Raw genomic sequence first — 144179 nt, 5'->3', positions numbered from 1 at the left:
ACCTCAAAAACATGCCCAGTGAAAAAAGCCAGACATAAGAGACCACATATTATGTGATTCTATTTATATAAAATATCCAGAAAAAGCAAAGCTATAAAGACAAAAAGTAGATTTGTGGTTGCTAGGGGTGGGAGGGCAATGGAGATTAGCGGTAAATGTGCACATTGGAGTGATGAAAATGTTCTAAATGTTCTAGAGGAGATTTATGGTGATGGCTGCACAATTTGGTAAATTTACTAAAAAAACCACTCGAAGGGGGTGAATTACATGATATGCAAAATATACCTTGATAATGTATTTTAAGTTAATTTAGGTCTCTGGAAGTTTTTCAACATTCTTAAGGAGAAGCAGCATCCGTCTGCATGAAATTCCAAGCAGACGTGAGCATCTCAGAGGCAGGGCGGTTTTGCGTGCAGAGAGCACAGATGCATTTGAGGAGCACGTTACCCCACTAATAAATCATTAATGGACCTTCCATTATACCTAGATTGAAATTTCCAACACCAGCATCCTTTTTTAAACCTCTGTCAATCTGATGGGCAGAAAACTGTATCATTGTTTAAATTTACAATTCTTCGAGTACTCATGGGGCTGGAAAATTTTTCTGCGTTTATTAGCCGTGTGTGTTGTTACGTTGTTCTGCCCTCTTTCCGTCTTGGTTTTTGAATTCATGATTCAGTTACATTCTGTGGGAAGGAAGCTGTCGCTCCTCTTTGGCTTCCCTGGAGCTCAGACTCCAAGTCAAGTTTGGAAGCCAAGTGCCAGCAGCAAAACAGACATCAGGGTCGAATTTCAGGTCAGAACCAGGCGGCCCTGGATCACCCTCCACCACGTTCAAGCGCTTGACCAGCCCTTGAAGCACAGCCACACTTCTTGGATACAGATAGCCCTCAGACACTTCATTTAATTGAAACACTTCCGAGTTCTCTGTGCCGTCTCTGAGAGAAAGACAAGCCAGAGGTCTTGGAGGCGGTAATCAGTAAGCACCTGCCTGTTGAACTGAGAATCAGGCCTGCCCGAGAATCTTTGCGGGATTAATTTAAATAACAAGGACTCTTGTGTAAGGGTCAAGAGGAGTCTTGAGCATGGACAGCCCAGCTCACGTGTGCACAGGCCTCAGGTTCCACTGTCATCCAGCAGTCAAGTCCCTTCTTTCCTTCCTTCCCTCCCTCCCTCCCTTCCTTTCTTGCACCTCCTATTTGGGAAAACCTGTACAAGTTATTATGGGATTTCTAAAAAAGAAAGATAATAGGCTCTGTCCCAAAGGTGTGCATAGGACATGCATTCGGAAAATAATTAAAAATTAGCCCTTTCCTATCGAGAGAAAAATCTTTCAATGTTTTGATATCTTTGCTTTCTACAACCTAGTAAAAGGGAGATTTCCAAAGGTGAATTACTAATGTTTAATTTTTTGTATATACAAAAGTAGCAAACATTGTTTAAAAAATTTAAGCAATACAACACTGTCTAAAGCAAAGAGTAAAAGTGGCCCTATTCATGCACAATAACGTGGAGAAGAAGTCACAGACGCTCCGTGCCCCAGAGTAAGAGCGTGTGTGCTGTTGCAGACATTTTTTCCACCTACAAACACGTTTGTAACATGTACGTAGCAAAACGCTGCGAGTCTTCTCCTTTAGTCTTGAAGTCTTGGCTAAAGCTCCAAAGCTGAGGCCAAGAACCTCAACAAAGCCCCATGTGGTACATACAGTGCCAGGGAGCTGCCCCAACTCCCTTCAGCCTTATGAAGAGTAGGTCCAACTGGCCCTTCTGCCCTCACCCCACCACCCCATCCATCCTCCAGGAGCAGAAGATCAAGCTTACAGTAGGAGAAAGGGAGTCATCCAGTGGTGGATAAGGTCGTACTCAATTAGGGTGGGTCATAAATCCAACATGACTAGCGTCCCCATGAGAAGAGGAGAAGAGACACAGAATGCCACATGGTAACAGAGGCAGAGACTGAAGCGATGTGTCTACAAGCCAGGAAACCCCAAGATTCCCAGAAGCTAAGAGAAAGGCATGGAACGAGTTCTCCCCTAGAGCCTTCAGAGAAAGAGGTCCCTGCTGACACCTGGATTTTGGACTTCTAGCCTCCAGATCTATGAAAGAATAAATTTCTGTGGTTTTGTCAGTTGACGTGAGTGGTCAAGAAGAGGGGAGATCAAAGATGACCCAGATACGTCTGGCTTGGGCCACTGCGTGGATGCTAGTGTCGTGGACGGTGCTCGTAGATACAGAAAACACACAAGGAGGAGCAGTGGGTTGGGGCGGGGCAGGAGTATGGAGTTCAGGGTCTAACATAGTAAGTCACGGCCCACTGGTCCCCCATTTGGATATGTCCAGTCAGCGTTTAGAAGGAGAAGCTGAGATCAAAAATAGGCTGGAGGTAGAGGTGAGTGAGTCTTGAGAGATGTCAATTCACTTGAAAAGTCTCCATATTCAGACTGGAAAGCCTTCGTTCTCTCTAAGGTGAGAGAGACTCTGCTCTAGGCAGAGACATTAACTTCTCTGCAGAAACACACCCAGGACCAGCTTGGAGAGTCTGGGAACGAGATCCATTTCCCACCTGATCTGGAGCTGACTCTCGAGGGCTGACGTGGGTCTGCGCTGGCTCTGGGCCCCGTGAGACCCGGCAGCATGGCACCCAGAGAACACGGAAAGTGCCTCGGGCAAAGCAGGAGGCAGGGGCTGTGCCGGCCTCCTCTAAGAGGGGTGCTGCCTGGCCGGGATGCTCCAGGGTTCCTCACCGTGAAAGAACAGTGGGGCGATGCACGGAGGAACGTGAGAACTGAAGCAACCTCACAGTCAGTTCGGGCATTTCATTTTACAGAGGAAGAAAATCAGACACAGAGAAGCGAAGTGGTTTATTCAGTGTAACGAACAATGGGGTTTCAGAGCTGGAACTGGAAAGTGCTCTTTTCATTAGAGCATTTCTAAGGTCTCTTTCAGCCTTTAAATCTTATGCTTATAAAAGCAATTTATAAATAGAAAGGGGTGCTAGAAGTTTCTAAATAGCACCACTCACCAAACATTGCTATTTAAAGAGAGAACTAATTGGAATTCATCAATCTCACAATTCGGAGGCCCCACATTAATTTTGTGCATTGGAGCAAAACCCGTGCGGCAGATCATTTGAATGCAGGAGAGCAGTCAGATGGACGGCGTCTTCAGATCTTCAAGAACGTTCAAGAACAGGGTCAGAATCCTTTCCTTACGAACGTTCGCAGGCTGGATTTACACTGATGTCCCTGCTCCACAGTAATAGGATTGGTTGAGAATTTCCCCCCACATCCCCCTCCACCAGCTCAAGAAGGAAAACAAATGTGCTGACAGCAGCCCTGCTCTGAAGTCAATATCTGAGAATTGTGCAAAAATAGCAACTGATTGCTCTCCTGAGTGATGCGCTCACTGAAAATGAGCTTCCCTCAGGCCAAACCAGGGCAGGCCACAGGGTCCGAGCTGCGCTCGAGTGTGTCTGACACCGTAAGGGAGGCGGCTGGAGAGGAAGGCCTGTGGGTGCACCCACCTGCCAGCTGCCACCAGATGTGGTCACAGACCGAGGCTCGGCTGCTGCTGGAAGCTGCCAGCTGTTGGGCAGGGAGCGTATTCCTCCAGAGAGAGCAGGAGGGGAGGGCAGTACGCCCATACCCGCCCCACCACTTTCCTCTCTCTTTTCTCTCTCTCAGACCGTCCAAGTGCCCTCCTTTCTCTTTTCCTTGTCCTCACTCCTCTTCCTCCCTCTCTGCCCCTCTTTCTACCTCTTTCATATTTCCACCTCTTGCCCTAATCCTCAACCCCAACCTTAGTCCATTTATTACTGGATACATGGAAATGAAGGCACTTAAAATCAGTATAAGTCAATCATTTCAATGCCTCAAAAAGACTAGTCCTGTGGTAACAAGTGGGGTCTGTCCTTTCCCCCTAAGAGGCTGCAGTGAGTCCGAACGGTCGTGGGCTGTCCAGCCTGGGGTCAGGAACCACCAGCCCAGGAAAGACACACCCAGCCCCACAAAGGCAGCAGCATCCGGCTCCCTGGTTCCCTGGGTGGCCAAGCTTCACCATCATCGGAATTTACTAATACCAACTCCAAGCTTCATTCTCAGTTGAAATGGTAAATGGAGCATGTGTAGGAAGTATCCTTCTACTCTGAATATACAGAGTGGGTAGAAATACTGGATAAAATATACAAATACATATATGTACGTGTGCCAAATAAATAAATATAGTATGTATGTATGCTATAGAACACAGTCAAATTCAAAAGGAAGGAATAAAATCTTGAGAGTGAGACCTTCAAGGACACAGGTGGAAGAAGCATTGAAGCCAGGTAGCTCTCAGGTGTGCTGGGTGGAGGGACATGCCTCAGAACGGGAGCTCTGCAGATGAAGCCCCTGCCCCTACTCAGCAGGTGTTGGAATTGCGCGCCCTGCGTAGAGCCCAGAGAAAGCCAAGTGCCCCCTCCAACGAGGGACCAGAAAGCCCTACCCCAGGGCTGTACAGCTCCCAGCATTTCTTCCAGTAACCTTTGAAGCTGATCAAGCTATAACTCCAGTAATGGACCCTCTCTGAAGGTTTTAATCCAGGCAAATGACAGAACCAGAGGAATTTTGCAATGAAACCTGCTTTAATCCTGTACTTTACATCTCACGTTAGCAAATAAGCAGTTCGCATAGAAATAGACGTTTGGTTTTTAAAGCCGAATCTTTGGAATTTTGCCTGGAATCATTCTTTTATTTGCCCAAAGCCTGTCCCAGACATAGGTCATATGTGTCCAACAGGCACCCATTATTGGTTTTTATGGATGTTAATTAACAGCTCCATTGTTGGCAGGCCGTTTAGAGACACTCAGCTGGCAACACCGCTGCTTCACTGGAGTCGTGGGTGTGTTTGAGCCTCCACTGAGGGCTGTAAAGTCTTGATGGAGTGGCGGCACCATCGTGGGACTCAGGCGCATTTAGATTTTGTAGCATGTGCATGAACAACTGCCTCCTGTCCTGTTCTTATTTTTATTCTAACCCTTTCCATACCCCCGGGGAGAGCCACCTCCAGAATAACGAATCCATTTATCAGCCAAGTCGCTGAAATATGGATTTACAAAGCGCTGTTCCATTCCCTCAGATAGTAATGCCTTCCATTTGTGTAGAATTTTGTAAGTTTACAAAATACTTTCAAAGTCCTGGGATAACCCAGTTCCTGGGATAACCCAGTTCCCAATTACCTACCTCCTCCTGAGGAAGGTAATAGGGCCAGAGTTTCCATCACAAATGAGAAAAAGAAGTTCAGGGAAGTTTGGTGACTTGCTCAAAGTTACACAGAAGAGCTGGGGCTTGAGTCCAGGTTTTTGGTCCACTATACCAGGTGTCCCGTGGCCTCTCTTTCCAATGACCATGACCTTTCGTTATCCCTGTCTTGATGCTGTTGACTTTGGCTATCCTATACTCTTTTTTTCTTTATTGTGGTAAAGTATACATGATATAAAATTTACCATTTTAACCTTTTTTTTTTTTTTTTTTGGTAAGGAAGATTCGCCCTGAGCTAATATCAGTGCCAATCTTCCTCTATTTTGTATGTGGGTTGCTGTCTCAGTATGGCTGCCTACGAGTGGTCCACACCCGGGAACCGAACTCGGGCTGCCAAAGCAGAGTGCGCTGAACTTAACCACTAGGCCATGGGGCCAGCCCCCTATATTAACTACTTTTAAGTGTACAGTTCAATGGCATTAACTACATTCACATTGTAGTGCAACCATCAACACCATCCATCTCCAGAACCTTTTCCTCATCCCAAACTGAAACTCTGAACCCATTAAACAATAACCCCCTGTCCGTCTCCCCCACCCAGCCCCTGGTAACCACCATTCTACTTTCCGTCTCTGTGGATTTGACTACTCTAGGTCCCTTATATAAAGAGAATTGCACACTCTTTGCCCTTTTGCATCTGGCTTATTTCACTTTGTACAATGTTTTCAAGGTTCATCCATGTTGTGGCATGTGGCAGAATTTCAACCATTTGTAAGGCTGAATAGTATTCTGTTATATGTATAGACCACATTTTGTTCATCCATTCATCTGTTGATGGTGCCATGAACTCTTACCCCCTTCTTTGGGAAGTAGCACTTCAATTTCCCTTTATGAAATTATCTGTTTCCACTGGGTAAAGCCTCGTGGAAGAATTAATTAAGATGTTCAGGGCTGGCAACAACCCAAGCAGCTGCTGTCTCCTAGAATTTGAAACCCAGCAACGTGATAAATAGATTAAAAATGGAATAGGCTTTTAAAAAACCTAGCTATAAGCAGGGAAGACTGAGTGGTAGCTTTGGCTGCACAGAGATGTTCTAGTTCTTATTAATTCTCAAGACTGGTCTTCCAGCTTCCCTTTGACTATATGACTTACACCACAGCCAATAGTAGATTCTGTTGCTAGAAACCAAAGAACTCTAACATCCTTCAAAACAACGTGGGGGTACCCCCTTCCATGGCCTCCATCCTGGCTATGGGAGTGACTTGTTTCCCCTTAAAGAAGGGGTTCATTTTTTATTTTTGTATTATTTACCTACGTAGATCTGTGGGGACAGGATACAAGGTATGGGGGGTGGGGAGAAGGAAAAATAGGAATTCATTACCATCTCTCTGTCCTTAGATGAACTTGAATTTCCTTAAAGAACCTACTTATCTTCACCTTTGCTTATTTTTATGTCAAACCTAGTTCTAATGCATAAGGACTTAATTGTCAGTATTCAGCGACTTTAGAATTCCCTCCAATCTGGTCTCTCCAAATTCTTGGGAGTCTTTGAAATGTGTTTACAGAATGACCTGTTTTCATACATGCTTTACAGTACCAAATACTGATAGTCATGCTCCCGTTTTCACCTACAAAAAAGTCCCATTTCTCTCAAAATATTCACTCATTAAACAAATAATTATTGAACACCTCAGATACACCAGGCACTGACATAGGTTCTAGGAACCTGGGACAGGCATGCTCTCACTCTCATGAAGCTGACCTTCCAGGGGGAGAAACCAAAATAATTAACTCATCAGACAAAACTATGAAAAGTCCTAATTCAGCTAAGTGCTCTGAGAAACCATGAAGGAGGATTTCGCCTGGTCGGGGTGCAGAGAAAGCTCCCTGGGAGATTGAAATGAGCTATAAAAGACAAGTAGATATCACCTAAGTGGAGTAGAGGGGGCTGAGGAGGAAGGGTCTGGCAGCAGAATAAGCAAGAGTTCTATGGCTGAAGACAGTCTGGCCTCTGTCTCATGAAATTTCAGAATTCCATCCTTATTTTACCTAATAGTTTTCACGTAGATGTTCTTGTCGTGAGTGCTTTAACACACCATATCCAGTGCTGAACTCACAGCAGGCCTGTTAGACCATGAAGACCAGGTTTGGGCTGGTCCCAGCCCCCGCAGCTCATTTCTGGCTCCATCCCCTTCCCGTCCCCGAACACCGTCCACATGGACTCCACAGACAGGGTCAGCCAGTGGGGCTGAGAAAGGAGGGGCTGAAGGAGCTCCAGGCTCGAGTGGGTGTGGTGGTGTTTCAACCCTGACCTTGTGCTTGGTTCTCACAGTCAGGTCGCTCGGACGGGACTGCTTCACCCCAGGCCTGGTGACAGCTCCCTCTCTGCAGACCTTGCTGGTGCAGGCAGCAGCCCCGCCCCGGATCCCAGCAGCCCTCTGTCTGCAGCCACATTGCCCGAGGTCGCGCTCTGCTGGCCTGAGTTTGGAACCTCTCCTACTCTGTTTCCCACTGGAACCTCTGCCCCTGGCAGGACCGTACCCTCTGCTTCCAGCCGTTTACAGTGACCGCCCCCTGGTGGTTACGGCCACAGTCGTGGTCCGGCTCCCTAGGCCAGCTCTGGGGGCGTGTGGCCCTCAGCGCCCTCCCTGCTCCTTTGCGGAGCGGACGTCCGGTGCAGAGTTCTGGCTCCTTCCAGTCTTCTACAGCTAACCAGGCCATGCCCAGGTCACACCTGACCCTGGGCTGAAATACAGCACGGCTCTCCTCTCCCCCCGGTCCAGGGCCCTTCACTCTCTATCTGGTCCTAGAACTAGTAAACAAAACTAGCTAGTTAACTGGGATTTGTGAACTCTGATTCAGATGTAAAAGTAATTCGCGATTAGAGAGGGATCATGTTTTCACCACTTGAGGAGCACTGTCGCCCTCAGTTTGTATTTCCTCGGCTGGTCGAGAAACGTTCGTAATGAAGCATCTTCAGCCTGATGAAACTGCACGGTCTACAGACTGACAGAGACCATAAGTCGCAAACCAAGTGGTCGGGATCCACAAGGATTAGACCAGGGTCTGACCAGCTCTCCCCCATCCCCTCACTGACCTTGGCCAGGATTCCTGCAGGAAAGGCTGCACACGGTGCTGTTTCTCTGCTCAGCTCTCAGGGCTCCTCTCCCCCACCCCAGGGCTCCCCCACCCCAGGGCACCCCCACCCCAGAACACCCCCACCCCAGGGCAGTTGGGAAGGAAAAATCATGACTTCTTCCCAATACTGAGCAGCCCTGAGTGAGGAAACACCCACTCAAAAGGAGCCACGTCCCAGGCATCTCACAGTCCCTGGACCAGGCGACCCTACGGTGAGCACTAGCTCACATGTGGTCAATGCTGGGGACGCCTCGCCAGGCTGGACTTCTCTTCTCTGCCCCTGCTCTTTGGCACACACAATTTGAAGAGAAGATAAGATGAGTCTGTCCTAATGTTCTTGTTCCCTGCCACCAACCCGGACAAAACCACTCAGCCATTTCCTTGAAAACCACAAAGGTGGCAGGAAGGACAAGCTGGGAAAAGGCGCCAGGGACCCTGAGCTGTCAGGCCACCTCGCATGACACTCAGCGTCTGTAACCTGATACAGTCCCCGTTATCTGACCACCTCATCTTACTTAGCAGTACTCAGCAACAGAAAGGCGTGTGCAGGTCCTCGGGGAGCCCAAGGTAGTGGCTCTGAGTACAGGCTGTTCTGACGGTATCTGAGAAATACCTAAGGGTGGGGGAGACTGGGGGTGGAGAATGTCTGATGATGCAGATATAACAAAAAACCCAGAGATCAGCACACTAATAAAATTACTATGTAAAACACACCGAAGAATAAAGAATCAAAGAAGAACGAGCCTCCCCCACCCCCACTCCTGACGAGGTGCCCACATGCTGGGACAGTCATTACTGCTGGCCCTGGGTCCGGTTCTATAGAGGGAGCTTAACAGCGTTTTCAAAGAATCAGTTTCCACCTCCTCAACTTTGGTGAGCAGATGTAATCAGGATGGGAAAACAGACAATTATCTGCCAACACCATGACGCTCTGAATGCAAATGTAGGTCCCCACCCACCCCGCCAAGATGTTGAATGCAGCTCATTACTCTCATTTCCACGGAGGAGGATGTGGGGTTGTGGTAACTGGTCCCACTGAAGATTCTACTTTCCCATTAGCTTCAAGCCTCTTGCTAGTCGCTTCAGCAGTGCCCAAACCCTGGTAAACAAACTCCCTGGAGCCAGCCCAGGGCACCTCCAGGCAGCCTCTCAGTGAATATTTTCCATCTACCACAAGGCAGAGAGAGCATGGAGAGCAGAACGGGCCTGCGATGACTGAATGAGGTCACACAGGGTTTAGGCTTGGTGTGCCTCTCAATCTGGCCACTTCAGATGTGTACATCACTTCACAGCTTGAAAAGTGAGGGGTAGCTACAGAAATATTTGCATTTTAAAATCCCATGCTGCCATTTTTAAGGTAAACCCTGCTAGAGAAATGTCACAGTTTGCAAACTCAGGCTGTAGAGGATTTGAGAAGTTGTTAAAAGAAAGGAAGTTTTTCTTACAAAACATTCACTTTCAAGGATGTGATTATTTAATCCAGGAAAGCTCCATTCAGATAAAAATCAGGTCAAGAATAAATACCCGAATGGGGAAAGTCCACGCTGTAAAATAAATACCTATGAGGCCAAGCAGAGGTTAATGGAGATCAGAAATTCCCGGAGGACGGGAAAGGAAATGAGGCTGTGAAATCTACCTTGAATCAAACAGCTCACAGAAGACAGCGAGCGTCCCCAGATGGAACAGACTCCAGGACTAGAATGCACTGCGTCAGCCACGCTCCCCAGGGTCTCGGCTTCTTTAAGGAACCGCCCTGGACACAACTCATGCACCACCACCTCGGGCTGAGCCAAGAGGTCAGAGGGACCTCTGCTTAGAAGTCATCTTCTTTCATGAGTGCCAGTAAATTCACCAATTCCTGAAGAATGGACTCATCCTCCTGAAAAGGGAAACATAATCACAATAATGTTTTATTAAAACTGTCTCCGTGCTCATAAATACATTTCCCTTTCTAGAATTCCAGTCTGCCTCTTTCCCACCCGTCAACCTAACCTTATGTTTTTTCAGGCTTTCCTGATCTTTTTCCATGAGGGAAACACCACCTTGGGATCATTTCCACCTTGCTTTATATTTTATTTATTTGTATGAATTTGTATGATTTCATTTTGCTTCTATTCTTTCATCATCTTTTTTCCATGCTCCTACACTTAAAAGCTCTCTGAAGTGTTGGACTGAGAGTCTGCTTTTCCTTCTGTGCTCCGTGGTACCATCCTACAAATACAACGGGCTTACAAAATATTCTCACGGAATATTGAACGTATAAACCTTAAACCCCTGATGAAATCTCTGTTCTAAGTTATTACTGAAAAGATTCCTTTCAGATACAAAATCTTGAGAAAAATAGGAAAAATGTCCCCTTCCATTCTAGACTCGTGACCTCAACTGTCCACTTTCTCACGATAGAGTAATAAAAGTTAGACGTGGTGGAGTCCTGATGGGTGAGGCCACCCCCTTCTTCACAGATCTTCTTAAATGAAGACTCTACCCACGGGAACTCACCTCTTCATTTCCATTCTAGAACGAGCTTGGAACCCAGACAGGCAGCATCTGTTCCCGCCCTTGCACCTTATCCTTGTTCATAAGGTCCAGAACACAGGGTCTTCAGGACCCTCCCAGGTTCAGAAACCCCAGTTACTCACAGCATTCGCATCACTTGTCCTGCAACCAGCCATGTTTGTCTCCCGCAATGTACTCACCCAAGCACAACGTCTGAATATTTCTTCACTTAGACTGTAGCGGGGGTTTTTTCTTTAAGAGGTGGAAAATATATGAAATGAAAGAGATCAGAATATGCCACCCCAACACAGACCACTTTGGCATAAGGATTATTTTGAGCTGAAAACAATTGTGAAAAAGCAGACACAGGAAACGCTGTCTGCCCTCCCCCCATCTACCTGAAGCAGGGCGTCAATTCCCCTTGTGACGGTGTCCTCGTCCTCTTTCCTACCAGGAAGAGGAGAATAGCCCTTATCACCATCACAGGAGACAGACAGCACCCAGATGAGTCTGCATAACAAACCTTGCTAAACAATTCTGACCTACCATTAGTTTCCCTGTTATATTTACCTTTGCAAAATTTACCATCCCTAAAAGCCCAAATCCCCTTTCCTTTGCCTAGTCACTTCTCCACAATTTATTGCCTTTTGTTAAAATAGTCTATAAGCCCCAGAGTCTGCTTCTTTGGGTTTTCATTTCTTTTCTTGGAGCACCGTGCACATAAAATTAAAAAAATTTTGTGCCCTTTCTCCTGTCAATCCATCTTTTGTCAGTTTAATTAACATGCCCCAGGTCCAGAAGCTGAGAAGATAAAGAAAAAGTTTTTCCTACTGTACAGAAATAAGATGAAAAACATCTTCACCTAATTTTTGTTTCTCAGTCATGGATCAAATTAAAACTTTACATCTGCCACATAACAGAACAACACAGGAATAAGGAATAAAAGAAAAGGAACTCTGGCTTCAGGGTTTTTAGGAGCTAAAAGTAGAAGTTGTGGATGACACATCCAAGTACTGGCCCCAGGGACTCTCCTAGCCCATGATGTCAGCTCCTCGTTAAGTGGTCAGATCATCCCACAAGAAGGCTTCATTTTATAAGATATGAATTCATTGTTTCAGTGAGTTTAATCCGAAACACTTGAGTCAGTACATTTCTGATTTTCAGTTCCTACAAAAATGTTAGTTCATGCTCACAATTCAGCTTTTTTCTTATTAGATTAATTTGTTGGTACCTGCTCTCTCTCTTAAGTTTTCAACTACAAAGTGTTTTTTCTCCTTCAGATCCCAGGTACAGACTTTGGAAAGGATTACAGAAATTCTATGATTCACTCAAAAAATTATAAGGCAGCGGTGGCACAGCCACTGCCTTTCAGTCACACAATGCAGCGTAGGCCCCGGGGGAATGGTGCTCTAGGGGTCACGTTTAATGAACTTTCTGAATACAATGCGCTTGGACCAGGGCCTGGGCCAGGCCACACCCATCTGAGTGGTGGTCTGACGGCTCTGGCTCCACTCCCATCGCTTGGGCCACAACCCTGGGCCAAGAGACAAGCCCCTGGCATCAGATTTTGTGTTGCCTGACGAGCCAGGACACCTGGCTCCTGTATTCTTGTTGGTGGGGTGAATGGGCCAACTCAGAGATCAGCAAAGACTAACAGTTATTACAACTTGGTTTCAGCCTCACCATAAACCGGTGTGTTATTTCTCCAGGACATAAGACAGTTCATATAGTCATATAGTGATTTTTATTTTTATTAATTCAGTACAGCAAACGTTTATTCAGTCTCTACTCTGTCAAAGGCACTGACCTAGGATCTGTGGGGATGAAAGAAAAGCCGGCACCCATCTAACATGAAAAAGACGCCCTGACTTCAAGGATTTTGCACTCTGCTGAGAACAGGAGGGTGTCGGAACTCACTTTCAGAGCACTGCATGAGGAGCATGGAGATGATGCTTATATATGGTTCAAAATATATAAACCACTAAAAAAGGAAAAAGAGGACTGCGCCACCTGAAGATCCTTCAGAGCCTGAAAATTAAATGTTGCTTTGTGTGGGATTGACCTCTAAGGCAATCAGAATAGGATATAAAAAGCTGTCTATTGTGGCCAGGATTGAAATCATTTTTCCAAAATGGGTTTGCCAAGACAGAAGGAGATGCCGCTTTCTGCAGTGAAGGAGAGTGTTGAACAGTCCCAAGGAATCAGTGCATTTACTTAGGTTTCTGCAGCAATCTGGCCCTTTGCTATGACAGCAACGCACAAGGAACAGTCAAAAGGCAGAGCTAGCAACGCTCACCTCATCAGGGCTCCGGATGTCGTGTTCTTTCTATAAACAACACAGTGCAAAGGTTCAGGGAGGCCTCGAAGTCTGACCTGAGGCCACATTTCCACTACTCATCATTTTTGACAGTTACAAGAAACCAGGAGAAGGGATTTTCTTGTCTAATTATTTCTAACCTTAAAGTTCAGGGAGGGAGTCTTTCTCAAGATTAGGGAGCAGTAGATGCATCCTGAGGAAAGGGCGCAGCACAGTGGCTGCGAGGACTGCCCCGGAAATGTGCAGCCTCTCCCTTTATCTGGGATCTCAGAGGAAGGCGCAGGAGAGGGGAGGAGGGTCCACACACCTCGGCTCGGGGTCCGTGCTTCAGTAAGCGATTTATATCACATCGCTTAGAGGGACTGGGCAATACCCACCTGACGCAGAAGCTCAGTCTGTCCGCAGACCACTAACTCAGCCCGAGGCTGAGCCAGGGCCGTGTGCTCCCAGAGTCATAAATATGCCCTCAGAACTCCTGTCTGTGATTTATGACGGCTAAGGGGAAAAGTGCCTTTCCCCAAAGATCCCTCAGATGAATGCAGAAAGGTCTCCAGAAGTATGTACTTCGCTGCTCTTTAAACATTAGGGAAATAATTCACAAATCCCCCAGAAGAGATAAATATGCTGATCTTCAAGTTTTTACCTATCACACTGATTCTTACATGCTTTGATTTTCAAGGATGTTGCAAGAAAACCAGATTTCTCCTGTTTAGAAATCTGTGTGCTCCTGCTGCTTGTTTCCCAGTGGCAGACCTTGTGATCTGGCACGGAGACACCCTGATGAGACGCTGCTGTCACCCGGGTGAGAGCATCTGATGGGGGCGCAGAAATCCGCTCCCACACAGACAACTGCGCCCGGAACAGCGGAGCCCACAAGAATCACACGGAATCAGAGACTGCCCCACCCCACCCCGCGGCCCAGCCGCCCCACAGGGGCACCTCCTGTACATGGAGTCCTCCAGAAAAGACATTTCCACCCCCTTCTGCTGTTCGCTGTTTCTGAGCTTGAAACATTAAAATAAAGTCCTTCTAGTTTTACATATAAACTCAAACCGTAATTAGGAACCGTTTTGCCCCCGTATCTTGTCCTCAGCGGAGAGAGAGGCCAGCTGCTTACTATCTGTGGGAGGAAACTCCAAAATACTTACCAGAATTTGCAATTATTTTTCATTGTCCTCAGAATACCTCTACCTCTCTGGTGCTTGTGCATTTCTGTCGTCCAGTCCCACTTGGAGGGACTATTTGCTGTAAGATCTTTGGCAAGTCAGTTACCCTCTTTGTGCCCCAGTTGTCCATCTGAGGATGGGGACACAGCTGCCCAGGGTGAACTCAAGATCCCTGGCAACTCGTCCTTACATGATTTGATGACTACACCAGTCCTTAATATTCCAAGAAGCATTTTTCAGTGCTTTGTTGGAAATTGTTGAGTCACACGGGAATGGCAGTTATAAGAAGAGATTGGAGAATTATGATATCTCCTGAAATGAGACTGGACTGAGGGATGTGGATGAAGAATGCAGTGAGGTGTGGGATGGGAAGCATAATCAGAGCAGAGATGGCTTACCCTTGGCCAACAGACAAGATGAGGCAAATTCCCGGTGCTCGATGAATGGCCAGCTGCAATCGGAAATATGACTCTTCCCAGAAGAGCTGCCTATCATCTGTTTGGCAGAAGCCTCAGAGGAGTGATGCTGATGGTTTCCACAGGCCCTGGGCTGAGTCAGCCTGACCGGGTGCTGACAAGCGTGGCAGCAGAGATGGACAACGTGAATGCTCGGGGCTAATGAGCCCCAGGACGCTTTCCAGGAGGCTTGCTTCAGGCCCCCACGAACAAAACGTCTTCCTAAAACCCTCATCTGCAGACCCTGAAGTGACATCCTAGGGGTGGATCCACCCACCATTAGTGGGGTCACAGGCAGCTGCAGGCACCTCCGAGAAAAGGACCCTGGAAATTCCCAGGAGATAAGCAAATCCAAAGCCAAGGAACACGGGCTGTGGAGCTTTCTTTGAAAAGCCCGGGCTCTGGCTTAGGGGAATATCCAACATGGATGGGCTGAGGCAGGTGAAGGGTCTCACCCACCTTGTGGGGCAGTGGAAGGAGGGTCTCCTGGGGTCACCCCTCTAGGACCTCCTGCTGAGCAGACCCGCAGCCTTAGGGCCCTGGAGGAGTCTCCTCCTCTGACCTGACCCGGGGCAGCTTCCCCAGGTTCCCTCCAATCAGGCTGGGTCCCCAAGACACCAGGTAATCTCAGATCCCTAAAGTCACCCGGGGTCAGGAGGCTGGAGACTTGGAATGCCCTTGGATAACACGGAGCACGTCCTTCCCAATTCGCACTCCCAGAAAAAGCATCACTAGGAGAACTTTTAAATACATATATTATTATTTATAAAAGGCTATTCACAACATGTTAAAAACAATAAATAAACTCAGAGTACCGAAAAATGAAACAAATGAAAGTCTCTCCATTATGCTGAGCATCCCCTCCCCCATCCTTACTTCTGCTTCCTAGAAGTAACCGTTTTTAAATCCTTCCGGTTTTAGGTCTTCTATACTGTAGAACTAACCCGGACGTGCGTGCCTGTGTTTCTGGCCTTAGCAACTTCACGTCATATATGTCAGTTTCCTGCCATGCAAGGTGTGTAAACTTAGTGCACTCACCCTACCTCTCAGCCCATCTGCATGTCACCTTCTAATTTTTATTAGTTACATTAACATTTTAAGATCTTTTATGGTTACACGCACAACTCTAAATAACATACATAAATCCCTATTTCTTGATTCATCAACTTCTGACATTGTCAACCTACTCCCTATCCTGTGAGATGAGGGCAGTACTCAGGGCCACTCACTTCTGCTGACCCTTCCCTCTTCCCATCATATCAGGGCTTATAACTTTTGCCCTCTGTTCTGGAATTTTAAGTTAGTTTTTAGTACTTTGTCTATAACTTGACTTTAAAAATTGAAAACCAATAAGAGACATTCATAATATTAAGATTATATAAATGTTGAAGAATCAAGTGGTATGTAAGGTTCATAAAAATGGAATGATTTTATGTTACCAAAGATATCTATCCAAAAAATGAAGAAAAAGTAGACTCCCTCTACTTATACTCTTTCTATCTTTGCTTTGTCTTATTATGACTTCTGAATAGTTTTTTCAGTTCCTTTATTCTAGTGGATAGATAGACATGTGTGTACATTTTCACATATTTAAAATCTTCCAGATTATTAAACATTTTTTTTTAATCCGTCTTCTTCAATCACTGGCTCCTGTCTTCCCTGTTCTAATTGGGGCCAGTTGCTTTCTGGTCCTGCTTTATAGCTTGAAATTTCTTTTCATTTCATTCCTCAAGCAGTTCTTATTTTTGTTGGATTCGTTTTTCCTTTTCCTGCATTACATCCCCAGGTCATACCAGGAAGAGTAAATAGGAGAAGCTTTCTGAGTCATTAGACAGCTTTTTTTTTGCCTTAATTCTTGAGTGACCGTTTGGCTGGCGATAAGATTTTGGCTCAGAATAATTTTTCCTGAGAATTTTGAAGTCCTGCTCCACTGTCTTCTAACATCAGTATTATTCATGCAAAGTGTGATGACAGTCTCATGTTTGGTGTCCCAGTAATTCTCTTTCTTTGTAAGCTTTATACTAGGAATTTTAAAATTTCAACAGAGGAGTTCTTGGCACATGGTGAACATTTTCCATCTGAAAACTTTTTTTTTTAGTTCAGGGAAATCATCCTCTACTATTTATTTGATTTTTCATCTTTGCTCTCCCATCTGGGATTAATTACACATTAACGGCTTTCTGGATCTATCCACCGTCTCAACTTCTTTCTGACAGTTTCCCTTTCTGTCGTTCTCTACATTCTGAGTTATTTTCTCCATTTTATCTTCCAGATTGCTAATTTAGTTTTCAGCCATACGAGTGACTCAATTCTATTGATTTTTAAATGTTTATGGCAGGCGTAGGATCTTAAGGGATGTGATTCAGGGATGAAACTTAGAGCATTGAAGGTGCCAAGAGACATTTCATCCACACTCTGAGATCTGACAAACACCGTCTCTGCTGGTGTTGCAGAGGTGAGTTGAGTTTGTCCTGCCTGCCTTGGTTCCAGTGACCTGACAGTGGGGCCAGGGTGACATGGGCATGTCCAGGCATGCCAAGCTCCCTGAACCATCTCACGTCTGTGCTTAAAACTCAACCCTAGAGCCTGATTCAAATCACTATGCCTCTACAGGACCTGCACACAGGGACGACATCACTCAGCACAGCCGAGGGCGGGAATACAAAGAATTCAGAGTCTATCTGGGGGTCCAGTTGATGTTTTATCCCATTGGCAGTAGAGTACCCACTGGTACATCTAGAGCAGAATAGACTTCCAGTTCCTCAAATGGGAAGATGGCGGCACTCCTCCTATGAGGCCAGTAGGAGTCGGACAGGACAGGAACAACTGAAGAAGTCAGAGAGTATTCCTCCAGGGAGTCCCTGGGAGTTGTGCTTTACCATCTGCTGCAGCTCCCTGCTAAGCCTGGTGGGTTGGGAGCACTGCAGATGAACCCAAGAGGGATCATAATTCATAGCGTCCTATCTGGTTTTGATGGAAGGTGTAAGGGAGTGGTCAAGAAAGCAAAGGGGCTGACCCATTAAAGAGGGAACAACTCTCCCTATTTGGAGGACAGAGCTGTTTGTCACAGGGCAGGAGAGAGAAAGGCCGTAGGTGCTCGGTGCGCTGCCCGGACAACGAGCTGGTAAGGAAAGAGACTGAATCACCTCTGTCCAGTTCACTCGCAACTCGCAACACACAGTCATGAACAGCAGCTTTCACTCTTTCATTTCGATTGCAGTGAGTTTTCATGTAGTGGCCAAGTGCACACAGCCTTTGGAGCATCTAGAATTCCAGAAATCTCGTGCCATCAAGGCCTCTTTCTCCCAATATTGTGGCATGATATAATCATATTTTTGTCCACTTACATTTCTTGCTATGAAATACATGCCAATATGCTAACGCCAGGGAGGCAGAAAGCAGATACGCATCTCACTCTGTCAACCACACAGAAGAGAACGAGTGACGCAGGAAATCGCTGTGACTTACTGGTTCACCCGGGTCAACTGGCTGTGGGTTACTAAACTTGAGAAGTTAGTAAGAAATGGAAACCATACAAGTGCCACAAGGAAAGCAGACGACATTATGAAAAAGGATAATTTGTGGTTGGCAGAACAGATGATACCGTTATACTGAGCACTTTCTGCTTTTCCCTGGATCTGAGGTCTGCAGATGTCACCAGGGAATTAACAGCCCACAGTTATTCAGAATTACCTGGGGCCAATTGGCTCTGGGCCTTTCACCCGCTCATGATCATTTTGGTTTTCCCCAAGTAAATCAAGAGAAGGACGGTTACATTAAGCAGCTCCCCCTTTGGAAATGCCCAATCCTGTGTCCGGTCCTAGCACAGGGACATAAATATCCACAGGGAAATGACAAGCTACAGTAAAGGAAATATTCAAGGAAATACTAGGAAGGGCCTGGTAAGAAGTCACCGGTTGACTTTCTGCAGCCGTGGGACAAATCTCCATGATACGATAGGTCATCATCACCGTAGCCCATGTCCCGAGTCTGTGCAAACACTTCAACATGTCCCTTTCCCCAGAGATCCTGGGGAACTACCTGGCTGCTTCCCAGAACGTCGCTGCAATATTCAGGCTTCTTCCATCTGAAATGCTGTTTGTTAATTAAAGGAATTGCACGTGTAGATTAGACAGTAAGTGGAACCTCCACCCTATCAAATGAAAAGAATCATCAATGCTCTAAAGAAACAGTGGCCACTCACGGGGTAGGGCAGTTCCAGGGTCCTGCCTCGCCTCGGGGAAATGCACAAAGTGTGACAGTGGAGCTTAGTTGAGCTACTCCCGAGATGAGATGAGTTAAGACAAAGAAAAGGAGCTAGACTCTGGGTTGAGAGGAGTGAACCAGGGCAGTGACATGGTCAAAGAACACGAGGCCGCCAACAGGCACGGGCAGGCGCAGGTGCTCAAAGGACACTGCTCAGGAGTAACGAGTAGAGCGCTACACGCGAGGTGAGAGATCCGTTCAAAATCAGAGTGTCTGGAAGTCGCCTCCTGTGCCCCCGTAGGTGCCTGTGAGTCTGGCAGGACCACCGTGGGTCCAGTGGGATCTGCCAGAGGGACAAACATGAAAGAGGTGTGGCCTTAGACTAGGAACTGAGCAACGTTCACTGACTCATGGACTGTCTTATTTCAAACTCAATCCTGGAGTCTGGTTCAAACCGGTAAGTACAGAGTCTGCCTATGGAGATTAAATCTCTCAGTCTAGACAGGTTTGGGGAGCAAAGAATCTGAAGGCCGCCTGGGAGAGGAGCTGGAGATCCATCCTCTTTCGAATGAGAGTGTTCACTGCCTACATCCAGAGCAGAGCCAACCTCCTGCTCATCAAATGCAAATTTACCTTCACCGTAAGGCTGGTAGCAGTCAGACACTTCTCGGCAAATTGAAGGAGTCAAAACACATTCATCCTGTGAGTCCTGCAGGATTTCCTTCTTCTCAACCTCCTGCAGCTCATGCTGTGCTAGGTGGGAGAGGGACGACAGAAGATTAAACTAAGAGGATAGAACAACACGGCATCCTAGCTGGTTTTGATGTAGGCAGAGGGAGGGGTCACAGAAAGCAAAGGTGGAGTTCCCTTTAAGAGGGAAACAACTATCCTCCTATACTAGGAGCAGAGTGTGGCTGCCACGGGGTGGGAGAGAGAGCACACGTGCTCGGTGCACTGGACTCGTAACCACTGGTGGGGAATGGGACTCAACCATCCCAAGATGGGACAGTCACCACACAAAGCACAAGTGGAGAACCACACCAGCTGCTGCCACCACCTGCCTACGTCGTGTTGAGTTTAGCTCAGGGTGGCCGGGTGAATGCAGCTCTTGAGGCCTCGAAGACCCCAGAGATGGTGTGCCTTCCAGGCCTCTGTCTCACATTTGTCACACGACAAGTAAATTTTTTTTGTCTGGGTACTTTTTTTGGTGTTTAATTTTGCTAGTTACTTCTTTTCTAATTCCTTTGCTGGCTACCTTCCTACCAAGGACCTAAGACAACTGTGTAGGAAGTGGGTATGCATCTCATCCTGGTGTTCAGTTCCAGGAGACAATAGGTGTTTTCTGTGTGTGCAGGAAATCCTAAGGCTGATGAGTTCACCGTGGGTCATACTGACAAGAACCACAGAGCAAGAGACACCAAGTTGACAGGGCCGTCTCAGTGTTGGGCAGTGAGTTAAACAACGCAGTCTGCACCTGTGCTGATCCTTCATCCTGGCGCTGGGACTCTCTGGCCTCACTGTTCTTCTGAGCCCCGCTCCATATTTGACCATCACCGGCTCCTGATTATTCATTGTTACCTGGGGGTGAGTGTGTCTGCTACTTGTTCATCCTCCTCATCTTCACGATTTCCTGCAAATAAATTCAGAAATGTCCAGTCAGTTATTTTCCACTTTCACCCGCTACAAACACAGTGGCTTCAATGGCCGTAGAGACATAAATACCTATGTATGAGTTACTATTGTCCTGAAGTTCTAACACGTTGTCTTTAAGAATTGCCCTGGGGGGCTGGCCCGGTGGCGCAAGCGGTTAAGTGCGCGCGCTCCGCTGCGGCGGCCCGGGGTTCGCTGGTTCGGATCCCGGGCGCGCACCGACGCACTGCTTGGTAAGCCATGCTGTGGCGGCGTCCCATATAAAGTGGAGGAAGATGGGCACAGATGTTAGCCCAGGGCCGTCTTCCTCAGCAAAAAAAGAGGAGGATTGGCGGATGTTAGCTCAGGGCTGATCTCCTCACAAAAAAAAAAAAAAAAAAAAAAAAAAAAAAAAAAGAATTGCCCTGGAATGGATTTCTGATCCATCAGGCAGCGTGTCTCTGATCTGGTGGATCACCATCATGACATGCTCTGCCTGAAATTCGGCAAAAATTTAAATTGTCTTTTTTTCCTTATGTCTCTGGACGCTTGTCCAGCCTCCATCTCGACCTCTGCAGTGGTGTCCTCCATCCTGCCACCAATCCTGCCACAGGCAGAGGCTCTATGTTCCTTCGGAGCTCTCACGTAGAACCTCCTCCTTGCTCTAAGGAGAGGAAAGACAACCCTGTCCCACAGCCCTCCGTCTGGGGACTTGATGAGCCTCCAAGGTGGCTTCTGTGCGCTATCCAGGGAGGTTCTCTCTGTGGAAAGTGCTCCAGTCTAGACAACTTTCCCTGCACCAAGTCCTACTGCACCAGGGACTTACCCAACCCCACACGGTGAGAGGCTTTCCTTTGTCTGAAGTGCATTCATAAATTTCCCACATTTGTTCACTACAGCTACCATCAACAGATTATTGGACCCATTTTCCAGGTGAGGAGACAGGTCTCAAGGAAGTGAGGATCCATCACTCACCCACGGTAGTGAAGACAGCGCTCAGGCTGGACCTGGAGCCTCCACGCTCAGCCCAGGGCTCTTTTCACTCCAACAAGCTGCCCTCATCACATCCTCCTTTCTGTGCTATTTCTATGCTATCGAGGTGTAATTTAGGTACAATAGACTACACCACTTTAAAGTAGACAATTAACTGCATTTCGACAGATGTATACACCAATGAAACTACTGCTACAATCAAGAGACAGGGCATCGCCATCATCTGACAACCGTCCTTGTACCCTTTTGCCGTCCATCACCCCCTTGACCCTCAGCCCCAGCCACCACTGTCATTATGGATGGGTTTGCATTCTTGACAACTTTATATAAATGGAACCGTACATGTACTCTTTCATGTCTGCGTGTCCTCATGCCACACAATGATTGTAAAAGCCATCCACATAACCACAGGCATCAACAGTTCATGCCTTTTTGTTGATAAGTAGTATTCCCTTGTATGGATATATCAGATGCATTTACACGTTCACCTGTTAATGGACATCTGTGTTGTTTCCAGGTTTGGGCTATTATGAATAAAGCTCTCATGGATATCCACATGCAGACTGTTGTGTGGACATATTGTGTAAATACCTAGGAGTGGAAGGGCTGTTCCTATGATTGGCATGTGTCTAACTGTGATTCAGCATTTCAAAGTGGTTGTACCTTCTTCATTCCCACACATGTAAGAGATTTCTAGTTGCCTTACATCCTCACCACGTGAGGTATTTTCGATCTTTTTAATTTTAGCCAGGGTAATGGATGTGGAGTGGTAACTCATTGTACTATTAATTCATTTCCCTGGTGTCTGAGCTGAGCATCTTTTCATGTGCTTTTTGGTCATCTACAGATCTTCTTTTGTGAGGTATTTCCTCAAGTCTCTTGACCAATTCTCTGATTGCATTGTCTTTTCAGACAGAATGTGCATAAGAACAGTACACTGCAAAAGACAGAACATAGCCTCGAGGAATTAAAGAACTAAATAAATGGAGAGAGAAAGCTTGTTGAGGATTGAAAGACTCAATATGGTTTAGATGTCAATTCTCCCCAAATTGATTAACAGATTGAATACAATTCCAATCAAAATTCCAGCAGTATTTTGGTAGACATTTATAAGCTGATTCTAAAATTTATGTGGAAATGCAAATGACTTTGAATTATCAAAGCAATTTTACAAAAGAAGAATAAACGTGGATGACTTACATTGCCTATTTCCAGAATTACTATACAAATCTTCTACCCAATTTAAAATTGATTTCTTTGTCTTCTTCTTCTTCGGTTTTAAGAGCTTCTATGCAGTCTGGGTATAAGTCCTCTATCAGATATGTAATTTACAAATATTTTATACTAACTGTGGCTTGACTTTTCATTCTCTTACCAGTGTCTTTTGAAGAGCAAAAGTTTTTAATTTTTATGATGTCCAATTTATCAACGTATTCTTTTACTATGTTTTTGGTATCAATCTAAGAAATCTTTGCCTAACCTAAAGTCACAAATAATTTCTTCTAGAAGTTTTACAGTTTTAAGGTTTACATTTAGATCTATGATCTAATTTGAGTTAATTTTTGAATGTGGTGTGAGATATGAATTCTGTTTATTTACTTAACTATTTTTTATATGGATATAGACATCCATTAGTTGAAAAGGTTGAAAAAGATCATGCTTCACCATTCGTTGAAAAGACTATCTTTTCTCCACTGCATTGCCTTTCTGTATATGTCAAAAATCAGTCTTGGGGCCGGCCCTGTGGCCTAGGGGTTAAGTTCTGCACGCTCCTCTTAGGCGGCCCGAGTTCAGTCTCCCGGCATGGACCTATGCCACTTGTTGGCGGCCATGCTGTGGTGGTGACCCACATACAAAATAGAGGAGGATTGGCACAGATGTTAGCTCAGAGCCAATCTTCCTCAACAACAACAACAAAAAAAACCAGTCTCTTTATAGGTATTAGTTTATTTTTGGACTCTTTATTCTGTTCCAGAGGTCTATTGACTTATCATTACATCAATACCATACTGCTTTGATTACTACAACTTTATAATAGTTCTTGAAATCACATAGAGCTAGTCCTTCAACTTTGTTCTTTATTTTATAGGTATTTTGACTATGCTAGGTCTTTTGCATTTTCATATTCATTTAGAATCAGCTGGTCACTATCTACCAAAGATGCTGACTGAGACTTTGAGTTGGATTGCACTGAATCTATACATCAAATTGGGGGCAATTGACATCTCAAAAATAGTGAGTCTTCTGACCCACAAACAGAAAATTTATCTCCATTTTTCAGGTCTTCATTAATTTATTTCAGCAATATTTTGTACTTTCATTTCATTTGTTTGACATCAAATAGATTTTTGTATATTGACCTTGTATCCTGCTAGGAACAAATGCTTTCAGATTCAAGCTCCATCTGGCGGTGACCATAGCTTTGGGGACTTGTGTATTTGCCAAGTGAGAAGAATCTTCTTCAATTCATTTGGGGCTTTATCATTAGTCCAAGGAAGAAGATCAAAACCCATGTCAAGTCCCATGGCTGGGCATTGTATGTAGGAGGGCTTTTGTGGACTAACATATGTGAAATGTTTTGTATGTCCTTCAATAAGATTTCCTTAGACTAACCATTTAACTGGTGAGGCTGCCAATTTATCCTTGTGTTTAGCTGCAACACCACTTACAAGATTTAGGGTCCAGTGTTCTCCCTTATTATTTAATGCAGTCTTCAATAATCAAGTCCAGCATTATGTACCACTAGAGGCTTTGGCAAAGACATATCCCTCAAAGATCATGAGTTGGTGCCCATTTCTGACTAGTCTTGTTTCTGACGTGTTCTATGATAAAAATGATACCAAGAGCGTTAAAATAGTTCATAGCAGCAGGCTGAGGGGTTTGGTTGTTTGACACTCACAGCCGTAGGATACAGCGGCTCCTCCTCCATAGCGGAAGTCGGTGTCCACTCCCATGGGTACGTAAGCATCGGGGCCCTGACGCTGCAGCAGAATCTGTAGTCCCTTGTTGTGTCAGCTTCATTCCCCCGAGGGGCAGTGAATGACCTTCAGTTTAGGTTATGTCGTGATGGGTATGTGTAGCATATTTATCTCTTCATTCACTGACCCTTACATCAAGTCATGTAAAGCTTTCTCACCTGGGTGACTCACAAGGTCACATTCCCAGGGTCGGATAAGGTGTCTCAGAAAAACCAAAGCATCCATTTGTCATTATGTGTCTCTCCTAAAGCTCATTCCTGTTGGGCTAAACCATGACTCACAGACAGCTTCAAATGTGTTGTGTTTATATCTGTCTAATGGTTTTCTAAAGGCAATGACCCAACTAACTTACTTTTTACAGTGCAATTTTTTGTTTCCTAATGCTCTGCCCATTTGACAGGACCCAACAGTCAGTAGAAGCTTAGACTTATTCCCATTGGTCTGTTACCAGCCGCCTGACAGTTGTGTACATTACCTGTAATTCTGTACACTGGGCTGACCATCCCCTGCCTTCTCTTACCTGCTTCCTGTTGGGTGTCAGGTGCTGGACTGTCACTCACTGCTTCCACTGACATCCCTGGAGGTCAGTACAACAGTGGTTTTACATTGTCATTTTCAAAGTCATCATAGGCTGTGTTTAACTCTGCATATTTATGAGCATCATTAATCGTTCACATCTATGCTAGTCAATTCTTCAGTTAGGTCAAAGACTAAAATTTGAAAATAAAAAACAACTTTATTATTTTTAGCTTTTTTGAAGAAATACACCATTTCCATTTCAGTGTGTGTGCTGATGTGCGGATTCCTAATCTCCTTTGGAAGAGTCGTTGTTGACCCAAGACAACACAGAATAAATTATGCAGAGTGATTGCAGATATTGCAGATATTGCAGATAATGATAGGCTAAATATTTAGTGTCCGTGGAGTCCAAAATTTTGCTAAACGTGTTTTCCCAAGACGTAATGTTCTTCTAAGCCAACTCATTTGTAGTTCCAAAAACCTCAAGCCATTTTCTCCACCATCTGCGGCCACTGTCGTAAAAGCTACTCTGCCTCTTCCCATGTCACCTACCATGGGATCTGTTTTGTCCCATGGCCTAGAGGCAGAGCCATTTTTCCAGCTTATTTAAGTGTATGAAGGGCCTCCTGTTTCCATGAGATCAATGGAAGTGAGTGGCTCTCTTTTTGGTATGTAGGGCCATCTTTTGGGTCACCTGGGGAATGTGTTGTCTTCACAAGTCATTAGGTGCTCCTACATGCCATGAATCCTCTCTCACTACATGACACTGACCCCCACCCATGCATTGTGGTCCCTAAAACCTCACTTTCTGAGGGGGACCTTAGCGTTTTTGAGATTCATTGCACAACCACACATCATTCAGTCTTTTCTAGTCCATCCGTCTGCTTTTTCTCTTGATTTTGCTCTATCCACATAGGATCTGTGAAATGAAACACAGGGAGGGGCACATGCCAAGAATTTGTGACACTCAACTCTGACAGCTGGCAGCTGGGACACTCTCTGGAGGAGATTCTCCAGATGCCTCTTGACCTGACCCTTCAGGAGGTAGAAAGCCAGGCGCTGTCTTTACTCATCATTATCATCTTCCCTTCACCAAGATGAGACTATTGGTGTCCACTATTGATGTTGTCACCTACAGGAAACCCAGGCTGAGCTGGGAACAGACATCTTTCAGCTCTCTTCAGTGAGGAATGTATACCCTTCCTCCATATCCCCCAGTGTAATTAGCACAACACTTAACCCATAGGGCTCAGTAAATGCATCCATGGAGCTCAACTAATTTAGAATCCAAGTTCTCTGGGTGAGCAGATATGTTACATTTTATAGAGCTTGATAGGGTGAATAGAGGAGTGATGCGGGGAGTGTTAGTTCATTCTGTTTCTAAGAGAACAAAAGTCATTGGGTTTATCAACCACTTGAATATCAGAAAGCCAGAATTTTCGTCCCAGATCCCCCTACATTTTCACAGCAAACTTGTAAGTTGCTTTGCTTCTTTTTTACTTTAGTTATTTGATCTAAAATTTGAAGATAAAATACCAAGTTCTAAAATTCTTGGAATATGGTTGATATTTAGATTATTTTTGATGTGGGGAGAGAATCTTGAAGTCTGGAAAGCATTTCACTCATCAGAGAGAAGACAGATCCTCACTAGTCCCTACGGCAGGGACGGGCCTGTCAGACATATTAAACCTGCCCCTATGCTTCTCCAGCTGGCCAGGACACAGGCAGGCACTACTGACGTCAGCCGTCTCCTCCGGAGACCTTGGCAGTGCTGCCCACTTTGTGTCCACATGGAGCCCCGGTGTTGGTTACATCTTGAGAGGCTGAAATCTGACTGAAGTCCAACGTCATTGGGCCAGGACAGCTCATCCAGCTGTTGGAAAAAACAGAAGGGGGACCAGGCCAACCACTGAGGTCATCCCTGGGCAGACTGGCCACTTCCTCCAATGACCTTCCACCACTACACTTCTCACGACGTCCTGGTTACTAGACTGAACACTCTGTGAAAGTTGAGATAGTACCTTATTTGTTCCTGCATTCCTGGCTCCTAGTACTGAGTCAAGCACTGAGGAGGCTCTCAGTGACGTTCATTCACTGATCGAATAAAAGTGGTTGTAAACCTCCAATCATCTCAACCACGTTCCCGTCCCAAATGTCCTGTCAGGGATGCTCTGCTTTCTCCCAGGACGTAGCAGATCCCCTTCCTTAGAGAGGACCTGCCTTACTTTCTCCACGCCCTAAGACACTCTCCTGTGGGGAGGTCTGATGAAGATGGACTGTCCTCAGGGACTCCTCTCAATGGTTCACCCTGTCATTAGTAAGAGATGTCCTCGGCTACCCTCTCATCCTCTGGGTTGCCACAGCCCCTCAGTATAGGAGAGCTACCACATTTTGTGGAAACTGTTTGTCTTCTTCCTCTCACTGCTTGATTTCTCTGGGAAATCTTATTATCTGAACTCCAAGTCTTTAACACAGTATAAGGAAAATTAGTTATTCAACAAATACTTAAGAGATATTGTGTATAAGACTTTCTCAACCATAAATGCAGAAGAATATCAGTATCACCACTTCAGATGCAAGGGAACCCTTACCCTGGCCCCTCCTGACCTGAGGGGGGAACTGTTTAAGGTAAGGATGGACATCTCCAAACATCACTTATCCCTCTAAGCCCGCACTTACTGGGAGGGCGTCCACTGGGAGGGCAGCTCCAAGTCGAGGCTGGGGGTCTGGGGCAGAGCCTCATGGTCGCATCTCCCCCTCTTGGAATGGGTGCTTCCCAGCAGTAGACACCACCCCTGGTCCATCCTTCTGTCTCCTTGGCAGGTGCACAGGTTCCCGGTGGGGTGAGTTACTCGCCCCATCCTCACTGCTCACGCACCGGCTACTCCTTGAGGAGTGGATGGTGCTGTCCGCATTCCTCAGTTTCCCTTGATTTTTATGAACTCAACTTGTCCTTATTTTCACTCACTTTGGCAACCACCTGCCCCACCAGGACCTGACTCTTCTTTGGGTCATTCTCATCCTCCACACCTGCCGACTTTCCCTCTTCCATCTGCTCCCTCAGCTCTGTGTCTCCAGTGTGTGGGCTCAGCTCAGCCTCCTGCAGGAGCCACACAGAAAAGGAACTGGGGAGCCAAGGTCTAAGTTTTCTGGGCCTCTTTCATGGTCAGTGCTTGCTCCTTTTCATGGCAGCCTATTCTTCTATACGAACGACTACCCTCTCAAATCTCTCTGAGCAGACGGATTCAATTGTTAATGTTGTCTCTTTCTTTTATCCGTCTCTCTCGTGGTTAGTTGCTCTTTCACACATCTTGGTACTTCTCTTTTACAAATATTTGATGATCCTTGATTGATCAGTAATATGTTTTAATAAAAAGCGTACTGGTTGATTATTATAGGTAGTTGGCAAAGTTATTTTTTGCGATTTGGAAGAAGAGTTGACCCATAAGACCCATCACTGGATGGGGGTGTACTGACTGTACATTTCTGTGTGTGAGGGGGTCGGAGGCTTCTTTTTGGGATACGTGGACAGTTCAGCTCATACCCTCATAACTGTCCAGTGAGGAGGACTCTGCCTCAGGAGGAGAAATTCCTCAGTGGACGTCCCTCCTGGGGTAGCTGCCTTTCCTTCGCCTCCTCCAGGTTGCCCGTGAAGGCCCTGAGTTACCTCAGGCTTCGTGCCAACAACCACAGGGAGGCCTTCCCAGGCCGGGCTGCTCCTCTGCTGTTCGAGCACCTCCTTTGTCTCTTGGAGGAACAAAGGCTGTACCAGCTGTTCCCCGGACCTGGGAGGTGGGGAGGATGCATCCGGGCCAGGGGCTTCGCAAAGTATCTTCTAATTCCTCGACCCTTGAGGTGCACTCAGGCCCCTCCCTAGATCCCTAAATCTGAATCTGCATTTTAACAAGAGTCCTTGGTGACTCAGAAGCACATCAAAGTCTGAGAAGAGTGGCTCCTCAAGCATCCTTGTTCCCACCCCTTCAGCTCCTGCTCTCCACCCCTGCAGCCTCCAGCCTGGACCCTCTGGGGCTCTGCCAGGAGGGCTGGTCCACGAGCTCTCAGCTCTCTCCCGGGCATGCTTCAGGCTGTCCCTCACTGTTATGCACTTTCCCCTTGGGGTATGTAAGTATTTCCTACTTATGAAACAGCGTAAACACCCAAGTGCCCATCATCCAGCTTAGAAATACAACTGCACAAACAGAATTGAAACCCTCATGACTGTCCACCTGACTGTCATCCGAGCACAGCGTGGCAGGCCCCCGCAGCCCGCAGCCCCTGGGCTCACTCTGGTGGGACTCTGTCATGGTGTCAGCATAGACTCAATGGCACCCTTAGCTGACGTGGGGCCTGAGACAGTACGGGATGGCCTGGGAGGGGGAAGGTCTTGAAACTAAACTCACCCACTTGGATGGGGCAGAGCAAATGAGGAAAGGTCCACCGGGGGTGCTGACACATTACAGCCACTGGTTTTAATGGCTGGAAACTGAGAGTGTTGGGTGGGGGTAACCAGCCTTCAGTCAAACGTGCATCAATGAGACTGCCAGAGGGGCTTCTAGAGATCAAAGAGACACAGAAGCAAGCAAGCGGCATCCAGAGTGTCTGTCAGCAGGAAGCAGACCCCTCCACAGGGCAAGAGACAGAGCCTGGACAAGAAGGAACAGGCGCAGGGCTGGCTCCAAGTCCTGGAGAGCACAGTGTCTCCGGCAGAAAACAGGTGGACGGGAGATGGGTCTTCAGGCACAGGAGCAGAGGGTCACTTGCCAGAATTCAGGATCAAGATGTGGCTTAGGTCTCAGAAGTAAGGATGAGCTTGGGCCAAACCAATTACAAGAACGAAGATGTGGATTCTTAGAGACTGGAGCTGCTGAAATTCCTTCTGCTGACACTTGGAATTGGTCCTAGGTCCTAACTGATCAATGTCAAGGGGCCTCAGCTGAGGAGGAGGGTGGGTGGGGAAGGGAGGGGGGAGGGGAGGTAGAAGCTAGGGACCAACTATGATCCAACGCCATCGCTTGACCTCAAAGACGCTTATATGTTTCAGCTTTTGTGAACAAGCCAACATATCCAAAATCCTACACAAAATTATAAGGATTATTTTGTCCCCAGGGCCCAACCCGCCCCCCTCCCCCCCCGCCCCTCTCTTCATCCCCACCCCCCGCCATATACCACGAAAGAAATACCCTAGAGCACCAGGAAAGCCTCATTCCATACCCGGAAACCATTCTGAGCACCTTCTATGTGCCAGGTGTGCTGGGAACCATGACTTCAGAGGGGAGAAACCAGTCAGGGAGTCAGACACGCATACAGATCATTTCAGGCAGCATGGAAAGGCTGTGCTGGAGGAGATCCTGGGCTGCACGGCTGAATGGAGCGGGGCAGGAGAGGGGAGGAGAAGGGAAGACCCAACAGGACATATTCCACAACCCATACGTACCTGGAGTACTCAGCTCCTTCTGGAGCGCAACCCAAGGCAAGCGTGAAGTGGCCAGAGATCGGGGCTTTGGGGTCTGAGAGCCCTGGGTTGAAACTCTACCTCTCCCCACACCAATGGTGTGACCTTGAGCACGTACATAATCTCTGGAAACCTCAGTCTCCTCCTCTGATCATTGCAGGATCCAGAAAAATGATGCTAGAGCTCCCTTTCTTACTTTGTATAAAGTGCATACTCCTAAGAAGGTGGGGATGAAGAAGAATAAAGGACAATTCAAGAGGAACATGTACGTCATGCTGGTTGCTAAAATTGCTTAACATTTATTGTTTTAAGATCAGCAAGTTGCAAGTCTCATGAGATACACATACTAAGAATTGGAATTAATTAGACTCCACAGTAGGAACAGATCAAACTATTTCCTCTTCTTGTTCCAAAATCAGTAGTAATTTTATTTTTCTTTGTCCTTGAATGGATATATTTTGTGGGCCCTACCACATATTCCTTCTCTGACAAATTCCATGTAATGTTTACCGTCGATGTTCACGGCCCCCTCACATAATGAGGTACAGTCAATACCAATTAACCGTGCTAATAGCTGATTGACTAGGAGACCATCTCAACAATCTCCCCAAAGGTAGGAAATTATGGTGATTTGTTTCTCTTTGGCTTTGTAGATGTTTTTTCTATATACTTGCAAATGAAAAAAATCTGATTGTGAATTCCCAAGAATTCAATAAAAATGATGAAAAAAATACTATGAAGATACCACATAGGAGGGGCCTGACGATTATTTGGTTTTATTTTTGTGCCTTCCTAGTCAGAAGTCTTCTCTTCCTTGACTCAACATTGAAAATAGCATCTCTTCCTCAGTGGGTAAAAATACTAACTACTGAGGATAAGCCAGAGATCACCTTCTGCCAAGTCAAGACGTGGCTGGAATTTATGCCAGTATTTCCATTCACCACTTTAGACAACTGACTCTCTGCAGCCGGGCATTGCCCACAACAGCTTCTCCATTGGCCCAGGTCAGTGTTTAATGGTGATAGTTTTGATTTCAGTGAAAAAATCGTAAGAGTCCTTGGCTCCTTCTCTACCTAACCCAGAGCTCTTCATCCCCCCGAAAGGAAGGTTCAGCTCTCTGATGAGCCAGCAGTTGGTCCAGACCAAACCTGACTGCAACTTCTTAGCCACCCGGTGGACTCGCCCCACGCTGCTTGACCACACGGTCGCTGCCAGCCCGTATTTGACGCTGTTGGCTCTTTTAATCACTTCCTCTTCGGTATCAAAGGGGACGACACACGTCACTGGACCAAATATCTCTTCCTTCATGCAGCAGGACTCGTCCTTGATGTCTGTTATCACTGTGGGAAGCATGAAGTAGCCCCCCTGATTCCCGGGGGGAAGACTCAGCTGGTCCACTCCCTCACCACACAGAATTCGGGCCCCCTCAGTACGGGCTGTCTTGACGTATCTTCTGACCTGGGCGGATAAAAGCCATGATTAGCAACGTCTTATCATTTGGCTTCATGCAAAGCAGCAGAAAATTCAATATTTTTTAAACATCCAGGAAAGATGTGTAAGGTCATTGCTAAGAAATCTAAGGTTGATTATCTTATCAGCTGCTAAGCCTGAGGGCAGAAGGGCTCTAACCGTCACTTGGATATTCAGCCCTTGTCCGTAAGAGGAAGGAGTAATTTATTTAATGTCTAAGTGCCAGGCACTTGGATAAGGCTTTTCATACATTCTCACTTAATTCTCTCAAAACCCTACTAGCTCTGTATTATTATCCTCTATTTGCTGATGATATAATTCAGCCTCAGGAAGGGTAAATGGTTCATGCAACTCATAAACAGTAAAGCTAGAATTCATACTCAGGTATATTCAGGAGTTAAATACAAGAAAGAATATTTTCTCACTTTTTGGGACAGGGGGTATGTCCATTGCAGAAAATGGGAAGTTGAATGGTGTATAAGATGTAATTAAAGGCCAGCATGCCCTTCAATAGCTAAGCTTCCAGAATAAATAATTTCTAATTTCTAGTCTCATCACTGATTATAATCTGAAAATATATCTAGATAATATAGGATAGCTAACTATAATGGGAAATAAATTATATTATATGTTAGCCCAGTGACTCAGAGGTAATGACAGACGTTTATTAGCAATGGTCCTAGAAATGAGTCATTATAATAATGATATATACATTTACATATCAAAATGTTGTTGAAGTCACAATGATACATTATTCTACCCCTGAGAGGTATTATAAGCATAGGAGAGGGCCAGCCCCATGGCTTAGCGGTTAAGTGCACGCACTCCGCTACTGGCGGCCAGGGTTCGGATCCTGGGCACAGACCGAGGCACCGCTTCTCCAGCCGTGCTGAGGCTGCGTCCCACATACAGCAACTAGAAGGATGTGCAACTATGACATACACCTATCTACTGGGACTTTGGGGAAAAAAGGAGGAGGATTGGCAATAGATGTTAGCTCAGGGTTGATCTTCCTTACAAAAAAAAAAAGCATAGGAGAAGTAGAAAAGTCATCTCAAAAATTAAAAGTTTATAACAAGAATAAAGTAGCACATCAGAGGCAGGGTAAATTCTGAAATGTTTTGGATCCCTACTTGTCATTTATCTATCCGAGCATCCCGCCCCAGTATTAGATCAGGACTCCATTGCAGAACTATATTCAATGTCGAGCTATATGTCTGCCATGTAAAAATAAAAAGGCAATGTAATTTTATTATTAATTTCGCCTCAGTTTGTAGAGCACTTAACACGCCACGAAGTCAAGGACTTGTTACAAATAGAACATTTGCACAGCTCTATATCCCCCTTCACTCCCCCTCCTCCCCTGACATGCGCCGTGACCTCATGGCTTCCCAGAAAAGCCTAATCTGGTTTGTGGGTAGAGATTGAAACAGGTCTGGACTTCTCTTTCCCCTACTCTCCTACCCCTTCGGAAAAAACCCACGAATATTAATCAAAAGATGCCAAAGGCGGCGTCCCGCGTGAGCAGGGGACGTGGAGGCGACAGCCGCCAGAGGCCCCTGCTGGGCACAGCTCCAAGACTCTGTAAGTGACCTGAATGGTGCATGAGTGTTCTGGATTAGGCTGTCACAGCTAAACAGAATCACGTGATCGTCTCTTAGAAGCTCTTCAGATGGTAAAACATGAAGGGAAGTGTCAGTATTCAAGTAGTGAACTTATCAAAATATTTAGTGTATAAGATGGCTCACACCAAACTGAACTTATTTTCTAGAGAAAGTCTCTCTGGATGATAGAATGACATCTATACTAGCAGCTCAGAATCTGAGATTTTCAGTAAAATTTGGAAAAAAAAAAATCTGTGTGATTGGTAATGTGCTATAAAATATGAGTTATTATGAAACTGTTTTTGAGAGGAGAGAGCTGAGGATAGTTAGTACTTAGCTTTGCCCGTGAAATCAGACTGCAGAGGTTAGAAGAGAGGGCTGGGGAGCCCACCTGTGTTCCAGTCCCAGATCCTCTGCTTACCAGCTGAGGGATTTTAAATGCTCTGTGCCTCAGTTTCCCCATCTGAAAGTAGGATTAACACTACCACTTATTCATAGGATTAAATAAAATAATATATGCAAAATATTAAGCATAATGCCTGGTTATAGGAAGTTTCTGGATGTTAGCTGCCGTGGCTGCTGGTGGTGAAGATGAAGATGAGCCAGGAGATGTCAGAGATGCCCCCACTCTGCATGTCGAGTTTTTTAATCTGACAAAAGAGGATAGGAAACCGGGAAAGGGGACCTTCCTTCGGCCTGAAGCCTGGCCCTACTCAGGGAGGTACCCGAGAACTTCCTCCGTGCTCATTGTACATATACTCAAGAACTCTCTCTCTCTCTCTCTAGTCACCTGCATCTTTGGGAAGCCTGGCATGTAGCCAGATGCTCCAGACAGCCAGGTGGGGAAGGATTCAGGAGGGTAAAAAGAAAAACAAAAGCAACCCTGTGAAATAGGTAGGGGAGCCCTTCCTTCACTCTTTGAGGATAGAATCACCTCGGTTCACTGTACGTCCCCTGCCATCACTGTGAACCTGGAAGTCACACGTCCACTTGAGAGCATGCGTATCTCTACGTTTCTGAGCCCTTTGCCGTTACAAAACAAATTGTACATATTCTAACTGGATTCTTGTGTCACTGCATCGGCATCTGTTGTGACAATCACACAGAAGACAAAGACTCCACTTGACTTGGGACACAGACAAGCTGCGAAAGAGGAGAGCGGGGTGCAGAGACGGCAGCCAGACCCTCCTCAGTGCGCAGCCCTAGAGCTTTCTGGTGGACGGTGAGGAGAGGTGCCACCAGAGGGACGCGTCCACTGCCTTACTGATCCCGGACGGTGTGGCACACCGGACTGAGGAGAGTCACGCTCTGAAGAGGCCACACGTATGCTACCCTAGCTGTTTCCATTAGCTCTCTCTCAAAGGGCTTCCTCACAGGAACTGAGCTGAGAGCCCCCTGTCAGGGGTCCACCTGCTGGGAGACTCAGAGGGGGAAGCCGAGACCCCTGGCATCTGGGCACATGCACTCTGAGTGGAGCCATGAGGACGGCAGACGTCCAGAGGCCTCTGAGACTCAGCAGCACGGTTCTGAGGCTTTACTTGGGGGAGGGAATGTGAGCAGAGCTGGGAGAGCCTTACTCTAGGCAGGAGGGATCCAACACATAGGACCACAAACCAAGGGAAACCCCACAGAGACCAGCAGTTTTATACATGGTGGGGTAATAAAAATACCGTCTTTATTGTTCTTCCCTGAAAAAATAAGAATAAAAGAAATCAGCCAATGATAAAAGCTAACTGTGTGTGTACAAAACCTTTCCCCTTAGAAGCAGTAGAATCTTGGAGCTTCTGAGATGAGTGCAAAGTAATTAGCTGTATTTTATTTTCACAGGGCAAGTGGCTGGAAAGATAATTTCTATAAGCATCAAGTAGAAAATCCAGAGAAGTTGATTGAAAATTCTGTAGTTTAGTTAATAGTCGTGAACTCGCATTGGTTTCTTAGCGTGGACAACTGCCCCACGGGAATGTAAGATGCTAACAAAAGGGGAACGGGTGAGTAGATATAGAAACTCTCCGTGTTAGCGCTGAGATTTTTCTATAAATCTTAGTTTATCCCAAAATGGAAAGTTTATTTTTTGAAAAAAAGTATTTGACTGAGATAGAAAATGTACGATGGTAAAAATATGGGAGGTTTAAAAACTTCTGTTTGAAAGATATTAAATATGTGCTTGCTTTTGGATGTGGTCAGACAAAATTGATAACTGTAAGTTTCATCATTTTCAGAGTGACTCGTGGAATCTAAGTATGCTGAATTGAAATGATATCAAGATAATACAACCAACATGTTAAATGGATGCTTGCCTTTCAGGCATAGTCTGTTTGGTAAAAGATGGCATTCCTGGGCTGAGATGTTAGAGAGGCTGACACCACCCCTACAACCTTGTCAGGGTTTTCAGTCTTAAAAAAATCAAATATCCTCTGTGGTTTAGATCTATTAGGAATCTTGGCTTTGGTCCACAGCTCCTGCGGCTACGATGCTGGAAATAATGGGAAAGGATAGCTTCTCCCATTTCCACTTTCTTTAGGAAAAGATGGGGGAGTAAAAATATGGTCTATAAGATGGGATAATATCCATGCTAAGTTGAGGCAAATTTATTACTTTGGGAGGTGCAAGGGATGAAACTTAGTTGGAAAAATATTAGGAGCTCTGACATGGATCTTTTTCCAGGGAGTCACTGAGGTCAAGCCCAGCCGAGCACTCTAGGTCCCTGCTTTCCTGTGTGCACAGCTTGAACGCAGCCAAATGAGGGAGTGAGGGGGAACCAAGCTCTCCATACATGTCTTAGTCCAGACTCAGATGAGAACTTGCTTGCTTGGCGAAACCCACATGGGGAGCTGGATTTTGGCAGAAGGAGTCAGGCCAGGGGGTGGGGCGTTCCTCCTGCGTGTGTGCAGTGCTGGGGGGCACGCCCATGCTCGAGGAGGCCCAGGCTCCCACCTACCTCCCACACAGTCTCCCTCTGCAGCAGGTAAGCCGCTGGGATCCACCAGGACGCCCCTGACGCCCAATGATCACTGTCATTGGTCCCCAGCCACCAACCTACTGAAAAGAAGGCAATTTGGGTCTTCTCCATGGAAACACTCAAAGACGCAAAGTTTAGGGTGTATATTTTCCTCTAGAGAAACATTGGGCTATTTTATACCAAAAAACTCTGATATTGCAACTTGCTAAATTCTCTGTTCATTTTAGGGGTAATTAAAACTACTGGGAACCACCAAAAACAAAAACAAAAAGAAAGTTTGACAATTTGGAGGGTGTCTGAGCGCAACATGCATACATCATTTTCAACTATATGTGTTATAATTGAAAATTTTTGGTGTCTTTTTTATAAGCTGGCTCTTGAGAGAGCAAGAATGTTGAGAGAACGTGGACCTGCAGAAAAGGCTCCACGTGCATATTTGTAGAAATGCTGTAAAAATCTCAAATGAATTTTGATATTAATATGGGCATATTTTTTGAAAGTCTTGGCAATTAAAAAGTTGGATTTGTATAATATTGAGGTACTGAACACCCATATTTAGCCAAAGATTTGTAAGAATCTAGAATTCAATACTAAATCTGCCTATGGCATCAGCTGAAATAACCAACGGAAAGGCAGTGAGTTCAAGGAGAGTCTTAAGCAAAACCTCAAAGGCTTGTATGTGTCCACAGTCCATTTATCATTGTTATGATCTAAGGGTCAGTGATCTAGCTGCTTCAGGCTTGTGCTCAAAGTTCAAGGAAAATGGACACCTTCAGTTTGGGGGTCACACTGCACCTGGACCACAGGATGGAGTGTTAATCCAATCATTTGCCAACGAACTCTATGCACCAACTCTGTCCCGGGCACTTCTCTAGGATCTAAGGATCTAGTAGTGAACAAAACTGACATTCTAGTCAAGGGAATATAGTCAATAAAGGAATAAATAACACATATTATATGTCAGATGGAGAAAAATAAGGCAGCAAAGACGTAGAGGAAGCTCTGGGGCTGGGATTTGATGTGGGGCAAGCAGGAAAGCCCTCATTCAGACGGCGACGTCTGATCCAAGCCAAGCAAATACGTGAAGGAGGAGCCTTCCAGGTGGGCTGGGCAGCAAGAACAAAGACCAAGAGGAAGGAGCGGGCCTGCTATTTTCCAGGAGGAACAAGGAGGCCAGTGTGCAGCAGAGGGAGGGAAGGGCGCAGAGGTAATGGGGGACGGTCTCCTGGGTCTTTCTAAAGACTTGGGCTTGACTGTGAGCAGACGGGGTACGACGACATGTAACGTGACACATCACAGCCAGTGATGACATGACCCGGATACTAGAGCAAGGTTTGAAAAGTAACGTGGCTGATCGGGAAAAATCAGCACGGACGCAGGACCCGCTCACAAGGGCAACGTGTGAGCTCAGCACAGCCGGGTTTTAAGTCGCCTCCTCTTGGACATCATTGGGCTACTTCTCGTCGTCATGGGGCATCATCTAATGGGCACCTGCAGGCCTTGACTGCTCTTTTCCACCGCAAGGAACCAGGCTCAGTAGAGAGAGGTCCTACTGCCCATACGGGGTGGAGCAACTCAGATGGCCTGAGGCCGCTTGTTGTCAGAGAGCAGAGATGCCCACAGGAGGGCCTGCGGTGGGCCCAGGACAGGGCGCAGGCCAGAGAGAGGTCCCTGTGGGCAAGAGGGACATGCTGAGCATCAAAAATATGGCAGTAAGGGGTGGGGGGGCAAAAGGGGTAAAGGGACACACACGTATGATGACGGATAAAAAACTAGACTATCGGTGGTGAACACAATGCAGTCTATACAGAAACTGATATGTGATAACGTACACCTGAAATTTACACAATGTCATAAGCCAATATGACCTCAATAAAATAATTTTTAAAAATATATGGTATTAAAGCCCACAGGAATCACAATGCATTGACACCTGGTGAGCCTGTATGTGGCCAAGTTCACTACGCTGTTCAAAAGGGACAAATACTCAGAGTGTGACAGAGAAAAGCCATAGCTATCAATGTGAGTCAATGTGTGGCAACAATTTCTCACACACACAAAATACAGTGTGTGCGTGTGTGTATGTGTACGCATTCAGGGGGCTACAAATCGCTCAACTGATACAGAGATGTCAAATACTTCATTTGCTTCACTGATCTATCTCCCCCTGTTGGGTAAATTACGTGGTCATTATGGCCCATGATAGAAACGTGGTTTCCCTGCTGAGCTGATACAGAGAGAACTTTCGGTTTCAGATGAGGGGGGCATTACAAAGGGGACATCAGAGTGCACCACAGCGTGAGCCCACTGGGAGATGCTTCTGGGAAGTTAACTTTTGCTCCACAGGGAACATTCCGGAATGAGCTGAAGTTGTTTTCCACCAGCTGTCTGCACGTTTGTGTGGGTAGGCAAGGGGCCCTGGTGCCCAGAACAGCCAGACAAGAAGGAGGACAAGGGAGCCTCCTGCACCTGGTGACGCCTCACTCCCCAAGGGTGGGGACGTCCACAACGTGGGTCCCCATGGGCACTCTGGGGACTGCTGCCTCTGTGTCTGCCATCTTGCAGGTGGACTTGCAAGAAAACACAGCCATGTTGGCCGCCTCACTGTAAATAAACGACCTCAGCCTCAAGGGAGCACCTGAGCTGCCCTGCGCCGGCACTCATTTCCGAGGCCATTCTCTCTCCTGGCCTCCTGGGAGACTAGCACACCTTCTCCTCCCTCCTGAAACCCTCCACACCTTCCCCCTCCTCACCCTCCTTCCTATTTCACTGAGAAAACAGAAGAAGTAAGATGAGAACCATCAAGATACTACACTTTCCCACCTACCAGTGTCTGTGCCTCACAATATTTGAAGGTCAAGGTTAAAATACAGAAAATCTTCCAAATGTGTGCAGGGTCTGAGATTTCTCCAAACTTTAGTAAAGGCTCTGTCCCTCACTGGCTAACTGATGGGGGCATATTTCTCTTGGTGGGCTGTAGTTACTGCAGCTGAAAACAAGATCCTTCTAGTTCCAAAATTCTGTGACTTATTTTGGGAGTCATGTCGGGTAATAAATTAAAATGACATTAAAGACCTAAATTTCATAAACCACCCAGAGACCATCAACGGCCTCTCCGACGTAGGCCACCGCTAGTCCCCCCACCAACTATGGACCACAGAATTCGGATTGTGTATGCTGGCACTTCTGGAGTCCCATCTGCTGTAAGCCCAAGGCAAAACCCTCTCCACTGGGAACATTTATCTACAGAAAGTCCTGCCACCCTTAGTCCACATCATTCTTATCAGCTGACCTTTACGTTTTGAAATTTGCCTTCCTCGGTGGTACCTCCATGTTGACTTCTGAAGTTCATTCATTTCATGTAGATGCTGCTCTAACCTGGACGACATTTGTGTATTTATATCTAACATTTTTAGACTCCATATCCAGAGACAATTTCCCACAGGTCATAATTTTTCAAAAATAGAGTGATAATTATCAACATTTCAAAGCATGGATGTGTGCCATGCCTGGTACTGAGGCTCTCTCTGAATCAGAACTCTTTCTGTACCCTACTTACTGCAGAGACTGACTTACTTTCTCCAAATGAGCTTTACTTATCAGAGCTCCCATGCTGGCCGATGGATCGGAGGGAATGCCAACTTTCCACATTCTGGTAGCTTCTACAAACTTCTTTAAAAATTCACAGTAGATGCTCTTCTGGACAAAGATCCTGCTGGTAGAGAGGCAGATTTCACCCTGCCAAGAATGACACATGATTACAATGACAGGACTGGAGGACACACTCCTTCACGGAGAGATCACCCCGTGTTCTGAGCACCTGCCATGTATCTAAGTCTAGTCAATGGGAGACGGTGGTGAGGAAGACGGAGTCCCCATCACGTGGAACACACACTCTTGTGAGGAAGACAGACAATAAATAGCACAAGTAAATAAGCTCAATAAATAATATAACTTCAGGTCATGACCAAAGCAACACAAGGAAATTAAGCAGAGGACGGAATAGAAACAAAGGGAGGGGCAGCTTTCACTCCCTGTTACTGGAGTCCTGGACGGCACCGTGAAGAGGGGACATCTGAGTCCACACTCGATTGATGTGAAGGAGCTGCATGAGCGAAGACCTGGAAGAAGGGAACTCTCAGCAGTAGGTGCAGAGGACCTGCTGCAGGAAAGAGCTGGGAGCATGGAGGGAAGGCAAGAAGGTGAGTGGGGCTGAGGTGGGAGTGGAGGCAGGGACGGGGCGGGGGAAGGAGACGAGGCAGGAGGCAAGACAACATCATGCAGAGTCTCACAGGCTCACGAGGAGTGCATATTCTATTCTCAGTATCATGAAAAGACCACCGAAGGCTTTAGCATCAGAGCGATGTGATCAGGTTTACATTTTTAAACGATCGTTCTGGCAGCCGTGTGGAGAACAGAATGGAAGGGAATGAGATGGAACAGGAGAGACTTAAGAGAGCATTCTGGAAGTCCAGATAAGTGGAGGAACCTGGACCAGGGCGGTGCCTGGAGATGAGAGATAGGAGTCCACCGAAGTCGACAGACTTTTAAAGGGGCACAGGACCCTGGAAGTGTAAGGACACCGGCATAGATGCTCCACAGAAGTGACAGGATTCAGGATGTATTTTAAAGCAGGAACCAACAGGACTTGATGGATTAGTGGGGCTTAAGGAAAAGAGAAGAACAAGGATGAGTGCCGGATTTTTGAGCCGCAGAGCGGGCGATGGTTCTTCCCTGGAAAGGCAAACACAAGGCAGGGTAGGGAGCAGTATTGCAGGGAAAGGAGAGGGAGGGAAATGAAGAGGTTAAGATTCAGATGCCTAACAGACATGCAGAGACACCGGTGTTGCAGGGAGAGGAGCTAACAGGTTCCTGAGTGAAAAGTCGTGCTTACTATCATGTGAGTATCGCATGTAATAGTTCATAAACCACATTCCGGACATGTCAAAGCATTGTGTATGTGTGCTAAGTACATATGTGCAGAAATAACTGCTTTCATCATATTCATATTTGATCTTCACAACAATCCTAAGAAATAGAATGCTTCTAATTATTTTGATATTTGTACAGCAGTCATTGTCCAAATTAAACAGTCAATGTTTTGAAATAATAAATTCTTTCTGCAACCCAGGATCCCTGTCAGAACCATCCGCATGTGTGGCTTGGGCCATCTCTGAACACACAAGTGCCCTGTGCCACACGGGGAGGCAGGGCTTGGTAAAGACACTGGAGAGTTTTACCGAGTTTCCCAGTTACTCGGTGCCAGGAAGGCATAGGTGATACCAGGATCTCTAGGAGGACGACTTTAGAGGAAAAGGGAAAAGGACAATGTCATTTATTGAGTGCCTGCTGTATACCAGGCATCGTCCTGCATGCTTTCCTCATGATAATTCAGTGGTGTATTAGCTTCCCCAGTTTACAATCAGGAAATGGAGTCTTGAGTAAATACAAGCCCAAGGCCACACGGCACAGGAACCACGGTCTGCATGATGCTGAAGTCCACGTTCGTTTCTTCCGTGTTGCACAGCATCTCTGAGCCAAAGGAGACCAGGCACCACGGAGATGCTTCAAAAAAGCCAATTATGTTCAGTTAAGGAAGAAGTCTGCACTAGATGGAACTCACCACCTAGCGAAGGAAAAAGAAATCAGCTTATTTATTTTGCCTAAAATTCATCTGTTGTCTTGGATTAGCCAGTCAGTGAGGTTCATTCCTCTTTCCCACTGGCATTTTAAAATACGCCAAGAGGAAGGCTCTCTAGATGATCTCAAATCCTTGCACAGTTCTGGTCGTCAAGAAGCCTGCAGTCCATCCCTGCGCTCAGAATTCATTTACTTCAATACAGAGTTCAACTAGTCCTCTCTGCACAGTTTCTCAGCCCAGTTTGCCCCTCTCTTGTCGTCACCAAGCCATCAAAACACTTGATTTAATTGTTCACTTTGATATTTAACAATTAAATTAGTTGTACCATAAAATTGCCTTAAGTCTATTGATCCAGAAACTCTATCTATTTCTAAGCCACTTTCTCTAGGAAAATACAGTTAGAAAAATCATTACAATTATAATCATGAAAATAATCATTGCAAGGAATGTTTTTCATTCTACGCTCACAAAAACCTTATTGGAAGGCTTTATTTTTGCTTCCACTATTTTACAGGTAAAGAAATAAAGGTTTAAAAGGTTACGCAACTTATCCAAGTTAAGTAAATAAAGATCAGTCTCATTCCATTCATCTTTCCTTCTATGGAAGTTCTAACTCTTTGGCTTAAGTCTTTGTTGTCTGCTAAAATTTTTTAAAAGCACACCTTTTGGAGAAAAATCATCATCCTAGGCATTACACAAAAGCAGGCCCAGCTGCCCTCTTCACAAAGACTACAGCCTAGTCTATCTGATCCAGGATTCTTAACCCTTTGGGGTACCAGGGCCTTGAAGAATCTGATGAAAACCCCAGAAAAACATCTGATACACAACTTCAGGACATGCGAAGTGGCCCTGAGGCTCATCCATGACCCCAACCTAAGAAACCTGCTCTAGACTGTTCAGGTGTTTATTCCTACGTGTGTGAATGCATTTAGGATGCTTTTTGGGGAGAGTAAGGTTACTGGAGATACGACATTTAGACAGCAAGAAGAGACTGGAGGCAACTCTGAATAAAGGGAAGGAGAAACTTGGAGAAGCAAAAACTCATTTTGCCCGTGGCTGGTACCTGATAAAAGTTGGGTGACTCACAAAAGAAGAGAAGCTTGTCAAACAGAAGCTGTGACTCTGCAAGGCCCCCAATTGACACTGAGATTGATCAGATAGTCAGCGGAATAACACAGTGCAACGATTCTCCTTTCACTGAAACAGCCCTGGATTGACCTGCTCACCCCTGGCTTTGCACTGTGATGAAACAGATCCAGGCTGACAAGGCCAAAGAGTTAAAAAAACCAACTCCAGAGGACATACCTGGTTGGCAAAGCTGGACCTGACAGTTGTTGGAACACACTCCTCCAGGTTGGCATCCTCAAAGATGATGGCAGGATTCTTGCCCCCCAACTCCAGGGAGAGCTTCTTGCAGTGAGGAGCACTCAGCTGCATGATGCGCTCGGCTGTGGGCTGGCTCCCAGTGAAGGAGATGAGAGGCACCTCCGGATGGGACACCAGGGCCTCGCCTACCCTGGGCCCCGTTCCAAACACAATATTTACCACACCTGGTGGAACACCTGGAGGGGAACAGTGTCAGTTACAGGAATCCTCCTCGGATGCGTGGAGATTCTCCTTGAAATCCCAGTGGTTTGAATGGGGTGGGAATGAACCTTTCCAGCTGCCTCTAGTTTAACAGCAAAGCAAACACAACAGTGTCACCTCTGCTAGAGTAAGCCCTAGGCAGGATTTCTTGGGGTGCTTTGTCCTGGAGAAATGGGGGATAGAACATTCTAGATAATTCACTCCATAATACTGACTAGGCCTCAGGGGCTGAGGCTGCAGAGATATCCTCAGGCAGGTCAAGCCTAGGGGGGAGGAGAGCCCTGCTCAGGGCTGGCCTCCAGGAGTCACAATTCAGTGTGACAGTGTTCAGTGGAGGGGAGCGTAAACGCTGCAGAAGCCAGAGACTATCCATCCCAGCCCAGGGCAGTGAGGGAGGGCTCCCCTGGGAGGGGAGTTTTGAGTGAGAGGTCCTGTGCCCCATGGTGTGGGTGCACCATTACACTCTAGGACTGACTTAAAGTACCCAGGACACCCCAAAATAGGTATCCCAGTCTTTTCTCTCACAGCACCTTCCTGCCCTATATCTGTACGTGTTTCTTTATGTGCTTTACGGACTTGCTTGTTTACTGCCTGTGACCACTGGGAGGTCCACCAGTGAAGGCAGAAATGGTGTCCGGTGTTTGCTCTCCACCATACCGCCTGTGTCACGGCCTCGTTTGCCATATAGAATTAACACCAGCAAGTGCTCACATTCTCTGGGTGCTCCCTGCAGGTCAGTCATCGCTGTAGGAGATTCACACCCTCAGATCTCCCGACAACTCTGTGAGATGGGCAGTGTTATGACCCTTGCTTCACCAATGAGAAAACTGAGGGCAAGGGAGGTTAAATAGCAACAAAGTAGGCCTCGAAAATGGTCATAGCAGGTTAATAAACAATTGTTAAGTAAACGAATGAATGAATGCTGAGTGCACATTATCCAAGTCAGAACTAGTTCTTGACTTTGGGAAGCTTGAAGTGTCCAGAGAGAACATCTACGTGCAATAGTGTTTCATCCAGGAAGCTCTCAGGGTTTGCCTGGAGGTGGCTGAGTTAATTCCCTCTATTTCTTCAGGCTTGAACTATGGCCGGTAGAGGAATCCTCCAGGGGGCAAGGTCTCTGAACTACTTCCCTGCTCCTAGCATCCCTCCCTTATTCCAGGTCAGACATTCTCTCCTCCACATAAACATACACTCTTGGGTTAAAACTATCTCTTCAATAATACACTTTTAAAGTGTAAATAATAATTTCATATTGAAGATCCATTATCATCCAGAATATCTTCCCTTAGAGCCAGAGCCTTAGCCTGGTCACCTTGAGAGGGATGGAGGGAAGGACCCTCTTGGTATAACAAGCTTATTCATTCACAAGAAATAAGATCAATGCTGTGCAAATAAAGGAAACCATAAAACTCTCATGCAGACCAGGGGCTGGGGCATGTGAAAAGGGAGAGTGGAGAGGAAAGAGAAATCCTCATACATCGAGATGTGGTTGATTCTAGGAGAGAGTGGCCTCTGGAAGTAGGCTCTGTGGCTCCCTCCCCACCTCCCCCTGCTCCCTCCCCACCTCCACTTGCACCCTCCCCAACACAGAATCAAAGCAGAGTGTAGGCCCCACTTCTGTCCCACTCCAGGGCACCTGCAATCAACAGGCAGAAATGCCTTGGACCGTTGCAGACACGAGAGATTCAATTTTGCAAAAATGGGGATTAGCAGTGGTCCCTTTTATAAGAGAGGGATGACGCATGCTGGGACGCAGAGAGGCAGCATGTTCATACCACACAACCTCAGAGGCCTAGAGCATCCACAGACGTCACCCCAAAGACCTGGGCTGGAGACCTCGTTCCTCTAGGATTCGAGGGAAATGGGCAGCTCCTCTAGGGCCATGAGGCCCAGTGCTCTTCCCTAAACAGGCTCCGTTTCACCTGTCGTCTAAATCCTGGAGTAAGAACTGGCGCAGCTTTCCTGGAAGCTCGTGGGTTTTTTTGCTTCAAGGGGAAAGGAGTCCAGGAGAGAAGAGACGGGCTCTCACCAGCTGCCCGCTCTGTGGATCCGGGTGAGCCCACAGGACCGTCACTGTGGGCCCAAAGGAGGCAAGCACAGTGGAGACGACAGAGCCACAAAGACAGCCTGTCCCACCAGCCACCGTCACTCCTGCCCAGGCCCTGCGGAGACACGACTGGGGGACCTGACAGCAAGGGGCTTTCCTGGGGTTACAAGCTAGGGCCTCCTGCCTGTTCCCTTCCCCCCGGGGCAGTGTCAGGCTGGACACCCAGAACTAAAGCAGGAACGCCCCCGAGCGTGGCCATAAGCGATGAGCAGAAAGAGGACCAAGAGCCACTTTAAAGCAGGGCCCAGGAGTGGCACCAAATGCAGGGGGAACTGAGCGGTGTGTACTCAGATCTCTTGAAAATAGGCTGTTCCCGTCAGGAATTCTATAATTATACCACCCAGGGAAGTACCCAGAGATAGTGTTTTCATGAAGGTTAACCTGTGCTTCAAACCTAAGACGTAAATGGCGATTGAGGACGCCCTGGAGCAGCTGGGGTCCCGTTTGACGGGCTCCTGAGCCTGTCGCTGTATTGTGTGGGGTGCTCACTGTACTGCAGGCGGACGCCCCCACCCCCACTCCCGGGGAGGAGCTGTCCTGCAGAAGCCCCACTGGGGCCCAAGAGAGGAAGCAGTTGAGAGAGCCCTGCAGGGGAAGGGGATTTCTCAGGAAAGGGCCAGGGAGACAAAACCAAAGATGTCGCTGAAATCTGTTTGCTGCTGAGCAGGTTTCTCTCCAAAGTAACTTTTCATATGTCAGTGACCCTAAGGTGGCTGAAGCCTACAAAACGGACGACCCCAGAGCCAACCCTGTGCCTCCCCAACCCCAACGCCGAGCGACCTGCTTTCCCCAGGAGTTTGCACATCATCCACGCGGTCACGGAGGTCAGCTCGCTGGGCTTGGCTATCACCGTATTGCCGGCAGCGATGGCGGGAGCGATCTTCCAGGTCAGCAGGTAGAGCGGCAAGTTCCAGGGGCTGATCAGACCAGCTGACAGAGGAGAACAGAGCATTGCCGACGATGGCACGCCCTCACCGCACAGCGGCCGGTCGGGGTGTGTTCACAGGGCACGCCTCAGGCTACATCAAACTTAAGCTTACTCTTCGAAACCCCAAACTTTGCTTCTTTGTAGCCAGCTTCAGGGAAATAATTCTAAAATGTATTACAAGAAACTGTACCTTTAAAAACTGTAGTCAATATGGCTTACTCTTTTCTCGATGACTTATAATGATGTTTAGGAACAACAGCAATATAAGTTCCTGGGCTAAAAGGCTGTCACCTGTCACTCAACTGTTATGGAATGTGATCAGTGGTGACGTTTATAGGCTGATCTGTACGCTTGTTTAAACCTCTCCCCCCCATCATTAAACTGTCCAGCTACTGTTTCTTCAAAATTTCTCCATCTCTGTTTCTCGTCTGCTGTGATTCGAGACATAAAATCTCAAGCTTTTTAGAATTATTTGTAAAATGAAAGTATATAGTTTCCAAGATGATGAAATCCATTTTATAGTGTTTTTTAATAAAAACTGCTCTCTAGGTTCTCCCCTGTGTCCTGAGCGGACAGGTTTGCTGGGCAAATCACAGAACCAACATCTACAGCATCTCCGTGTGATGCTCTGAAACCGCCCCGGCTTCCGACCCTGGGACACGCAAAAATGAGTCTACCTTGTGAATAAGTAAATGGATTCACGCTCTTTTATACTCTGCCCTCAGGCCTGTGCTGTGAAAGTAAACATATTTTATATGATTAAATTCCCCATTGAAAACAGAATATTTTTGCAGCATGATGTATTAGCATAGTTCTTAGAAGGAGCTTTGAGCTTTTCATAACGCCTTGAAAATACCATTTCCGAAGGGAATGTGGTAAAATGTCCCATTTTCTTTCCTTTTAACTTATATTCTTTTATCCTGTCATAAAATGTAGCTGGTAAATTATCACGGCTTCGAGTTTTTCTCTCACAGGAAACAGTGACATCTGGTGGATGTTTTGAGTCATTGCGGACATCTATTTGTCCTCTAAGGGGCAGGAAGCAAAGGCAGGAATGAAGGGAGTCGATAATTGAGTCAAGGCTTATTCACTACGTGCTTGGGCTGTCCTAAGTGCCATACACTTGTTAATTTATTTAATGCACATAAAAAATACTTAAAGATAAAATTGAACTACTCTCCCAGTTTTTCAGAGGAGGATACTGCAGCTCAGAAAGGTTATATAACTTGCCCACACATATCCAAAATCCATGCTCTTAACCCCCACACTCTGGAAATAGACTCTTTTTTTTTTAATTACAAGGGAAAAAATCCTAGTTTGTGAATTTGCTCTCAGCATCATTCTTTTCCCTGTGATTTCCCACAAACAAGGTTCCAGGAATAAGTAGGGAATTTGACACAAAGAAAATAAACTAGAAACAGATTTTTACGGCCAAAGCAGAAGAAATCAGCTCCTTCCTTTTCCCTGATCTGTTCCTTTAGATCAAGTCTACAGAAGTGACCGAGTATCCCTCTGTGCCACCGTGGTCCAGGCTCTCACTGACAGCACCTACCGATGCCCACGGGCGCCCGCACGGTGTAGTGCAGACAGCCCGCGTGGTCCACCTGCGTGCACTCTGACGTGTGGTGCAGGATGGAGGAGGCAAAGAACCGGAAGTTCTGCACAGCCCGGGGGATGTCCATGGTTCTCGCCAGGGTTATGGTTTTCCCTGTAGGAAGCCAACGACAGAGACCCTGTGAGTGTACCTCCCCGTGGACAGTGGAGACACTCATCACACCCGTGTCCCAACCCACACCACGCAGCCTCGGTCCTCCCGCCCGGGACGGGCATTCCTTGACCGCACAGAGCACTGATTGTGGTTTGATAAAATTATGAAATAATTCGGTACGAGGTTATAGGATGAGGCAGAGGCCCGTGCAAGTTGAGCCAAATAATCTTTGCTTGTGAACTGAATAATTTATATAAATTCGCCAGAGGCTAACACTTCACCCAGACCAGCTCTTCCAACTCAAAATCACCGAGCTTTGCGAATGCTGCAGAGGGGTTGGAATAATGGCTGTTGAGACAGCTGTCTCTGCACAGCACAAAAAACCACTTTGATAAACGCGTGACGTATATTAAATGTCCCCCACACACGGTGGAGTCATGTGGGAGTTCAGAGGGACATGTGGCAGGACCACTGACGGGCCCTGCTCGCCCATCCCGTGCCGCGTGCACATCCTAGATCCAGGATTGAGCAGGAGGAGGGAGCTGAGCTTCCCGGGCTGGTCCTTGTCTTCCGCGACGCGGAGAGACTGCAGGTCGGGGGCCCCAGCAGGAAGCGCTTTCTTGTGCGCGCCTGGAGTCGGGCTGCCTCCTGACCGGGGGCCGCTTCACAGCACGCGTGGAATTTTAAAAGACCCTGGCTTTTCCTGACAGGTATTCTCGCAAAGATTTACAGGCATTTACTCCATGACCCAGATGTCTGGGCAGGAGTTCACAGATTGGGAAGTCGTGTTGGGAGTGGACCAGAGACTGACATACCAGATACCTCTCTACATAACGAGACCGTGTGACTGCTCCTCAAATAGCTCTGCTTTGAGGTTCTCTACTCAGAATGGGTGGGGGACTGCGTGACCAGCCCCACCCCCCTCTCTCCGCATAGCCACGCCCTTTGCCATACACGTTCGCAGTTCCTCCCACCCGACGCACACAGGGTTCTTATTTCCCCGCCCCTTGAGCGTGGGGTCAGCCGTGGCCGGCTGCGGCCGCCAGGCCGGAACGAGGCAGAGGCGCGCCAGGTGCGGGCCCCGCCTTGAGGGGCGGGGGGGGCTGCCCCCAGCTCTGCCGCTGCGGGAGAAGCGCACGCGCGGGCTCCTGACGGCCCCAGGTGGGGAACGGGGGCCGGTGCGCTGAGTGCCGCCCGCTCCGGCGCGGAGGCCAGAGATCGCGTGACCAGCGGGACTGGGCGGGACCCCGCGCGTGCGAGCGGCGTCTGGCGCTGTCCCCGGGGCGCTGGGAGGAGGCCGGCTCCGCGGAGCGCGGAGCAGACCCGGCGGCCGGCGGGGCGGCCTCACCTTGGTCCCTGGACTCCGCCCGCGCGAGCTCCTCCAGCGCCTCCTCCAGCAGGTCCGCCAGCCGCAGCAGCGCCCGCGAGCGCTCCTGGGGGCTGCGCGCCGCCCAGCCCGGGAAGGCCGCCCTGGCCGCCGCCACCGCCGCGTCCACCTGCGGGGCAGAGCACACGGCGGCCCGACGCTGCCGCTCACCCGGGCTCCGCGGGCCGCCGCGCCGCGTCTCCCGTGGTCGCCACCCGGGGCTGAGTCACCCACAGGGCGGTGTCCACGTGACGGGCAGAGCGGGCACCCCAACAACAAGGAGAAATGCGCCTTTTCCACCAAGGCGTCCAGAATGTGGCAACCAATTGGAAAGAAGCCATTTGAACTTAACAGATATACATGTCAATATAGAATTTTTCTGAATATCCTATGAGAGGAAACTTAGTCCAGATGTGTAGACTCTCTAAGCTCTTAAGCCAGCTCTGACATACCTGGTAAAGTCTAAAATTTTGTTTGAAATCACATCCCTGGACTGTCATTCCCACTTGGAATGACTAATCATATTAGTTATTTATTGACTAATTTTTATGTATAAGGGAATATGCTAAATGCTTTACACAAATTATTTCATTAAACCCCTTTTAAAATCCTGCAACATGAGTATTGCTGTGCCCATTACACAGATGAGGAAACTGAAGCACGGAGAGCTCAAGTATCTTGCCAGAGGCCACACAGCTAATAAGTGGCAGAATCTGGATTCAAACCCAGCTCTTTGTGGTTCCCAAGACTACAAGCTGGCCTGCTATGGCATAACCAGGCCCGGCTCTGCCCAATGGAAGAGGCCTCTGTTGGAGACGAGGGCATCTGTGGTTGAACAGACAGCATGGGGACCTGGTTTTGGAGCTAAATCCAAAAAGAAACGATATATGGGAAGGTAAGGGCAAAGCCAATTCACGCAGAATGAACTTTCAGGTCGTCTGCTGCCTTTCTCCTCTCTGGGGCAATGTCTAAGCCGTGCCTTCCCCCGAGACAGCGAATCCCTGGCCTGCGTCTCACCCCTCCCCTCGCACATGCATGACAAACATTTACAATCACTCACGCCCCTTCCACCGCGGGGCCCAGGTTCCCCCTCAGAATCCCTTTCCACAGGCTTCTGGCACCCACAGCAGCTTTCCTGTCTCACGTGGTCTGATGGTTCAGCCCCGGAGCCTGTGCTCGCCCTCTCACCCAAAATCTGATCCACATTCCTTGTTTCCCTTTTTTTTTTTTCTGAGGAAGATTTGCCCTGAGCTAACATCTGTGCCAGTCTTCCTGTTTTTTGTATGTGGGTTGCCACCACGGCATGGCCGCCGACAAGTGGTGTAGGTCCACGCCCGGGATCCGAATCCAGACCCCTGAAGCAGAGTGCACTGAACTTAACCACTAGGCCACAGGGCCCGCCCCCTCCTTGTTTTCTTTATGTGAACAAAGTCACTTTTTGCTGGACCAAAGTAAAGAATAAAATGATTCTCATGTTAATTATAAGTTTCTGGAAAGTTCTGGAAAGGTGGTGGCTCCACCTCACACACTGAACCTCTAGTGTGGACCTGCAGACAGGTGAAGGAGATGTGGGGTTGGTGGCCACCATGAGCAGCAGCCTCCAGGAGGCCCTGCTGCCAGCAGCTGGAGGAGGGCTCCTGCCCACAGTGTCCCCATAAAAATCTGAGCTTTGTGATCTCAGTCATATTTCCCAAGTTGTCTTATGTCCATTTACTATAGAATACATGGTAATCTATTGCACTACATACAATAATATCAGCCAAAGTGAATACTTAGAAAGCATTTACCATATGCCAGACTCTAAGGGCTTTACACGTATCAGTCTGTTTCATCGTCAGAACAACACTCTGCAGTAGGTATTGTTATTGCCCCCATTTTGTAGATGAAGAGACCGAGGCCCCAAGAGGTCCAGCTCTAAGCCAGGCCCATAGATACCACGTGGCTGCACCACATGGCATCTGTGGTCTCTGCAGCCAGGCAGTCTGTGCCACTGGCTGCAGGGCTGTAACGCAGACGCTAAGACAAATGTGTGTGTGTGACCGTTGATCTAAACATCAGAGAGGAGAGTGCACACCACCACCTGTAAAGTAAGGATGTAAGATAGGGTCTAATTTCTAGGTTGTTAGGGCTCATATTTGGGACCGTTCACATTAAAGGGCTTCGTGAATGCAAAGTGCGTAGCAAAATCCGAATGAAAGAGAGGCACTGTTAGCAGCGCCAGCAGCACTTTTTGTGAGTGATTTTTGGGGAAATTGGGCATGCGTTTGTAGTGTGTCCATATTTTTCAAGCCAGAAAAAAACCTGGGATTTGTGGGATCAGATAGAATATTTGCAAGTTGGATTGCTGGAAAATCCAGAATACCTATTCCTCTTCCAGCAGGTACATCCATGCCTCGCTCTATTCTCTGGAAAGACGGAAGCCGTTAGCTGCAGAAAACATACCAACTGAATTTGGCATATTTGTCGTGTTAACTCCACTTTGGAAAACACTCTGAGACCACGAGGGCTGAAAAACACAAAGCTGTTTTCCCTCATCTATCCCAGGTTGTTCAGAGCAAACAGAATTGCGGCTTACAGTTTAACCAACAGATTAGCCAACATTTGCAAACTTTAATCCACAAGTCTAAAGGTTTTTTTTAATGCAAAACAGATTTAAAATGCTAACTACAGGGAAATAATAAATTAGTTCTTAAAAAAAAACCTTGCGTATAATACTTATTAAATATGAAGGCTACAATTACCTTTTAAATAGTCTAGTTCTTTGTGCCTTAAGAAATAAATGAAACTCCATAGGCATTAGGTGAGTATACATACATTAGACAGATGTATCACCCCAATGTATTTACATTCTCAGTGCAATAATAGATAACTAATCAAATGTATCTCAAACATTTTACAAACTTCCTCAAATAAAACTAATTGCACACCACCAAAAAAAAAGTTAATGTGTGTGCCATTAAGCACTTTAAGAAAAAGGATGGTGTTCAATTTAACTCCAAAAATATATGGGAATTTGATTTTGCAATTCATCATTCAGATGATCAGTTTTACTTTACTGGATATTTTGAAGACATGAGGAATTTTATTAGAGGATAATCTAAAATAAATCCCTGGGTTTTTAAGTTTTTTTTGTTTTAGTGTAGTAACATATTTTTTAGAAATCCATGGATATAGTGGCAAATTTAGGCAACACCTGGTAGAGAAAAGGAGAACTTACTAAAACTGATAATTCTTACAAATAATACTTCTTAGTGGACACTATTAAGGCGTGTCTGAGACCTGCAGCTGACGCGAGGTGCCTGGATTGATGACTTGCTCCTCATGTGGTCACCAGAGATTTGTTCCCTGTGTCATGTATGTCCACTTACAAAGTAAACCTTCCAGAACTAAAATCTCCCTGCTGCTGATGTTGAACGATTCTACACCTTTTCTCGACGCCCTTTGCTCCTAGAAAATTAAGTTACGCATAATTCACCAACACATTAAGTACATTTCTGAGTGAATTTACTCACCTCTTCCTTTCCGCTGTCTGGAACCCTGCAGTACACCTCCCCTGTAGACGGGTCATAAGAATCTATATATGAGGCACAGGGTAAAAATTTCCCGTCGATGAAGTTTTCCAGCATCAGAAGTGCCCTGGTTCCAGCCATGGTGAGAAAAGTCCTGCCTCTCCCCTGGACAAGTGTCCAGTGCGTTCACCCACCACTTCTCCCTTCCCTGAAGTCAGTCTCCTCCTCAGTGCCAGCCCCCGTGTCCCCATTTGCCAGTCAGTGAAAGTGGGAGGTGACCTGACACTCAGGGTGTCCCAGGCTCCAAACTCTGAATGAAGAGAGTTCCCGAATACTTCAGAAACTTCCAGTGCATCAGGAGAAATGGATAATAACGTGTTAAGCTAACATCAGCTCATGTGTTCGTGGCCCTCTAAACCTGTCAAAGGTTCACACCGTCAACTGCTCATTGCTCAAGCATTGACCACGTGCCAGGCCCTGAAGCGAGTCTTGCATGTGAATTTACTCATTTATTTCACAGGAGGATCCTATATGGAGTAAACAGCATTACTTCTACTTTTGTGGAAGAGGCTAAACCTTGGGGAGGTTAGACAAGGTGTCCAAAGTCGCATAGTCAGTAAGGGACGAACCTTAGTCCTTTGCTTTCTCCTCACCGCATCCCCACCTCGCCGCAGAGTTGCCTGAGGACAGACTCCCTGCCCCTGCTCGTCTACTCTTCTTCCCCGCGGTCCCTTCTGTCTGAATTGTCCCTCCATCTCGAATCCAGGGCTGCGGCATCAGCTATATCTCCCCAGATGTGCCCCGGAGATGAAGATACGAGCCCAAAAGATGTGTGATGCGCAGCACACAAGGGATTCATATCCAGGACGTTGTAAGAATTTCCACAAATTGGTAAGAAAAATGGACAACCCAATAGAAAAAATAAACAAAGGCTATAAAAAAGTGATTCTAGCAAAGGGGATACAGCTGGCTAATGAATGCTGGAAGGATGCTCTGCTCACTGTCAATCAAGGAATGTGAACTACAGAGAGGTGCCCCGTTTTGCCAATCAGACTAAAAAATAATTTTTTTCCTTTTGTGAGGAAGATCAGCCCTCAGCTAACATCTGATGCCTATCCTCCTCTTTTTGCTGAGGAAGACTGGCCCTGGGCTAACATCTGTGCCCATCTTCCTCCACTTTATATGGGACGCCGCCACAGAATGGCTTGACAAGCGGTGCGGCGGTCTGCACTTGGGATGCGAACCCCAGGCCGCAGAAGCGGAGTGCGTGAACTTAACCGCTAGGCCATCGGGCCAGTCCTGGAAAAGAGTTTTAAAGATGGGTAAGATCCACTCTGCCTCAGGCTGTGGAAAAACACGTGCTCTCTGACCCCGTGATGGGAGGGGTCGCAGAAGTCCAGCTGGCCATTTGGCAGAGTCAGCATTTAAACGTGCCCACTCTGGGCCCAGCAATCCCCCTTCTAGGAGTCTCTCTTACAGAATTACTTGCTTGTGTGCAAGTGGATAAGTCACAGGGCATCTTTTTTTATGGTAATTAAAAAATCGAAAACAATCTAAATGTCCACCAACTGGCGAATATTATAATTAATTGTTAGATCCATAATAAGGAGTATTATGTAGCCATTGAAAGGATGTACTGTTAAGAGGAAAAAGGAAGCTGGTGAATAACATGGCTGATACGATCTCCTTGGATGCCTGTAGGACGGAAGAGGGAGAAGGGGAGGAGTGGATGGTTTCTTCTTCTCTGTACTCCATATGGTTTTAAATTTCTTGAACAGTTTTGTGGCGGGCCTATAACAATATACTACTTTTGTAGTAAAAATTTAGCTGAATGTTAGAGATCAACATTCTAAATTCGTTGGTCATTTGGGGACATTTGCTGGCCGGGCACCTCCTTAGGCCCCCCTGCTTTCTCCTTCCTGCTCTCTCTCTCCGTGATCTCCAAATTCATGCTCATCACCGCCACAAAGCAATAGGCTCCCCACGACCCATGCAGCTAAGCTCCCGGCCTCTCTCTGCAGATCTAAAAACTACCTAGGACGCTCTGCTGAACAAAGGGCCGACTTCCGGGTCTTCTCTCCTCTGCAGCTCAAAGCCTCTGCAGAAACTTGGCAATTATGACTCCCATAACATAGCCAGATCCCTGAGGCTCCCCATCCAGTAAGAAGCAGGAAAAAAGTGTCAAGATGAAAATCTTTTTCTCAGCTTAAAATTCTTAACATTTCTTTTCCAGGTTTTTTTAAAATCTTTTATCTTATGTTAATGATTGTTGGTCACATTGATGCACGTCCATGGAAAACGTCTTGTGATGTATGTTAGAAACTGGTCACATGTAAATACAAATAGATAGGCCTGGACAAACTAATACAATACTCCCTACAGCAGGGTCCCTTTAGGAGAACAGAAACCATGGCAGGTATTTCAAGTTTCATACAGGGAAACGGTCCATGTTGGAAGGCCGAAAGAGCACACAAGGCCGCTGAGATAACCCAGATATTAGTAATTGCAGAAAGCAGCTGCCATGTTTGAGACTGGGGGACAAAAAGGAAGAGATGGGCTACCAGAAGCTTGAAGGAGACCCCGCCCCCACCCCCCAGCCGGTGCAGGTGCCTCTGAAGGCACGTGGTGTGGGTAATGCTGACAGGACCAAGAGCAACTGGAGGCTGGAGCAGGAGAGACGCTGAGAGGGATGGAGACAGAGGGCAGGGTCTTCTTCTTCTCTCTTTCCAGGCTCTTCCTAGTGCCTCCCCTCAGCAGGAACCCAGCCGACAAGGGAATGTGAGAAATATGGTTTGCAGATCGCAGCCCTGGCACCACAAAGTACCAAGGAGTGAGCTTGGAGCTGAGAGATGAGGAGTGAATACCCAGCCCACATACGCAGACTTTTGTAGCCTGCCTCCCTGGTTCTCCCACTCCAGCTTCTAGAGCCTTCTGTGTCCCTTCAGAACCTTAGCAGCCCACCCTTCTCCCAAGTACCTCATGCTCAAAAATAATGCATTTTTATTGCATTATTTTTGCAATAAAAATTGCACCCTCCCTCCCCCCAGCCCACTCACCTGAGATTTCTCTCACCCAAGCCAGAGAAAAATGCGATTATATGACTGAAGCAACTGAGACTGATGCTGATTAACCAGAATTTGTCTTTTTATAGAGTTCTGAATAATCCAAAATATTCTAACTAGACAACTATCTAAAGGAGGTCTTTTTAGAGAAAGGAACTTTCCAAGGACACCATGGGGAAGGAGTTTTCTGCACATAACAGCAGAAGAGGATCATAAACTGGACACGGCTTGACATCTCTCAGAACTTCCCCACATGGACATGGGCCCAGCTCCTGAGCAGGCATGGGGATTAGTTTTGGTGGCATCCTTGTGCCATTTGCTGTTCGAGCTTGACCTGGTCCATTTTGGCATAATGTAGTAGCCCTTCACCCTCCTTCCCCTCCATCCCATCAGCCCTTGGTGTGCAACCACTGACCCCACCTGCAGGTCAGCCAGACCTGACTTCTCTCTCCTGGCTCTTCAGCCTTCAAATGAGCTCCAGTGATATGTGACCAGTGTGGAGGAAATCGTGGGCCCGGCAGGTGAAGGTGTGTGCCTACACCAGCCTGAGAACACTGCTCTGAGGATCACAAAAATTACACCTGGTTAATGTGCTATCAAATCGAGGTTACAACGGCCACAAGCTGTGGAAGAGGCTGCTGCTGACCCCACGGTGCCTTGACGGAGGACTCGTGACTTGGATGCTTGGGGAGGATCAGGCATTAGGATCAATTAAGGTGCAGTTTTTCTGGGCCCAACGGCCAAGGATAATCAGAAAAAATAGGATACCTTACACTGAATACATTAAGTGAAAGGGATTGCTCAGCAAAGTGCACTGTGTAGAAATAACTGACCCACAATACCTTAGAATGAGCGTGCTCTGCTATCTTTCCTTCTTTTCAAAACCTACTGGAGTATCAGACCCCTCCACTCCCAACTCCCAGGCAGAGCAGATCCTCTAGGCTTCCTAACCCCGCAGTAGACCCAACTTGATCAACGGAAAGATTCTGAGAATGAATTTTCTTAAGAAGGGTTTCACTTGGCCAAGGACCACTTCTTCTTATCCAAGAGATTTAATAGAATTTTTTCAAGCACATCTGGAATACAAGAGGAGCAGACCCTACATCATAGGCTTCTTGGTCCATGCCTACAATTCACCAGGAATGAGGCCACAAATTTCTCTATTTCTTCGTGTTGGGAGGGAACCTTGACTGCCCATAGACCACCATCTGGGATCAAGATCAAAGGACAGAGGCAAATTTTTGCAGAGCTGTAGACAGACCAGCTCTGGGCAGAAGAGGTAACAGAAATCGACGTGACCCTCTCACGGTGCTGGGAACAAACCAGAGAGAGGGTCTCTGTGAAATGTGGGAGTCAGGGGTGACATAAACAGGAGATTTCCAGAAAGAGACCTCGTACCTTGGAGTGAATTAAGACTGAATTTACAAGGCATCGCTGGAAGCTGAGTCAGCAAAGTCAAGGTAATGCTCTGCAACAATCCCTCACCACTGCAACAATCCTTCACCACTGAAGAACCAGGGCAGCGGGGTGGGACTGGGTGTGGAACTCACCCAACTAGACAGCAGAGCTCCAAGGGGACGGGTCAGAGAAGAGCCTAACCCTCACACAGCAGGAACAGAAGCGGGGTCAGAGGCATTTCTGCTTCAACAGTTGAAATGTTCATACGGTCTGATTGGATGGTAGTAATCTATACATGTTAATTTCTTGATTTTCATGGCCATATTGTGGTTATGCAGGAGAATATCCTTCTTTGCAGGAAATACGCAGAATATTCAGCAATGGTGGGGCATCATGTGGCAACATAATCTCAAATGGTTCAGGAGAAAAGTTCTTTGTACTGTACTTGGACCTTTTCCATCCATATATTTGAGAGATTTTCAACAAAAACATTAACAGAAAAAGTGGAATTGGATTCTTACCTCATACCGGGAACATATAGTCATGCCATACATGTATACATCTGTAAAAAAACCTGTTTTTAAAGAAAGGAAACGTTCAACTCAAAATTAAGTATCATGGCAGGGATGGGAAAAGGTGGACTTATGGGATTGGGTAACTTCAATATTTATTAATAATGTTCTAATTCACTACTAGAGGGATGGGTTCACGGGTTTTTATTGTTATCTCCTTAATCTACATATTAACTTATTCTTTTGCTTGTATCAAATATTACATAATAAACATTTAAAGAATAACTATGTAAAATACTTTATTTTTTAGGACAGTTTTAGGTTTACAGAAAAACCGGGAAGCTCGTACAGAGAATTCTCATACTCTGCACCCAGTTTCCCTATTGCTCATGTCCCACAGTAGTGTAGTACCTTTGCCACAATTAATGAACCAGTGGTGATACATTATTGTTACCTGAAGTCCAAGTTGATTCATACTTCCCTAGTTTTCCTAGTGTTTTTCCGGCACAGCATCCCATTCACGATACTGCACTGCATGTAGTTACGTCTCCTTAGGCTCCTTCTGGCAATGAGGTTCTCACACTTGTCTTGTTTTTAATGACCTTGACAGTTTTGATGAGCATGGTCATGTATTTTATAGGACGCTCCTCTAATGGAATCTGTCTGATGTTTTTCTCACGATTACACTGGTGTTTTGAGTTTGGGGAGGAAGACCACAGAGGTGAAGTACCATTTTCACCACTCCCTAACAATGGTATACACGATCAATGTGACAGCCACTGGTGATGTGGACTTTATCACCTGGCTGAGGTGCTGTTTGTCAGGTTTCTCCACTGTCAAATCCTTCTTTTTTGCCTCTTTTCCATACTGTACTCTTTGGAAGGAAGTCACCGTGCTCAGCCCACATTTAAGAAGTGGGAGTTATGTTCCACCTCCTTGAGGATGGAGCATCTACATAAATTATTTCAAATGCTTCTGCAATGGAGATTTGTCTCCCTCCCTTTTATTTATTCAATCATTTATTTATATCAATATGGACTCGTAGATGCATTTTCTGAGGACAGTTGTTTTGTATCTTTTCTAGATTTTTTAGTTAAATGTTTCATTTATTTTTCCATGTTGATAATAAAAATATTTAAGGCTATACTCTGATTCCACTATTTTAAATATACAATACACATATATACATATATGTATAATTTATACATATTATATATTTACACAGTACATTATATATTGTGCATATGTCCCTAATTCTTCTTTTAGCTGTACCTAATCTGTTTAATCTAAATACCAGTTTTGTTTCAAATATTATATTTTCCATTTCTAAGAGTTATATTCGGTTGATTTTAAACTTGTCCGATCATTTTTTAGTCTTTTTGCTTATTTTTCCACCTTTTATTTAAGTAAATATTAAAGATTTAAATATTTCACCCAGCTATTTTATATTCTGTAACCAATAATTCCAATATCTGTAGTGCAGGAAGGGGAGCTTAATCTGTTTAGGACCTTCTAAAGCTGAAAGATAACTCTATATCTATGGTCTGATTCGTGAGCTGCCTTTATAACATACCCCTCCAAGAGATTTACCTCATTACCAAATTCTTGAAGGAAATGACGTATAACTGTATCCTCTTTGCTGTATGTTCATTCTTGCTACTTTGTGATCATGTTATTCAAGTCCTTGATGATTTGCTGGTTTACATCATCTATAACGCAGTGCTGTGAGAATTTCTTAATAATTGTCAATATGTCCTTTAATTTTCCTTTCTAATAAATTTCCATTATGCATTTTGACGCTATTTGGTCCTTAACTTTTGTGCTCGCACACTGTACCTCTCCTCAGGATGAAATGATCCTCTTCATCAGCGAAGTCTCTCCGTTTGCTTGTTTTACACCCTCAGTCCTGCGTTCATGTCATTACTCGTGATTTCCGGAGAGGCTGTGTAGTGTAGTGGGCATGGCTTCCAGTCAGACTTACATCCAAATTCAAATCATGGCTCTGTCGTTGACTTACTTGTCATCAATCTCTCTGAACTTCAGTTTTCTCACCTGTGGACTGAGGTTAGGAATGCCTGCCTCGCATTCTTCACAACAACCAAGACTTAGAAGCAACCTAAGTGCTCATCAAGGGACGAATGGATGAAGATGTGGTATAGATACACATTGGAATACTACTCAGCCATAAGAAACGATGAAATCCAGCCATTTGTGACAACATGGATGGACATTGAGAGTATTATGCTAAGTGAAATAAGCCAGAGGGAGAAGGTCAAATACCGTATGATCTCTCATAAGTAAAAGATAAAAACAACCACAAACGAACACACAGAGACAGAGATTGGATTGGTGGTTACCAGAGGGGAAGGGGGAAGGGAGGAGGGTGAAAGGGATGATGAGGCACCTGTGTGGTGATGGGTTGTAATTAGTCTTTGGGTGGAGAACATGATGTAATCTATGCAGAAATAGAAGTATAATGATGTACACCTGAAATTTATACAATGTTATAAGCCAATGTTACCACAATAACAAAAATAAAAAAAATGCCTGCCTCATACAATTATAGAAATATCGAATGAAGCGTTGGGTGAAGGTTGCCTGGCACATGGTAAACACCCAATGCAGGGTCATCGTTTTTATTTCCCTGCTACATCTGTGTCTCTTTCTTCCTTTCAATCTATGGTTTTATTTTAGGCGTATCTCTTGCAAATAGCACATCATTAGCTTTGCAGTTTGAGTCTATCTTTTTAAGAGAAAAATCTAAACTGCTTTCATTTCCTGTAACAATCACTACTTTGTCTTCATTTGGTTAACTTTGTTGCTGTTTCATTTCCATTCTATTTTTTGCTCTACAGACTAAGTCTCTTTGCTTCCGTCTTTGCATTGATAGGAATAGTTTTATTAATTCCATTAGTGGTCACCCTAAACATTCTTAAAACTTTGTCTTACGTGATTATCAAAATAAAATAATGATGTTCCTTTATGAACTGTAAGTAATTTAATGCTTTTTCTTCCCCTACTTCAAGTCCCCACATTTGAGGTATAATTTAATTGACTTATTTCATCATTTTGTTTTACACTATTAATCTACTACTTATTTAAGTGGTTTCAGTGTCAGAGGGAAGAAGGAGCTTCTGAGAGCTAAGAGCGGGCCGTGCACTCACAGCTGGGCCATGGTGTCCTCCAATTGAGCACTAACAATTCCTAAATCTGACAGCAGACGAGGTGACTCTGTGATCCTCATGAAGTGAGATACTGTACTCACACCTGAGCACAGACCAAGCCACCGTGCAAACCATAAAAATGAACGGACATCTCCCTCTTGTGGCTAACACGAGTGACTGCTGAGGCTCCACCCTGTCCCCTTTTTCCCACCTCCTAGATAAAATCTGATACCCAAGTGCAGAATTACTCCCACTTTCTGACAGTACCCAATCCAGAAGAAAGCGTTCCTCACTGAGACCTCCTCAAAATTACCTACACGTGCTCAAATTCTTAACAAGCCCCTCCTCACACCTTCTTACTGAGAAGCACCTAGAGCCCTCTGTGGTGTGTGGTCTCTCGCTGCAGCAAGCATCAATAAAAATAATTTTGACTACAGTTGAGTCCTGGTGGTCTTGGATGACATCAACAAACGACAGGCATCAATATATGCTTGCTGTAGAATTTTCTACCATGACCTCCCCAGTCCTAAAGTTTTGAACTCCCTCTTTGTGATCTGAGCATTTACACAGCCCCTCCTCACTCCTTTCACCCTCTAATTTTCTGTATTTCCCAAGCTTTCTAAAGTGAATGATTACATTTTAACAACGGTTAAAATTATTATTGATCTACATATTCATGGGAGAAAAAAGACTACGTCTATAAATTGTTTACTATCAAAGAGGGGCTCAAATACTGTCATAAATAATGAACGTGTGTGAGAGTCACTTCACATCCAACTCCAAGCATGTCCCAAGGAAAGAAACTAAACTCAACTATAGTCAATGATGAGCTGTTCCTAGGGCTTCTGGAAAAGACATGCTCTTTTACCCTGTCCTTATCCTGGATGGAGGGTCTGAGGAGCTCACTGTGGAGTCTGAGGGCAAAACCAACAGTGGAGAAGGCAGGGCACAGAGGAGTCCTTGCTGACACTGAGAGGTGCTCAGTCTAGACGGATTCAAAGCTAGGGCTGCCGCAGTCTTTCTGTTTTGCTTAAGTCACTGTAAGTTAGATTTCTGTCACACGTACCTGTTAAATTCCTGATTAATACGCAAATAAAACACTTTACCTTAGCAAGTTGATTCGGAAGTCACAACTCCACACATACTTTTTAGTAAAGACGTGTTGTGGCAGTGTGCTCACTCTGTGATCATTCACCAGACAACACATCCACACTCTGGGCCCTGTACCCTATGGGTGTTACTGTTTAGTTAAGAGGAAATGCTGCTGTGTACACTAAGCCGTCAATATATAAATCACACCATTTCCCAGGGAGAAAACATTTATCATGAATAGTCCAGGCTCAGCTGAGGATAAAATTTACTCTCAAGTTCTTTGTACCCAGGAGGCAGCTCAACAAACACTTGTTAAATAAACGAACCTTGGAGTTTGTTGTTGAAACTAAAGAAAAACATGACTCTTACTCATGGGGGACGTACAGTCTACAAGGTATGCAAGATAAAGTCAACACGTGTAATTCTAAAAGTGAAAATGGGAAGAATACAGTGAAGTTATGGTTACAAATGGAGGAGACTAAATTTGATCTGCTGTTAGGATAAAAAGCAAGAATTCACGTGCAAGAGCTGGGAAGCTCCTAGGTGAAGAAGATCCCACAAAACCCTCAGCCATATTTAGCAACAGTGTAGAGACCGCATAAACATTGAAGAAACAAAACACATTTTGCTGTTATGCTCAAACTAAGACATTTTATTAGCTAGCTTTACACCTTAAATAGTATCTTGACTACCAAAGAAACAGTTACCACTAATTCTAGACTAAGCTTTCAAAGGATTACTTGTTGTAGGAAGAACATTCTTATGCTCAACCCAAAATACCTTTATTATAACCTTCAGTGAATCTTAGAGTTAACTAAAAAAAATTGCTCGGGTCAAGCATCAACTACCTCAACAACCCAATGTAGTTATTTTTCCTTCAAATGTGTGCAGTACAGATGAAAATCAAAACGGAAAACTGTAAACATTTTGTGGCTTGGCTGGAAGTAGAGTTCATTTCATGATGATTCAATGTCTTCTAATACATATTTTTGACAGTTTCCATAAATCTCAGCAAAGTAAATCCATTTACTGACATTTCAAAGGGAAAGCTGGTTTTAAAATGAAAGTGCAATATTAGCCTTTCTTTGCCGGTTGGCAACTTGAAATTGTTGCAGGAGTGATTACTAACACTTCTTTGCAGCTGACTATAGCTTCAATTTTCTCTCTCACTTAAAAAAAATATGAATTGCACACTGTTCCTTTAACTGAATATCTGGATTCTTTAAAAAGAGAGGTTGACTATTTCATTGCTTTGGAAACACGGTAGAAATTCTGACCCATCATTCTTTTATCTGTAAAGGAAAAATAAGATATTTGCTATAATTTAATAAATCACATTATATGAACAACAAAAGGAAAATGACAGTAAAATAATTATTGCATCAAAATCGAACTTTCTTCTTTCTCCTGCAACTTTTCCCCTTCTCTAGTCATGCTATTTCTGAGATTTACTATAATCTCTTCATTATTTCCCACAAGAAACTGTATCTTATTTTCAGAATGCTCTTCTATAAAAACACTGACAGATTAAATGTGATGCTGATGACAATGATGATACTAGGTAACATTTACTACATGCGTTACACATGCCAGTGACTGCGCCCAGAGCTCCGCACAGACCATCTCATTTCACAACCACTCCAGGAGACAGTCCATTACCCCACTTCTGTGGTGGACAAACTGCAGGAGAGATGCTGTGCTTGTGCGGCGGGAGTCGGTGGAGCCGTAACACCAACTGGGGCAGTTTAACTCCAGAGCCTCTTACGTGACACACACGTGACTGAATTTTGGTGCCACTTAAAGCCCTACGTTCAAAGCATACATCCAATTAAACAAATTGAGTAAGTTTTATGCAGAAAACAATCACAGGAGGGAATGAAGCCCCCTTTAAAAATATAAGATTTATATTAATCATGACAGTGTGGAAGAAAGCTTAAATTACTGAAATTTTCTGATTCATTTCTGGCTATTTTCTCCAAAACTCAACTACACTTTGTATTATACAATAGGTATGTTTCTGAAACGTTACCAAGATATTAAGTCAACTTTTTAAACAAATCATTTCAAATGCACTAAGAGCCAGTTATTTAAAGAAAAAAATTTAATGAGGGCTCTTCTATTAAACGAAATCACTACCCCAATTCATTTGACTCTTAACGTTGGTATTCTCATAATTTGGACTCTATACTCACAGACCTGTTTTTCAATGAATTTCCTTTAATTCTGAGCAAGATTACTGGTGGAGAAGACAGTCTGGCAGTCTTATGATGAGAAATTCTAAGACCAAACATTTTCTTCCCATCATTCTTCTAATTTTTTAATATAAATTTTAAAATCTTGTTCTAACACCATAACTGTGTTCCCCTTAAGCCATAAAATCTCAGTGATCATTCTTAAAAGTAGAGAGAGAAGACATCGTAAGCATGGACACAGAATCAGCCCCTTTAAAATACCTCGGTGACCACGCCAGCAGCTATCGTGGAGCCCCCGTAACGCAGCATGAACCTCCCCAGCTCCTTAAAGTCTTTGTAGAGCTCGAGAGCGACTGGTCTTTGTGTCTGTAGCTCCACCAATGCGTTCTGGCCTTTAGTCAACAATCTATCAAGAAAAAGAAAAAGGAACAAATGGATATCCAATAGAGGTGAATAATGTAATAACCTGAAAAATAAATATTTCACAATCAATCAACAAATCAATTTAGTCTTTCAAAACTTAAAAAGAAAAAAATATATTTCTTAAAACGAAAATATGTGCCTTTGAATTTTTCTGGGTTAGTTGGAAGAAATGAGAGGAGTAATTGTAGACTTAAGAAACATTAGCTAGCTCATATATATATTTTTTTACCAATCTTCCATACACAATTCTATCCCTTGAAGGACCCTATAGCCTAAAATGCTCCAGGCCCTTACCACAGCCCTCCCCTTCATTCCTCATGAAACTGAGAGGTTCAGCGATCTAACAAAGGCAGTGAGGCATCTGCCTTTGAAAAGAGGAATACGAGGCCCTATGTCTTCCCTGGTAAAATTCTAATTGGTGGACCATGTGTTAGGAAGTTATCCTAAAGAGGATAATCCCCTAAGTAGCCAACAGACTGCTCTAAATCTCTCCCCCTCCTCTCTCTTTTCTCACACAGGAAGAGTGGTTCTTTAACAGAGCTTCAGGACAAAAATCACATAAGAGGACTTTTCCACACAATACATTGTTTGTATGAAATGAAGAGAGATGGGGCATGGGCCTAACTGCAAACAGTTTCATACAAATGAGCAAACAAACAAAAATCCTTGTGCATGGGCCCCATCCAGACTTACTGAAAGACGGAGAACCCAAAAGGGGACATTTTGAAAACGTTCTCTAATTTAATTTTCACGTGCTCTGGAAGGAAAGAGGGCAGCAATCGTAAATCCCCTTCTGAAAGATTACTTGAGGGACAGACAGACAGAATAAGCCACACAAGTTTCTAAAAAAGTATTCCAAAATTTCCAAATACTGGTTTGGGACGATTTCAGCCCAAAGTCCCATTACTTAGGAAAGACAGCATCTAATATATTCATAATCTGCACTTAATTTAGTTTCTAGAAAGTTCAATTCCATTCCATATAAAGCACTTGAGTCTAAGAAGTGTCTGAAGTGGAAACGAAGGGGAAGGCCAAATGGCACTGGTGCAAAATAAGAGAGAAGGACTAAGCTACAAAGAAGGTGACGGGAAAAGCGAACATGAACAAGACTTGCAGCAGGAGCAGGGAGGGGAGAGTTCAGGATCAGACATGATGAGCCAGCTTCAGATTGAGAATTCTCCAAACCAAGTGTGTAGGTCAAACAACCTGGCTCCTGCCACAAAGAATGGAATTTATGTGAACCAACTAGAATCCTGGCTCTGCCACTTGCTGGCTTTGTGACCTTGAACATGTTATACAATCTCTCTAAGTCTCAGTTTCCTCATCTGAAAAATGGGAAAAATAATAGTACCTGCTTCATATGGTTGCTGAGAATAGAAACCACATGAAAGCATTCACGACAGAGTGTAGAAAATAGTGGTCTTCAAGAAATGTTAGCCATTAGTTCCATCACACTTCTCAGAACACGATAGCAGACACTCAGGCTAGAAGCCAAAGACTCAGGTTAAAAATAAAGAACCATCTCAAGAGAGATGAAGAAGCCCTTCCCTCCTAACAGAGAAACAGGCATGAGTTTAGAGCAGTGTGGAGATTCTCTCCCCTACTTGCAGCCAACCCATTAACCCACTAACCACCTTTGGCCTCTTACACAGGTGCAAAAGAGGAGGAAGACCCAAGGACCGAAAAAAGGGGATTTTGGGTGGGATTCCCCAAAGGGTTAAGTGAGGAAAACCCCAAACCTAAAGCAGCCAAGCCAAACTGTGGTTAGCCTTTAGTTGAATTGGGGTAAAAGCTTCAAGTTTCTCAGGAAGCACTTACTTTGAAGAATGCCAACCTTGTCTCAACCAAAGGGAACTGTCCACACCTAGGCCCGGATATTAATGGTAATCAGAGGGGAACAACTCGGTGATGATCACCTTAGCTTAAGGCTCCAGGTGGACTTCAAGCAGAAAGGAAAATACTTTCAAGGTGGAAAAAAACTAGGAGCTACAGAGAGTGTAGATCACTTTCTTCCTGGATGTTCTCAGCACAAGGAATGATTCCCATTAAGGAGGTGACAAGAAAGTTAAGAAGGACACTCAGCTGGAGTATGGAACCAGCAGTTAGGCACAATTCAAACTCACCCTTAAAAATGTAGGACTAATTTTTTAAAGGCCTTTATTTTTACATCATCAGTGTCTAGGGCTTGATGCATACATAAAAATTTATAATTACCTTTTTATTTACAATCACATCCCCCTCACCATACATAACAGAAATTATATCTAGCATTCACACCTAAGCAGGAGCTTAAACATCTGTTTTTGTGTTTGTTTTAATCTAGTCCTTGGAAAAATTATTTCTGGAACAAGTAAAAACAGATTGCACTTACTACAAAGAGAAATACAATACAAATGAATTAATCTGTAAGGAATTTGCTTAAATTGCTTGTGTGTATTAATACTCACTTTGGCTTCTTCTTCGTGACTTCACCCGTGCTTTTGTTTAAGACGCTAATCAGTCGTTTAATGATGGCAGGCTCGCTGACAGTCTGGTAGTGTAACAGCACCTATAACAAGAAACCCAACACTGAGAAGCTGTTTACTGTGGCGTCTCTGGCCTTTTATTCTGGCACTCACGTCTCATTACAGTCAGCTCAGCACCACTGCTCAGAGCCTTTCAGGGTCTCCACTTGCCTCCCCCAGACCCCACCACTCTATCAGGTTGTTCCTGAACTTACCAGGGGAGAAAGGTCACAGGAGGCAGTTTGAATTTCTACTCCACCTCTTACTACGCAAACTTTAGTACATTAAATAACCTTCCTTACAGGGTTGTGAGGAGAATTAAACAGGATCAGACCCAGTGCCTGGTATATAGATGCTCAACAAATGTGAACTGTTTCATCATAAAAACAAGGGAAGGGGAATCATCATATTGGCAGTAATTATTGCACTCACTGTTAGATAATGAGAATAAAATATTATATGGGAGTTCAGACAGGCTTTGACTAAGACAGACCTGAGTTTGAATCCTGACTCTATATTTTCCAGCTGCATGATTTGGGTCAGGTTCCTCATCACCAAAATGAGGAAATTCAGATAATGTTACTTTAAAGTGGTGCCTAGCACACGATCAACATTCAGTTAATTCATGACCTTATATATGAGCTATTATTGTTCATGGTTTAAATGTAAGGAAATTTAATATCAAAAAGGTTAAGTAACTTAATGCAGCTGTGGTGACAAGTGTCAGAGGTAAATTTTAGGCTTCCGTCAGCTGTAGTCAGAGTGAGACTGACTACCCTCATTCAAATAAAAAGCAATGAGTGTGCAGCATGTCTATAGTTTGAGTAGAGTGGAAAGACCAAATACCCAGGAAGTGGCAAAGCTATCAAAGTTTGATTGATTTGTAAATACCACTTCATGCTGTTTGCTTGAATAAATACTAATACTTCTACTCTGGAATTTCCTGGCTAAAATAGTCTACATGTTCAGAAAACAGAAATACAGACTGTGGATGCACAACCCTGGACGTGGGAAAAAACCAAGTCATTCAATCAGCACTTTGTTAGTTCTATTTCCGTCCACTTCTCTCTTTCCTCACTGCTACAAAAGTAAGTCCAGGGCAGTCACCTCTCCTGAGCTAAAATGCAGGCTCCTACCAGTCCCTCTGCCACTCTTACTCCTCTATAACCCCTTCTTCATATGTCTACCAGAGTGATTCTCTAAAATACAAAATTAATGATATGTTTTTGCTTTTTAAAACCATGGAAACTTGAATCCCACTACAAGGCACCAAGGCCCTTCTCAGCTGACTCACGCTCACCGCTCCACCTCATCCTTCTCCACCCTCGCTTGCATTCCATGCTCCAGACACACTGAGCTTTCACTCCCCACAGGCAGGAAGCCCTTTCTAACATTCAGGCTTTTATACACACTACATGCTCTGGCTGGAACACACCCTCTCATCCCTGCTGCTCCACTGGGCGAACTCCAACTCACCCCACTCTACCTCTGGTCCCAGTACAGCATCACTTCAGGAAGCCTGAACCCCTAGTCTGAGCTGACACCCTTCCTCTATGTCCCACAATCCCACTACATCACATATCACTTTTATTGTGACTGCTAGTTTAAATGTCTGTCATCCCCTGCAAATATGAACTCTGTGAGAAAGAGAACTCTGCAGACCGGAGCCAGACATTTCACTGGCACTCAGGAAATATCTGTGAAATGAACTTAAGAATGATGGAATAAAGAACACCTAATACACATGGAGAAAAGCAGTCACAAGGGTTTTTTTTTAAGGCACAACTGAACCTCCATTACTGTACAAAAGCAAATTAGTTTTATTTTTCAATGCCATTTGACCATTGTGAACTGGAAAGATCCTCCCCAAAATTAACAACCAACTCTTAGGGGAAAAACCCTTCCCTGAAGAAGGGTAAAGGGAGAAAGCCACATTTGTGCATTCAGTGGGCTCAGGTCTCCAACAGAACCAGTGTGACATACATGCAGGTCTAAATTCCTCAGAAATACCCCTTTTCAAGAAGCAACTTAGGTAAACAAGCAGGATTCCCTTCACTGGGCTCGGGTGTGACTAAGAAACTGGTATCCGTCTCCATGGCTTGCCAAATTTGAAAGAACAGAAACACATGAACCTGATTAGGTTCCTTCTAACCTCTCGAGCTATGTGTGGTTTCCAGTGTAAAATCACAGTGGATGAAGAATGGGTTGTGGCAGTCCGGGCTTAGGTTTTATTTGTCTTTCTATCTCCACAGTGTCTTACAGAGAGTAGTTCAAACAAAATACTTGTTGATCTACATGTAAATAAGTGGGAAGTAACTGTATGTTATTTTAACATTTTAATTCACATTATATATAACCAAAGACATCTATAAGTCAAAGCAATCTGCAGCATAACATAATACGAAAACAGAAGCATTGGATTTCAGAGTGAAGAGAGCTGAGCACCAGTCCTGGCTTACCCACTTACTGTTCAGGTAGTCCCAACCCCTCAGAGCCTCCAATTCCTCATCTGTAGGTGGGGATAATACTAACACAGGTCCACAATCTCCTACTTGCAATTCCAAAACCCAAAAGAATGAAAACCTAAGTTTTTTCCTAATTGTTATAAATCCACTTACGTAGTAAAACAGGACTTGAAGTGAGGCAATTTAGAGTCCTTATTTATTTCACATAGCATTAATGTTAATAAGTTGTGGTCAGAAATATTAGGATGTTCAATTACAGGGTGTGGCCCCATTCTCTGTTAGGGGTTTTACATAACATGCACAAATCATATCATCTTTCTAAAATATGAACATTTCCCAATTCTGAAACACACTAGCCTGAAGAGTTTCAGATAAGGGTTGGGATTCTGTACTTCATGTGGGGTTGTGAGAATCAAATTATCCAGTGTTTTATTAACTATAACAGGCCACATAATCTGTTAGGTGGCAAAATAAGTCCAATTATTATTTTCCTTACATCTCTAGGTAACCTATATTTAAAAATTATCATTGCATATGTGGTCAATTTGCAACAAAGGGGCCAAGACCCTTCAATAGGGAAAGGGCAGTCTTTTCAACAAATGGTGCTGGGAAAACTGGATATTCACATGGAAAAGAATGAAGATGAAGCCTTACCTTACAGCATATACAAAAATTAACTCAAAATGGATCAAAGACCTAAACAAAAGAACTAAAACTATGAAACTCTAGAAGAAAATAGAGGGAAAAATCTTCTTGACGTTGAATCTGGCAATGATTTCTAGGATATGATACCAGAAGTATAGGCAACAACAAAAAAAGTAGATAAACTGGACGTCGTCAAAATTTAAAAATTTTATGAATCAAAGGATACTATCAAGACAGTGAAAAGATAACCCACAGAATGGAATAAAATATTTGCAAATCATATATCTGATAAGAGATTAATACTCAAAATATATAAAGAAATGAAAAGATGCTCAACATCACTAGCCATTAGGGAAATGCAAATCAAAACCACAATGACATCCACCTCACACCCATTAGTTTGGCTATCATAAACAAACAAACAAAAAAATCACCCACCCTCACCCAAACACAAGAAAGGAAAAAAACAAGTGTTGACGAGGAAGTGGAGAAATTAGAATCCTCATGCGCTGCTGGTGGGAACGTAAAATGATGCGACTGCTATGGAAAACAGTTTAGCAGCCCCTCAAAAAGTTAAACATAGAATTACCATATGATCCAGCAATTCTAGGTATATACCCAAAAGAATTGAAAGCAGGGACTCAAAAAGATACTTGCATGCCAATATTCACAGAAGCGTCATTTACAATAGCCAAAAGATGGAAACAACCTAAATGTCCATCAACAGATGAATGGATAAACAAGATGTGGCATATACATACAATGGAATACTATTCAGCCTTCAAAACCAATGAAATTCTGATACACGCTACAACATGGATGAACCTTGAAAACATTACGCTAAATGAAATAAATCAGATACAAAAGGACAAATATCGTGTGATTCCATTTATGTGAGGGACCTAGAATAGGCAGATTCATAAAAAAAGAAAGTAGAATAGTGGTTACCGGGGGGCGGGGGACGAATAATGGGGGGTTACTGTTTAATGGGTACAGAGTTTCAGTTTGGGATGAGGAAAAAGTTCTGGAGATGGATGGTGGTGATGGTTGCACAACAATGTGAATGTACTTAATACCACTGAACTGTACACTTAAAAACGGTTAAAATGGTAAATTTTATGTTATGTATATTTTACCACAACAACAAAAAAAAATCAAACATGAATTTAAAGCCTAATTCATTCTTCCATTTATTCTTCTTAAAAATACAGAGAGTTTACCATATAAACAAAGGGAAACTTATATATATTTACGTAGCATTAAGGAATTAGTCTCTAAATAGTGAAATTTTAATTGTTTAGAAAGACTTTTCTTGGTATGTATGTATGAATAAAGGCTTCTTCCCACAGGGAGTGGATTGAACAACAAAACACAACCATTTTTTTCTGAAACAAATTTCATCCTGGTATTCATGAATCAACATACACGGGTGGAATCTCATAAAGCAGCACTGAAAAACTTTCAATTCATACTTATTTTTAAGAAATTACAGTAGACAGGAAGACAGTATTACTATTCAAAGTAACTGTTGACCTCTTGACCTCTCTACTCTCCACTGGCAAAAATTATTGCTGCATGAGTAAAAACACAGTCCCAACCTCTCCAACTTCTCCCCGTAGGACACACTGCTTTCTAAGAATGAGTGCCGTTCGTTCGTAGCAATTAGATCGTAGTTTCTTGCCTATTAATACGTGAATTTTGAATATTTAAAAATTAAATATTTTCAACCCAACAATTTTTTTGCAGAGAAGTTTTTACTCCTTTTTTAGCACATGGGAGAGATGCAATATAATTATAAAACTAAAGGACCAAAAAGTATCTTATAAATATAATTTTTATATGATCAAATTTACTAGAAATAATTACAAAGAATTATAAGCAAAGTACATGGTTATCTCAAATAAAGGTGTATGAGTATAAAATGAATTTAAATGAGCTAAACAAATTTATTCTCAACCTCTAAAACACTACCACTAACTTAAATTAAGTTTAAAGGTCAATTACTATTACTGTGTTACTTTTATTTCAAAGATGCATCAAATGGTGAAAATGATCTGTTTATATTTTCAAAGGCAAGCCATTTAATTCCACTGAGAAACATTTTTTACTGTCATGCAGAATCTGTACTATTCAAGCTGATCAAGAAAAAAAAAAAAAGGAAAGCCTCACTTGTTAAGGGGTAAAACCAAGGTACCAAACTAAAACCAGAGTTATGGCCCTAAATATCTGAAAAAATTACACAGAAAACAAGGAATTTACCAGCATTCACAAGTCGTATCTTTTCTGGATAAAGTAACATTATAGTATAAAATTTCCCACTTTCCATAAATGTGCATGTTCCAATGATGCTGGTCAATGACAACCTGCACAGCAACCTCACAGCACACAGGGTCTAAATGTGTTGCTTCAGCACAAAGTTTACTCCACACCAAGGACCCCAGAATATACCCATAAATGCCAATGGGTGGACAACATGTATACATAAAAATACAGTGAAATGTAAAGAGTAGATATCTATGGATTATACAATTACAGAACATTCTTATTATCTTTATTTTTGTGTGTTTTCCAAAATTTTCTATAACAATGCACTACTTTTATAATCAGAAAAACTATAAATAAGCATATTAAAACAAAACAAAACCAGAATGACCCAATCTAAGAAGATTAGTCAGGTAACCTTTAGAACACAGCAAAAAAGTATCTACCATTTTCTCTAGATAAATTTTATTATCATTACTTTGTATTCTAGTTATGATAAAATTTTTTCTCAATGCCTTTTTGAAAAAAATCCCCAAGCTCAAGGATCAAAGTAAAAAACAAAATAAAAATGATTTTCAAATTCTAATTTCATGTTTTTCTTGATTAGAGTAATAAGATATTAGTTGAAAATAAATAGGATCATCACTTCTAAACACAGTTATTACTTGTTAGGATAAAGTTACTTTGAATTTATAAAAACAGTAACAATTAAACATTTTGAAACTTACAGGAAATCCTTTAGTGACAGGAATTTCAATATTAAAGATGAGGATTCGGGCCCTGAAACGAGTGCAGGCCTTAATGGGCTCCCTGGGGCCACAAAAGATGCAGCCAACACTGTGACAAACAAAAGAAAGAAGGTAGTTGGGGGACAAATAAATATACATCCAGTAGGATACCTCTAAAACCATTTACAAAGGGAAACAATCAAGGACATGAGGGACTTGTTCTCAACACCCCCGGGGTCCAACCATGGCTTAACACCATTATTACCCCTGCATCATTTCATACATTACAGCTTTTGCTCAAGCAACAGCTACGTGCACTCATATTATTAATTTCAATTTGAAGTAGGTTTTATTTATCATTCTTACACTTCCACAAGTGCCTATTTTTGGCCAAATGAAATTCAGAATTAATACTCATTCTTTCATTTGAGCTGGTAAACTGCAAAATTTATGTTTTGAGGTCCTATATCTAAAACTCAAGTTGCTGAAATTCATTTTCTCACTCACTTGATTTTGATGATATCCATTCCAACCAACGTAAGACTAACATGATCGCCTGCTGCCGCCCAGTCGACAGGTTCATCATGCAGAGTGATTCCTGGAAATGAGTAAGAACCAAAGCATACAGTGAAACGCCTCAATATCAAACCATAACAACCAAGAGAGTTTGGCTGATGTGTACCTCAGCAGTCACTACTCATCATTTTCAGTATGAATGGATTGAGAGTGAGAAGTGTAACTGTGAGCGTTGAGGAAAACATACTTCCTCTAGACTTGACTCTTCTGGAACACCACCCTAAACATAAGGGGACTTGTAGGTGTCCATGAAAGGCTGACTTCTGCTTATTCAACCAAGATTTTTAAACTCACTTACTCAGCTGGTATATTCATTAAACAAGCCCCATTCAAATACTTCTCTTACATTAATGGACGCAGGCATAATAATACAGTTCAAATTGTTTTTAATAACACAAAAGATGGGACTGGGAAAGGTGCCTGGTAGTATTTTATTCTCTTGAGCTTTGCTTTTAACTAGACAACCATCTAAACAACTGCCTGTGTTCTCCGAGGAACCCACAGGGCATCAGTGTTTGGTCACATAGTCCTCTTGGCAGGCCCCTTCACTACTCCTGGCCCAAGAGAACTGCCTCCAGAGAGAAAGACGCACAATGATAACTGGTTAGATGAAAAGAAAGAGATAATAGTGTAAGAAAATTTAATTTAAAAATGAACCTAGGTGTTGCTCTCTACCTTTATTACCTAGGGATAATCCAGGAGAGAAATTCCAAAGGGCAATACTCAGCGACTTGATTCAAAGGCTTTTAAAAGGCATCTCATATTTTCTCTTTCTATGGGGTAAATTTATGGGAGGAATTCCTTTCCATTGTAACTTGGGCCTTTTGATGAAGACAGCGTGTAGGCAAACCACTGTGGAATAGTTCTTAATTGACGTGTTTTTAGTAAATTATAATTCACCCTTATCTTTCTGAAAATACTCATTTTTCGCATGTAGCATACTCTTAAGTGAGTTCCTTTTAGACTTCTAGGGAGTTCAAGGAGAACCTTAAGAACGCTGAGACACCTACAGTCTTATTCACAATTCTGTGTCTGTGTACATCCGCATTAATCTGAGATGGGCCATAACTTTCATCAGGGTATCAAAGAGTCTTGACTCTGAAAATGTTAACAACTATGATATTAAAGAAAGTTTGTTAAATATTCAACTAATTAAATTAGTTTTTAAATGTAAATTTAAAATGACTATTATCTGATTTTTGCTATGAAATCTGGAACTGAAGACAGGAGCTAGCTACTTACGTACAACAGAGACTGCCTTTGGCTTAAGATTTGAAGACCTTTCCTACTAGAAGTTCAATTAACAATACAGAATTTTGTAAGATTACAAGTAATCTGTTTTTCTCCCCTAGACATGTGACACTGTCCAATATACAGTATTTATCTTCTTAAGGATGCTCTTCATTGGGTCTGAGAGGGAGCCACAGTGTCACCTACAGCGCTCTGACAGAGAGGGGCATTAAACAATCAAGCAAATCAGGCAAAAGCAATAGGGTCACAAATTGAGGACAGAGACCCTCCAAGCCGAGTTAGAAGGGTGGCTCTCAAGGAGTGGGGTGGTGGCCTAGGTGCTTCGGATATCGCTTCTCCTTTAAGAACCACTGGATTAAAGATAAGTGGTTGGAGATTTTCTGGCAGGGAATGGATGGAAGGAGAGTGGAAAAGAATGTGGGACTTTCAGAAGGGACAAATTATGACTTTGGAGGTCACAAGGGAGCCAATCTGTAAGGTCCACGATAATTTTAGGATCATGGCTTTAATTCATGTCTACTGATTATCAAAATAAATTTCCTATTCTCAAAAAAGCTCATTAACATACAAAGAAATTTCAAAAGTATTATAGCTCTTGATCACTTTAAAAAAACAAAAGTAGAAATCTGAACTTGCAAACAATAGATCTATGGAAAATGATACTTTTTAAAAAGTGCATATTATTCTTTATCTAAATGGAATTTTCATAATCCCTAAACAAGCAGAAAGGAAAAGGTAAAATGGAAATAACTTTGGCTTTCATTCCCTTATTCATCTTTAAATTTACGTTAAACTGTGACCTCTAAACAGCTATTCATTAACTTCTTATAATCTCTAGGAAATCAGCTTTTAAAGTAGGCAAATTAATTCAAACAAAATGTACATTCAAATTCATAAACTAGTCAGGTACAACTCTGGATATAAACTCTAAATAAGAGTAAAAGAAGGAAAAGTATGGAAATTTTAAAAATTTTAACATTCTCAGTAGGTTAGACTTTAGCTTAAAATTGTTAAAAATATTAATTTACAGCATAAAACAGATCTTCAGTTTTATTATTGAAGTCAGAGGCTTAGCTGGAAGCTAGACTAAGGTAAATATAGAATTATAAACTCTTAATCAGAATTCAGAAAAGAATAACATGTATATATGTAAGGTCAAATGATTAGAAAACACAAATAGTTATCAGCCATTATGAAAGAAAGGTTCATATATTAGATCTACGTGCAAAAGCAGTAACTGTGGCACTTTAGCTCAGTTTCTCTTTTCAACATTAGGATTTTCTGCATTTGCATCTTATTTTCTTACGTCTTCCTATAAAAAATTTTTTTTGGTATAAACATGATCAAGGCTGTTAACATAGTAATTCTGAAATACACATTTCAGAACAACAGACTGTAGCAGTCTGCTCTGCCACTGTATTTAGTGCCAGGCTGAGGTTAGATTTAATTTCTGCTACCGAATACTATTTTAAATGTATCTGTCAGGTGTCTACACATCTGGTTAAATCCTAACCAGGCTTCTTGAATCGGTGCCAAAAAAAAAAAAAAATGCTACCACAGTTAGAATGTTATATGTACGTATATACATACAGTCACAACAGAAAAAAATCGTTTAATGTTTTCACATTTTTATCTTCAACAGTTAGTATCATTTTGACAGTCAGTTACAATTTCAGTAAGAGGTTATTTACTCTAGAGTTAATAACTAAACTACTCTTAAAAATTTGCTGTCTCAACTTAAGGGTTGTTTAGCAAGAGAATCTTGCAGAGGAATACCTTTTGCAGTACAAGTTTCATTAGGAGGCATTGCTAGTAGTCGGTCACCAGTCTGGATATAACCAGCTTCAATTTTACCAGTTACACAAAATCCAGATCCTTGATCTGCAAAACATGCCAAAATCTTGTAATGACTCATATAGCAATGTTATCTGATAATTAATACTGTTAGTTATATTTAGTTCCCCAAAACTAATAGTTTAAAAAACATTAAGCAGTTACCACTTCAGAATTTTTAACATATCTACTAAAAATGGCACACCACATTCTCTTCTTGATTTTCTTACAAATACAAATATTCATGTTACAAAAAGTGGGAGTTCATTCCTTTTTCAAATATTTACTGAGCTTACTAAGTACAAGGCACTGTGCTAAACTCTGGAGATAAAGAGATGAAAATATAAGCCCCTACCAGTAAGGAGTTTACACTAATAAGAGAAAGACAAAAACAATTACACTGTCCTGAGACAGATCCTGTTTACAATGTACAATGGAAACAAAAAAGGGTGCACAGAACTCAAGATGGGGGAACGATTACACTCGAGGTAGGCACTCTGAAGGAGAAGGAACAGTTACCAGAAGCTTGCATGTACAGGCAGGGAGGAGGAGGAAGACACTGCTGATACAGGAAACTGCATGTGCACAGGCACAGAGTCATAATCGGATGTGGGATGTGCTGAGACCCTTGTGACATTTATATGGGAGACCACATGGCACAGCGAGGGAAAGGCAAGACATGAGGCAACAGAGACAGACAAGGGACAACAAAGGGGCCTCATAAGTCACGTTTAGGGCTTAGTTAAGTTCACGGGAAGCCAGTAAAGAACTGTGGATAGAGAAGTGACAGGATGGTATTTCAGTGTCAGAGAGGAGACGAGGTAGACTGAAATGCACACACTGACTGTAGAAAGGGAATAAACTCAAGGATTTCAGAATAAGGTATGACACATTTGGGGTGAATGGGACAAATCTGAAAGGATGATGCATTAACTGTGAGCCAGGAAATTAAGGAACAAGACCCATTTTAGCCTTGGTGGATTTGAAGTGTCTACAAGACATACAGTGGAGAAGATGCATTACAGGGGGTACCAATCCCATCAAATTCCAAGATGGGTACTCCAGGAGCGCATTCCCTGTGGAGATGTCCAGAGCTATCAGCACCTGTATCAGGAGAGCGAGATACAGATTTGGGAAGCATCAGGACACCCCAGGCAGATGAACTCACGGATGTCCACCCAAAAGGAGCATGTAGAGTAAGAAGAGGACTGAAGCAAAAGAACACCAGTTAAGAGACAGAGAGAGGAGCCCCCAGAGATCAAAGAGGTCAGAGAAACAGACTACTGGAGAAGAGTTTCAAGGTGGATGTGGCTACCAGCCTCAGAAGTAACGCCAAATTCAAGTAAGATGGAAGTAAGACAGAACTGAAAAATGTGCACTGCCTCTGGCAACCAAGAGGTCCCCTGGTAACCTCAGTGGGAACATACTGAGGGCAGCGGTGCAGGCAGAAGGCAGGAAGCAGCCTGAAGAGAGAAGAGGAGGTGAGAAAGTGGAGTCAGCAAATACTGTTAATCAACAGAAAATTTAGCATCTCTGTATTTTAAATAGATAACAGGCATTTTGGAAACTATTACCATATTTCCTCTACTACTAGAATCTCAAAGCTAAAAATGATAATGATGAATTTCAATTGTATTGGATGATTCTTTTGAAGCACGTTCACTCGCTCATTATTTATTAATTGAGAGAGGTGTATTATGTGCTATGCACTAAGCAGATGCAGAGAGAGAAGAGACAGCACCCACCCCCAAAGGTTCACAATCTAAGTGAAAGGAATAGACAGCAAGAAACCATATACTGTTTGAAAAATGTAATGACAGAGGGTACAGAGAACACAGAGGACCCCTTGGGGTACGTGTGCAGGTGAGCTCGCCAATTATAAACTTCTTGCTGCTCAGTTCCAAGTCTACTCTTTACTCCCTGCTCCATGACAATGGAGATTTGGGGGACAACTGACATCCTTACCATATTGATTATTCCAATGAATAAATATTCATATCTTTATTTACTGAGATCTTTTATTCCATTTCCATTTCATAGTTTTCTATATAGGATCTTTTATCATAGTTAATAAGACTTGATATTAACCTTCCCGTTTTACCTGTGTGTGGTATCTATCTCCTGATCGGACCCAGACTGCTACAGATGGGGAGGAAATGGGCAAGTAAAGAGAGAGAAGAGTGATACATGGTAGACATGGTGGCAGTAAGCATTCTAGGCGGTTAAGAAACAGCGAACAATCCCGTTTGGTTGAAGGATATGGAACTAAAGGAAGAAAAAAACTATGACGCTAGAAGATAGAGGACAAGGTTTTTTATGCTTGGAAGATGAGTATGAGACAGGGAAATGGTAAGTAAATTGAAGATTTTTCTGGGCAAGGGAGTTAATTGACTAGAACTCTGCACTTTAAAATTAATTTGGCAATGATCCTTACATTGACACAAAGAAGGGAGAATGTGAAGACGACAGAATAATTTTGTGCAAGGAAGGAGATCAGGAGAGATGGAGAGGCAGGGGCCACAGTGAAGAAGCACTGTGGAGGAAGCACTTACCTTTGAAAACATCAGACACACACAACCTAAAAGGTTTGTCAATAGATCTCTGAGGAGGCTTGAAGGAATCTGGGAAAAAATGGCAAAAAGCAAGGTTTAATTTAAAACGTAATTTTTGAATCATGTCCAAAGAGCCTATTATAGTCTTACTTCTCTTAGAAAATAATCTTTTGCATAAACAATAGCAAATTGACTGTTATTCAACTAACACTTTGTAGTTTATGTAGTGTTCTCACACGTTACCTCATTTAATGTCAACAAGTCTGTAAGGTAGGGAGAGTAGGCACGAGCCTCATTAATTAAATAAGGAAAACTGAGTAGCAGACAGTCTAAATACTGCACGTGGTTTCAAAACTGGTAACTGACCTCCTCTGACTGCAAATCTTATACTTTTTAATACACATTACTGTCTCCCATAAAGAACTCTAAATACTAGTTAATACCACGTTTATAATGCATTAAAATTAGTATGGAAGTATACTTACCAATTTGTTCTAATAAACAGAGCCCTTTATACCATTTGGTGAGTTCGCTTGATTGAGATCTTGTGATGAGATTTTCACCACTGAGACCACTTGTAGGAATAAAAGCTACATCACTTTCCTATTAAAAAAGATTGAATATATGAAACTTAACACAACACTGTTTAAAAGAAGTTAAAAGGTTCACCATAACTAAACTGCACCAAGTTCACAAAAGCAACAACAATGTACTTTTTAAAAAGTAACAGAAATCATAGAACTATAGCCCTGAAGTTACCTGATCCAATAGTTTTTTTTTTTTTCTTTGTGAAGAAGACTGGCTCTGAGCTAACATCCATTGCCAATCCTCCTCTTTTTGCCGAGGAAGATTGGCTGAGCTAACATCTGTGCTCTTCTTCCTCTATTTTGCATGTGGGACACCGCCACAGCACAGCTTGATGACTGATGCATTAGTCTGCGCCCGGGATCCGAACCTTTGAACCTCAGGCCACTGAAGCAGAGTGTGCCAACTTAACCGTTAGGCCACCAGGCTGGCCCCCTGACCCAATAGTTTTTAACTTTTTTGATTTTGTGGGAAACTCACAAATTTGTTCCAAAACACTCAAGCATTTTTACCTGGTAACACAGGCACATTTCACATTTTTGCTGGAGAATTCCTCTCTACTAGTTTCCACAGTCCTCTGTGACCTCTCTAAACCTATACACCTAATCTAATAGGTGGGGAAAAAGTCTTTTACTTACACTAAAACCAAGCTTTATAAAATGTACACAATTTTCTAAGGGGAAGCAATCCAAAGAACGTAAGATAAGATATACATGATACCAGGGAAAATAAAAACAAAAAAGAATTAAACATACTTAACAAGACAAGAATATAATTTTTTCTCTTATATGAGTAGATGAGACTTAAGGAAAGTAATCTTACCTTAAAACCTGCTTGCTTAAGAAAGTGCCCAAGTTTTCCAGTAATCTCCTGAAATCTTTCTTGTTGCCAATTAACCTGATAAAGATCCAATTTATTTTTAAAACTATGCTTCAGACCGTGCTATATATAAAATTTAAATTTATGCAATAAAATGTAAATAATCAAGGCTATAAAATATAAATATAAAATCTATTAAATATAAAATCTGTTAAAATTAAAATTCAGAACGTCAGATCTTACTAAATATGATCTAAAAGTAACATTTCCTACAACAGAAAGCCTAGAAACAAACTCCAATACAGACAGAATTTTTTGTATAAGCTAAAAGTGATTTTAAATTTGGGGAGAAAAAGTGAATAATTTATTAAATTGTGCTTGGACCAACTGCTGATATAAAATAAGATTACTGACATGCTCCCCCAAGCTACATAATGTAAAAACGTATATGCAATACGAACTCCAGACAACGACATGTACACCGCGGTATTTAGGGGTAAATGTACTAATGTCTGTAACTTAGAAATTCACGTCAAAATAAGATGGATTAATGGATGGATATACAGGAGCAGATGGACAAAAATGTGATCGAGCAAGTAGTAGAATCTTAAATAGTGGGTATAATACAGGTGTTTACTGTAAAATTCTTTCAACTTTTCTTTATATTTGAAAATTTTCATAGTAAAATACTAGGAAAAAATAAAAAGTATATGTAATAATGATACTATAAAAGAACTAACTATGTAGAAAAATGTGACTATGTATCTGATCTCAAGGTAACAAAATACCTTAGCATAAAGAAGTCAAAAGAAAATATTTATAAATTTGAATATAAGTCAAAAACACACCATAAACAAAATGAGAAGTAAAATAACAAATTGAGGAAAATAACTAAAAGACAAGATAAAGGATTAATATCTTTAATAAATAAATTATGCTTACAAATTGTTAAGGAAAAAAAGCTTCAAAACTGAGCAAATTACATAATTCCAAAAGAAAAAATACAAATGGTTAATATATTTAAATATTATTAACATTCACAGAAGAATAAGTTAATAAAAAAGAAAAATATCATGTTTTATATATCAAATTAGAAAACAATTCTTCAATACCAGCAGTGTTGATCAGAGTCTGGGAAAATGAATACACCGTATGTGCCAAGAGTGAATAACTACAACTTTTCTCAAACGCATTTTGATCATGTACAGCAAGTCTTAAAAATGTCTATGCCCTTAGGCCCAGAAATTTCCACAGAATAAACCATTTTCAAATACACACATACACACACAAACATGAAACAACTGGAAATGTTCAAAAGTAGGAGACTGCCTGAATAAATTAGAGTATATGTTTAAAACAGACTACAATAAACCCATAAAAACCTCTTTACACAAAAACTATTCATTACTGGGAAATATGCACAGGAATAATGTCAATTTTTTGAAAAAGCAAATAATAAAACAGATTATAATCCAATGTTGTGAAAAAAATATTTTTACGTACAAAATGAAACGTTAAAAGTTTTTTGGGGGAAAGGGGAGTTGAAAATATAGGTTATTTCAGATTTTCTTTATATTAAGTGTATATTTTATAACTAAAAAGAATTTTAAGATTTTTAAATTAATTTTGAAAACGAGAAGACATTTTCTAGCTTAAAAATTATCTCATTTATTTAAATATCAAGATCATGAATTTATTTTTCAAAATACGGCAAATGGACTAATAAAATGTACACTCGTCACATCTGAGATCATCCATATGGCAGAACAGCATCTTAATCAGCATCTAAAATGAATGCTCACAAAGCCTTTAAATACCTGATCCATTTTGTTGACTGCCACTGCTAGCTGAGTGACACCGAGAGACCGAACCAAGAGGCCATGCTCTCGTGTCTGTCCTCCCGTCTCAAAGCCAGCTTCAAACCCTCCCCTGCTGGCATCCACAACCAGAACAGCTACATCCGCCTAAGGAAGAAAAAATAATCCCGACTAAAGATACTGTCACGGCATTTTAGTTCAAAGGGCACATCGTACGATAATTGTGTTGGTCAGATTTTAAAGGTAGACTCCAAACGCCAAAGTAAATCAAACAAAAGAATTACACAATGGACTAAAATTTTGAAATAAGCAAAAGCACTAACACGTAGCCAAAAATAATGATATACAGAACAGCAAAAAATGTCCATATTTGATTACAAAGCAATTAAAATATGTAGGCAAAGGAGGAAAAACATAAAATTAAAATGCAAGTAAACAGGACAAATATTTGTAACATATAAGGTAAAAGTTATAATCTTAATATAAAGTCTTTACCAAAAAAAGGAAAAAAAGACAGCTCCATAAAAAATGAGTTAAAGGATACAGCAAACAATTTGCTAAAGAAGAAACATAAATGGCCAATAAGCACGAAAAAATTCAAATTCATTAGAAACCAAAAAAATAATAGGACAATAAAAATACATCAACAAATTCCTCCCTTCTCCCATTTTTATAAATCACATTGGGAAAGATTTAAAAGACAAAATTATCTAGGTGGCAAGGGTGTAGCAAGCCAGGCGTTGTCACACCCCACCTGTGGACTGCAGGAGCACAGCCCCTCTGCAGGGCACTTTCACAATAAGTATCAAGAACCTTAAAATTAGGTATATTTTGCTTCTCATCAACTTCACCTCTAGGAATTGACCACAGAGAAACAGTTCTGGGTCTACAGAGACCTTTGTCAGAGTATTGTTTATAATGATGAAAAACTGAATAAATGAATTATCACAACTAGCATATTCGCCCTCCCTCTACAGCCACTGAAAAAGAACGTGAATAACAGTTTCCTAACCTTTGTGGACCATTTGGAGAATCACATGAAAAACATCTCTCCTCTCATCCTCAGTTTACACACAGACAAAGAAGCAAGCAAGCTAACCCAAGCTGGAGCTCACCGTCCTCGCTGGCCTTCCTGACACTACTTTACAGGTGCCCACAAGGCTTCTCCGTTGGTGCTTCTTCATGTGACTCCATTTGCATCATGGAGATGCAACCTTCGAAAGTTTGCAATGAACAGTTTGTGCAACCAAAAGGTGTCCCTCCAGTTTCATTTTCATCAGTTATTTCTGTCAATGCCTTGTCAGGATATTTTTTAAAGGAACACTCATTTTTCCCTTTTACCATTTTTGCCTCGTATGCATACCTGTCTTCATAGAAATCTGTTTTTCTATAATCCAGGATACAATGACTAAGTTTGGCATTCCCCTCTTCAGCTATCTCAGACTGTTACACGATAATCACTTTCTCTCAACGGTCCTCCATCCACAATAACTGCCCTGGCCTTTTGGTTAGAACAGAGCCCACCAGAGCTTTTCTCGTCACTTCATGTTTGTGCCAGCTAGTTTGTAAAGAATTTCACATACATTATCACATAATCCTCACAATAATGGGAAATGAAATGGTTATAAAGTAATTTATCAGATACTCTCCTCCGAATAGAACAGAATTTTATAATTTAAATTAAAAGTATAATCCACATACTTTGGTGGGGCAATTTACACGATTATTTCTATTTCTTTTTCCTTTTATTCCTACCCAAATACTCCTTCTGCTTTACCTCTACTGTGAAGTGCAGCATTCATTTCCAACCCTTCATGACTTAACGACGCTGAACTCTAATGTCTTCAACAAGATCCAGTTCTTTTGATCAAAGACTCCTGAGTTAAGAGCACGAACTGGAGCAATCATCTGAAAACCGGCTCTCTCTCGTGCACAGTCACTAACAGGCTCACCCCTCACGCAAACGGTCTGATCTCTCCGGGTATCGGTTTACTCACTGCACAGAAACACTGCACTCGGCCTTGACCTTCCACTCGGCCTTGACCTTCCAAATCCTAGGATCAATAATTTTTCTTTATCAAGTTTTGCTAATAACTGTCCAATTGTATTTAGCTTCTTAGGCTAAAATCTGAAATTCACTGAATTGGTATTATGATATCTAAGGCCATAAGTATTCTTCCTAATCCTCTTTCCAATTACCATCTCCAAAGCTACCAGGCAATTTCTCCGTTCTTTATATGAACAGCTTGTCTTCGGGAGCTCAAATGCCTACACATTCTCAAGGAAGGCTTTTCAGCAGTGTAAAGCAATCTCTCCTCATCGTGCATCCTGTGAGTATTCTTGTAGTGCGTCTGTGTCAGCCTGTCTTACCCCAACTGAGGAGAGGCAGCATGTCCTGTATGCTCCTGTGTCTCCCCAACAGCCTACCACAGTACTCTGCACACTGGGTAAGTGACTTAATATCTTTGAGTCTATTTCTTCATTTGTCATATAATAGAATTCCATTAGATAATCTCTACAATCCTTTCCTACCCTAACTCCAAAAGAAGTTTGGAATAAACGATCTTTACGATTACTCTGAACTCTAAGGTTCTAGGATTCAAAAACATTTTATTGTATAACTGCTTGTTCTGGTGTTTGCCTCTCCCATGAAACTATCGAAACTTGCTTTGTAGTCCACCATATCCCCACACTGCCTACCACAGTGCTTGGCACATAGCAGGCATTCAGTAAGTATTCGCTGAATGAAAAAATATATATATACATATTTACACACATACATACACATACGTACGTACATACATACACACACACACACACACGCATACACAGAGACACATAAACAAGAGACACATACATATAAGGAAAGAAAGAATACATCCTTTGGTAAATGCAGTGAGAAGTACACTAATTTAAACTGGGGATAATCTGTACTTCACAGAGTTGTGATAAGGATTAGATTAAACAAAATGCCCATAAAACACCTCGTACAGTGTCTGGCCCATATTAGGAACCCAATCAACAGTGATGATTATTTTTTTTCAGTCTTCATGATGACATTCAGTCCATGAATCTTAAATTAATATTCTGAAATTATATATCAACTTTCTAAAATAAAATCAAATACTTCCTCACTAATCTTCAAATATATTCTACTTTATTCATATAACATCCTTGTGAGGTGGACAAATGCTCATATTAACATTCCCTTTTAATGCATGGAAGAACTCAGAAATGGTCAATTGCTGAAGTCACACTTTTGCCAAGTGACACAGGCATAGTTTTGAACTCTCCATGTTTTCCCATAATCACCTATTATAAAAGAAATGAATGTCCTATATGTACAGTGCTATTTTCATTGTTTTAATTATTTGAAGTTATAATCTTTGATTTTTTTCAGTATCCTTATTAAGAATCATGTAAGTTTACAAACTGCAATTGTTCTTAATTCTATAAAAGTAAATAAACCACAGGGGGAAAACTCCCAAGCTTCATTATTTCTGCATAAATTAGCTCTTAAAAAAGGTATAGGAGCGGCCGGCCCAGTGGCATAGTGGTTAAGTTCACAGGCTCCACATCAGTGCCCTGGGGTTCGCCGGTTTGGATCCTGGGTACGGACCTACACATTGCTCATCAAGCCATGCTGTGGCAGTGTCCCACACACAAAATAGAAGAAGATGGCCACAGATGTTAGCTTAGGAACAATCTTCCTCAAGGAAAAAGAGAAAGATTGGCAACAGATGTTAGCTCGGGGCCAATCTTCCTCACCAAAAAAAAAGGCATAAGACTTGAATATAAATATAATAGAAAGGCAGATGTTGAAATATTCACTCCAACTTATTAATAAATGAAATATAAGGGCTATACCTCATCAAGCACTTTACCATTATTTTTACAATAAAGAAATTCATAGCTTTTATACATTTGCTTCATTGTAACAAATTAGAAAAGATTTTTATAAAGTATTCATAAAGATATCATGAAAAAATAATATTTCTCTATTTTTTCAAAGTTTTTAAAATTTTTAAATATTTTAAAAGTTGTAATCCTAGAATTATAAACTTAGCATCAGAAAATTTTATATACAATCAGTACACTATAGTTAAAGAAATATCTGGTACCTGGGCCGCTCCTGTAATCATATTTGGAATAAAATCCTTATGGCCTGGAGCATCCATTAATGTAATAACTTTGGTTGTGGTCTCAAACTTTGTCATACCGACATCCATTGTTACTCCCCTTAAAGAAAACATAAAATGGTTAGAATACACTATATAAATAATCAGTGTTATGGATTAAATTATTTCATAATATAAGCTAAATGACAGTCTCAATTCTTAAGTAATAATGGGAATTTTATTATATAGTCTATTATTCTGAATAATTAAGCTATCACTTGGGGCTAGAATTTCTGCTGTAATAGAATTACACCCGTATGGCTTTAAAACAAGGTTGTGGATGCAGCAAAAGCTTAATCAAAATTATAGATATTTCTCATTTCCTTTTTCCTTTTTTTTTAGGAAGCAATGCAGATTATGAATAAAGAAAGATATACGGGGATATCTCTAGAGGGGAAATAGTAAATACCACATAAGAGAAAAGATAAAATGAAGAATGACCACTATCAGGAGGTATTTTTCTCACCTTCTTAGTATGTTGTTACACATTGAGAAAATAAACAATACCAAAGGAGATGCCCAATTTTAAAAATGGAGATGAACACTAGTTTGTTTTGCATCCCATTTCATCCTACTTGGAGACCAACGTAGTGCCTCTTCTTAGCCACAAAAACGTAGATTCAGATTATAAGCAAGCCCAGGGAGGCTCCACAAAGGTACAAGTCATTCTAGACCACAGGAACTTTGAGGGGAAATCAGGTGGGTGACACACTAGTAATTATTCACCCTCATTTGCCCAAGAGAGTCCGGAGTAACGAATGAGCACTCCCTTTCACTGAGTGTCTCGACAACTACAATGAGGAATCACGTGTTCACCCCAGCAGTGAGGCAGCTGTGGGTCACCTCCGTCAAGTCCTTCTAGTTCAACCTGAAACCATGGGCCGTTTGAGTTTGCAAAAATGATGCTTCATTCTCTTCATTAAGACCCAAGTAATTGCCTTCAGAAGAGAGACAAACCGAGACTTATTCTAAGCTCCTCCCTCCACTGCTCTGACAAGAATATACTCCTTTGACTCAGCTCTGGTCTGGATTTGTAACCCTAAGGATATGGAAACACCACTTGTTTTACTAATTTCTGTTCAACATACAAGCAGAACAAATATTTACATGGTGGGATGAGCAACATGTTATAGTTTTGAAATGCTATTAAGGAATACAAAGTGTGGTGAGTTAAAACTCCTATTATGTATCTAGAAGTTTCTGCTATCTACAGAATGAAAGAATATTGTAAAAATTGCATCATGCTAAGCAATAGAGAACTAGCAGTAGCAAAAATATGACAGCTAACCAGCAGACACAGTATTAAAAAAACACTAAAATTATTGATTATTCTAGGAATGTGATAGATTATTAGCTCACTTGCCAGCTCAACTCACATATTAAGTAAATTCAAACAAGTCGTTCTAACTTAAATTATACTGTTCTCCATCTCTTTACCTACTTAACAGATGACACGAAGAAAACTAAAAAGCCATATACTTTAATAATCTGCTTGGTAAGCTGAGAGATGAAAATTATTTAGTCTTCTAATATTGGTATCACACCAAATTCCACTGTTTTCCAATATTAAGTTTTCCAAAAATTGGCTACTATCCAACTAATTTTTCTTACTAGGTTGGAAAACAAGCTTGTTTTACTACATAGGATAAAAATGACACCTACAAGGAAAAAAACCACTATGATATAAATTCCTATTTATCAGAAGAGCTAAGGAATATTGTGACCCCCTTTATTGAGATTTACCTTATGTATTATAACATAGACTATCTGAGACTCCAAGAAAATAAACATACATGTTAAACAAAAGTATGAAAATCCAAATGGATTCTCTAATCATATTCAGAATGAAGACTATCTGGGAAAACAGAGTCTCTTTGTTGACTTTGGACTTTCAGAGGACTTCAGACTTTAAAGTCATTATCTTGACAAAGTTGATTTACCACCGTTTCGCTGAATTATTAAGGAGCCCTCTTTCTCTCCTGATGCAGGCCCCCATCCCTGACAGTTCTAACTGGTACACATCACCACTCTAAAAAGCCTTCCACAGAGAGACTCTTCTTTGGCCAGAGGCACACGAGTAGCTGCATTCTCGCGCAGCATCTCCCCACTTGAGCACTGAACACAGTAACACATACGGAGGGAGTCAGTAACTGATTAAATCTCTTTGGTAGGAGACAGGTTTAATTACTTGCTTGTTGACTCTGTCTCATAAAAACAGCACAGAAAGTATAAGAACGGTAATTTGGATTTACTGGTCATTTTGATTCCAGACAGAAGACAGTTTACTACAAAAAGTTACCTCTCCTTTATAACCTGATATAAAATTAAGAGTCTTACTCACAATTTTAATTCAAGATTATGACAGTCTGACATATACTTAGGGAAGTAACAGCTGAAACTTCTCCTGTAGAACAATCAGCTGAGGGTTTTTACTGCCTTTTTCTGTGTTTTTCAATTTTTTTGATAAACATTCTTTAAAACTATTCTCATAGAATTTGGAAGAGTAAAAGACGTATGCAGGTTATAATAAAAACTACAATAAGAGTATCCCCCTAATAATTGACAGCTCTTTTCTAAAAATAGTCTCTGCAGTATTGCACGGTACGTCTCACACATATTCAACACACATCACACTTATATCATTTCAAACCGAAAACTGAAATAGAGTGACTACCTTTCCCTCTCTTCGCCAGTCTCATCCAAGACCCATGCGTATGCAAACGAAGCCTTGCCAGCCTTTTTAGACTCCTGTTCATACTTATGCATAGTTCTTTTGTTTACATTACCCAGAAGATAAAGCATATGGCCCATCAGAGTACTTTTCCCAGCATCAACATGACCTAAGGAAAATTGATCAGGGTTAATACTAGGTACATTTTCCAGATGTTGTTCACATTGAGGCATGGCATGAACATGTGCAATAGTAATGTGATTGTGTAGAGTAATAAATACCAATTTTTAACAAATGAGAGTTACAACATTTAAATGGAGGAAAAAAGAGCACGTCTCTTTAGAGAAGGGAAAATTTCCCTGGTTTCTGGAAATTAAAATTGTCAACAAGACATGCCATTTTCAAAATGTTCACAATGTTCACAAAATGAAAGTAGCACAACCAAGTCCGACGACCTCTGTGGCCACTTGGCGTTACCTCACCCAGGGTGACTAGAAAGCATTGCAGCGCAAAGCCTCCTTGCTTTATGTCCATTACGCCCACACAGAGACTCAGAGTGGAACCAGAGTTTCCACGCTGCCACCAGAACGCTGTCAGGCTACAGCAGAGTTGACCGACAACCCAGAGGAACAAAGGGCATTACCAATGACCACCAGGTTGAGGAGCTGCTTCCCTCCTTGCCGCTTCTCCAGTTCCGCCTTGACGTCGATCTGCTGCTTCAGCTTGCTAGACTTTTTCACCGGTGTTGGTGCTGAACTCTGCTCTTCTGACGCTTGACTGGTGTGGGATGGAAGAGCTGATTTAGAAACGGCCTCAGGAACATCAGAAGAAGCAATGCTGCTATCTTCACTAGAAAGTCCTTTTTGAGGTGTGTGGAAACTATGACCATTTTCTTCAGCAGTTCCTCTACAAAAAGCAGAAACAGGAAAAAGTGTTGAACCAACTCAACTGACATCCTATAATGTCAGAGGTCAGAGAGGCTGTCTCTTCACATTCCCTACATTTGCAGGTCAAACAGGATCTCTGTGAAGTGGCTAGAGTCTGTTAAGGTGGAAATGATAAGCAGCTAGACCCAAACCATACAAATAAAGACCTGGAAGATCCCAGGAGAAAACACTCTACCAAAAACTAAGATAAGAAGAAAATATCTTGTAAAATAACTGAAATTCAACGTCCAAGGCCACGGCCTTAGCCATATCATCCTATCAATATAGACGGCATAAAGGAGATACTTTTGTAAAAACTGGCACCAAACGTATTCCTGGATAGAAATTAGTGTTAACAAAAATAGTTTTATCCCGAACTCATTCTTACAATAGGACAGAGACTTAATGATCTTTTTTGCTCAAACACTATCTTTAGGGGAGCTATCTCTAAACACCTACATTTTCTTAATACTTTTGGCAAAGGAATTTTAATTCATCAATTCAACAAATACTTGATTTGCTAAAACCCACAACATATACTAGGCACTGATGTTGAAAAGAAAAGAAGATATAGAAATGAGCAAGTTATCTACTACTCCCAAAATCTTACAATCTACTGAGGGACTCTGATACGTAAAGTGGAAACAAGGCCACCTCGCTTAATTTATTCTCTCCTTGACACCAAAGATGCCTCCAAAAGGAAACACTGATCTTAGCTCTTCATTAGCTCTTTGACTCTTCTCCATAGAAACCATAGCAGTGCTATCCCATGGACAGCTATATTAGAATGTGATCTCGTCAACCAGACTACAGTATGCCTTATATTTCCTTCAGTGACTTTAGATAAGCAGAATTAGGACAAACAACAGGTTAAATTGCCAAGTTACTAAAAATAAAGCCAATTATACTCAACTCAATGGAGCTGGCAGAGAACTACACACATAAATCAGTTTATAAAAATCACTTAAGATTGCAGCATAATGGAAATGTGTAAGAAGAGTAAATCTACTTTCTTCTTGCCCACTTTAACAAAAACAGATTCGTTTTTCCTTTTCAGGGCGTTTATTTATATGCTCGACATCAACTCTTCATCCTATACCTCAGGAAAGAGTCACATTAGCTATATTTGTAACTTCATCAAAAACATTCCCATTTCATTTTGCTTTTGCAAATCTCCACTAAGCAATTTCACTGTTGATTTTTTAACTCTGCTTAGACAGATTAGCTTCATCTAGAATTACAGGGAAAAATTTTAGTATGTGAAAAATGTTCTCCTTCTTTTAAAAAATTCCAATGGGCTAAATTAAGTGAAATCAAACTTAGACTATAATTTGCAAACATTTATTAGAATGACCACAACTAGTTCTAAATCCAAAACATGACAACTCCGCATTTAGAGGAGTAAAAAAAAAAACACTACAAATTACAATAAAAGTATTCAACCAGAATGACTAGACATAGGTTTGGTTTTGATCGGACCTGGGAGAAGTCACAATCTTTGGCTTCAAATCTTTCTATTTTTAGCTACAGCAGTTCTCAGAAAGCTGACACTAACTCCAACATGGAAAACAGCAAAGGTAAAAGCAAAGTACCAATGGCTGACAAAACATCAATGGTTAATAGAATGGGTAGGGGCCTGAAGCTCAGCTCACCCACCACCCCAGGGAGCCCGAAGAGGGGCTACTCAGGATAGGAAGGGCTTCACAAAACACGGGTCTGACTTGACCATTTCATCTACAATTTAGTGACATGGAAAGTCTGCTTTTCTCTCTCTTTCATGATAATATTCCCCTTCATGTAAATCTTCAGCAAACTGCAAATTAGTTCACTAAACTATACAGTGTTAGAGGGAAGCGACCAAAGTAATCAGAAAAGCATCCTAGGTAAGTCGGTACTTAATAAAAACTTCTGCCTATTATGAAATAAAAGTCAATGTAGTAAGATTGTGAAAAATCTCTAAGATGAGATCTAAAAGCGACCACTCTGGGTGCAGGGCTATAATTACTGACCGGTATGAAAGAAAGAATAAGTTGATTAAATGTTTGTTCAGGTGCTTTCTGATATAATTTGGTAACTTTATCTATTATTATAAAATGACCAGTCTGGTTTTTTTCTAAACCATCTTTCCAAAAGTGGGAATATTTCTACATGAATCTAGAGGCTTAATCTTTCTGCTTGAGTTATTTAAATGATACTGGAAAGCTAATAATTAGATTTAAGAGGTCAATTCCTGTAAAAATTGGAAATTTAAAAATTCCTATGAAAGTAATGCAAACATAGCTTGGCCCTTGAGCAATACTATGCATTTCTGAGTATCTCGATCTGTACCTATAGACCTTTCACATTCTGATGACTTTTCCCATACATACGGCCACATGAAAATATTAACTCGTAGGTTGTGATTTTACCTTTACACTATTTCCAAGTTTATTTTTTTAAATAAAATTTATTTCCCCAAGGACTCTAATCAATAAATATTAAACAACTATTCTATGAAAGGAATATGATGATGAACATTAATGGTCTCTGTCCTCATGAAGCACAGTCTTAATAAGATTCTGAAAGGCTTGCATTACATCTATAGAATTGGTTTTTCAAGAATTACTTACTTGTATTTAGTATTTATTTTTATTTCTTGATCATTTATCATTTATTACAGATTATTTTTATAATTATTCACATAGGTATGCATTTACTTCTAATATGATAGGTTAATTTGGGATCATTTGTACATCGCTTTCTAAGACTTCTGAAACCTTTTGCATTAAGATTATGAAATCCTTAAAACAAGGAATTGTGCATTCTATTTTTTTTCCTCTCAATGGAAATAATTCCATAACAGGAGTAAGTGGCACTAAAGACATGATGATAAAAAAGGCATTTACGATTCTGACAACCCAATCCCAACTCAGAGAGAAAAGACATACATTAAGCTTTTTGTGACCCAATCAAGACTCAAAATTATTTTAATGGGCTAAAGTTACCCAAATTAAAAGTTAACCTTTTCATTCATCCAATCATTTGACTAATGTACACTGAACACCTACTATGTCCTCGATATGGAGTTCTCTCCCTCATTGAATTTGAAACCTAATGAATAAAGTCCTGCTTTTATAAAATCAAAAAATTGAACTAGGTATCATTAAGATTCTTCCCAACCAAGATTCATGACACTTCCATTAATTTAGACAGAAAAATGCTGTAAAGGAGGAAAAGAAGCTGCTGAATTTATACTCTCTGAGGTTCAAAGAAACCTCTATTGTTTATATGGGATAAGAGTGTTTCTTATCCATCTAAATGGCAGACAAAATGTGTATAATTTATAAGTAATAGATTTAGGGATGACTGAAAAGTATGAAAATTTTAAAAAGGTTAAAAATCAATTTTTTCAAACTGTGCTGTCAAACCTCAAGCAATCCGCCTCCCTTGTCTATAAAACTCCTGAGAGAATTCTAGAGACTGTGACAAGAACGAACAAACGAGCAGGTCACTGTATGACTTATTATCACTTTTCACTAGATATTTAAAATTCGAGATATGTTTCATTTCATATTTTATGTCTTTGCTACACTGATCTACTTTATTCTATATGAAAATCTAAAGGAGTTTAAAGACAATAATTAGTAAAAAAAAAATTTTAGTTAATGATTCCATAATTCACCAACTACATGTAATTCTCAAATGCTGCTTACTTACGCCATCTAGTGGTACACAGAGTCCTGATCTCACAGTGCTAGATTTCGCAAAATCATGGGTTTTTATGTTCAAGTAGCTATAAATAATTTAATTTAGATGAGGAAATGTAATAGTGAGATAGATTACCATACACAGATAAGTCTAGAATCAAAACTCAGTGGTCATCCCCTTCTCTCTGCACCACGCCACACTGAGCACCATGATAATGCTAATGATACAAGAGGCAAATCTGAAAGAGTCTCTTTCTCATAGTGTAATAGGAGACGATACTGATTTCAAAAAAGGGGGGAAGGAAGGATTAAAAATCTTACCCAGGCACTTCAAATCCCATAGTCTGCTTCTTTCCAGACACAGTCATTTTAGCAATTTTTGGCACAATTTCAGATTCACTTCGAAATGACTGGGAATCCACCGATTTTCCTAATTAAAGGGTAAGACATAAAAGGCTAATTAATTAAAGCTGATTTCTAGAAACACATATATCATATAAATATATATTATGATAATTACGTTTCACAGAATTCATGTATTCTTTTCTCTAAAAAAATGTAGTAAAATATTAAAATGCTCAAAGAAATTCTTTTGTCACCCGGTTCTGGGAAGTCCCCTATTTTCAGGACTTTGCTATGCTTAACCTTCACCAAATCTCTTCCTAATTTTGAATTGACTCGAGTTTCAGTATTAAGAGGTCACAAGGTGGTTTCTGCAAGGAGCCTTGTTCCGACAATACACTTAGGACCCTGTATCTCCCTCTCCTACCACGCCCTTTCACAATACTAAAATTGTTTGGTCAGTTAGCAGATGGCTAAACTATTTTTAATCCTGTGATACCTATAAACTGATGAGCAAGTTGAGAGTCTGCTGAATTGTGCTGGACACTGCATATATTCTCCCTGCACACAACACTGGACTTAGTGACACATTTGATAAATATAAAAAACATGGGAGAAGAGGCCAATGTAGAAAAAGTAAGCGAAGAACATGGAGGAGGATAAATTATGAGCTAGATCAAAGTAAGGCTTTTATGCATTTGATCCTTTAAAAATATATATATGTCATTCACAGAATTCTTTAGAATGTATCTTTATAATTTTCAAGAAGACTACTATCAGGATTGGGTCCACATAAAACTACAGAAACTGACCGTGATACATTAGAGTGTGTGTGTGTGTGTGTGTGTGTGTATGCAGAAATTAGAAAAGACAAATTGATGTACAGAATTCACTCATAACGTTTGTTATTTGCCTAAACTATATGCCAAACACTATGATGGAAATATAATGAACAAAAGCAGACAAAATCCTTGGGCTGAGAGCTTACAGTCTGGTGGAGAAAATGTATTAAATGATCACAAGAAATAAAAGTAAAATTGAAACTGTTCTTAGTGTTATAATTTGTATCTGGTGCCATAAGATTGGTGATAGGGCACAGGGATTAGAGTGCTTCCACAGAAAAGTGAGAGTTGAGCAGCGATGCAACAAAGGAGTGGGAACTAACCAAACAGAAGGGGAAGAGCACTGGGAGCAGAGAGTGGCTTGTGTAATGGCCCTGTTGCAGGAGGCAGTATGGTACTGCAGAGAGAGGAAAAGCAGAGGGGAGAGGGAGCACAGTAGTGAAGCTGGAGAGGGGGCGGTGGCCAGGCAAGGCCAACCGAAGAGCCTAATGTTTGACCTGAAAGCCACCAATATGATGTAAGCAAGTGGGGGAGGGAGGACAGAGTAAAAGGTCAAGCTCAAAGGAGAGGTCTGGGCTGGAGCACATATTCATGATCCATCGGCACACAGTGAGTAGTTGAAGGTACAGACATAAGTGGGAAGACCAAGGGACAGGTTACAGAGTAAGAAGAGAAGTGGTCCTAGAACAAAACCCTGGGAAAATCCCACATTTAATTGCAAGGTAGAGGACAAGGAGGAGAGCCGGGGAGGGTAGTGACAAGGAAGCTAAGGACGGAGAGCGCCTGATGGACCTGGCATCTCCAGGGTCTGAGGCCGCTGCCCTGTCAGGTGAGAGGAGGACTGAAAACGCTCACCCAGTGACAGGATCCCTTCAGATAAAGCTCACTGGTAGAGTTAGCAAGAGCTACTTGAGACAAGTCAGGGAAGCAGAAGCCAGATCGGGTTAAAAAATACGAGGAAGGTGAGAAAACAGAGCAGCAAGTACATGTCCATGATCTCTTATCCATTATTTCAAAACTCAAAAGCTCTGAAAACGTAAGGTTGTTTTGTCTTGTCTAATAACTCATGGAAGCTAAACCTGACCCGGACTGACATAAGGCTATTTGCAGTCCTTATTTATTCCACTTGAAGTGAACAGCTACACATTTCAGTGCAGAAATAACAGGTGATGATTACAGAGTGCTGCCCCACACCCCACTGGGATCACCACACCATGGATGGCATGTACATGTAATGCTTTTCAAAATCCCCAAAATTCTGAATTCTGAATCAAATCTGGTCCCAAAGGGTTTAGATGGGAGATTGTAGATGTGTACAACTGGCTTTAAAAAGTTGGCTGGAAAGGGAGGAATGTGGTAGAATGGTACCAAAAGGGGGCGTGGTATCCACTGATGGAAAAGATAAAATTGAGAGGGGCTGTCTGAAAATACTAGGAAGAGAAAAGATCACTTTCGGTATTTTAGAATTTCTGAGACAGTAGAAAGGGATGAGACCCAAAGCACAGGTATAAACTGAACTAAGACAGGAGAAAGGCTCTTTGATCAAAAAAGAAGGCAGATTTGTATGCTGAGGAGCTGGAAGATGAAAATTCCTAATGGTTTGCTCCTATTTTCTCTGTTAACATAGCAGCTAGTTATCCGCTGAGCTGAGGGTGAACAATGAAAGTAAGGACTAGTGAAGCAAATACAGTTTTCAGTAAATGTTGCACAAAGGAGGAGTTGAACATAAAAAAATTAGAATTTTGGATAGTACTGAGGGCCAACTTAAGACGTGTGATAATGAACTCATGGTGGACTCAACGTGCCTTCCTATGGCACTTTCTCTAGCAACATTCAGCCCTTCAGGAGCAGGCACAGGGAAGACATGAACTACTTCATTCAGTGTTAACAGATGGAAGGAGAAAGTAGAGAAACAAGATAGTTGAAGGTATTGGCAAAAAAAGGGGGGAAGTTATTGAAATTATAAATCATGAACTCGAAGCTGGGTTGAAAAAATAAAATGACAAAAGAAAAGTACTGATGCACTGGGAGAAAGTAGGTGTCCACAGGCCAAGAAAAGGTCATGACCTGAGAAGCACATGTAAGTGACTGTGGTCAGAATGGGGTGTGTAAGTTTGTGATTCTGAAGGAAGGGAACTGGAGTGAACTGGTGATGAGGTGAGGGACACTGGAAACTAGCTGGTCAAGGAACTGCAAGTTCAGGTGCGTCCACTGTTGGTGTTTGTCCCCATCAGTGTCTGCCACATCAATGCACAAGTTATGGCCATGAAGAGCTTAGGGTGGAGAAGAAAACTGTAAGCCAGCTGCCACAGTCTTTAATGCACGAGGACAAGTGGCCATGCAGTAGTTGATAGCAGTGAGGACTAACAAAAGGCTGGTTCAGGCAGAAGACAGGAACGTCAAAGGAGCAGATTCAAGGGGAAAAAAAAAACCAGGAATAATGGTGTTGGAAAAGGCTGCAAAGAGAACAAAGCTGACCTCGAGTCACAGCAAATGCAGAGAGGAAGGACAGGGGAGTAAGGGACAGAAAGGACAAGATGACGATGGGGGGGCCTGACAGATTAAGACAAGGAAAAGAGGCATGGCAGGTTTTGGCCTCGGTCAAAAGAAGAGGGGGAAAGAATCATCAAGCATAACATGTCTCAATCCAGGCCACAGAGGACTAAGTCCCACTTTCCATTAAGATTCATCTTAATACTGTCCAAACATTTTGCATTTCTTGACGCATTTATACATTTAGTACACTGAAATACTGTAATTTTGACTTTTAAAAAAGTAGATGGGTCATAAAACGACATAAAAGGTCATTAAGCATAACATAAAGGTCATCACAACATAACCCTGTAATTTTTCTGGGGATGCAGTAAATATATTATTTTTCATTTCTGGTGATTCTTATCTCTAGGACATCAAACTCAAGATGTAGTATTCCAAAAATTTGGTTGAGTCTTTTTTAGAGGAAAAAAATCTAGTATTATGGATCTGAATACCACCCATTAAAGCAGTGGTTCTTAAATCTTTTTATTTTGGTCAGATACTCCTTTGAAAAAGCTAACAAAAACCATGGGACACTCTTGACAAATGCACCATACATACAAATTTTGCATGCTATTTCAAGGAGTTCAATAATTCCGACTCTAGTACTCTCCCCTTGAGAGAGAACCTTAACTCAGGCTATTCTGGAAATACATTAATTCAATTTGAGGTTACACAGTCAAAGAAAAAAAGATACATTCAGTCAATTTCCCACTGAGCTGTTGTTGACAGCAATATGATGGATACTTCCACTTCAGTCACGTTACAAAGCCCCCTCATAACTAGCATCATGCTGATGGCAAGCAAAATCCACTGACATAGGTCACACATGAACTAACTGAAACAACCAATCACGGATCAATAGGAGATACACGTGAGTATTCAAATCTACCGCATCAAAGTATAAAACGTTTACTGTGTTCCCCCATCTTCCCCAGCCAACTAGAAATTTATTCACTGTATAACAACCTCAAGAAATTGAGCATTAAATTTTCAGAAAGTCCCAAAAAATGGTGGCATGGAATAAGTACTGAATAGAAAAGAAAGATCTTGGATTGTGGTTCCTGCTCTGCCACTAATTAGCTGTTACCCACTTTACAGCTTAAGCAGTTCATTTAATTTCACTAGCTTTAGTGTTCTCATCTATATAATGAAGTAAATCAAATGACTTTCAGTTCTGTGAATGTTATGTGCCTATGACTCCAAAACTAAGACGTCCTTTAAATCAAATAGCCCACTAAGAGGTGAAAGTAAAATGTACCATTCAAAGGAAAATTATCAACGTCCTCCCCAAAGTATGTAAAACCCACCCACCAAATCATGGTCACTGAAAGACATGCACTCAGAAGATTCACATTAGAGATTAGAGTTCAGCCTCTAGGAGAAAGGAAAAGAATTCATCATCATTTAGATTTTTCATTCAATGGAAATAACAGCTACCCAGGTGATCAACTCTAAATGCTTGCTTTATATACAAAAAACAAGGGACAAAGGTGACTTCACCTTAGCGGCAAGGCCTGAACTTAATCACCTCACCTACCTGTCTGGTTCACCTTTCTCAGACTCCAGCCCCTCTAGAGCAAAGCCTTCTTTTGTCCCTAGGGTTACCCTTTGAGGGGCTGCTTCCTTTCTGAGGCTAAGGTCTAAACAGCAGAGTCTAGGTTTTCTTAGAACATGAAATTATCTAGGTCTCTTGTCCTGAAGACTTTTTTCGATGTATATTCCTTTGTAAGCGGTTCAAGGCTAATCTCCTTAGCCATGCAATCGTCACCGACTCTTGCTGATTTTAAATGCAACCCTCGGCTTGCATCTCTACAGGATTTACCCTCTTCTGACTCATTCCTTTGGTCTATAAGCACATTCAATATTCGACTACAAGCTCTCTGAGGGTAAGAACTTGCCCTGGTGTGTTATATTCATATGTTCATCTAGTCCATAGCACACGATACAGTGCTCTGCCCACAACAAGCAATCAATAAAGAGTTTAATGATTAACTCCAAAGGGTTTAAACTTTGAAACCAGGAGTTGATCTCTATTGTTTTTATAAGTTATCTTATATCTCTTCTCAGACAACCTTCTCCTCAATTTATTTTCTCTACCTACTTCTTACATTTTATACCAGCCCAGCGACCTCCTAATGTTTAGAGATCTGGGTTCTAGAAAGCCAACCTGCCACTTGCTCTGGGCACTCTCATACACTCTCCTGCCACGCACTTTACATGCTCTTACCTTCGTAACCACTACGTGGAGTAGGTATAATTATTCTGAGTTTTCTTTAGGGAAACTGAGGTTCAAAGAGATTGATTTGCCAAAGGCTATACAACCTCGACCGGTGACACAGCTAGACTAAAGAAAAAAGATATGAATCATATGGTGGCTATTCTCAAAGAGCTTATATAGTATTCTGAGAGACAATCATAAAAGCTGTGGAGACAATAAACAAGAGAATTCAAAGTATGTACCTGAGTAACCATGGAAGACTTACATGAAATGAGATTTGACCTGACCCTGAAAATAAACAAAGAGAAAGCAAAAATAACATGGAATATTTAATGGTCAATGGGGTAAAAATTCTGAAAAAGACTGCGCAGTGATCAATAAAATTTTACAGTAAGACTATATAGTTGAGGCTTTGAATGAAAAGCCTTTTCAAAACAAAAATCTCTTACAGGCTTATTTTCAAGAACTCTTTTTCTCATTTAATAAGCAGAAAGTATGGTTACCAGAGGGGAAGGGGGGAGGGAGGAGGGTGAAAGGGATAATTCGGTACATGTGTGTGGTGATGGGTTGTAATTAGTACTTTGGTGGTGAACATGATGTAATCTATGCAGAAATAGAAGTACAATGATGTACACCTGAAATTTTTACAATGTCATAAACCAATGTTACTGCAATAAACAAAAAATTAAAAAAAAAAAAAGCAGAAAGTATAAAAGTAGTATTAAATATTCTAAATTAAGAAGGGTAATTACCGACATTATTTAGAAAAAGGGAAGGCCAAATTAAGATTAGATAAGAGAAAAACCACAGAAACTTTTATATGATACCGATTTCTCCATAAAATATGCTGCCAGGTCTCACCATTCTATAATTCCTTTACTTTTCCCAACCTGGTAATGAGACATCCCCCAAGCTTCAGTCCCAGGATGCTATTTAAACTCTACAGATATCTTCCGCCCTGGAATAAGCAATTCTAATTAGTCTAGTATGGCTAGAAATACAAGGCTCTGCCACCAGAAAACTCAGAGGACTTGAGCCTTGACCCAGTCATCAAATCTTCTGAGACGGGGTGTATCCCATCTGCAAAATGAGGACAGCACCTCCCTATACCACCTACCTCGCACAGATCTTGTAATACACATTATATAGGTGAAGGAACTCAACTATCAATTTAAAACATATTTTCAAACAAAACCGAAAATTATCAGACCTTTATTCTATGGACTTATCTCATCATTGTTCATGTAATAATATCCCTGCCAGAAAACTCTTAAATCAAAAATAATTGCTGAAGTTTGTGGTCAGCACATGTTTACTGTAATAATTTTTAGTCTGACCGGGTACTGCTGCACTCGTTAACTTCTTTTTTAAAAAGTGATTTCAGGTGATTACAGGATCAATAAGTGCTAGAATCAACACGCACCTAGTCAGAGATGTACAGCAACACAAAAAGTGTACCATACCCTGGCTTGAACCAGTGTTTTTTTAATTTGCTAAAGCGTCGTGCAAATAAGTTTCAAGAGCACGTAACCAAAAAAAATAATAATCTGGTAGTGCGGAATCCAACGGGACTATTTTAGGGGGACACATACTCAGTTGATGTTGAAGTGCATCTGGAAGAGGATATGTGTGAGAGTGACCAATAAACTCTTTAACTTAAGAATAATGACGGGGACCTGAACTACCAGATATTAAGACCTCCTATAAAGCTGGAGTTTAAAATGTGGTAATGGCACAAGAATAGACTTGTTATTCAATAGCTTGATGAATTTGAAGAGAGCATCTGCAAGTGGACCAATTAAGAGGAATATATTTATATTTATGTTATACATAGGATAAGAAATGAGTGCACAGAAAAATATATAGGAATATGTGTTATATATAGTTATAAATAGAAATTCAGTATATGCAAAGAGGTGTTTCAAATCAGGGGGAAAAAGATAAGTTATTCAATATTGTATTGGGAATACTAACTCTTCATGTGAGGAAAAGGCTCTACCATATGTCTATGGTGTATCATATATAAATCTCTTGTTGATTAAAGATATGAACATAAAGTAAGAGGAAAAATACTTCAAGTAAGGAAGACAAACAAATTTTATATAAAAATTTTAAAATTTCTCCTTGATTAAGGATACCACAAGTGAACATAAAGTATGTGGGAAAATACATACAAAAGGTTAATATATGTAAGAGCTCCTACAAACCAATAAGAGGAAACAACTCAGAAAAAGTGAGCAATAAATAGACCAGGTCAAAATACACAAATCAAAGAAAGGTGTGGCAGAGGAAAGGAAAGACAGGAGGGGCAGCACAGGGAGGACTGAAAAGGGGGTGGGGGAGCAGGGAGAAGTATTTCTGCTTTTTTAGTAGCATCGAGGGTTGCCAAGGGAAGGGCAGAGGAGCACTGACACTGCTGGCAGGAGCACAACCTTGGCAGGGAGAAATCTGATAAAGTCAAAAATTTCACTATATACACTACCCTTCTGCGAATGTGTTCCACAGAAATAACACTACTGTGCAACAATGTATGAACAAGATTGTTCACTGTGATGCTATTTGTAATGGCAAAAAAAAAAAACCAGATGTACATCAATAAGGGAATGGTTAAACAAATTAACAATGCTTCAGATATAAAAGCAGTAAACCTACACACAGGAAAACCATGACATATTATGGAAAAAGCAACTGCAATATTATATAGCAAAGGTGCTATATCACCATGTTATTGGCATTAAAGAGTCCACAAGAATGTAAGCGAACTTTTAAAAGTGATTACTTCTAGAGTGATATAAGGAAAGAGATGAAGTGATTTTCATTTCAAAATTTACATATTTCTATGCTACAGTGACTACATAGTGCTTTTATAATTAAAAATGTTTAAGCGAAAAGCATACATATTAAAACAAACATTTCCAAACACCAAAAACTTCTTTCTGTACTATTCTTCAGAGACTCTCTTGACTTTTCTTAGAAGTTAATCAAGTAAAAACCTACTTGGCAGTAACATTTAGAATTAGCATGCCACAACGCAGACTCCCTCCATCAACAATCCTGAATACAACATACTACTGAAAACATCCACTGAAAAGTTCATGTTTTGAAACAAAGTTCCTCCACTCAATCATCTGACGACAACTTTATATTCAGAATGCTCTAGTAAGGCTGAAAGTAATGCTCTAAACAGTTTGGTCTTTTCGTGTTAAGTTAATATTAAAATCAATAATTCTGACTCGGTTTAATACTTGCATTTCAAAATCTCCTATGAATACACATAGCTTGAGCCTAGCAGTTAAATCATTCTCTGCTTAAGAAAGGAAGTTTCTGTCTAATACAATTTTAATTTCCAATGGAAAACGAGAAGGCGAGGCTAGTCTTCCTCTAACAAACACCTAAATACCACCTTCTTTACCTTTTGCTTATGCTGATTTTCAGGTGGGAAAAGGGATATTTAGGCTCTAAAGCATACATCATAGCATAACACTATCAATTTTAGGTCACACATGATAATCCCAAATTCCTGAAAATGGTAACTCCAGACCAAAATAATACAACTTGAAATAATACGCTGTCCTCATGTAGCATATACTGTTTTCTGTCTGTACCGTAAAACATCAACATAAAGAAGGTGCCTTACCTCTCCACCTAACCTATGAGCGCTGGAAGGGCACTTTTTGATATTTTCCACAACATCCAGTCCAGTGCCTAGTACATTCCAGGCACTCAAATATTTAATAAGATTATATAATTTTACATACAGAAAGAAGTAATATATTCTCTAAGCCAGTGATTCTCAGTTTGGGAGGAGAAGCTGGATCAAAAAACAAGGACATCTTTGCCCCTCCCCCTTTAAAAATCACTGTCACTGACAGATACTGGGGCTGACAAGAAAGTGTGATATCTCCCAGGTGTCCTGGGACAGAAAAAATCATTAAGAATGACTTCTCTGGTATAAAACTAATTTTATGGATGAAGAAGTGAGGTTTATGTAAGTTAAACAACTTGTTCAACCCAGTTTAACAGGCTTTGCAAATTATACCTACCTACCTCTTGTTGACTGGTTTCAGGTTCATAACTAAAAAGATGTTTGAAGATCTACCTCAAATCAGAAAACTAGTTCAGATGACCTTTTAAGGTTCCTGTTCTCATAATCCTATTTTTAAAAATAACCACTTAGCCTATTCAGTGAGAATCTCTCCCCCACACATACATATCATTAATGTCTAAATGATATCAACTGTAAAATTTCTGAACATTTCAATACTGTCATCCACATCACCCAGGGTACTAGTTAATGAAAACTGTTGTCTAGGAAACAATTTTCTTAAATCCAACCAAAAACAACAAAGGTCTGTTTGGTGTTTTTCACATAAAATCCATAACTAAACAAGAGAAATATTACAAGGAACAAATTTAAAAAGTAAGCGTGTTTACCTAACAACATTAAGTAATTTCAAATTTGAATAGTCCTATAAAGATGTGAAAACACTAGTAGAGAACATTAGTTTTTGTTTTAAATTAAAAATGCATTCTATAATTTTTTAATCAATATTTTAAAAGTATTCTCTGAATCAAACTGGGATCTAAAAATTGATTCCACATTTAAAAATGTGTGTGTGGATAGACAGACAAATATAAATACAAAATGAAAAGAAGGAAGAAATAGGATACCAAATTGTATGCACAAACCTTCATAACACAAAGAATAAAAAGGAATAGGAAAAAAAACAGAAGGGAAATATGGCAGAACACAAGACTGTTGCCTGCAGGTTAAGAGAATCCTGAGTGACTTTTTCCATTTTTTCTACATTAAGAATATATTACTTTGACTTTGAGGAAAACAGTAACTTAATATTTGATCTGAACAAGTTCAAGAGGAGGAAATAATTTTTTATATTTATATGGTTAAGATAGAAATATTCAAAATAAATTCACGACAGATTCTTAATGTAAGACAAATTCACAATTTAAAGTCAGTCAGATCAAAACACCTTGAGTGTAAAAAACAATTAAGGTTATTTAGAAGAAAAAAAAGCTTTTCCAGGTAAGTATACTTTTTGCCATCAATCATACTGTTCCTATAAATGTCTCAATATTCTAGCACTTATAGGCACACGCACAGAAAAATAAGATTTTCAAAATTTCAAAGAAATCACTGTTAAATTTTCAATGAAAAACAACTACTTCAAATATGAAATCATTTCACTGAATCTGACTACACATTTAAATTCTAGTTACCAGATGTATATTCACACAGTACCCCAACAAGGCTACAGAGAATAAACAAACCACTTCCTTCAATGGTACAGCTGCACTGACTGTGATTTATTCAGCATGAATTCTTTTCTCACTTTAAAACATCCCTTGTAGCATAACTAGCCTCATCAAATCCATCATGCAGCAACCACTTTCTAGGATACAGAAGAAAAAAACTTTTTACCCCAAAAGATCACTTGGGATCAGATTCCAATTTTCTATAAACATCACTCAGCCAGCAATTTTTAAAAATTCAAAGACTCAGATGAAGATTTCAACCGGTATATTAGATTGGATTATATAACTTGAGGTAGTAGCCACAAAATTTATAATCTAATATATGCTTTGAATTTAAATTATATTATGACCATTCCATAGCAAAAAGAATTCTTTCTACTTCAAGAGTTAAGGAATAAAGGCAATATTGTGTTAGTAATAATTTTCCTTAAAAAAAAAGAGAAGCCATTTACATTTTATTTGTAAATACTTATTGCTGTGATAAAAATTTTGTTTGTTAGACAGAAATGGGACAGCCTAAAAAACAAAGCCTTTTAATTTTACAGGATGAAAGTGTATGTACCAAACCCTTCAAAAACCACTAGACAAATACGTCAGTGCTCCTCACCATTCTTCCCTAGGCCTTCTGCTTCACTTATTATAAGCTCTCCCTGAGAGAGCTCATCCACATCCCCATCTCTGGAATGACCTACCCTTGAGCATCGCCCTAACAAATCATGCTACTCTTTCATGTCTTAAGCTGAAGCACGAGGTTCTTACGGGTAAAGCTAAGAATGGATATCTGAGAATCATCTCAACAATACGGAAGAATCTAAATTTAATGAGCTCCTATTATGTGCCAAGAAATGCTATAATGGCTTAATATATGACTTTAACATCACAACTACCCTAAAAACTAAGAACTATTATTATCCTGACTTAGCAAATGAAACTGTGACACAGGGTGTTAATTTGCTAAAGGCACACAGCTAATAATTGGGGTTCAGCTGGACTATACATCCAAGCAGTCTACACAAGTACCTGTGCTCTTCCAAATTCCTGTGGAAACGAGCAGTGAGAATCGGCAACTCTAGTCATACAATCAGAAAACACTGAACATGTGGATGGAGGAAAAGGGACAGGGGAAATGAAAGTCTCACGATATGCATATGAGCTGAAATATGGAAAAAAGTTTACAAGAACCCTGTTGAAAACGATAAGAAAGGGGTCCAACTAGCAAGAGACGATAAATGAAAATTAAACTGTATTAATCAAATTTAAAAAGCATTAAATTTCATTAATAGTCTCATTATTTAGGTGTCATTTACACTGTTATTTTACTGACTGTAAAATACACACACATGCACACATATATAGGCCTACATAGATTCAACCTAATCCTTCTTTTAACCTAGTCTTCAATTTATTTCCTCAATTCTACCTTTGGGATTTTCAAGAACATGACCTTAAAGACAGGAAGAGCCCACTGTACTTGAATAATCCTACACAAATTTAAGTTTTAGAAGACAGACAATAGGCCATATACTATCTCCAGACATCACCTTGAATTCATATGTGGGACCAAGAGTCATTCCTAAATGGTTTAAGAAGACTTGGTCATATCCAATATTACCTAATATCCAGAAATAGCTCCATAACAACAAAAGGAATGAATTTTAAGCAATTAGTAAAAGGAAAGAAAAGGAACCTAACATTGTTTTATGAGACTACTGCATGGTAGGTGCTGGGTTAAAGGATAAATCATCCTAATACTTTGAGATAGACAATATCACTGCCATTTTAAAGAAAAAAACAAATCTCAGGGGAATCTAGTAAGTGTACCAAGGTCGTGCACATAGTAAACAAAAGAACTAGGTTGCAAAAGGATATTGATCTAATTTGAGAGCTACCACCCCCTTCTACTGTACCACACACTACCAGTCACAGCATACAAGCTGATGCATTTTTTAAATTCTAATGAAAAACTGAAAGAAAATAAAGTTCAACCTTTCTTTACATACTACACAAAAATAAATTTTAGAGGAATTAAAAGTCTTAAATGCAAAAAATTTATGTAATAGTTATCTTAAAAGAAATTTTAGAATATGTATAACCTAGCGGTTGGGGTTTGTTGCTTTTTTTTTTTAAATCTAAGACTGGAACCTGGTAAGTTCTAAAAGACAGATACAGCAACATGAAGTTTCTAAATTTGTCTACAGAAAAAAAGATGATAAATAAAGAAAATAAAAAGACTAGGGAAATTATTTATAATGCATATGACTAATAAAAGATTAATATCTGTACTATAAACAGACTTCAAATTAATAAGGAAAAGACAACCCAAGTAAAAAATGGGCAAGAATATAATTAGCAATTCACAGAACAATTTCAAATGGCAAATGAATCTATGAAAAAATACTCAACTTCATTAATGGTCACGGAAATGCAAACTAAAGTAGCAACGAGATATTAACTTATCTGTCAGATTGTCCAAAATCAAGAAAAGGAATGACAGCTACAGGTAGAGGAGGGATGGACCATAATACGTTTAATAAAGCAATGGCGGTACCTATTGAAAGCAAACCAAACACCTTTTGACCCAGGAATCCCACGGCAAGAGATCAATCTCACAGAATCAAAAACCCTAGTTTGTAAGGCTATGTACAAGGATGTTCTATAAACAGCACTGTTCATAGAAGTAAAAACTGGAAATAAATGTCCTTCAATATGAGAAATCCTGAATAAATTGTAGTACAGCCATTCATGGAATATTATACAATTACCAAAAAGAGTAGGGTGGAACTACTCTAGTTGACAGTGTTATTATGAAATAAGGCAAACGAAAATTATACTACATCTTTTTTACAAGAGTAATTAAAAATCCCTATATGCATACGTTTATTTTTATATATGATTATGTGAAAATAAAGAAATATATTGAAGAATCTATATCAGGCTGTTAAAAATGGCTAAGTGGGGAGAAAGAGGACAGGTAATCCCCCAAAAGGGGCTTATGAATCATCATGAATGATTAAAAGAAAAAAAGGCCTGAAAGAGTCAGTGGAAGTCATTTAAGCACCTCAATTCATTAGATTTTAATATAACCACTTTTTAACAGCACTTGTTCCTTAGGTGGTAATAAAAGAACACTTCATTTCTTTGAATTCAGTGCAGTTATCACCTGTCGGGCATTTCCTATGTGCCAAACACTGTGCTAACTGCATCATATGGGTTCTTTTACTTCTCACAGAAACTGTTAAGTTAGGTACTATCTGCTCATGAATAAGTGCTATTTTAGACACTGCCAACCTATAACAGCATGCACACTGCACCACGGATACAATTTTGAGGCACACATAGGTGACTGTCATCATAAGTCCCCAAAAAACTGCATGACCCACCTTTGACTCTTAGCCACTCCATTAATGAATGGAAACTTCAATATGAATATAAAATCCTTCAGTGGAATATAATTATTCTTTATAAAATAAGGCTATCAATGCTATTATGATTAACAACTAAATGTAAGAATTAGTATAATCTTTCCAAAGCGAAACTTCACAATATGTACTTAAAAGTCTTAAAAACATCCATACCTTTTTATCCAGAAATACTACTCTAGAAATATATTTTATAAAATAATTGGAAAAAATGCACAAATGTACAAAAATATTTACTACTGAAGCAGTTTTTTGTAATAATGTGAAAAACAATTTCCTATAATAGGTGTTTGATTAATAAAATAATACTATAGAACCTAAATTTATTGGCATACAAAAAAAAGGTCTATGGTGGTTGCTAGGGGTTGGGGGAGGGAAAAATGGAGAGTTGTTGAATGAGTATAGAGTTTCAGTTTTGCAAGATGAAAAAGTTCTGGAAATTGGTTGCACAACAATGTGAATATACTTAACACTACTGAACTGCATGGCTTAAACGTGGTTAACAAGGTAAATTTTATGTTATGTGTATTTTACCACAATTAAAAATAAAACTTCACAAAGTAAAAAAATTTGGGGGGTAGGCCCGTGGCACACGATTAAGTTAAAATGATTTAAAAAGTGAAGTGTAGCCCCATTTTGTTAAAAAGGACTAACATCCCCTTCACGTAGAAACACATACACGAAGTATCAAAGAGAGGAGGACTCTGGTACTAGAAGCATCTTACGCTGAGTGTTGGTTCCACCCTGCACTAGTTCTGTGGCCTTGGGCAAGATGTTGAGCCATTTTTGAGCTTCAGACCCTCCAGCTGTAAAACTGAAATAAAAATAACCCCTACCCTACAGGATCACTGTGACTATTAAACGAGATAGCAGATATACGAGTGTAGTACAATATCTGGTGTGTAGTAAGAGCTCATTGTCTACTATTATTGCTTAAATGCATCAAAATGCTGATAGTTCTAAATTCTGAATAATGGGATTAGATACATATTTTTTCTTCCATTGGCTCATTTGAATTTCCTGGTTTTCCTGAATAAACACTTTTATTTATTTAAGCTTGTGCTTAAAAATGGCACCACGCCAGCAACTATAAAAAAATTACATTCTTCAGGATTTTAAATCAAACAGAATTGTTGCTTAAAGTAAGGAATCGAAGACCACAAAGTGATTTAAAATTAAATACATTAGAAAAGGACTGCATTTCTTAGGATTGCTAAGTTGCAAGAATTTAGAAATTGTTTATACCAATTCTCCATGTACGAATGCCAAAGTCTCTTAGTTAAGTAATACTAGCAGAAAAAATACTTGCAAGTAATTTTTAAATACCTCAGTAACAATAAAGCTGGTTTCCCTAACAAGGGATTTAATTTTATCCTTAAGATACTTATGAACCAAACGAGGTTAATCATTACAAAATTTTGTTGCACGTATATATAAAAATAAAAAGGGTGCTGGGCCGGCCCCATGGCTTAGCGGTTAAGTGCATGCACTCTGTGGCTGGCGGCCCGGGTTCGGATACCAGGCGCGCACCGACGCACCGCTTGTCAGGCCATGCTGTGGCGGCGTCCCATATAAAGTGGAAGAAGATGGGCATGGATGTTAGCCCAGGGCCAGTCTTCCTCAGCAAAAAGAGGAGGATTGGCATGGATGTTAGCTCAGGGCTGATCTTCCTCACAAAAAATAAAAAATAAATAAAAATAAAAAGGGTGCTGGCATTCAAAAGAACTCAGTTTGAGTTAACAATTTGCCTCTTGACAGTCATGTGAAATAAGGCATATTATTTATTTTATTTAAGCCTCGGTTTCTTCCACCCACCTACAGATTCTCGTAATAACCGAATAAAATACATGAAAGCCTATCACACAATTTACATTCATTTATTAATTCACTTCCCTATCTCCCGAGAGGGTGCGGCTCCCAGAACAGAATACACAGAGACCAAAAAAAAAAAAAAACTGGTTAACACGTCCAGAGGAAAACACCTGGCCATAAAGGGTCCTTCTATTAATCAGATGTGGACCCCGAGGGCCTACTGTATAGCTCTAGGGAAAAGTCTGTGACTTCATCTATGTCCCCAAAAGCTACCACATTTTTCTGATAAAAAGTGAGTATGCAAGAAAATGCTGGCTAAACTGAACTTGACTTGTCATCTCTCTCCATTCTACCTCTTGCTAAAACACTTAGCAATGCTTAGCACATATCAAGCACTCAAAAAATATTAAAAGGATTTATAATTGCCTTGGAATGAAAGAAGAAAGTATCAACAAATGTATGTAACCTGATTATAAATTTCTATGGTTAAAAAAAAGCAAGGTAATTAGGATTAAAAGAAACTCTGTATTTAACATTCATGCACTTCTTATACAGAAACTCACTATTCATGAAGAAGATAAGCTGTTTTGAGAGTCTAAAGCAAATTATTTTTAAATTAAGCAATTAGTGTTTCAGTTTTTCCAGTGTAGGTGTATATACAAAGAGAATCTTAAGACATATCTGAGAACATTCTGAACTACTTAAGTTTTTTCACTGAAATAAACCACTTCCTTTCAAAAGCCCACATAATTTTAAAGCAGAAAGCCAATTATTTCTAAAGTTTTCTGTACAAGTATAAAATTCTTCTAATTGCTTGAATAAAATTACTCAGTGGTGGATAAATTAGTAACAAAAAATTTTCAAAGAAAAATATAATTAAAAGGGACATCAAAAAAACTGTAGTTAAATATGCCTATTTTAACCCCTCTACAAAAAAGGATTAAAGTAAAATGTAATATACATTTTAAATTACTGAAAAGTTCACATAGATTTAGAAGTGTTCATACCATCTCATATTAATAATTTTTCTTTGTAATACAGACTTTTCAAATTAATCATAGGATTTATTTCCAGGATAAGGATAAAATCTCATAATACACTTGACATAAGAAGAGAGAAAGAAGAGGTTATATCTCCCCCTACAAAAATCTAACGTCACTCTCTCTCCCATTTAGTCACTTAGGTAATGTCGAAGAAAGAGACAAGTACAGCACAGTACCAAGTAGAAAGTGTTTACAGCTCTGCTTTATCTTTTTTTAATTTCTTGCACGTTCTCTAGGGAACAATCTGCCATTAAGACTCAAGAATATGATAATCATCATCTGAGAACAGTTACAAATAATATTTTATAGATATGCAAACAGTAGTATACAGACATACCATAGGAAGTTTGTTTAATAGACTATTAACACCACAAAACTAGCAAAACAATGCTAGCAAAAAACTATATCCTCATTATGTAAAATTAGGCTTTATTTTCTAAATGAAAACTTTACTTGAAGGGAAAATCAGGTGAAATTCAAAGGGAAAGAAAAATGATGCATAATAGGTTTCTAAACAGTATGGGCAAATATTACTAAAGGCAAAACTTACCAAAAACAGTAGCTCAACTGTAAAGTATGGTATTCAAGTATATTTCCCCAAAGCCTTCAACACTTTTAAACAACCAATTCTCTTAATCTGATTAATACCACCATTTATTGGCTACTTTATTTGTGAGGCAATGGAAATATCAATTTAAGAACCATATCAAATGTTAAATTTAAACTACACATCATTCTTTTTCCAGATTTGTAGACCAACTATTTTTTTCTTACTGCTTTTTTTTTAGATCAACTATTTTTTTAAAAGAATCAAAATAAACTCAATGTTAGAAAAAGCCTCAATAAGAGCTAAACCTCACTCATACAATAATATTCATTGCGTTGAAAACTATTTATCTTCCAAGTTAGCTTGACTAATTATAAAATTTTAAACCACAAATAGTTAAGATATTTCTGCCAAGAATTTTCCTTTCAAATAACAATACTATATATATTTCAATTTCTGGATTTTTTTGTGGAAAAAAATAAGAGTCTATGTTACTCAGTTTCATAATTTTGGGAGTGTTTTCCCCCTTGGTACCTTTAAGGTGGCAAGAAAAATACCATCAGAAAACTAAAAGATTCTCCCACAATTTTACTCCCAAAATATATGCTCTTTTAGAAGTCCATTAACAGAGATATATAACAAAATAACACAATACCTATTCTAAGGCTATTTGTATTTGTTATTGGTGACTTTTAATATTATATATATTAACAAAATGAACTAAAATGTTATCTAAATTAAGGAGACAAATCAATATTTAATACATTATTTTAGAAATTAGAGTTCTACCTTATTACCATGATAAAAGGCTAATTTGCATATAGGTATTAAGTTCTCATTCCAAAATTCTAAAAATACAAAAATACTGAAAGATTCTCTAAATGAATAATAAAAGCAATTTCCTTCTAGACTGTTCAGTGGTCTGTCATGATAAAGTGCAGTTGATATGGACAGTGGAATCACAGCTAAGCATCCAACCCTTTGGAATAAAGTCTGCCATAGCACATACTCAGAAAGAAATTATTCACAAGCCTCTCAAATCAATCCAGTTTTACAGTTGAAAAAGAAAAGGGTGAGGGAGGGGGGTGGTTTGCATTTAATCTAATCAAGTGCCTTAGAGAAAAAATATCCAGTTAAAGAGACCAAGTAAAGATGTTTCTATCTCATTTTTCTCCCCAAACACACACACCCCCTCTCACAGAGAGAGAGAGAGAAACAGAGGATAAAAGAAAGGATGATACAAACAACAGGAGAAAAAGTTAAAAAGAAAGCTAGAGAGCTCACGACAAATACAAAGAGAAAAAAAAAAAACTACCACAGAAATAAAAGCCACACTAGAAGCAGCAGCAGAACACACTAGCCAGCAACATACAATAGAAAACAGTACAGCAACGTCCACAAGGCCCTCCAGGAAAGAAAGAGGGGCTGAAGGCTGATATCCGTCAACTCATCGTGCAAATAGAGGTCACAGAACCATTGTTATATATTCAACAACTTGGGAAATACTTCAAACATGTATATTTTGGGGGGAGGGGACGATGCAAGATAGAACCAGACGTCAAAGTCAAACAAGAGACAGAGACCTAATCATAAGAAATCAACCAATTTAAAAATAACTACGGTTAGTTTAAAACTAAGGAAATTCTGAGTATAAAATAAAATGAAAATGCTATAAATCCTGGCAATAAATAAATAATATACTAAAAATACCAGGAGAGAAAGGGAAAGAAGAGGTCAAGGATGAGAAAGTATAACTCTGAAAGACAGGACTCATTAAATAACTGTTTAAAGTTAGTAATTCAGTTAATAGAAGTTTAAATATATTATAAAGTAAATACCTTACCTAAGAACTTAAAATATTAACAAAAATTATGAAATAAAGAGGAAGTGAAGTATGTTAATTTCTTCAAGATCTTTCATGAGATCAACGCATACTGTTTAAAGTTGGCAAATTGAAAAAAAAGTTGAAGTATGTTATTACATTATAAACTACAAAATTTCCAAGTTATCAAAGAGTATATACAAAGTCAAAACAAACACAGACCATATATCAAAATACATAAATACAAAACACCACAATATATTTTCTACGTGACAGAAGGTGTTTTTCCCATAAATGGGAGAAAACCATCTATTCAAACAGTCTCTGCCAAACTCAACTACACACAAATACAGGAAACATGACTACATCAAAGTGACTCAAAACATTGAGGACAAAAGGATGGACAAATAAAACTTAGAGAAAGCAGCAATCACGATATTAATGTTAAACAAACTGAATTTAGGGCAAAAGACATAAAATGAGCCAAAAAGGAACTTTACATTAATGAAAAATTCAAATCCACATAAAGATCAGGTATCTTTACATATCAAAATGTACAGGGTAAAATCTCTAAGTAATAAAATGAAATAAAAATGCAAGGATATTATATTTTAACTTACCTCTATGCTTCTAACCAATAAAGAAAACAGAATATAAGGAAGAACACTGAACTCTACAACAATTTAAAAGTGACAAACATAAATATATCGTATTTTGCATTCTTCAGGCCAGCATATACTTACGCTATTTCATGGTGAAATTTAATGTAAGTACAATAAAATGTGAAAACTGAAAAAAAAAAAATTAAAAAACTACATTGGACCACAAAGAAAAACTCAATAAACTTCAAAAAGTAAGGGAACAGACCACACTCTCTGATAACAGTACACTGAAACCAGTAACCATAACAAAAAAACAACAATCCCACAACAACCTGGAAATATTAAAACTCTGAGATTCTTGGCTTACAAAGGAAATCAGTTAAACTGCAAATTATCCAGAAAATAACAGTAACTGTAATAGAACCCAGAAAATAAAAATAACTCTAAAGGAACCCATATGCCAGAGAAAATATAATTCATAGGAAAAATAAGAACTACGGAGACTTAATGTAAGAGAGAATGAGAATAATGCTTGTCAACTTCGAGGTAGTGGGAGAAAGGAGGACAGGGTGAAGTTACGATGCCAATCTAACAATTTACTTTTTAGAGACAGCGAGATCTGCGATGTGTGACAAAACGTTACCTTCTGTTAAAACCAAATGGTGGATCCATGAGCGTCTGGGACATTATTTTCTACGTTTGAAACTTCATAAATTAAAATTAACTTTTAAGATAAAGAATTAAAAATGCATTTAAGTTAAATTAAATGTTCTACTCAGAAAAGTAGAAAATAAAAAATGGAAAACAGATTAGGTCATAAACAGATAAACTCGCAAACTAATGAATTAAAACCAGTAAAACTAATTATCAATCTAGGAGCCAATCTTTGGGGAAAAAAACAAATTTCAAGGTAATAAATCATGAGGAAAAAAAGCTGGCAGAGGGAAAAGTAGATGAACGAAAACAATATTTAAAACCAGAATGGAGATTTAATCATGGTACAGAAGAATCTAAAAGAATAATAAGAAAATGTTTGCTACAATGCTAAACAAATACATTTTGCCAACCTGGATGAAATGGATGGTTTTCTAAGAAAATTAAAACTTTCAAAACTGAAAATAGAATACTGAGAAAGATAAATCCGATCATGAAACAAATAACTTCAATGCTCTTTAAATTATTTAAAGAAAAACTCTCTATATTCCCTATAAAACCCTCACAAGGGAACCCAAAACCTGACAAGGAACACACATGACTGTAAATTAACTTTATAAATAGATGGAATAATGTTAAATAAAATATTAGCAAATAAAATCCATCATATTAGAAGAATAATCCACCATGACCAATTAGGATCGTTCTAATATTACAAAACTAGAACATCATCAGAAAATCTATTAAAATAATAACGTAAGGGCCAGCCTGGTGGCGTAGCAGTTGGGTGCACGTGCTCCGCTGAGGCAGCCCAGGGTTCGGATCCTGGGCGAGCACCAACGCACCACGTGTTGGGCCACGCTGTGGCAGCGTCAGATATGGAGTGGAGGAGGGTGGGCTCAGATGTTGGCCCAGGGCCAATCTTCCCCAGCAAAAAGAGGAGGATTGGCAGATGTTAGCTCAAGGCTGATCTTCCTCACAAAAAAAATAAATTTATTTAAAAAATAAAAAATAAGAATGTAATGTATAATAGTCTAATGTCTAAAGCCTTTTGCATCTATGAAAACTGTATATTTTTTTCTCCAACAATCATTTTTGTGTGTGTGTGTGTGAGGGAGATTAGCCCTGAGCTAACATCTGTTGCCAATCTTCCTCTTTTTGCTAAGGAAGACTGGCCCTGGACTAAGATCTGTACCCATCTTCCTCCACTTTATATGGGATGCCTGCCATAGCATGGCTTGATGAGCAGTGCGTAGGTCCGCACCCAGGATCCAAACTTGCGAACCCCAGGCCGCCGAAGCGGAGCATGCAAAGTTAACCACTACACCACTGGGCTGGCCCCCTCCAAAAATCTTTTGATAACACTAAACATCCCAATAAAAATTACAACTGGATTTTTTTCAGTAACTTGACAAGCTGTTTCTAAAGCTCATGTGGGAAAAAGAGCCACATGAGATAACTCAGGAAAACTATGAAAAAGGAGAGAAAAAAACAAGATGGCCAACAAAATATTAAAAACCTAACAGTAATAAAAAGCTACAGTACTTAAAAATTTGATACTGGCATAAAACAAGACAACGAAATGGAATACTACAGAGTCCCAACACAGACAGACAGATGGATAGACAGAAATTTAGTTGTTGTCAAAGATGGCATTTCTAATGAGGTTAAAAAAGAAAAAGGATGTCTAAGTCAACAAAAGGTACTGTGACAAATCTAGCTACTAAAAAGAGGAAAGCTGTTGAGGGGCCGGCCCCATAGCATAGTGGTTAAGTCCGGCACACTCTACTTCAGCAGCCCGGCTTCACGTGTTCGGATCGGATCCCGGGCGCAGACCTACACCACTCATCAAGCCATGCTGTGGCGGCATCCCATATACAAAATAGAGGAAGACTGGCACAGATGTTAGCTCAGAGCTAATCTTCCACAAGCAAAAAAAAGAGGAAGACTGGCAACAGATGTTAGCTCAGAGCAAATCTTCCTCACCAATAAAAAGGAAAGACGTTGGCAGCAAAACTGGATTCCCACCTTACCCCTTAATAGTAGCTAAATCCAAGACTCAAATGTAAAAAAAAACTATGAACCTGTCAAATATATTAGAAGAATAATTTTTTAAAAATTACCTTGTAGTGGTGCAGAACTTTCAAACAAAAACTCACAAAAGACCAATAAATTTGAATATATTAAAATTAACAATTTGTCTTCTAAAAATGACAAACTGAGAATCAGAAAAAGTATTTTCCATGCATATAACAAAGGACTAATTTCCTTAGTATTTAAATATATAAATATAAATTAACTATATTAAATATACACACGCATACATATACACACATATATATTCCTAAAAGTCATTATAAAAGATAACTAGCAGAAAAATAAGCAAAGATTAGAAATAGTTTCAAAAAAACAAAATACAAATAGATTTAAATATATGACAAAGCAGTCAGCCTCACTCATTAAAGACATAAACTGGGGGCCGGCCTGGTGGCGCAAGCGGTTCACCGGTTCGGATCCCAGGCGCGCACCGACGCACTGCTTGTTGAGCCATGCTGTGGTGGCATCCCACATAAAGTAGAGGAAGATGGGCATGGATGTTAGCTCAGCGCCAGTCTTCCTCAGAAAAAAGAGGAGGATTGGCATCAGATGTTAGCTCAGGGCTCATCTTCCTCACAAAAAAAAAGACATAAATGGAAAAAATATTTTCCAATTATTAGGTTGGCTTAATACCAAAAAGAGTAATAACCACATCTGTGAGAATTTGAACAGAAACACTCATAAACTTGTGGGAAGGAAATCAGTACAACCTCTATCAAGGACAATTATGCAGTTTCTATCAAAAACTTTATATACTTCTTGGCCTAGAAATTCAACTTCTAGAAATGTAGGATGTTTATTTTGGGGTCATTATCGATAGCAACTGAAAACACTTAAAATGTTTAACAAAAGGGGCTGTTTAATGGACAATCACATTATGGAATTACACACAGCTTTTAAAAAGAATAAGATGGATCCCCATTTGCTAGTAAGGAAAGATCTGCAAAATGCTTGGGTAAGTGATACAGATATACAGGTATTATGGTATCCTCCCATTTGTGTAAAGCTATATATGTAAGTTCACGTATCTGTAATATGCAAGTTTCTAGAAGAATACAAGAGACACAATTTGTTTACAGCTTCCTCCAGGGTACAAGCCTGTGAGACTGTATTAAAAGATGCACTTTTTACCTTAAATCTTTTCCTACATTTACGTGCCAGACATATTCTAAGCTGCGGATACAGCAGTAAACATACAAAATCCCTGCATTCATAGAAATTACAGGGAGCGGGAGACAAGGAGCAGTGCAGTGGGGAGACATAATAAAGAAAACCAACTGTGTACACACACACAACATCGGATGATATAAGTGCTGTGAAGGACAGCAAAGTAGGGCTCCAGGGGAAAGGGACTGTATGTATGGGGTGATGGTAGTAAAAAGAATACAGTGAGCATGGGTGTACATGAAGCTTCCGCTACCCTAGGATTGGGAGTAAAGTGATATATAAACTACTACAACCTGAAGAGTGATTAGCCAAGGGAGAAAGGGCTGGTGAGGGTACTACAGAAGCAGAGGAAATTCAGGTAGGTCTTCTTGGATGGGTTTAGGTAGAAGTACAAAAACAGAAACCAGTTCATAAAAGCTCTTATAAAATAACTTGAAGGGTTTAGACAAGGGAACAGAAAATTAAGAGCTATATTTTAGAAAAGTTACTCTGGTTATAGTGTAGAAAGTGTTTGGAGGCAAATAAACTGAAAAGTAAAGAAACCAGTTAAATGTTGCAGTAACTTTGCCCTAAGCTACCGGCCTCTAAGAGAAAAAGTAGCAATAAGGACTGAGAGTAGTGAGTCAGCCAAAGACGTGAAGACCGTCCTCAACATTTGCTAATTCGCCTACTCACTCAAATTTACTTCTAACCCCTTGCAGCACTTCTGCAGTCCCTTTCCGACCAGGTGCAGAGCAGCAAAAAACCTGAGTTGCCCAACATGCACATTCCCAGCCGAGGTCAAATAAGGTGACACTCTGCCTTCTTGTTTGAGCTCTCAGACTGTAAACAAGTGTCCTTTTCATGATCTATTTAGTGCCATGTTTTTCACATTGAGATTTTAGTTGATAATTTGGCTGTTTAAATCGGTCCCCAAGAGTAGCAGGGAAGCACTGTCTAATCTTCCTAAGCACAAGGTAGCTGTGATGTGCCTTACGAATAAAAGACGTGTGTTACAGAAGCTTTGCTTGGGCATTAGTTATAGTGCTGTTGGTCATGAGTGCAACGTTAATGAATCAATAACATACAAATAATATATATTACATAAAGAGTCTTTAAACAGATACATAAAATAAGGTTATGTAGTGACAGGTTGACAAAAATATTGTGACCAGAGGCTCACAGGAACCTAACCCAGTATTTCCTGTAGGAGCAACGGTTCAGTATTTGCTAAGTCTATGTTCCCATATTTCATTGTGCTCGCTAATTTATGACTTTATGAAACACACCTACCACAAATATAACGACAATCAACTGTATATATACATACATACATTTACTTATTTGTAAAGCAGAAATACAGGACTGGTAATCAACTGTAAGAAGTAAATGAGGGAGAGAAAGTAACGATGATGCTACCTAGGTTTCTGGCTTAAGCAACTGCAAGATGGTGATACTACCAATAATGACAGGAAATAGAGATGGTGGCAGCTTGGATCAGGACGGCAAAGATGCCAGCTTTGGAGAGTGTAATGTTATGTGTGCCACACTGTAAGAAACATATTATGTGTTTAAGTACCCATATGCCCTCTCCTCTGAGGGTAAGAATCACACCTCTGTTCGTCTTGGTATATATCTTACAACTAAAATGATGCTTTCTTTTAAGTCATATAATATAAACCAGGCATGTCAACATTAGAAATGAGCACTTGATCAATTCTTTCACCTCCCACTGCCATCTTGGCAATTATATTACCAATATTCACCATAACCTATATTTTAATAGTGTATCTATGTGAGTCCCAAAAAGTAAAAATATATAAAATTTTACCTTGTGAAAAGCAAGAATTCTAAATGACAAATATCTTAGAAATACTTCACAACCATGTAGTTTGTTTAATTTGTCTACAGAAACATAAAGCAGTACTTTTAGCATAAATTATTAAAATACTATTCTGAAATATCAAGCTTATATAAAAAAATCCTAATGGATAAATTGTGATATGTTTTCACATTTGAATTAAGAAAATCACAGAATTATAATTTATTTCAATCTAGCTTTTATGAAATGTATATAAACACTCAAAATGTGACAAGTTTTTTATACCCTAAAAATTAAAATTACAATATACAACTGCATACACTGAGTTTTATATAGTTATTAAAAAAACTACCAAAGAAATTCATATTAATCCCTCCTTGTCTAGCCAACATCATCTTTGTTTATGGAAAACAACTTCTCGGCTACTACAAAACTGATTTTATAACCAAATATATACTTGTGTGAACACAAAACAGAAAACCTGTTGATACACAGTTCCTCCTCAATATACAACTGTGTACCTGTTTACTTGCAATGGTCGACATACAGATTCAGGGTAATTTATTTATTTATTTTTTTTTTAGCAACAATCTTTAACTTTATTTATTTTTTCCCCCCAAAGCCCCAGCAGATAGTTGTATGTCATAGCTGCACATCCTTCTAGTTGCTGTATGTGGGATGCGGCCTCAGCATGGCCGGAGAAGCGGTGCGTCGGTGCGCGCCCGGGATCCGAACCTGGGCCGCCAGCAGCGGAGCGCGTGCACTTAACCGCTAAGCAATGAGGTCGGCCCAGATTCAGGGTAATTTAAAAGGTAAATAATCATCTAAGAATCTATTATTTTTCTCTTAACTGTGTTTATCTAACAGTGCTTCCTTTTACACACAAAGAAAAGCACTGGACTAGTTTTATCCTTAGTGTGACAATTAGGTGCATGACCTCCCACTGAATATTAACAATTAAATATAACACACTGGGAACAGTTATGACTACTTATGAGAAGAAAAAGGGTGCAAGAAAAGTTCAAGGAGGACTCAAAGCTAAAGGGAGGACAAGAGGTTAGAATGCCAGTTTAGGAAATAGGAAAAAGGTAAAACAAAAAAGAAAAGTTAAAGTGCTCTGCACAGAAGTGAAACTCTGGTTCTTTGCAATTAATGGTAAGATGAACCATAACCTAAAAAGCCAACCAAAGACTTCAGAATGCAAAAGGACAAAACCTCCATGATCTTTTCAAAAACAAAAAAACACGAAGAATAAAAATGGTTATTTTAAATGTCTTTTGTATTTTATATCATTTAGAATGTAATTATATTATTTCTATTCCTGAAGTAAAATATTAATGCACTTAATCATAAGGCAAATAAAAATGGTTTTGTACTTCAAAATTGATATTTGAAGTGGAAAATAAACCAAAAACACTTAGCATACCTGAGCTATCAAGACAGCAGTCAGTCAACAAACAGCAGCTGTGCAGAATATGCACTTAGTGAGAGCAACCGTCGTCAATAGGAGCGCATCCGTGAACAAGCAGGCACTGGTCTCTACCAAGGGCCAATGGCAAGGGTGGAAGGGGCGGGGTTTTTCTTGATTCCACCCTCTGAATCTCAGAAACTGTGGCACTTCCTTGGTCAATAGGGCAAGTGCATGTCATGTATATGCCTGACAGACCAGTAGACATGACAAGGGAAATAGGGAGACATTTAAAAATTGTTACCTTCCCTATCACCCTGGAATACAGAAGTTTTCCCCCTAAAGAAACAAGCTCATAAACGGTAGTTACAATCCTAATCAACCAACAAAGGGAGACCTAGCTTACTTTACAAGATATACTATATATGGCTTAAACAGTGTTGTATTTGCACTTGAAAATTAGTTTGTTATAAAAGAAGGTAAAATAACAGTAACACTGTCCTACCTCAGTATGGGTTAAATAAGTATTTGTGAATTCATGTGCAAAGTGGACTGCTTCTGTGGCACTTAATCGATCAGGAATTATCATCAGTTCCAAACAAACTCTTAGAATACGATTCACTTCTAAGTTGGAGACTGCCTATTTATAAATCTATAAATCTATTTGATGAGTCATGTACTACTAGTTCAAAATTACTAAAATGTTTGATTAAGGTTCAAGACTAGAAAAACAACATCAGCAGTTCGGGTAATTCAAAGTTTAAAACTGATCCTAAACTATAACTTGTGATTTAAATGATCTCCTAAGCATCAGTATGATGTGCAACGAAATACGCAATTAAAAACAAAACAAAACCAGGGACCGGCCCCATGGTGTAGTGGTTAAGTGCACGTGCTCCGCTGCTGGCAGCCTGGGGTTCAGATCCCGGGCGCACACTGACGCACCGCTTGTCAAGCCATGCTGTGGCGGCGTCCCATATAAAGTGGAAGAAGATGGGCACAGATGTTAGCTCAGGGCCAGTCTTCCTCAGCAAAAAGAGGAAGACTGGCATGGATGTTAGCTCAGGGCTGATTTTCCTCACAAAATATAAATAAATAAATAAATAGATAGATAGATAGATAGATAAATAAATAAATAAAATAAAATAAAAACAAAACCAGAAGACATCACAAGAAAGTGGTCAAGGAAATGACAACATAACGCTGGCTTAAGCTTTCCCACCAAGACACTGGATAAAAACATCGTACACAGCTAAAAATACTGGAATGCCATTCTGAAAATAAATAGAAACAAGAAATACAAAAAAAAATTATCACTTGCATAGTGAAGTAGTTGCCAGAGAAAAATATGTCTTTACTGGGAAAAGGCTAGTTATTTTATTTTCATTAAGAAATAACATTTTAAATACTATTTTCCTTCTGCAAGAAATACTCCTAATATAACAGCATCTTCTTACACAAAAGACCATAATTCCTAATTAGTAATTTTCCCTGGTACTCCTGATTACTAGAAAATATGAATTATAAATTCAAGTTATAAGTCAGATGTTACTCTTAGCATTAGTAATTCCTTTCATTCTACTGATTTCTTTCTCTAAGGCAGTGGTTCTCAAGTAGAAGTAACACATTAGAATCACCTGGGGACCATTTTGAACATACATATTCCCAAGCGTCATCCCTCAGAGATTGATTCACCTTGTCTGGAGTGAAGCCACAGTATCTGTGTTTTGAAAAAATTCCCCAGTGATTCTGATTGCGAGTAGAGAACCACTGCTTTAAGGGATGGATTATATAGTTGTTCTACTGACTAGGAGAGCTCTTATTTGGTCTGCCATTGCTGCAAGTTTGTCATTGTATGTACACAGCTGTCAGTAGCAAAGAGGAAAACTCCACATTTCATTACTTACAGTAAAAAAAGTTTAAAAGATCTGATAAAATCATCTATTCAAAGAACTTACAACCATACTTGAAAACACTTTGCATAGATTTATTTTAAAGTATGCATTTAGGACAAATGATTTTGAAAATGTATAAAAATAATTTATATATTAATCCAACGTCAATATTTACATGGTCCCTTAAAGGATTTACATTTTATTATCGTCAGAAATGTATTTCAAAAACCTCCACAGTGTTTTTAAAAGTCAGGAATTTTAAGATTTTCTAATAGAAATATTTTAGTATTCACCTACAGAAAAATAATGAAACTGGGAATATCACTAATATTTTAAAATATAATATTGTCTCAGCTATGCTATATGCTACATATAAGAAAAATCTTTATCACTAAACTATAATAATACCAAGTGGAGGCATTTTCGTTTAAGAACAAAGCACAAAAATATTTTATAAAAGAAAATGTCTCATTATAAAAACTTATAAATTTGAATGCTTTAAACAAAAATATCTGAGATTTGATTTCATAATATCAAGTTTCCATATGCACTTTGTAAACATACACCCATTATAGGTTATCAACTTAAATAAAGCCAGTTATCACTAAAAAAAGATGTAGTAAAAAAAATTTCAGTGCAAAAATGTCACCTAAAGTTATCAACTGACTTAAGACAATTTTAATATAAAAATCACAACTTAAATCTCATAAAGTAACACTATCAACACTTTAAATTAATTTAAAATAAAAAGCTCTACAGCAGTTATAAAGTTAACAAGTTTTCCTTTTGTTACTATTCTCTAGTAAAAGCTTTCTTTTGATGAGCTTTTACAATGTCATCGGGGGAGGCTGATTTGAAATCAAATGGGGTTATTGCTATGAGAGGACTTATTTCTTTGTCCTTCACGTCTTGAACTTGTCTGCTATAGAGAAAAGCCTTATAGAGTTCAAGGGTGCGTCGCTTGCAGCTTCTCAATGGGTAACGAAGACACAGTGTTGAAGCAAAAGCTGAAGGTCTGGCAGCAAGGGCCTTGGTCCAAGAGACAGAAAAAGGTGGCTTCCTAGTCAGGAAGCCTTTACTGCTTCTCTTATTATCCTTAGTGGAATTGGAATTTTTCCCTAACTTCAAACTTAGAACTTTAGTTCCTGGTGTTGGAGCAACTGATTGGTCTGCTACAGGTTTTGGAACAAAACCTGGGGTTTTTATAAGGACGCTAAGATCAATATTTGAATCTAGCCCAGGTGACCTCATTTCAGATAAACTGAGCATAAAGGAATCTTTCTTAATCTGAGAGTTGTCTGTATCAATCGTTTCTGCAATCAAATCAGAAAGTGACAAATCCTCAAGGTCTTTTGTAGGAGAAGCTTTACGAAATGCCAAAGATGACAGAGATCCTGTTAATTCTGATATTCCAGTTGAAGACTGATACGGATTTGCTGGTTGTGACAGGTGAAAGGATCCCAAACTTAGATCTGTGAAACTGGCAGATGACTGGTTGCAAAGATCTGATAAAGGAAAGTATTGGCTTGGCTTGTTTTCTTTGTGTTCCTGAAACAGTTCAGCTAGGGATGGACTTTCACATTGGGAAAACTGCAAATTGTCATTTTTTAAAACGTAATTCTTGGCACTTTGTTCAACTAAAGAAACACTTCCAACTTCAGTCATTTTACTAGCATTTAAATTATCAAGAGCTATATTTTCCAATGAGCTAGTTAAAAGCAAAGGATTATTTAAACTTTCTAAGCTTTTTTGTACTGGAATATTTTGCAAATCAGGTAGTGAATCATTCTGAATAAATAAAGAGTTATGAGGTACTGTCTTCTTTACCATTAAGGATTTTAAATCTGGTATTCCTTTGAATGCAGAATCATCTTTGGAAACACATTCAGATGCATGAGGTCTTAACAAATCAGCATCTAGACTCTTTGAAAGTGGACTTTCCAGACTATCTGTGGATGATAATCTGACTGACAGCTGACTTTTACAAGAATCTCTTGGCATATCATCAATTAGGTCAGCTAGCGACAGTTCTTTTGTTAACTTACATGATTCTAGTTTCTTTTCACTTTTAGGTCTGTCAAGTTTCTTTTTTTTATTGAGTAAATAGTGACTTGGTACAACTGAGGAATTATGATATAATCCATATTTTGCTACTGGGCCAGAAAAATCAAAGAGTTTGCTACTACAATCCAAATGGTGTGTGGATTGAGGACAAAGGTATTGAACGTTATCAGATGAAACTTCAGAGGAAGATAATAAGACTCCTTACCTTCCAAGAGCCATTAATTTTCAGATGAATGGTTGACATATGCAGAAGACAGTCACAGCAACCAAAAAGAAACATGAAATGAGGCATTTAATTACTAAATGATATTTTCGATTATGACATGAGTAAAGTGATACTTGATCATTACTTAATAAAAAATGAACACTTTAAGGAACAATAATAAAGGAATTTTACCTCCCTTTAACCATCTAAAGTGACCTTCATACTTTGTTCACCGATATATACAAATGTAATACCAAGTTAGTCAATGTTCTAATTTTCACAAATTTCATAATGTGAGGTTTTAACATACTTATAGTCAGGATTGGCTCAAATTCAAATCATCTAAAAAAAACCAATGGAAAGAACTAGGTTCACCTTCCGTATTTTTACTGTATTAAAAACAAGTAAACAAATCACACCCCATAATTTCTACCATGAGCTGAGATAAACTATTAATATAGATGATATATTACAGACTTATTCTCATATTGGTCAGTTAAAAGTGCATCCCCCCCCAAAATAAAAATTTTTTAAACAGAAAATAAAAACCACCTTTATTTCACTGTAACAGACTACATACATCTTTGCTGTGGCAAAAATCTAGTCCTCAGGTTACAAGAAATATCAACCCAGTTAAGAAATCACCATGCTCCTACTGCCAGATATCATACCAATTAACACAAAGGTACCTCACTTCCCTTCTTATGTCAACTAATTCCAAATTTAACCCCAAATTCTATAAATTTAAAATTAAAGGTCTATGAAATGCAACAGTACTATAATTATGATATTTATGATACTTAAAACTAAACTACATTTACATCTGCTATAAGCATAGAGGGATTTTTTGACATTAATTATCTGGCTATTAATTTCCATGTCCTGAACCATTAGAGTTAAAAAACAACAACAATAATTAAAAAGCTCCCCAAGCCACTAACAAGAAGCAAAAAGTGTCTTGTCTTGTTTTTATCTGATTTTATTTCCCCATATTCTGTTAGTTACGCAAACAAGCAGGAGAAAAAAAAACTGGCTTTACCAGAGGGAAAGGTAACACAGCACTCAGTTTAAAAATTCACAAACTAGAAAATGAATTGATAGTAATCAAGAGTTACCGTAACATGCAAAATGTTCTGCCCATTTTTCTTAACAGCACAAGCAAATCAAAGCCTCTTTTAAAGCATTCACTTAAAACAACTAAAAGAGAACAAGTAAAAGCATACCTTTTGCCACCTTTCCTGTAGATATTGCTCTCTCACTCCTGACATTCAAATTCTGTAGTTTATCTTGTTCCAGAACCACCGACAAAGCCTTCTGCACATCAAACTTGTTCTTCAGAATTGCTTCAATCAATGTGTCGTCTGGCACACCATCTCCAAGTATCTCTCTCATGTGATTGAGGCAGGAATAAAGACGAGCTAGAAGAGACAACAATAATTAAAAGCTACACTATATGGTGTCATGAAAGAACCCTCGATCTTCAAAACTGAAAAAAGGATTTGAAACTATGGTAGGATGTTCGACTCTCCTTTTTCCTTGGCAAAAATTATTTATAATGATTATATTTTTATCTACAATATACCTATCTTCCCCTATCAGAGGAATAATTTCATTAATTAAAAAATCACTATAATAAATGTCTCCTAAATAATAATGACTAATGCTTGAAAAAAGTGTAACTTGTATACACTAATATCTATTTTTAGTCAATGATGATGATGTCTGCACTGATGATTTTTTGCATGTACAGAAAGGGAGGGATGGTATGGGAATATTTCTAACTTGTTAGTAAACCCCGTTAATCACTAAATATATTTCTTTCTTTTTTTTTTTTTTGTGAGGAAGATCAGCCCTGAGCTAACATCCATGCTAATCCTCCTCTTTTTGCTGAGGAAGACCGGCTCTGAGCTAACATCTATTGCCAATGCTCCTCCTTTGTTTCCCCCAAAGCCCCAGTAGATAGTTATACGTCATAGTTACACATCCTTCTAGTTGCCGTATGTGGGAGGCGGCCTCAGCATGGCCAGAGAAGCGGTGCGTCAGTGCGCACCCAGGATCCGAACCCGGGCTGCCAGTAGCAGAGCACACGCACTTAACCGCTAAGCCAGGGAGCCGGCCCCTAAATATATTTCTTAAATTTCTTAAATTACTACCTTCAATTTTCTTTCAGGCTAACTCCAGTTTTCCCCAGCCAACTAAATTCATCCTTAATAACTCTTTAAAAATGGGCAAGATAACCTTACATAAAAATGCCATAAAAATAAGGAAGTCCAGTAGTTTAAGAGAAGAATGGGCATTCATTTTAAAAATAAAAAATTTAAATCTGAAAGTATGATATCTCTAAGGATTTTTATTTTCTGATGACTACATTATTCTAAAAAGTAATTAGTAATAATATTCATTATTGATAGTAAATTCCATGAGAGCAGAGGCTTTATATCCCTAGATCCTAAAATAGTTAGTACCTGGTACCTAGAGGCCACTGAATAAAAATGGATGAATACATTCATTTACACCTGTATAGCACGTGACAATTTTCAAAATACTTTTATATATTTATATCTTTTGTAATCCTCACAATAACTCTATGACCCAGGTGTGTCACGCAAACCCTAATTCATAAAGCTAAGATGACTGAAAATCATGGCACCTTTAAGTGAGCAGTAATCAAAACAGAACGCAGGTGTTCTGTACTCCACGAAACCATTTCACAGAATGCACTTATATTGCATTTTACATGCTTACATGTTGAACAAGGAATCTATTGGCAATACCCTTCCTTAAAAAAAAAATTATTTGATACTTTTTTCATTGCTCCCTTTTTTAATTATTAAAAATAAATTCCTCAAATATTGGGTAATTCTGCTTTGCTTGAGTCCAAGATAACTTTAGGCTAATAAGCTATACTTGGAAAATTATACCTATTTCATAAATACATGAATTACTGAAACTGGAACAGAATGTTTAATATAGCTAGCATCAGGGCCCCTTCTAATTAATTACAGCAACTATTTTATACACACACACAATGAGTAGAGAAATGGGGTCAGACCATCTTGGTTCGTACCCTTAATGCCACTTACTAGCTGGTGCAACCTCAGCCAAGTTACTTCTGTGTCTCATTTTCCTACCCTGTAAGATGAGGACAACTGGCCTCATAAGGTTCTTGTGAAGATTAAATACTTTAATACCTGAACAGCACTGAGAACAGTACCTGGAAAGCATTTAGTAAAGGTTAGCTACAATCATTATTATGGTTATCATGCAATTACTTAGGTACGTCAGGTGGGAACAGTTAACTTTCATTCTCAAACTCACCTCTGAATTTCATACCTCCTTAACCATTCTGAGGAAGAGCAGAAAAAACACAAGACTTCTACTCTATTCCTATCCTCCCACCCCACAATGACAACTATAACACTTTCTTTAAACATACAATCAAATACTACTGAGTTTATACAGCAGCTCCTTTACAAACTTTTATCCAGATTATCAAATGTATTTGCAGAGTTGATAAAGAAATTTTTTAAATCTGTATGTTTTCTCCTTTTCTGCTTTCTAATTTTGCATATTTGTGCTTTCTCTCCATTCTTCTTGATTTGGTTAGCAGCTGATACATATCTTACTGATTTATTCAAAGATCAGCTCTCAGATTCACACATTTCCCCTTTCTGTTTTCAAATTAACTATTATAAATTTTCAATTTAAAAACATTTATAGAACAAAGCCACACTCCAGAGAGAGAGCAAAATCGGCTCAGCCCTGCTCACTACCAACAGATGGCATTACTGTTATATGGCCACTTTAGTTCTGCCACATCGTTCACCAATCTATGACTTGATATGTTTGAAACAATGTCATGTTTGAAATTTATTTATAAAAGACCAAAGCCAAAATACAAATATCTTTGTTAAAATATTTAACAGAATTGAAAAGAAGCAAACTCAGAACCAATGTCATTACCATTTACGAGTTCTCTCTTGAAACTTAATTTACACAGATAAGCTCAATCAGGACTTGTATAGTGTTATTCTGGACTCACAACTTTTTTTTTTTAAAAACCTAGCCTTTTGGAACCTAACACTTTGCTAAGGAAATGAGCTTCTGTAATCTAATCATAAATTCTACATAGAGCTTATGAAACAATAAATATTGCTAAAAGAAAAAAATCACTGCAGCTTCTCTAAGAAGATGAGATAATGGGATAATTCAATCAAAAATTCAAGCTACTAAATAACAGTCAATCAATTTCCAACCATACAGTTAACTATACACTCTTCACAAAATATACTTAATAAAATGTAAATTTTTCTTGAAGATATGATACATTTGTACCCGTACTACCCACAATCACTATTACGAACAATTACTTGTTCATAATTTTCATAAAATTGGTATTCACTTGATAAAATTGGTAAATTCAAATATATTAATTATTAATCATGTTTGGATAAGAAACACAGATATACTACATTTTACTATACCTTGATCAACTCCACTTAGCTGATGGTTCAAAAGCAAATTGGAGGATTCTTTTAGGTCTTCATAATCATATTCTTCTACTGGCTCAACAACTGAAGGTTTGTCACGTCGTGAGTAAATAAACTGAGCAGCTAGAATATAAAATGATTGACGAATGTTATAGTACAACCATTTCCCACTAACTTTTTCTTTTTTTACAAAAGTTACAGTAAAAATGAAAGATTCTGACCTTCCACCTACAGCCATTTACCCACATTCTATAATAATGGATGAAAACAAAAACAAAGACAAAACATATCATACCCCAAATCCTGCTCAAATGTCCTTCCTATTCATTAGCCTCTTATAAGCATCTTCTTTCCTTTCCTCCTTCTCCAAATCCATTCCACTGAGCTTACTTTCTCCAGTTTTCAAAAGCTACCTTTCCTAATATCTCATCTTTGCCTACTACTCCATCTTCCCTGAAATTTTCTCTTTGTTGGTACAAATATTTCAAACTTCATATCAAACTTGCTTGTTTGCATAATTAAACAGACTAGGTTAATTTTCACTTTCCAAGAATTGCTAATTTTGCCTGAACCCATGAGTCGACCAAAATCATAGGCCTTAACTTCTGAACAACTCATACTTTCAATCATACGCTAACACTGTACACTACTATCATATACCTAACCGACTTTCAGACAGCAGTCCGTGCTAGTCTGCAGTAGTGGCTCTGTCACCACTCAATACGTAATCGGGTATTGTATATTTCATTAAAAGGAGGAAAGACAAAATACCAAAGTGCCAATATATGCCTGAGTCTCATCTATGAAACACACGTGGGCAAAGGAAAAAATCACCCACGCCCAAAGAAGTGTCAACTCTTCCACCTCAGGTAGAGATCGACTGAACTCAACTCCTGACGACTGTGTTCAATCATGAAGGAAAAAAATTAAAGAACAAGTAAAGAAGGACAGAAATATCAATACAGTATTCTAAAGGCAAGGTGTCATTAGGGATTTTATACCATTTGGCCTTCTGGAAGAGCACATCAAATGTTAAGTCTATTGCTTTAGCATTCCCACATCTGCCTGTTGTGCACATCTTCAGGAAGGCAATATCCATGAAAGTAAGGGAAACTAACTACATTCAAAGTTTAGAGATAATGCATATATAGACCATAGATAACACTATGGCTTATGTGTAACACCTGTACTCAGAAGGCCATGGCATAAGTGCTTTCTACTCACAGTATAAATCAATCATAGTCTTACAGATTAGCAGGGAAGGCAAAGAAGAAAAACCTAATGACATTTTTTAAAAGCCAAATGAGTAGTACAGATAACAAGCACTGCAGAAGCACAGAAGAGTCAGTGATTACTGAAGACTGGAGCAGTTACAATAAAGGGAGGAAGATGTCAGAAAAACTGAACAAGAGGTGCAAGACATCTTGGACAAGGAGAACAGAATAAGAGAAATACAGAGCCGTTGAGAGAATTCAATCTATTCTGCTATAATGCATGTGTCCTTAACACAAACTAGCTCATACCAAATGGTAAATAAGGGAATGATGAGGGTGTCACATTCAAGTTGCTTTGGTTTATGAGACTGTTCCCCCAACACTTCAATGTTTTGCACAATAGCAGCAGGTACAAAGTCCAATAGCACCAACCACAGAATATTATACCGTAATTACACTGCAGTGCCAGACAGCCCCACATTCTTCCTCTTGGCTCAGTCTGGCCACGTGTCCTGTCTCTGCCTGCTTACTGCCTGGCTCTCCAGGATCCAGGAGCATCGGATCGTGCCTTTGCAACATTACTTGTTTGTTTCAACTCTTTCTTACACCTCCTTCTATCAAGCTTTCACCTTTTTTTTTAATGTAAAGTCCTATATTTACTGGAACATTTCTTTATTAGGAAGTTAATGTATCTTTTCAAATGCGCAAGCATTTTTATTAAGATGATTACTGCTTTTGCTAGTACTTTACAGGTTGAGCTGCAGAGATTATGTTATGTATATATTCCTATTTTTCCCCCTCTTGTGCAAAAATGTAACACTGCCATTATAAAGTCAGCATGGCTAAATAGTGAAAGGGTCTCTTTCATAGATTCTCTAAGATGATCACTTTTTTCACATTAATATCTCAGAATGAGGGATGTGTCTTATAATCAAATGGCATCCTAGCCTTAGGTAATACCTAGACTGATAACCAATTTTTTTTAAGCAGTACATAAAATAATGATATGTCTTACAATCCGTGGCATCTTAGATTTAATGAAATGTGGTAGTACTAAAAAATGTAAACTGGGCCATTTTGTGCCTGGTGATTTACAAATTACTCTCCTTGCTGCAAAAAACTATTCTGTTAGCCTAAAAGCAACAAATAAACTTCCCCCAACTTCCTCTCATAGCTCTAAACTGGGAGGAAAAACCTAAGACAAACAAAAATTAAGTGAGGCAAGAAATCAGATACTTTCCTCAATAATTTTCACTTAGGAAATATAGACAAGGAAGAGGGAAGTTGTCATTGTCCAGACTTCTACTCTACCTCCTAGGAGCTATTTTTCCTGGGAGGGGTTTCCGATCCCCTAACCCACACACAAATCCAACTCAGAAACCCATACTGCGGCTATGGTTTCAGAAGTAGTGATGGCTGGATTTGCCAGGAGTGGAGAGGGAAGGAAGGAGGGGAAATTCCCCAGGGAAAACAGCTACTGGGGGGAAAAAATGGTCCAAATCTTTGAAGATGAAATGAGCGCCCAAAAGGCAACAAATACAATAAAAAGAGTGAGAGAAAAGCAATGGAGAGAAAATGCTATTCTTTTCTAAATATTTAAATCACAAACTTCGATGGTAATGCTTTCGGAAAAACTGGACACCCACAGAGACTGTCAAAATTTAAGGCATTTTGACAAACATAAAAGTTCAAAGAATTCAAAACCTGACTCCCAAAACTGCCTAAAATTGTTTCCTTAAAATAAAAATCATGTGAGCACTCATTAAAAATACAGCTTTCTAGACTTCTTCCGCTGGAGATTCTGACTTAGTGGTGCTGGGATGGGGCAGGGAAGCTATATTTTTAAAATTACTCCCAGTTGACTGGTATCATCAGAGAAAGTTAGGAAACACTGGCCTACATGTCTCCCCTTCCATCCGCCCCACCTATGGTCCACTTTATGTACTGGCATCAGTTACTTCCTAAAATACTACCCCCTTACTCAAAAACCTTCAGTAAGCTGACACTACACACCTACAATAAAAACTGCTTCCACAGTTTGGCACCTATTTCCCTTCCCAGCCCTCTTTCCCTGCTGCCACTGCGTTAACCATGTGGGTCTTCCCAAACACGCCTCACTATGAGGCCACTGCTCAAGCACTGTTGCTTCCTCTCTCTAGGATGCCATTCTTACTCCCAAATTCACCAGTCCCACTCCCATCTCCTTCCTGAAGCCTTCCCAGACTCCTTCAGGCAGGACTATTTCTTTACTCACCATATAGTTGTAGCATGTTGTGTGAACAGGACTTCTAGCAAGCTGCCACACACCAAACTAATTCATAAACTTATTAGCATGGGGTTTTTCTTACACGTTAACTGATGCTCAATAAAAATTCTGAGTTGGAATGGACTGGGAACGAGGACTACAATCATACACAGAGGCCACTGGACTGAGGTGGCTCTAACGTCTTGGTGGCAAACAGAAAACTAAGCGAAAGTCATGCCTGTCAACGCCCCAGGATTAAGAGCAAAGCCAACCACAAAAAGCCCACTAGGCTTCCCCAAATAATGCAGCCACTCACGACACAACCAATCCATCAAATAATTTCCTGGCTCCGCTTCCGCGTCTTCTCTAGAAAACCTCACCCCCTGCTCCTGTCGGTGCAGCACTCCTAACCACTTTCAGTTTGGAGCTGCCTGATTCAAAGTGATGTTTGCTCAAATAAACTCTTAAAAATTTTAATATGATTCAGTTTATCTTCTAACACTTCTAATTAAATTAGTTGAAACAAAATTCATAACCGTTGAATTTTTATATATAGGCTCTTTTTGCTATCCCCAGCTCCTTGATGTGTGCTCAATATTCAGTATCAAAGGCAATCTTTCTAAAGGAAAAAAAAAGCTGTAATGTTTAGAAATCACCTTTCCATCATGAAAACTGTGCTTAATAGAGTTCAAAAAAAAAAATACATGTGCTGATGAATTTTAGAGAGAAAATCCTATTAAATGATAAAGTCACTCAATTATCAGAACTCATTAGACCATGACTATGATCATCTCTTCATTGACATTAGCTGCTCCTTTAAGAACAGAAAGTATCCTAAAACTATTCATCTTTCATTGAAAATCACTTGGAAAACATACCACTAAAGAGGAAAAGTAACTTTCTCATCTGATATTATTGATATCTGATATTATTATTTATGCATGTTCTGAAAATTAAAAAACCCAAAACCAGGGGGCTGGCCTGGTGGCATAGTGGTTAAGTTCGCACGCTCCACTTCAGCAGCCCGGGGTTTAAAGGTTCAGATCCCAGGCATAGACCTAGGTACTGTTCATCAAGCCACGCTGCAGCGGCATCCCACATACAAAACAGAGGAAGACTGGCACAGATGTTAGTTCAGTGACAATCTTCCTCAAGCAAAAAGAGGAAGACTGGCAACAGATGTTAGCTCAGGGCCAATCTTCCTCACCAAAAAAAAAAAAAAAAAAAAAATCCAAAACCCGATGCTTTTGTTAAAAACACCAGTTTGCCACAGAAGAAACTCAAAACCATTTGACTATCTCCTGCTTTGATAAAGTCAGTTGACTTCTTGGTGTGTACAAAAGTAACTCTCAAAGAGTCAGACTGTCCTGGATGTGAACCACACAGAGGACACACTCCAGAGCTGTGAGAGACACAGGGAGATGCTCTGACCTCAAGAAAGCGAGGCTATAAATGCAGATCTCAGAAAAACACTCCCAGAATGCCTGACCTTGTGTACTGTTAGCTCATTACTCAAGATTAAGCACGATTCATCCAGATAAGCCTTGATAAACGAATGTGTTAACCTGCAATATTAAGATATCTTTCAGTGGTCCCTCTCTCTATGAAGGCTTCCACTCTTGTGCAAGTAATATTCAAAAACTTCCAAGTCCTATAGACCTCAACTCCTATAATTACCTCCTGAATCTATTTCCAAATCCAATGCTACCACCCCGTGTCCTAAACAAAGCAAGCATCAGCATACCCTGGAGGGCTTGTTAAAACAGGAGCTGTGGCCACCCTCAGTCTTTGACTCTGGCGTGGGGCCAAGAATTATTTTTCCAACAAATTCTCAAGTGATGCTAATAATACATGGACCACATTTTGAGAACACTGTCCTAAAATATCCTCATCTCCTCCAGATGAGTATACAGTCTCCTATCTCATCCACCTGCATCCACTCAGGGACCGCCTTCAATCCAGTCTCTACCGTAGAAGAGGTTTTTTAAAAGCTCAAATCTAATGATCACACTCACTTCATCTTCTCAGTTTCATGAACATGACCTGCCGTCTACTGTGCATACAATATGAGTGATGAAGTTAGTGCTACCACATATCACTTTGTCACCTAGTCCACCGTGATGGTGAATTGCAGGGTTTGCCCAAAGGGTTAACCCATCAAGTTTTTTAACACACTGCAAATGGCAAGTGCCCGGGAGGTTCCTTGGAAAAAGTGAAATTTCTTTTATCCCCTAATCACTACAAAATGTCAACTTTTGAATCTCTGAATGCTGATTAAGCCACCTATCAGCTTCTAACCCAGCCTTCTTTACTCTGCTTTGTGATGCTGGGGCTGAAGTCTCTGTGAAGCACATTTCTTCTTTGAAAGCTGGCTTACTTTTAGGACCAGCCAACAGGGAGATGCTAAAGGGAGACTCGAAGGCCAGAGGAGGAAGACATATGCTCCCTTCCTTTCTGTTTCTTGTCTGGTCACCACCACCCCAGCAACACTTCACCTTGCAGAAGCAGTTTGTTCCAGTAATAGCAATTAATATCAGTTCACAGTTTTTCCAAAACTCCCAGAACCAGCTTCACAGTGTCCTGACCCACATCCCCCAGGTTCCATGACCAGCCAGCCAGCTAGAATTCCCTCTTCAAAAGGCTGAACCCCAGCTTCACAGGGCCCCTTCAGAGACACCAGAACCAGCCATGTAGTGTCCCCTCCTCAGAGGTCTGAGACCCAGCTCCACAGGCCCTCCTTTGCACTTCAGAGGAAAAGCAATAAAGCAGAACCCTCTCATCACAGGTCTAAATCTCAGCTCCAAGGAGCCTCCACAGTTTCTAAAAGGTTGGTTTCAACCTCATCCATTTGTTTCTCTAGGAACTAGAGATGGTAGATGCTGCCTGAAGTTACTACTTTCTTGATACTTTGGTTGAACATTTTGCATTTTTGGTTCTCTAACACCTGGTTAACAACTTTTTATATTAAATTCTCTCTGGCAAAATAACTAGTGCAACTTTCATCTCCTAACAGGACCCCGACTGGTAACAGTGTAACATTAAAGGAAGAAAGAAAAGGTCTTGATTAGTTAAGGCCAAACAAGGAAAGTACAAATAAAGAGCTAGGTGCATTTCAGAGCAACAAAGAACAAGAAACAAGATGACAGGAAGAGTACAGGTGCTAAGACAACTTTCAGAGCACCTACCCCTTTATAAAGAAAAAGGAATTCTACAATGTCAGAAAGGACACATTTGGTCTTCAGACACTAAAAGTGAGATTAAAGCAGATACAGGTTTACAGGACAGCTCAGCAGACTATAGCGCATTAAAGACAAGGGGGAATCTGATGGAAATGTTAATTACATTAAACCTTTAAACTTGTGGAAAATGAGTTGTATGAATTATATTTATGCTGTCCCTAACTATATTTAATTGTACCCCATTTTATGGAATAGTAAAATTGAGCAGGGCATCTTAACCAACTGTTTACAGAGTAGACAAAAATTTGAAGACAGATGTATTGTTAGAGAAATTAGTGAGAGAAAGGTCTCTGGACCAAAGACTCAGTCTTGTTGGAAAGAACATACAAATTTCTTCTTTATACGGTGGCAAAGAAGAAATCTTTCAGTAGACGAGACAGAAGATGCAGCTCTGACGTGGAATCCTACAGGAATTTGAACTCTAAATCACTCTGTGGCTCCATCAGAAGTCTAAACTACATGTACTTGGTTTATTCACCAAAATGTTTAACAGCAGATAAAGTACTGTATGAAGGGAAGTCTATAACACCTCAATGTTTCTAATACCCAAAAGATTCCCAGGAAAATTAACTGCTGTCTGTCTTCACAAGTTTTAGACTTTCATTTTTGACTAAATTACCATTTCAGTACAATTTAGATTAATTGCATGCTGGAAAGAATATTGGAAAAGCCACAGTTTTCAGAATTTTCTTCCAATTGTTTAAAGCTAAATGATAGAATCAAACCTTTAAATTCTACTCATGGGTAAAGAAATTATTTTATACATCTTTACAAGTTAACATATAATTATCTTTTTAAATGCTACACAATATTACAGTCTTACAGAACACTCTACTCCCAGAATGACAATAATACATAACATTTTTAAACACCCATATAATGGAAATTAATTTTTTTTAAAACTCACCTGTTGATGGTGAAATACAATAATCATCCTCTACAGACTGGCCATAGAGATCATCATCTTCAAAATCTAAAATAAAAACACAAGACATAAATTCATTTACAAGTTCTTTTTATATTCTTAGTTACTAATGCAAAAGCATCTGAATTCTCTCCAAAAGAAATTAAATTGTTCATCAAAATTAAATGAACTTGGGGAGGCTATCTTGGTGGCATAGTAGTTAAGTTTACACGCTCTGCTTTGACAGCCCAGGTACAGACCCACATACCGCTCGTCAAGCCATGCTGTGGCGGGGTCCCACATACAAAATAGAGGAAGACTGGCACAGATGTTAGCTCAGGGCCAATCTTCCTCATCAAAAAAAAAAAAATTAAACTAACTTGGAATGTCTACTTTTCAAAAAAATTCTAAATTTTACCCACAAGTTTGACTTTCTATATTTATAAAGACAGACATGGTTCTTCAGTTTTTAAGCTAATTGGGTTTTATTTTTTCCAAGTTTTCACCTCATGTGATCAAAAAATAATAATCCCACAGAACACATATTTGAATAGTCTTTCCAGAGTTCACAAAAATCTGAAATGAAATCCATCCATTTTTTTCATCAAGTGCCCTCTACAACCAAAGCGTTTATTTTTCATACAACTGACTAACACAAGGTATACAATCAGACAGGAAGGCAGTTTTCCTTCACGTAGAGCTACGTAATTTCAATGAAAACCATCTTATCCTAACTCCCTTGTGTTCACTCTGCTCAGGCTAAATGGCCTTTCCTCCCACTGACTAGAAAATGCTCTTTAACCAGATTTTCATTAGGCTGTTTCCTTCCCCTAGTTAAGGTTCCAGCTCAAAGGACACCTGTATGCAGAAGTCTTCCCTGACCACCCCTGCCACTTTTACTCTCTAGCACACTCCTCCAACTGACTGTCTTCAAAGCACTGTACCTGCTTCACTCCCTGAGACTCTAAGCTCCTTCAGGGTAAGACACTGTGTAGCCAACTACCTGGCACATAGCTGGCACAAATTAATACATATTTTATTATAAATTAATGAATCAAACAATTTAAAACTAAAAACCCACAAAGAACATAAATATGTTTACATAAATGTATTTATTCATTCAACAAATACTACCATGGACAATTAGAGACATTTAGGGTACAACAGTGAGTGACAGGTACATTCCCAGATCCCTACAAACCTAAAATGTAACCAGGAACACAGAAGAGAAAACGGGCAATTACAAAACCACACGACAAGTGCCTGACATGAGAGATACAGAGCTACTGGGAACACACATATGAACAACAAAAATAGAATGGGGAGTGAGGTGGCTAGGGAAAAACTCCCGGGAATATAATATTTAAAACAATCCCAAAGGATGGCTAGCTAATTTCTGAGGGTATTCATGCAGCAGGAACAGCATATTCAAAGGCGGAGACCAAATGTATACAGCAAAGAAAAATTAGCTAAATACCACTATTGGATAAAAGTGTGTAACATCCAATAAATTATTAGATCACAATCCCAATTTAATAACAATTTATTAGCAAATAAGCCATTCACAAAAAATATTTTTAGATATTAATGACAAAATCTTTTTTACTAGGTCAGTTTTTCAATACTGAAATTGACCCTAAAAGCGCTACACTATAAAAAGATGAAGAGAATTCTTTCCTAGGATTTTTGTAAAGTGGTTCTTTTCCCCGACAAAAATTCTGGAGTATTTACTGCATGTGAAGCATCGGAGTAAATATCAACATAAAGCATAGACCTTGCCTTCCTGGCACTTTTACACCAGTAGCTGAGGTACTCACGTGAAGTACTACCCAAGTTACAGAGAAGGACAGTGCGCGAGTTAAACAGAGGAACCAATCGGTTTTGGAGCACAAACTCTCTCTAATCAGTTATATGACTTTTGAGAATTTTTAAATTATTATTCTCAGAGTACAAGCGCAAGCTTAACTGGGAAGAAAAGAAAGAAACTGGACTCTTAAAGTAAGTATAACTTTTATTCGCAGGAAAAGGGGATGGACCTCTTATGCTACAAGGAACAGCTTGGTTATGATGTCATCAATTGTTCCAAAGACACATGACACCACGACAACCTGACCTGGGGTTGCCAAGAAGAGAAGATATGTAGCACTCACTCCCTCAGGCCAAGCACCTCTTCTCCAGGAAGCTTTCCTTCACATAGAAGGCCTGCTTAAACTCCCCCAACCCACTCTGAATAAGTGGCTCCCATAGCACTGTGTGAGTCCTTTCTGCAGCATCTCATACTCTAATCATCTCCCTCTTAAGATTCCCTCAAACATCTTACCATCGGTCCCCAAGCTTGGAACAGTACTCTAAGCACTCAGTTAATGAAGAATAAGCACTCAATTAATGTTGGTTGAGGAAATGATAAATATTTATTTAAAAAATGAATAAGTAGTAATTAGGCCTATTCACGTTTTTTGTATCATACGTGCAAAAATATGTCGTGGGCTAAAGTCATTTCTCAGGTAATAACCGTCACATGCAATACTTACCTCCACTGCAATACTTAGGGCGGCCTGCATTCTGAAGTGAACACCAGGAACCTAACGTGTGCCAGGATGACTGGGTCCCAGGCTCGAAACGTAGCACAGGGTGTTAGCTACCCTCGAGGGTGAGAGCACACTGATGTTCTAGAATAATCTGCTGGGAGTGTCAATAATAACCACCAACATATTAAGCACACTACATGCTCTGCACTTTACAAAGCAATAGGTCTTCACTCCTCTGCTGCACTCATTCATATACGTTTATAATTTTAGTTTGTATGATGCTTGGTGATGCCTATAATTATCCACTGCATAGAGATGCTATGCTTGTCCTAAACATTCTAACTCCTTGTAAACGCCTAGAGAACATTCATATACATGTTTTTTCCTTTTATTTCATTTTTTAAAATCAGTAAGTCCTTTTCAAAGCCCCCTTCTAGTACCGCTTTTTTTTTCCATTTCAAAATACATTTACTTTGAGAATCATCAACCAAGAACTGAGTATACCCCTCAGATCATCTGATCGACTTATTCCTTGGGCCTTTTTAATATCTATCTTTTCTACCGTCTCCTAAGTTTCCAATTTAACTTGAAATTCACAGAACGTAAGTTAATCAGTTAGATGAAGCCAGGTTCTGCACTAAACGTGTGAACAAACACAAAAGACTGACACGTAGCTCTAACAGGCACAGCAGAACAGATGAATGCAACCTTTAAGACACCCCGTGTTTTACAAACAAGGAACATATGGCACTTCTGAAATGGGGGTCGGGGAGGAGGAGCTCGACGCAGGCGGCGCGCCCCGACCCGGGAGGGCAGGGGAGGCAGGAGGTGACGACGCTTACGTGCAGGAGTCCCCGGGGCCGACCTCCCACACGTCGTCCCGCACGCCGCCGGGCAGCGCGGCCCCCGCCCCAAACAGGACCGATCCCCGAGGGCAGAATCACCGCCCAAACAATGCCACCGCCGGCATCGGGGTCCCGCCGTTTCCTCCAGCCGAGCCTCCTCTGACTCCTGGCCCCTCCGACGGGACGCTCCCAGAGCCCAGGGGATGCCAACGGGCAGGGAGCCCGGCCGGGACGGCGACAGTGACCTCCCCGCATGACCCTGCCACCTACCTTCGTCGTAGTTATAGCCTCGGACATTCCGATGCCGGGCCATGGCGGCGGAGAGGGCGTTCGCCACAGCCCCTGACGAAACACCCGCTCAGACACGGACAAGGCGCCAACTGCGGCCTGGAGAACACCGATACGCCATCTTGGCTTCCGGCAGGCCTCTGCGCCGAGCGCCTGCGCACGCGCGACGTCTTACCTGCGCACGCGCGACGGCAACCTCTAGGGGTCACCCGCCTCCCCCGGGACGCATGCGCACTCACGCGCACGGAGATTGCGTTTCGGCGTGGCCCCGCCCACAGACTGCGTGACTGACAGGAGTTTCAAAGGGGCGGAATTGCACCGCCCACAATTTGTTGTTTTGGAGCAAATTTACGAGCCGGATCCTTTGATCTATGCCCGTGTTCCAGATTATTTTCCGAGTTTAGTTTCTGATAATGTAGTGAAAAAGCTGACTGTGTGCTGAATAAGAGCAGGGACCTTGTCTCATCCAACTTACTTTCGTCTTTGAGGTCTGCTTAGGGACGTAAGCATTAACTAACTTGTGTACATTTGTTTTAAGAATCAGTCCAAGCGTTAGAGAGGAAGAAAGGACCCTTTTTAAGTGGGTATATATGGTTAAATTGAGAATCTGGCTGCAGTAGGTCACCGTGCTTTCGTGTGATTCTTAGTTGCACGTATGTGCTCCTCTTGCACTAATGCCTCCAGTAAACGACCATCTGCCCTTGGCCGTGTAAACGGTTAGCAGCAGCAGCATGAAGAAGGATTCATTGAGCCTTCTGAACACACGATCATGTGTAACATAATAAGAGTATTAAATATAGCTTTTTGGACACAGTACTGGCCTTGGATGGTAGTGATGAACGTTGATGAATAAATCTATAACCGACTATTAAATGTCCTCACTTCTTAGAACACAAAGTGAATGATGCCATGTAAAAAACCAACCTCATTATCATACTAAACAAAGTATATTTCAGTTTTAGGTTGTGTTTTTGAAATGGTGATAACTTTACATCAAAGGCAAATCTCAAATTCTAGAAATGAATTAAAAGCTTAATCAGCTTTCTATTATCCATAATAGAAAGAAATGAGAATAATACACATTCAATTCATATCTTTGTTTTGAAATGTAATTTATGCATGCATTTGATTGTCTGACTACCGAATGTTTGTTCTTATCTTTGCTATTTAATGTATCTCCAAGACAAAATTTTACACAAAAATAGATAGTTGCTAATTTTACATTGCTTATGTGTTTTCTTTATTATACGGTTTCAGATAATTTTTATGTTGCAGCCTATTTCTTTGTCTGTAAAGTGGAGACAGTAATAGTATCTAACTCATGAAGTTGTGAATAATAAATTAATTTATCCACGTAAGAGGATTTCACACAGATCTTAGTACGTGCTTTAAAATATTAGATGTTATAAAAATACAAATGGCAGCTTCCAGCCCACTGTGACTGCCAATTACAAGCTTCAGTATAACTCAATGAGGTGTGAAGTGGATGAGTTATAAATTGACTACATAAACAAAGTACTATAGGAGCAATGAGGAAGAAAACATTACTTCTGCCTGAGGGATAGTATATAATTTGCCTCTGGGTCATCAGTAATGCATTCCCTTAAAATTCTAAATACTTGGGAGCCCTGATTGCATCTCAAGCAAGAAGGCCTCAATAGCAAAGCCTTCGCTGACTTCCTCAGCAAGTGTTAGGGATCTTATCCTCTGCCCCAGAGCTCTTCAGATGTGGCTATAAGTTTTGTACCATGGTTTGATGGAAAGACCATGACTTTGGAATCACACAAAGCAGTTCTGCTGCTTTCAGTTTGTGAATGTCTTTGGGCTCAATTTCTTCATCTGTAAAATGGATATAAAAAGACATGTCTT

General features: G+C 40.7%; 2 protein-coding genes across 6 annotated transcripts; both read right to left on the bottom strand.

Annotated features, from left to right (window-relative positions):
• Nucleotides 1-31222: 31222 nt before the first annotated feature.
• Nucleotides 31223-53773, bottom strand: ALDH8A1 (aldehyde dehydrogenase 8 family member A1). Of its 3 annotated transcripts, XM_058566816.1 has the most exons (7): nt 53470-53773; nt 49940-50087; nt 48436-48591; nt 46736-46885; nt 43567-43823; nt 40197-40358; nt 31223-32045 (listed from the first exon to the last, which is right to left on the bottom strand). In XM_058566816.1, exons 1-7 carry the CDS (start codon nt 53605-53607, stop codon nt 31593-31595), a joined length of 1464 nt encoding a protein of 487 aa, XP_058422799.1. In that variant the 5' UTR covers nt 53608-53773; the 3' UTR covers nt 31223-31592. The 3 variants fall into 3 exon arrangements, with proteins under 3 accessions (XP_058422799.1, XP_058422801.1, XP_058422800.1); XM_058566818.1 differs by lacking the exon at nt 40197-40358; XM_058566817.1 differs by lacking the exon at nt 46736-46885.
• A 9552-nt stretch (nt 53774-63325) lies between these two features.
• On the bottom strand, nt 63326-142471 carry HBS1L (HBS1 like translational GTPase). Of its 3 annotated transcripts, XM_058566237.1 has the most exons (18): nt 142293-142451; nt 138653-138718; nt 131042-131170; nt 127781-127975; nt 95129-95237; nt 90839-91101; nt 90199-90364; nt 87468-87585; nt 83347-83493; nt 81533-81607; nt 80611-80728; nt 80126-80194; nt 77517-77621; nt 74421-74511; nt 73914-74022; nt 67757-67857; nt 65148-65292; nt 63326-63986 (listed from the first exon to the last, which is right to left on the bottom strand). In XM_058566237.1, the coding sequence occupies exons 1-18, from the start codon at nt 142333-142335 to the stop codon at nt 63975-63977; spliced, it is 2061 nt and encodes a 686-aa protein (XP_058422220.1). In that variant the 5' UTR covers nt 142336-142451; the 3' UTR covers nt 63326-63974. The 3 variants fall into 3 exon arrangements, with proteins under 3 accessions (XP_058422220.1, XP_058422222.1, XP_058422221.1); XM_058566239.1 differs by lacking the exons at nt 127781-127975; nt 131042-131170; nt 138653-138718; nt 142293-142451 and adding an exon at nt 122412-123224; XM_058566238.1 differs by lacking the exons at nt 63326-63986; nt 65148-65292; nt 67757-67857; ... (9 more) ...; nt 90839-91101; nt 95129-95237 and adding an exon at nt 124357-126552 and having other exon boundaries at nt 142293-142471.
• Nucleotides 142472-144179: the final 1708 nt, after the last annotated feature.

Source organism: Diceros bicornis, chromosome 23 (assembly GCF_020826845.1).
Source record: "Diceros bicornis minor isolate mBicDic1 chromosome 23, mDicBic1.mat.cur, whole genome shotgun sequence".
Classification (NCBI taxonomy): Eukaryota; Metazoa; Chordata; class Mammalia; order Perissodactyla; family Rhinocerotidae; genus Diceros; species Diceros bicornis.
The sequence above is the reverse complement of the archived record's forward strand: the minus strand, read 5'-3'. Positions and strand labels throughout refer to the sequence as shown.

What these genes read in the sequence shown, in the direction of transcription:
- ALDH8A1 (XM_058566816.1), bottom strand. Translation starts at nt 53,607, where the DNA reads ATGGCTGGAACCAGGGCACTTCTGATGCTGGAAAACTTCATCGACGGG. An exon ending in GCGGGCGCCCGTGGGCATCG is followed by an intron (nt 46,886 to 48,435) that starts GTAGGTGCTGTC and finishes CTCCTCTGTCAG; the next exon opens with CTGGTCTGATCAGCCCCTGG. An exon ending in CAAACTCCTGGGGAAAGCAG is followed by an intron (nt 43,824 to 46,735) that starts GTCGCTCGGCGT and finishes GTTCCCCTCCAG; the next exon opens with GTGTTCCACCAGGTGTGGTA.
- HBS1L (XM_058566237.1), bottom strand. Translation starts at nt 142,335, where the DNA reads ATGGCCCGGCATCGGAATGTCCGAGGCTATAACTACGACGAAG. An exon ending in TTAAGCAAGCAGGTTTTAAG is followed by an intron (nt 80,729 to 81,532) that starts GTAAGATTACTT and finishes CTTTTTTAATAG; the next exon opens with GAAAGTGATGTAGCTTTTAT. An exon ending in CTGTTTATTAGAACAAATTG is followed by an intron (nt 80,195 to 80,610) that starts GTAAGTATACTT and finishes ATTTTTTCCCAG; the next exon opens with ATTCCTTCAAGCCTCCTCAG.